We start from the raw sequence: 134093 nt of genomic DNA on the forward strand, positions 1-134093 counted from the left end.
AGAGGTAACGAGATTAAGTAAACAAAAGGATGTCAAGTCATTCGGTGAATAAGTTAGGACACTTCAAATATGAGTAATTAAATAATCTATTGTGATTTTAGTCAAACAATGATGACCAACTTATACAATACATCTGTGACTAATTTTATTACAAAGTTATTGATTTGTAACCAAAAGAATGAAATCGACCACGATATTATAATTTAAAGAATACAAAAAACGAAACAATATTTTGAGGTCTTCCAAACAACTTCTAACATTTGGGTAGATCAAGTGGCGGAGGAGGCAAAGTAGATTCTGGTGTCGGTCCATTTTCAACCTCAAAAGCCATGCCTAGCCCCCACGGCACATGAACGTCCAAATGACAGTGCATGTACCAGATGCCTGGGACAATAGTTTAAAACAAGTAATCAGAAATTAACTAGTACTAATATAATTAAAATACAAGACATTTAATTGATGAGGTGATTAAGAAAACTAACCTGGATTATTTGCTTGAAACCTAATCACAGCCCATCCTCCAACTGGCACACCAATTGTGTTACGTATTTGCGGATTAATGAAGTTAAATTTTTTGGGGTCATTAATCGGGTCGTAGTTACCAAACCCTTGTGCCAACACGTGGAAATTGAAGCCGTGGAGATGGATCAGATGGTTCTCGATCGCCAAAAATGCTGTGTTTTGAAGCACAATCTCCACCGTCGAATTGAACTTTAGCGTCTTGACCTTGGTTGATTTTGGCGCATATATCAGCGATAGATCGAAGCTAACATTCGTGTCCGTGTAGTCAAACTTTATCGGAGGTTCGTTAGGAAAATCTCTGGTGTAAACCCCGCTCACGTTGTTAAACTGTGCTTCCATCATGGATGTATTGCTCGGGAGCACAAATGACTCGTTGTTCATGCTAGCGGACAATCGGTTAAAGAGTGGGCCCTGACATGTGGCATTTTCGGGACACACTTCCAAGTTCACGCTGATTGTCACGAACATGCGCTCGTCCACCTGTAGTGGGACCGGGACCCACTGGGGCCCACCGGCGAGGCCAGTGATATTACTATAGAACTTGTGGGCCAACGGCGTGTCTCGAGGGTTAGGTAAGGCCGGCATTATGGGGTTTGATGACTTGGAGTTCTTGTAAACAATGATGCCTCTAGTGGTCGTGTTATCAAAGCCGATGTTCGCGCTAGCATACGGAGTGGCAGCCATGTAATAAGATCCGATAGGTTGATTGAATTTGACGAGAACGTCAGTGGTCTGACCGGGTCCAGTAACCACCACGTCTGTGACATAAGGTGTGGTGTAGGTGGCGTCGATGGCAACAACTGTCATGTTGTGATTAGCTATCTTGAAGAAGAGTTGGTTATTGAGTGCAACGTTGATTAGGCGTAGGAGGTAGGTATTTCCTCTCACCACATTGAGCTGATATGTCTCTGATAAATTAATGTTAAAATTGTTAATATTCATCATGCAAAAGTAATATAAAAATAAATAAATTTAAGTGCATGCATGCATGGTTACATACGATTTTGAGAGCAGTCGTATAGATCGCCGGGAAGTCCATTTATGATGTAAGCATTTGAACCGTTAGGAGCAATTCCGGTAGCTAGGCCTTCTTCCTCAATGTCAACAACATTACCATTGTACCACTCTCCTGCAATTCCATCAAACAGTTTATAATTAGTCATAAAAATCAATGTTTAAGTGTGTTTCATGATTAATGTAAACTAAGTTGAATTGTATAGTTTGATTGTTAATTACCCAATAAGATGGGAACTTCTTTGGCTGGCTTGGGGAAGGGGAAGGATCGACCGACTTTCGGGTGGATTATGAGTGCTCCGTGGACGGTTGCGCGGAGCCACGACACGTGGGCATGCCACCAAAGGGTGCCTTCTTGTCCGGTGATATTAAATTTATATGTAAAGCTTTGTCCAGGGCGTATAGGGCATTGAGTTACATATGCAGGTCCATCCGCCCATGCACTCAGAAGCTGAAAGATTCCATGCCTGCATTAAGAAAGAAACTATAAAACATTAACAAAACATAACCCAACATTCCCCGGGGGGGGTTTGCTAACCCAGGAAAAAAAAAATAAAAAAACTAAGAAAATATGGATATGCATTTTGTTCTAAGTAATGTGATTTAGATACACATAACTAACACACTCTCTAATACATGTGATTCCCAAATTTGATAGGTGATCTTTCTTGAAATGCAGCTGTGTGCTTCAGTAAGTGCTCCCAAATACAATTCCTTTTGTTCTAGAATATGTTGAGTGGCAAATGGTTTTGGAAATGTAAACTAATAATTACCAGTGAATAGTAATGTTGTATGGTGATTGATTTAAAACGTGGACGACAAGTGTGTCTCCATCTCGTGCATAGATAGTTGGTCCTGGATAGCTTCCATTTACTACAGTAATCGATTGATTTCGGCACAGTCGGCTAACAGTCAAGTTGTTCACCTGAAGCAATAGAAATTAAGAAAAAAAATTATAATTACTATTATTCAAAGTAAACATTCAAATAATTAGTAAGGAAATATGCATGGTAAACCAAGGATCTCAAAGAGCTCGTTTGAATATTGTTTCTAAAAACCGCTTCAATGACTAACAAATATTTTAATTTTTCCGTCAAATTGAATTAGAAGAAATTTTGGACGTGAGAATGCACTTTTAGCCATTCTGGAAACATTCGTGAGCATACCCAAATTGAGGCCAGACTTACATTAAAAGAATGCTCAACAATTGCACCAGAGGCTACTGAGGAAGCCAAAAGAGTTAGAGCACAAGCTAGCAGAAAGACTAAGCGTGCCATATGGGAACAAATTAAAGAGCTAGCTGAAGGGGAAATGAGAAGTTTGAGAATTGTGTACTGTTATGAAGATATTGTATCTCTTGTGATATCTCAGAGGTGGATATATGTTATGTTTATATAGGCATTTGGAAAGAAGTTGGGGACCTATTATTTCCACGATTAGGTGACAAATTAGGCAATAAATTGGTATTTGTTTGGTATCATGTATCCAGCTAACAGTTTGATTCATCAGAGAATGCTAGCATTAAGATATGAACGGACATCAAGTCAGAAACTTGGTTCTTCAAGCACAAACCATGTTGAATAAGATCCTTTGGACCGTGACCAAACTACGTACTTTACAGGCTGACGAAGTATAAAAAGGGGAACTCCCGCGGGGTATTAGAAGAATTGGATTTGAATTCTCAATGTAAACATAGTAGGACATGTTCTCGCTGAATAATTCAGCTCGGAAGAACGTTGACATTGGAAATACTAATTTATACAAGGGGAAAAGTTCGTGTGTGTGTGTGTGTAAATTTCTTTTTCTTTTTTTAATTTAATTTAGGAGGAATTCTCTGAAGAATTAAGGATAATACTTGCATTCCCGTATGGGGATGTACATATCTACTATTTCCGAATAACTTATCTTTAGTCGAATAAAATCAATGATCGAAAATATTTAATTTATTAATTTTCATTTGAAGATCACTTATACAAAAAATTATTCAAATTGGACATCTTTAGTCATCCAAATGTTTCGAAATAAATAGACAGGTTATCATGAATATGGTACTTGATATATACATTGTCTATTTTTTCTATATATTAAATGACTGAATGATCTCCGATTAAAATATTTTTTGTATGGGTGATCTTTAATAAAGATGAAGAAATTGAACAATTCTGTTTATAAAATTTATACGACCAAGATACGTTATTAGTAAGGGGCTCACGCCCCCAAAGGGGAATGCAAGTATTATCTATAAATTAAAAGGCTTATTTTTAGCTACTCTGAGTACTCTATACGAAGTTTAATTTTTATCCTTACATTATATATTTGTCTATTTCAACTGTTTATCGCATTCTGTTTAACTTTTAGTACTCATCATTTGTGTCATACTTTATCGTATTTTGTTTAACTCTTAGTATTCATCATTTATGTCCTACTTTATCTCATTCCGTAAACTGAATCGAAAGATAGGTTGATTTAGATGTCGTGTCAGGGACCAGGGACTCAATTGGTTTTTTAAGCTCATTTTCTCATTTGGTGAAACCCTAAACCACTACACGTTCATTCCAATATTGACCTATTAAAATCACAGAAGTTAAACAAAATATCTACAAGTCACATCACTGATATCGTCAACCTTATTTTAGTCGTCATGTCATATTCAAAAGAAACGTTTTGATCCTTGAAGTTGTCGTGGTCAATATGCATGGGGTGCAGTTGTTGGCAAAAATAATTCCGACTAAAAGCGACTTTGCCTTAGCATTCAAGAATCAACACCGTTCATGTCGGTATCGTGGATGAATAAACATTACTATCCAAGAAATTTATATTATCCGTTTTTAAGTGATATTATGAAGAAATGTTTAACAGTCACATGCCGATTCAATTTACTAATTTGCCATATCATGTCCCGCGAGGATGGATGCACATGAGGACCAAAATGGTCACAAAATTATTCAGAGTTTGAAAAAAAAAAAAAATATATATATATATATATATATATATATATATATATATATATATATCAGGATCTTTTGAGAAATCTCTGAATATTGGTACCGGTTCCTTTTGTACATGTCAAGTGTTTGATATAATACATGTTATGCATATCTCAACAGGTTGTGTCGACAAGACTCGACAACTTCTCTCGATATCACTAATTAGATTACTTTAGAATATGTCGATATATATTGACATGTATTCAACGTGGTTTGGTGGATGACAACAAACCTACCAAATGTTCGACAAAATGTCTCAGTAAATAAACTAAAACTTATTTTTTTGCACGCTTTGCGCTCTATTTCTATTTAAAACACTTGAACCTTAATATATGAGATCCCAAAATTCAAATCCTAAATCCAACACAGATGTGCAGTACAATTGCAAAAGTGAGTAATATATAAACAACAATATTTATTAAATACTTTAATTGCCTTTGTCGCCTTCTCATTTATACATGTCAACTTTACGCGGTTGATGATTTGGTGAGAAATTGAAAATATATCAGGACAAAAAATACTTGAAGAACCCTAAAAATTCACACGCGTAAAAGACCCTTGAAATTGATCGAGTCCACATATAGCAGGTGGGCTAATTAGGTGCTTTTCTTTTGTTTTTGAGCTTCTGTAATGTTTTGTTTCTTCCAACAATTTATTATTTTACATAAATTAAATAAAAACTTCTTGATGATTAAGAGAAAGAAGACTATTCTACCAAAAAAAAAAAGAAAAAGAAAGAAGACTAAGAAGTTGATTCGGTGGAAAGTGGCAACCAAGATTTGGTTTTTCGACGTATGTTTTGCGTGTAAACTCTGTTCATTTTACTATCAAATATTATATTTTGATCAAAACAGTCAATTATGTACAGTTTTTTTTTTTTTTTTTTTTTTACGACTATAGATGTAACATCCCGTCCCGAAACTAACGAAACGTACATTTGAAATTACAATTTTACCCCTAATCTATTTGGTTACGCTTAGTGTTGTGTTGTGTGGGTTGTGGGACCACACACACTCATACATTTTCTTTTTCTTTCCGGGATTCCCTCCCTCATTCCCTCACTCTGCCTTTCTTTTTCTCTCTCTCTCTCTCTCTCCCCGAGTTCCTTTCTTCTTCTTCTTCCTTCTGCAAACACACGGACTACACACAAAACCTACTCAAACCTGCACCAATTAAGAAACCAAGACCACCCTCGTGCTCGTGAGGCTGAGAGGAGTTCACAGATACCATTTTCAGGTAAGGATGTAGCCGTTTTCACGTAATTTCGAGGTTATCCGTTTTGAACATTGTTCATGCAAATTAAATTTACTTAGTTTTTGGTTATTTGAAGCTTGTAGACGTGTTAGTGAGGTCCCAAGGAGCTTGGGAGTGTATCGTTGGACAAATTTGGACGTCGGGATCGTCCTGTACGAAGTTGGCCGGTTTTTGATTTCGTGGACAGGTATAATCTCGTCATTTTAGGCCTTAAAACTTGTTGGGTTATGTTCTACTAGCTTTAGGGTTCATTTTGGTGCAAGAAACGTGGAAAAAGGTGGAAAAACGAGAGAGATATAGTGAGTTGCAGGTTTTCCGGCGACGGTGCCGGCGACGGCGATGGCGCCGGCGTCGGGGATAGACTGGAGAAGGAGACGGAATATTCCGTCAAAGTTGACGGAATATTCCTGACGCCGTTAACGGCATCTGGTTAGATTTAACGGAATATTCCGTTAGTTGACGGAATATTCCTGACGGCATCTGTTGACACCGTCAGTGTGCATGGCACGTGGCCGCGCGTGGGGGGCGCGTAGGTCCGTGCCTTGGCCGGCGCGTGGGGGCGCGTGCGTGGTCCAAAAATTATTTTAAAAATATGGGTGTGATCCTGAGGTTGTGTAGAGCACGTTGGTATATTCATTTGTCCAATTTGAGCAATGTATGAGAAGTTATTACGAGAAGTTGCTTAGGTGCTTTTAAATTAACGTTTTCGTAACTTTGTCGCGTATAGGTGATTCATTTTCCGAGGACGAGCGTACACACTCGAGGCAGGGGGGCTACGACCCTTCTAATTATCAGTGAGTGGGCTTTTGTTTTCCGTATATACCTATATACATATTAATTCCCAGAAATTAAATAGAAAAGGTTATTTGTTTTATGCCATGCATCATATGAATGTTGTTTACGCATCATCGCACGTATTAGTAGTAGCATACATATATATATGTGTATTTGGTGTTGTGGACGCACAGGTAAGTGTCAGGTAAGTGGTATTCATGTTGTTATGCAGTAGTAGTTTGAAATGCTTAGAGAGCTCATAATCTGCACCCCCGGTGTTAGTGCTCCCGCCCAGAGAGGGGCAGAGTCCTTCACGTGATGTTCACCCGCACCACACGCTCGCCTTGGATCCAAGTAGGTGCTTAGTCTTGTCGTGCAGACCACATTAGGTGGTTCCGACTCGTAGGTGACCCGCGATTATTCGCATAGTCTTCACGTGATCGTAGCACTAGAGCGTATATATTACACCCAGTCCTGTCGTACAGACCACGTTAGGTGGCTCCGACTTGTGTGCAGATTCAGATGTTGAGTTGAGATTGGAGCTCTATATGCAGCGGTACATGTCACGTTAGGTGACTCCCGGCTGCCAGATTACATGTTATTGATGTGAATTACGCTTGAGCATTTACATTTGATTACGAGATTCTGTTGTGGCATATTCTCAAGCATGAATGGCATATTGTAAGCATGAATGGCATATTGTGGAGCATGATTGACATACCTATACATACGTATATATGTTCATTTTCTGGGAAGTATACAGGTTTTACGGCGAGGGGTTAGAATGTATTTTGTTAAAGAGTTTTCAAAGAACTTTGTTTTTGCCCACTCACGCTTTTGTTTTGCGCCCCTCCAGGTTCTAGTGGTCTAGCAAGTTCGGTGGTTTATCCCAGAGGGCGTCCCGGCATTTCTGACAGACACTCACCATTGTAGGGTCACCTTCGGGTGTATATATGTCGTATCTTTTCCTTTTGGACTGTTGTAGATTTGCTCTGAATTGTGTCTCACATACACTAGTACTCTGTATGCTATTAGGTTTTTAATTATTAGTACTTTTATATTACTATCTTAATAGCTTCCGCACGCGCACATGGCTACGTCACCTTCGTGTGACGGCCAGCATGCCCTGATCTCGGTCGGGGTGTGTCAATAGAACGAAGACTAAAAAATTATAATAAAAATACTTTGTTCAACTGAAAATTTAGACTATTTTAAAAAAATAATAATTATAAGAATAATCATAATAACAAATTCGAACATCAAAAAGTGTTTCCTAATTTAATCAAGTCCCGAAAACATCTTTCACCGTGAAGGATTTGCAAGCAAGCCAAAACTTATTTATTTATTTATTAACATATGTACTAAAAAAATTAATTATATACAAAATAATTATTATATTTTCTCAAAACGGGGTGGGTTTGGTTCAAGGTTAAGTGACACACCCCGACCGAGATCAGGGCGTGTTGGCCGTCACGCAGAGGTGACGTAACCATGTGTACGCGCGGAAGCTAATAAAATAGTAATATAAAAATACGAATAATTAAAAAAAACTAGCATACAAGATACTAAGACAAGTGCTACCGTATGTGAGACACAAATTCAGAGCAAGTCTACAGCAGTCCAAAAGAAAGGATGCGACATAAGTACACCCGAAGGTGACCCTACGTTGGTGAGTATCTGTCAGAAATGCCGGAAAAGCCCTCTGGGAGACCACCGAACTTGCTAAGCAACTAGAACCTGGAGGGGCGCAAAACAAAAGCGTGAGTGGGCAAAAACAAAGCTCTTTGAAAACCATTTAGCAAAATACATTCTAACCCCTCGCCGTAAAACCTGTATACTTCCCAGAAAATAAACATATATACGTATGTATCAATATGCCAAACATGCTCAAGGGTATATCAATCATGCTAAAGAATGTGCCATGTCAAAGCCTCATAATGATATGCAAGTGCTTAGGTATATATCACATCAATAGCATAACATCTGGAAGCCGGAGTCACCTAACGTGACCTGTACGGCTGCATATAGAGCTCAGATCTCAAACTCAATAACTGAACAACTGAACCTGACCACGAGTCGGAACCACCTAAAGTGGTCTGTACGACAAGCCTGGGTGTAATACATATGTACGCTCTAGTGCTACGATCACGTGAAGGCTGTGCGAATAATCGCGGGTCACCTACGAGTCGGAACCACCTAATGTGGTCTGTACGACAAGACTGTGCACCTAACTTGGATCCAAGCTGAGCGTATGGTGTGGGAGGTGAACATCACGTGAAGGACTGTGCCCTACTCTGGGCGGGAGCACTAACACCGGGGGTGCAGGTTATGAGCTCTCTAAGCATCTCAAGTCACTACTGTATGTAAGTACGAATACCACTTACCTGTGCGTCCACAGCACCAAATACGCATATATATATGTATGCCACTACTAATGCATGTGATGATGCATAAACAATAATAATATGGTGCATGGCATAACCTAAATAACCCTTTTTAAACATTTTCTGGGAATATAAATGTATATAGGTATATACGGAAAACCAAAAGCCCACTCACTGATAAGTGGAAGGGTCGTAGCCCCCCTGCCTCGAGTGTGCACGCTCGTCCTTGGGATACGAATCACCTATATGTGAAATAGCTACGAAAACGTTAATTTAAAAGCACATAACCAACTTCTCGTAATAACTTCTCATACATTGCTCAAATTGGACAAATGAATATACCAACGTGCTCTACACAACCTCAGGATCACAACCATATTTTTAGAATAATTTTCCTCCGCCGCACGCGCCCCTACGAGCCAGCCAAGGCACGGCCACACGCGCCGGCACGCGCAGGCACGTGCGGTGCACACTGACGGCGTCAGGAATATTCTGTCAGTTTTGACAGATTCCGTTAACGGCGTCAGGAATATTTCGTCAAATTTGACGGAATATTCCGTCACCTTCTCCGGCGAGTCTCCGGTGCCGTCGCCCGCGCCGGAAAACTGGGAAAATTTCAAACTTAGTTTTCTCACTCGTTTCTCAACCAATTTTCATGATTCTTGGACCAAAATGAAGTTTAGGACTAGTAGAATCACGATAGACTAGTTTTAAAAGCTAAAAACCACGCAATCATACCTGTCTTCAAACTCAAAAACCGGCCAACTTCGAACCAAGCTATCCCGACGTCCAAATTTGTCCAACGAAGCACTCCGAGGCTCCTTGGGACCTCACTAAGACATCTACAAGCTTTAAAATCCCAAAAACATGCTAGATTAAGTTTGCATGAATAGTACCTAAATCGGACTACCTCGAATCGACGTGAAAACGAAGGATTTCTCACCTGAAAATGGTATGGTTGCACTCGTACGAGCTTCACGAGTTCGAAGGTGTCCTTAGTTTCCTCGGAGAGTGATGGTTTGGGTGAGTTTGGTGTTTGTCCGTGCGTTGAAGGAAGAAGAAGAATGATAGAGGACTCGGGGAGGAAGAGAGAGACAGGAAAGAGACAGAGGGGGAGGGAATCACGGGAGAGATAGAGACAGTGTGTGTGCGTGTGTGTGTGTGGTCCAACACATGCCACACCACACAAAACAACACTAAACGTAAATGTAACAAACTAGGGGTAAAAAGGTAAATTCACACATACGTTTTTATAATCTCGGGACGGGATGTCACATTAAGTGCCATCCAGCCCCTCCCCGCACACCATAACAAAAAATTTCTCCAAGTTCATCTCCATCCCCGCTTTTTATCTTTCATACCAGACCCATTCGAGGTGAAACCCCACGGGAACACAAACCCGTGTGGAAAATTGTTAGGCCTACATCTATATCTTATTTTACATTTCCAAAGATGTAAGCACGGATTCTTATTTGATGATAGATATGTAAGTATGGATCATATTTACTTTTCTTTCTTTGATTGGTGAAGCTATCTCCGGAATGAGTGTGTCAATACTCAAGTAAATGACGCGTTAGGTCCTCATATGATGATGTAGAAATAATTAGTGAAGTCATCTCGTCTAGTCGTCAAAATGAGCGAATGCAAGTCTCAAAATGTACGGAATAGTGCATTGATAGTAAAACTCATAAAACCTCGCTATAATAAAACCCAAGGTGAGACAAAAACTCATAGTGTAAGGAGAAAAGTGAGAAGTTTCATTAAGTCAAAACTAAATGCCTTCAAGAAGCAAGTAGAACGCACACAAGGGTATGTCCAGCCCAAAATGGGCACCTCGTTAAAATCTCGTCAAGTAATAAAAACTCAGTAGGAAAAATGCTCTTAATCCTAGGGAAAAAGAGTACATTAAGCTCAAGAGTATACTTCTGGATACTCCTCCTGAGTTTGACAGAACTTCCAAATGAGAACTACAAGCATTGCAAATGAGATAGTTATACTTACTGTTGAGAGTTATCCAGCATCGGTGAGGGACAATATTTGCTATGTGCTTATATGATCTTGGGCTACTCTCCATATTACCAACTGGTTTTATTGTGGAACCTCAATTTCATCATGGTATCAGAGCAAGGTTGTCCACGTGTGAAGCCTAACGGCCACACGCGCTCCACGTCACCCAATTGTTGTCCACGTGTAGGCTTGAAAATCTGCCACACATGTGGGGGCGTGTTGAGAGTTGTCCTACATCGATGAGGGACAAGGTTTGCTATGTGCTTATATGATATTGGGCTACTCCTCATATTGTCAATTGGTTTTATGGTGGAACTTCAATTTCATAATTTACCAATTCCTCGGGCAAACTTCTGGAAGGTTGACTTTGGTAGTGACTTCAAGAAGAGGTCAGCAAGGTTGTCTTGGGATCAGATTTGCTTGATTTCAATCTTTTGATGCTTTGTTGATGCGATAACAGCACAATAACTTTGTTGATGTATTATATGTTAATATGGTCAATACATGCGACATTGTCTCAAAGGTGGATAAAAACCGCAGGTATTTTGAATATACTCAACAAGAGCTCTCAACCATGTCTCTCAAGTTTGGCATGGTGAGGTGCGGTAAGTCTTGGAACAATTCGAAGATTTCTCAACTAAGGTCCATTTCGTGGACCTTCAAAATATTGTGGTATTTCCAAACAGTAAAGACACAACCACTTGGAAATGTGCCTTGTGCGGATAACCATCGGTAACATAACAAATAAGGCAAGAATCATTTTAAGAATCAAAGGATTGAATCTGTTATAGACGCGTAAGAATAAACCCAAATTCGTAATACCTTCAGGGTAAAGGAAAAAATCTTTAAAATTTCCAACTTAATAAAATCTTATAAAATCCATAAATTTTTTTTAAATACACCTAAATTTGAATGAACTCTTAAGAATTCTAAATGTCTATTAAAGTCCCTAAACCACTATTCTTCATAACCTTTGTTAAATTTCCGCGGAGGGCGCAAAGGTAAATTTATGACAAAACACCTCAGATATTCGAAAGAAAAACAGAAAATCCAGAAAACAATTGTCGTATAAAGTCTTTTGTCGTGTCAACAGCAACAGTAGCAGTACTAGTAGTCTACTCTTGTAGTTAAGTCAGGTAGGTAGTCGAGTACGAGTACTGTCATCCACTTCCAATTCCAAACACCAACAAATCAAAACAGGATAGAGATGGAAACGGAAGTCGCCGACGACCCCGCCGCCGTCGATATCGACGCCGGATACGGCGGAGGAGATAGCGGCGAAGAGGCTGTGGCGGGAGGCGGAAGCCGTAGGAAATCGGGGCGTGACAACGTGAAGGGTCCTTGGTCTCCGGAAGAAGACGCGGTGCTGACCCGGTTGGTGAGTAATTTCGGGGCGAGGAATTGGAGCTTGATCGCCCGAGGAATCGACGGACGATCCGGCAAGTCTTGCCGCCTGCGGTGGTGTAATCAGCTCGACCCTGCCGTCAAGCGCAAGCCCTTTACTGGTATGTACACTTTGTTCTAAACTGAACCCTAAAATTCTTTAATCAAATGTATGATATTCTAACTTTGAATTTCGAATTGATGGTTTTGCTGCTTTTGCAGCCTTTTCATTAAGATTTTGTTTCAAGCGTTTTACTGAACGAGATTCAATTTGATTTCAAGTTGGGTTTTTGCACTATCTGTTTGAGCACAATGTTAACAAGCTTTCGCATTTGACCATGATTCAGACAGTGTTCTGTATACGTTTAGAGAATTTCGTGTGATGTTTTGTTTGGTCGTGAGTTTGATTCAATCGTTACCTGCCGCGAATCGGACTGTGTTGTTATTCACATGTTCTGCTAGGCTTTCTCGTATTTCCGAAATAGAATACATCAATGTGTAGCATACATTGCTGAATTAAACGGCTGTTCTGCGCTTAAGAATCTAAGAGAATTTAACGGATTGATATGAGCTACTGAAAAGACCATGTATATAATACGTTGATGTATAGTAGGAGGGATCTACCTCAAGAACAGGCACGCTTGAGTTGTTACATGTAATATGCATATTCGGTTAGTGGAATTGTGCATTATGTTGAAATCTGATATCATATAATTTCAATCTTATCACTTTCTTCCGTCGGCTATCCAGCCCATTTGTCGTGAATTCATGTCTACATGAGTCTTCCTGGAGAAGAAGGCTGATGGTTTTGAATTGTTTCAGATGAGGAGGATAGGATGATAGTTGCAGCCCATGCAATCCATGGAAACAAATGGGCTGCAATTGCTCGGCTTCTACCAGGGAGGACAGATAATGCCATAAAAAACCATTGGAATTCCACACTAAAGCGTCGGTGCATGGACCCTGACAAAATAAAGTTAGAATCTGGTAATATGGTTGAAGATGTTAGCTTTGACAAAACAAAAGGATCATCTGAAGAGACCTTCTCGTATGGGGACGTCAATTCATCTAAATCTATGGAAGGAAGAGAAGTCAGTTCTTTAGAGCATATGGATGATCAAGATGAATACAATGGGTCATCGGAAGTTCAATTTAGTCATGAAGCCACCGAACAGCCTACTCTCTTTAGACCAATGGCAAGGATCAGTGCTTTTAGTGTATATAACCAATCAAATAGCCAGGAGCCTGCATCATCATTCCCCAGGCCGATTCCAGTGCAAGGACCTCTTGTTCAAGCATCAAAACTAGATGTTGGCATAAATAAGTTTCTCGAAGGAGTTTATGGTGAGCGATCAGTGCCTGATCAGTGTGGCCACGGTTGCTGTTGTGCACAGAGTGGTATGAACTTTCAAAACTCGTTGTTGGGGCCAGAACTTGTGGAATTCTCCGAGCCTCCCTTGTTTCCAAGTTTCGAATTGGCTGCAATTGCCGCAGATATAAGTAACCTTGCTTGGCTTAAAAGTGGGTTGGAGAATAACAGTGTAAGAGCAGTGGGTGAAACGGCTGGTAGAATAACAACTCATGGGTCAAGACCAAACGGGGCGTTTTGAGGAGAGTAGAATGAATCATCTTTTTCGCATTGAAGAGAGAAGGGATAGGCTAATGGGCATGAAGACAAATGTGCTATCAACCTAAGAGCCACGGATAAGAGAAAGGTTCAAAATTTTCTTTAAGAAACTTTCAATAACCTTTTGGCCTGGGTTCCTGAATGTTGTACGACATAATAGCTGATGCATTGTGTCGGAGGCATGCTTCCGATGTAAAAGCATGATGAAGAAATTTGTTTCTCTAGTTGACGCAGTGGCATGAGTTCACAGTTCCATCCATATGTTCAAGTGGAAAACGTAACTTGTTAATTCAGTAGAAAGGTGCGAACATCGCCTCTCCGTTCATTCCATATGCTTGTAGTTATTTAGCTCAACAGAACTTGAAGCAACTCTTTTCAACTCAAGAAACTCTCTCCCTTGTAGCGGCTGTCAGCTTAGAAAATATGTTTCATTGTTTCTGTTGTTCAATCTATATTCGGAATATTACTTAACATCCATCTTCTCTTTTGTCTCTCTTTGGAGAATCATGCATTTCCAGTTTTTTGACATATGAAAAGATAGCTTGCTCATATCAACGCTTCCAGGTTTATTGGGCATCCTCAAAACTCAAGTTCTTTTTAACGTTTCATTACTTGTCATGAGATGTTTCGTTTAAGATCTCTCCTTTCCTAATACCAACCCAAATTCTTAGGTCCGATTGGGGGGACCAAGTCACCCGTACGATCTATAGACAAAATATGAGCCTCTGTATTGTGGTCCAACCGACCTCACACTCATTTTTGTGTGATGGGGACGCAACTTGCCCCACCCAAGGGATATATCTCAGGAGAAAAAACTTGCGTAGGGTACCCGATCAATCATCTGTTGGAAGCCTCTAACAAAAGCATGATACCCCTGCATTTTTATCACACTCAACTTCACGTTGATCCCACCATGTGTGGGAGATCTCATAGTTAGTTAGCCCTACCGAAGCTTTCGGGTCCTACCCAAATGGATAACTAGGAAGAATGACTAGTTCGAATCCAACTTATTGAGGGGACTCGGAGGAGCAACAAAACCAGCTCCAAAGTGTGGCAGGGGAGAGGAAGAAACAAGTAATTAAAACACAAGTAGAACGGCGAGGGTTCGAACTCTGTTAGTGACAAACTAATTTTAACTTAACAACAATATCGCTCAACTCAAAACCGAAAAAAAAAAAAAAAAAACAAAAACAAAACAAAAGTAGACCCAGAATATGGATGGTGTCCTCCAAGCCCCTCCTCTCCTTTTTCAGTGTAATGTAGCTGTCGAGTCGACAAACTGTCCCATAAGGGGGAAGTTACTGGATATAGGGCAGCCCCACCACGATGTACTACATGACCTTCCTCAAGGAGTACTTGCTCCTCTTTCAATCTCTAGATGGAGGATGTGGGTCGGTTCCACCGGGAAGAGATCCTCTTCTGATCTCTCCCACCAATCAATTAATATGCGTTATTGAAATTTGATCCAACGGCTATAAACAGTGGGTCTCTTTAAAAGATAATAATTTTAACCGCTGAATTAAATTTTAAAAGACTGAATTAATTAATTAGTGAATTTGATGAGAGAGATCCGAAGAAAATCTCTTCCCGATTCCACCCACACTACACATGTGAGAAAGATATATAAAGCAAATTCGAAAATGGTGCGTTTGGTCTGTTAATTGGTGTTGTTGGCTTGCTAATTATTTCGTCATGTAAGTATAAAGCAATCCGAAACGGTGCGTTTGGTTTGCTGTTTGGTATTATTGGCTTGCCAATTATTTTGTCATGTGAGAGTGGATAATGGAAGACAAAGCTTTTTGTCATGAGATGGAGGAATCAAAGAATGACCCGCAACACAAGGAAGGAAGGTCATTAAAGCTAAAAGGAAAAGTACAAGAAAGGATGAGATTCCAACTCCTTACCAAACTATATATTTTTAATTCCATTACAATATTTGCAATCACCCTTCTAAAATAACCCGTTAAACCACCAAAATAAAATTAGTTAACAATCTGTTCGAGTTGGAGAGACAAATTCTAAGGTGCAGACATCCAAATGACATGGTAACCCACCTTCACACACAGTTTTTCGTATCTGATATTTCGTTTGGATACATAACTCCTTCTCTAAAAGTAATCGAGAATAACTAAGAATGAGTCGTTGTAGAATACAAAGCATTTTCCTTAATGCATTTAGCACTTGAAAATACAAATGTTTTCAAAAAGAAGAAAAAAACAAAGGAGATTTTAAAGGCCATTCCAATTCCGAGTTGGTTCGTTGGAACTTTAGGAGATGAATCTGCTTGGCAACCTACCAGAATTGGAATGTAGCTCTTTTCAAATTTTCTACTCCATTTTCCTTTTTACATAAGATTTAGTTTTTTATGGTAAATTGTTTGTTCTTCACGCAAAGGCAAGATTACATAGGCGACACGGACCATGAGGTGGTCCCACCCCCAGTCAACTTCATCATTACTGGGAAATTCCAACCTCCAAAATTTAAAAGAAAAAAAAAAAGGGATTTAATTATAAAAAAAAAAGCTGATGCATTGCTCAGTTTATATCCACAATCTAGGGTCTTGATTTCGTCCATTTCATCGTTCGGTTAATAGCACCCGAAAATAGACGGCCATGATCCCTGCATGGAAACACTAGGTGGTAAAGGAGAAAGATGCAGGGAGGAGAATCCTGCATGCAGTTGCAGGTACTAAAATTATTGGAGGCAGAATGTCTGCCCTCAGTGTCCTTCTCATCTTCTTCTATATGTGCGGTCACGATTAATTCACGTCAATATTTTATATTTTTATTATTTTTTATCTTATTATTTCTATAAAAAAAAATTAATATAAAATATTTACGTAATAACTGTGATCGTATAAAATAAGAAGGAATAGGAAAAACATCTAAACAAAAGGTCAGACAAACTGTCTCTAAAATTATTTTGTAGTCTAGGAGAAGAAGCAGTAAGCAGCAGCTACTGATTAATGTATGTACTGAGTAACTGAAAGTATTAAATAATTGAGATGTAGTTTCTGACACCATTGCTTCTCATCTTCCCAACAGGTTCCGGATCTTTTTTGAGGATTTTAAAAATTTATGAATTTTATTTGTTATATCGTATTGTTAATTTTTGTATTAATTTTAAATTAAAATATTTAAAATAATTTATGAATACATGATATATAGTAAACAAACACGATTTACAAATTTTAAAAATCTCACAAAATTTTTTTGGATTCCTCATCTTCTATCAATCCTCATGTTCTTTGCCTTCATTCATTTGTTGTTCAATTGTCAGCAATCGTTTTTTTTTTTTTTTTTTTTTTTGAACTTTCTTCCTTTATTTTTCGGTCCATCTCATAATAATTTCTATTAATTAATGAAATTTTCTTTGTCAATTAAAAAATGATGAAAATACTACTTAGTTTTTTATTACGCAAAAAAAAAAAAGGAGGATGGGACTAGGAGGGTAGAGAATCTTCCTCAAAAAAAAAATGATAGGCAATAATGTAATTTCACATGTTCAAATTTTACTTTCATTTTATTGAAACTTATCTACATGTGATGTTAAAATACCTCCAATATTAAAATTAAAAAATTAAAAGAAAAAAAACCAAAAACAAAAATCTCCCACTCTCTCCAAGTTCTCTCTCTCTCCCCCTCCCTCTCTCCTTCTCATTTTCTAAAAAAATATGTTCATACACACAAATGGTGTAGGCAAATGCTAGTATTTGTTTATTAGAACATCTAATTTTAGATAATCTTTTAAAAATTAACCAAATTACATTGTTTAACTGTTCGGTTAACGTTAATAAAATTTCAGTGTTCAGGTATAAAACATTGTTCGTCTATTTATTAGCTAATAGTTATATGACTAAATAATTTTAAATTTAGCTAATTTTCTGCAAATATGATCCTTAAATGATGACCAGAAAATAAAAGATTGATATCATTGAACTACATTTTGAAGGTGTAAAATAAGAATGAAGAAGGTAGAATGCGAAAGTCTCACTAAGAAGATTTGGTAGCATTGCCCATTTAATAAATGTATGTATTGCTTGAGTTTACAAATAGGAAATTCTATTATATCAAACAATTAATCCGATTTACACATCCATATCATTAATAATTTGAAGAAGACCTCACGGTTTTGAAGATTTATGAGTTGATATAGACTTCGATTTTTTATTTTATTTTTTATTTTTTAAAGGAGACAACCTTTTTCTAATTGGAAAATTATTAAATAAAAATAAAAAATAAAAAAGAAGAAGAAGAAGAAGAAGATACTTCTTCAAATTTTGAAGTTACAAATGGCTCCTTTTTTAATGTTATTTATTTTTTGTTAATGGAATAAGAATTCGTGTTTGTAATCAGCTAGTGCTTCTTTTTGTTATTATATTTTTGTAACAAAATTTAGCGTAGCCAATTAAGTTAGGCCAATATGCCTCACTTTACACTCAATGCTAGTAAAATAAAACCAAATACTATCCTAAATTACAAGAAAAATCATTAACTTCTAATGGATTGTTCGACAAGGAAGAACATAAGGAGCCAAGGATTTCCCGTTTAGAAATTTATGAAATTATAAGGTGTTCGTATCCCTTCAATCTACACCACAAATTGTGTTCCATGGACATGTTTGTCACACAACCTCAATACTCTAGGGAAAGCAAACATTGTGCATTGAAGGTAGGGGACTTCAAATTCTGTTGTTGGAGAGCCATTCACTCTAGATTGTAGCCGCATTGAAGGATTCTTATAAGGTGTTGATTGCTTCAATTACTGGAGCTACTTCTACTCATGTTCGTCATCAGGCCAATAACGTTACTCATCTGGTTTCGATTGTCTCTGGTTTGAAGATCCGCCAAACCTTATTTTAGACTAGTTATTTGTAGAGTGTTATGTTCTGTTTTGTAGGTTGTTCCTTAGCCTTCTTGTTTCTCTCTATTCACTTTGGTTAATGAAATTATATTGCAGTTTTTTTTTTTTTCCGTCAAACAAGATTACTTCCATTAAAAACTAGTATAAGGCTTGAAAAGAGCCAGTTAAACAACAACAGATAAAAGTAACAGGTCCAAGCAAAAAGAAAGCTGCAACCTGAGAAGTAGACACCGGATCCAAGTCCCCTTCACAAACCCTACAAATATATACAAACAAAGTACTTTATGGATAGAAAGTGAGGCTAACGGATATGTAAAATACCTTTTCTGTGGCGGAGGCTGCATAACACTTGACCTCGATGGGGATCCAACATGCTAGTTGAGGGAGGGGAAGTGAGGAAGGAAAGTGGATCTGATATCTAATTTTTTTATTAGAGCCCGCATATCATGTTGTAAACTAAAATAGAAAGGAACGAAGTTAACCAAAAAAATTTAGAAGCCTTGAGTGGTGAATGATTCTCGAGATGAGTCGTGGACTAAGTCGCTCTCTTTAAGACATTTTGCAGCTCTGCCCAAAGTGTGCAAGCAGTTCACAAACACCACGTCGTCCCCAGGATAAAATAGCCCAGAACCTTCTTCTTCTGATAGGTTCTTCCTTGCACAATGAAAGAACCTTCGAACTCACACATTTTCTATATGTTGCTTTCAGAACTCAATTTAAAAAAAATAATAAGCTGTTGTTTCTTTTTCTTCTACTTCTTTTCTTCGAAACAGGGAACATATATATATGCAAGAAATTAAAATATACGTTGCAAATTTTTGAGATTCAAGGGCTTGAAAATCTTAAAGAATCAAAACTGAAGAAAACCAAAATGTTCAAATCAAAACCGTAAATATTCAAACGGAACAAAAACAATGTACAAGGACATAATCTGACCTAATCTTCTTCTCTGTTCAGAGCAACTCCAGCGTTGGAGCCCTCCCCCCTGGCAATACACTATTCAATCCACCTAATGAACAGTAACTGCCCTTAATGAACAGTAAGTAGCCCTGGCAATAGAATTTGCATCTCCACCGTTACACATCAATAGCCCTGGCAATAGGCAATAAAATATTAGTATTTTTTTTTATTTATAAAATAATACAAAATAATTTTAATTGTAATATCGGATAAGGATTTTAATCGTTCTCGTTGCGCCACGTGTCATTATCCGAAGTATTATTAAATAATACAAAATAATAAAATTATTGGTGATGGATTTTTGATAAGATTATTAACCAATCACGTCGCGCCACGTGTCATAATCGGTTCATAATCTCAAAGGATAGATTTCCATCAGATTTGTAACGAATGACGGCATGCCACGTGGCATTATGCAGAACCTAATCCTTTCTGGATCCTCTATATAATCCACCATCCATCCTCACAAATCTCACACCAAAATTCTCAAGATCTCTATCATTATTCATAGTTTCTGCTTCCTTATTCACAAAAATCTGTATCATTATTCATAGTTTCTGTTTCTTTCTTTCAATGTCTTCTTCTTCTTCCTCAAGGATGATGTGGGAATACAATCAGGAAGAGGAAGAATTGTTTAACGAATCTGAAGCAATCTTCAATCACCAGGGGGTAAGAAATGAGAGGGAAGAGGATGAGGAGCGTCAAATGAGAAATGACGAAGTAAGAAGGGGCAGAGCCTCACATTCCCGTCGAGTCATCCAAGCTGCGGCTCAGATCTGCAGGCCCAGCCGTTCCGGAAACCTTGATAGAAGCAGGCAACGACGAGGTATGGAACTCTTGGATGATTATTTTGTTCCTAATAGTGCATTCCCTGATACGTACTTTAGACGTCGTTTTAGAATGGAACGACATTTGTTCAACAAAATCATGATTGCTGTTTGCAACCATGATTCTTATTTTGTGCAAAAAAAAGATGCTTTTGGTGCTATGGGTCTACTGCCTGAGCAAAAAATTACTGCTGCCTTGCGGATGCTTGCATATGGAGCATCTGCAGACCAAGTGGATGAGATAACGAGGATGGGGCAATCAACCATTCTTGAGTCCCTGATGAGGTTTTGCGGAGCAATCGAATCTATCTACACCGCTGAGTACCTCCGCAAACCTACACACATGGACTTGGAGCGGCTGTTGAAGAAGGCGGAGATGTGTGGCTTTCCTGGGATGATTGGAAGCATTGATTGTATGCACTGGACGTGGAAAAACTGTCCAAGTGCATGGCAAGGCGCTTACGGGGACAGAAAAGGAGCAAAAAGTATCATTCTGGAGGCGGTGGCATCTTTTGATACATGGATTTGGCACGCCTTTTTCGGGGTTCCGGGAGCTCAAAATGACATCAATGTCCTTGCCCAATCCCCAGTGTTCAACGATGTCCTGCAAGGAAAGGTACCAAAAGTTACGTATGAGGTCAACGGACGTATGTACGACGGGTCATACTACCTAGCTGACGGCATCTACCCGCGCTGGTCAACCTTTGTCAAAACAGTGCCACGTCCGCGGAGTGCAAAGGAAAAACACTTTGCAAGCTGTCAAGAGGGGTGCAGGAAGGATGTGGAGCGTTGTTTCGGTATCCTCCAAGCTCGCTGGGCGATCGTCAGGGGTGCTGCCAGATTGTTTGATGTAGAGTCGCTTCGTTCCATCATGATGACGTGCATCATTCTTCACAACATGATTGTGGAAGATGAGTACGATTATGAAGCTGTTGATGAATATGAGCCAGACCCGATGAACAATTCAAGAACACGTATATATTGTGCTCATGACGCCACCGATGAGCCGGTGCAACATGAGCCATTACAAAGGGATGGACGTTACAATGAAAGGCTCATTCAACGATATACTGCATTTCAAATGCCAGACATGCACAATGCCCGACAAATTGACTTGATAGAGCACCAGTGGGCATTGAAACAAGCTGAAGATAATTAAGTTCATTTAGTGTGTTTTTTTGAATTTGGTATGTTTATGTTATTTTATTTGGTGTGTTTTATTATTTGGTATGTTTATGTAATTTTTTTATGTTTATGTTTATGTAATTCTTAGTATATGTAATTCTTAGTATGTTTATGTTTATGTATTTTTTTTATGTTTATGTTTATGTAATTCTTAGTATATGTAATTTTTTTATGTTTATGTTTATGTAAAGGACTTTTAATTAGAACGATGGACTTTTAATTAGAACAATGGACTTTTAATAAATAACTTACCAAATTAATTTGAATAAATATTCAAGAAATTGGAAACAACATAAATAATACAAACAATAAATAATAAATTACAACCCAAAGTGATTGGAAAATTATGGGCTCCGATTACAAAAAGTACTATATTCATCATCACTTAACCAATTTGTGGTGCTAGGATGATCTTCTCTTGCGGTGCTAGAACCACCTTGGCTTGCTATTGCTTCTCTTGCACGCCTCCTTCGCACAACGTCCGCTTTCTCTGACTTCCAAAAAAATTTAGAATTTGGAGACTTCCCTTCTAAAGACATGTTCATAATCTCACGATCTTGTTGAGCCCGTCTTTCTTCTCTAACATGTTCCCTTTCTTGCCTAAGTAGCTCTCTTTCTCTCTCATTAGCATAAAATTCTCTCTCAACAGCTGCTTGTTTTGATGCCTCTCTAGCCTTATCAGCCTCATCTTTCGCCAGGTCCCTCGCCAAAGTCAATTCACCTTGGCGAGTAAGTTCTTCCATGAACTTTGCATAATCGTTCTTGGAAGCACTCCCTTTTCTCTTTGAAGCCTTCTTACCTTGAGGCCTAATTGGAAAACGGGTCGAACCCGACGCGCGTTCAGGGAGGGGTGTTTCGGGCACTTCTTCTGCATCATCTTCATGAACATGATCGGGTGTAGAGTGTAGAGGGGTGCTGTTCATGTGCACTTCTGGACCGACTGGCACAACTCTAAATTTAGGACAATCTTTGACAATATTCCAACATTCCCACCGGTTGAATGATTTATTTTTGCTTTTGGTTTTGGCAGCGTACCAAGCTTGTGCTTGAAGTTCCTACACAATAAAAATACGTAACAAATAAATAATTATAATGAAAATAAGTAACTAGCAAATATATACATATATATATAAGTAACAAATATAATGAAAATAAGTAAGAAGGCTTCAAGTTTAGTAAATATTGAAAATAAGTAACAAATAAATATTTATAATGAAACTAAGTAACTAGAAAATATATACATATATATATATATAAGTAACAAATATAATGAAAATAAGTAAGAAGGCTTCAAGTTTAGTAAATAATGAAAATAAGTAACAAATAAATAATTATAATGAAAATAAGTAACTAGCAAATATATACATATATATATAAGTAACAAATATAATGAAAATAAGTAAGAAGGCTTCAAGTTTAGTAAATATTGAAAATAAGTAACAAATAAATAATTATAATGAAAATAAGTAACTAGCAAATATATACATATATATATAAGTAACAAATATAATGAAAATAAGTAAGAAGACTTCAAGTTTAGTAAATAATGAAAATAAGTAGCAAATAAATAATTATAATGAAAATAAGTAACTAGCAAATATATACATATATATATATATATATAAGTAACAAATATAATGAAAATAAGTAAGAAGGCTTCAAGTTTAGTAAATATTGAAAATAAGTAACAAATAAATAATTATAATGAAAATAAGTAACTAGCAAATATATACATATATATATAAGTAACAAATATAATGAAAATAAGTAAGAAGGCTTCAAGTTTAGTAAATAATGAAAATAAGTAACAAATAAATAATTATAATGAAAATAAGTAACTAGCAAATATATACATATATATATATATAAGTAACAAATATAATGAAAATAAGTAAGAAGGCTTCAAGTTTAGTAAATAATACAAACAAATAATTATAATGTAAGTATGTAACAAATAAATAATACAAACTAATAATTATAATGTAAATTTGGGTATCAAATAAATAATATATTGTTACCTGATCCGAGTAATTTTCCCCACTTCGAATATTACTACTAGCTTGTGCCAAAGCGTCTCTCCACGTACTAAACGATTGGCTAAGTAATTTCCAACGACTGGACATCGATTCTTTGGTTCTTTTCCCACCAATTTTCTCAAGAAAATTGGTATGAATAAGACTCCACATTTCTCGCAACTGCATCTCATTACCCGTAAGCGAACTATGAGTAACTTCAACCCAGCTAGTACACAACGCAACATCTTCAATAAGCGACCAATTCGTACCTGCACCAGTGGTCATTTTGTTGAAAAAAAATGGATTCAAACTTTGAGACAAAGAAAGAATGTGATTGAAAGTAGTTGAGAAAATATGAAATTGTTGTGTAAGGTAGATGATAATGAGAAGGTATTTATAGAAAAGTAAAAACAATTTTTTTTTACAATTTTTTTCAAATTTTTTTGAATTTTTTTGAATTTTTTACAATTTTTTTTAAATTTTTATTCAATTAATTAATCTCTGCCGTTGGATATAAAAAAATTTGAATTCCAACGCTCCAGATTGTGCCACGTGTCACAACGGTAACTTTTCAGCTTTTTAAAACTATTTTTTCATTTATTTTTTAATTTATAAAGCATTTTAATATCCACCGTTGATCTCAGATCGAACGGTGGATATTAAATCTGACTTCTTTTTTTTTTTTACCGTTGAGATCTAACGGTCCACATTAAGTGACCGTTAGGATCTAACGCACCGTGGGAAGCCACGTGGCTTCCCAACGGTAACCTACAATTGCTTTTTTAAATTTTTTTTGTGTCGGTGACGCGCCCCCACGCGCGGGTGGGGTGCACGCGCCTGACACAAAAAAAATTAAATAATGCGCTGACGCCACCCTGGCGTCAGCCTTGCGTCAACCCCACCTCGGGCTCAAGGCCTGGCAATTCCTCACGGGCCTGGCCCTCGGGCCTCCCCCTGCCTTCGGCCTCCCCCACGCTGAAGCGACGCCACCGGCCCTCGGGCCTCCGTTTTGGACCCCTTCCCCCGAGCAAAACCCCACGCTGGGGATGCTCTCAGAGAAGGGATCCCATCAATTAATGTGAGAAAGCTTTCTCATGTTTCAAAAGTAGTGGAGGAGATTACTCCTCATCAAAAAGTAAGATTAAAGACAATTTAGGTTATATATATATATATATATATATAAAATGATTGTAATAAACCCAAACATAAAATATATATATATATATATATATATATATATATATATATATATATATATATATATATATAAAATGATTGTAATAAACCCAAACATAAAAACCACAACGGACAAAAACATAGCAATTAAAATATTTAAATAAAAACATATTTACTCCAATATATCCGAGCACAAGAAGTGGTGGGGATAGAATCACTTCTAAGGAGGAGGGAGGAAGGAAAAGTAAACAAGAGAAAGCAGTAAAAAGAGGCGAAAAAAAACTCTGGATAAAGGGCATAAAGCTTGTTACGAACTCAGGAGGTAATTGAGACCAAGCTAAAAAAAACTGAGATAAAACTCAGACGAGAACCAAAATAAAAGAAAAAGGAAAAAGACTGGAAAAGGGGAAGGAAAATGAGGTGAGATGTTTTGAATGGAAAGGGGCAGAGGAGATGAGATGGGAGGAAAAGATGGAAAGGGCAAAGGAGAAGGGAAGGAAGCAGGAGGAAAAAGGGAAGAAGTAGCGAGCTGCAGCCGACCCCAAGTAAGAGCAAGGGACAACGGCTGAACTTTGATCTAGGGTTGAGTTTTGGCAGCAGCACAAAGATTTGAGAGAGAGATATTCTTCTACCCTTGGGTCGCCTATCACAATTTCTTAAAATAAAATGAAAAAATAAAAATATATAAAAGAAAAAACTTTTTAGCTAAAATGGTTCATGAGATTTGCTTAACTCCTCACTTTGGTCCCTAAGATTGTCCACTATTAATCATTTTAATCATTCAGTGAAAAATTATGTTAAATAAAGATCAAAATGATAAAATCACCCTCAATATAAAAAACAATAGGCCAAATGATTTGACAAATATTAAGGGTATTTTGGTCATTTTATTTTTATTTTATGAAGATTTTTCAATGAATAACCAAAATATTTGATTGTGGACAAACTTAGGGACCCAATTTTATTGATTTCAAATTTCAAAGACGAAAGTAATGAGTTGTGCAAATTTTAAGAATCATTTTAACTAAAAAATAAAAAAAAATAAACAAAAAAAGGGAGCGTTCTAGTATAAAATTACCAGAGCACCAAATATTCCACCAACTTTTTCTTCTTTTTTTCTTTATTTTTTCCACTTATCATTGCTTTTTATAAATTTGCAGTTGTCTTTAATCTTTATCAACGAAAATCTCTCTTCTGAAATAATCAGTGCACCCACTGCACGTTTTCTGTATATCTCTTCCTTCTCCATGAGGGGACCTCAGTTCCAAGTCTCCAAAGCATGACTCTTGGTCTCTGACACCACTCTCTCTCTTTCTCTCTCTACACTCTTCAAGCTTGCAAGCCTAACCTTTGTCCTTAATTTTGTTGGTAACAAATTTCCAGAATAAACAATCTTAATGGAGTCGATGTGCACCTAATCCAACAAAACCCACTTCCTTAAATCCTCATATTCCATCAAATATTTCTTCAATTTAGTGTTAGAAACACCCCAAAGCTCCAAACTTTAATGTCTGAATGCTCTGTTCTTTACTTTCCGGCAGAGTTTCAGCTTCTGGGTTTTTGAACTTTTAACCTCGGAACATGTCCCAAGTCGACTTAGAGCAAGGGCCCCACCGCCGCTCCTTCTCCGGAAGCGCCGACGGCGGAAGCAGCGTCTGCTTCTCCGACGCAGACGACGGGTCGTGTTACACTCAGTTCTTCTCGACCAATGGCGGCTCCTACGACGAGTACAATTTTGCGTCTCAGATCGGCGTGGTGTCGGATTCCCGGAGAGCCTCGTCTGTTTCGGACAGTTCGGTCGAGGTTGTCGAAATTGAGATTGGTGTGCCGGAAATTAAGGTGCATTTGGATAGAGTAGAGAGAGATTGTCGGATTTGTCATCTGGGTTTGGAGAGTAACAGCCACGAATCCGGGGCTCCGATTGAATTGGGTTGTTCTTGCAAGGATGATTTGGCTGCTGCCCACAAGAACTGTGCTGATACGTGGTTCAAGATTAAGGGCAACAAGTGAGTTAATTTCTCTCTGTTTTTTTCATACATAATAAATTTCAAGTCCTTTCGGTAATCGTTTGCCTTTTTTTTATTTTTATTTTTTATTTTTTAAGAACAGACAATATTATTTACGCTAAAAGAACGGTAGGTTTAGCCTAGCTAGTAATAATATAATTTAAATTCGCTTTTGACGATAATCGAACATAACACCTTTCACTAACAAGTGAAGAGGAATACCACTAAACCGTAGTATTAAATGACAGCTACCCCCAAGGGCGGAATGGAGAATCGAACACAAAACCTCTGTATTTAGTTTGTAGCATTATGCTTATATTTTTTGTTTGGTATAGTTTATGATTGTGATTACATTTGATAATCTAGTTAGCCCTTAATTGATCGAGATTTACCCGATTCTTAGTGTCGAAGTAAGTCTAGTAATAGTTGGATAACACATAGAAAGGCTCTGGATAGGAGATATGCAGTCCAAACGTGAGTTAGATCAATTGATCTTATTAGTATTCCCGCTCTCTTGCGTTAAAAATTCTCATTATGTAGACTAGATTAATTTAGAATATCATCGTGTCGAAAAAGGAGAGGATTATTCAAAGAGGGCAGACAAAGCAAAGGGAAAGGGGAAAGCATTGAAATGTGTCCAAGTACTGCTTTGTCTTTTCTACAAGTTTAGGAATCTCTGCTCCTCTGTGATTCTCTTTCGCTTTTACGAAAGTAGGGATATGACATCTTATTGATATTTCCACTAGATTTATTAATCCTTGGGTTGTCTGCCTAAGCACTAAATAATTGGTGATTTCCTGTGTGTATATCCACATTTCCTATTCATCCACCATGCTTAGTGACAAATCACTTTTCGTATGCATGTTTTGAGTATGATAGATGGAGAATTATTGGTGTAATGTTTTGAATTCAAAGTAATCGAGCTTTTGACAGATTGCCATCTGTCGTTTATCATGAGGGTTCTCTCATGTCACTATTTCACCATATGACAATCGTTCATTGGATGAGTTGTGCACTTTTTAAACAAACAATGCAATCATGTATTTGACGGTGAAGCCATTGGGACTAAAACTTGGTTTCTTGAGAGAATCTGTCGATTATATGTGTAGCAATGCCAGAATAGATGCTGACGGTAAGATGTGTGGTGGCATTGCCACTTTTAATCCCAGTTGGCAGCCATTGTGTTATATCTTGTTATTGCAATTTGCATATGTCCTGGTGATGCTCAGAGATTCCTTAGAGCTGGACATTGATATCCAAATCCTTAACAAATACATGGTGCAGATACTTCATATGAAACCTGATAATTTCGATGTTTGAATCTGATGAGATTTTATGAAATTTTATTGTATATTTGTAAAAGCTGTGCAATATGATCTCGCATATGCTGTTCATCTTGTTAGTTGTTACACTCCTACCTTTTAGTCTTAAACTTTTATCTCTCACAGAAATTTCACGACTGTTGAGTGGGGGTGTAAACTTCGCGGCCTGCCGACATTTGTATCAAAAAATGGGTCGTTCTTTTGGCCAATTTGTCTCGTTAAAAGTAGAACTAGGATGTTGGCCTTTGATTCTTGATTGTAGGTTTCAGAGTTTAATTTGTTTTCTCATCCAGCCATAGTGATTCATCTTGGTTTATTTAATTGATTTCCGCTTACCTCACGTAAACTTATTGCCTGCTTCTGAGATTGTTATTCATTGGAAATTAGTCTTTTAGATGATAACGATTAGGATACTGTATTGATTTCACTACATGTTTTCCACTTCCCAGGACCTGTGAGATATGCCAGGCAGTTGCACGCAACGTCGTTGGGCCAAATGACATTGAGTTCACAGAGCAGTCGAACGAATCCAGTACTGCCTCAGCAACAGCTTCAGTTGCCGCCCCAGGGCCGTCCACAGAAACTCAAAGTTTCTGGCACGGTCACCGCTTCCTCAACTTCCTTCTTGCCTGCATGGTATTTGCTTTTGTCATATCATGGCTCTTTCACTTCAACGTTCCGTCGTGAAATCCCGAGCAAAGTGTTGAGAAAAATTGGATAATCAAAAGGAAGAAAACAAGTGTAAAAGAAAGCTGCAGCGTTCATATAGATTAGTAGTAATACATCATATGTTCCCTCATGCCCACTTCTCTAGCGTGCTTCTTGTTCATAAGTCGCAGCGTTTATCTGGTCTTCTCTTCAAGGCTTTTTACGTGTCAAAAAATGGGTATCCCTCGATCCTAACCCGAAATATAATTATATAAAATATATATTTCTTTTTTTTTATTATTGTTTTGGCCAGAGGATGTGGTATTCTCTGAAGAGTAGGAAAATTGCTGAATTGAATTGTAAAATTGCTTCGTTGTTCTTGTATCATACTACATCCAACCTCATCAGCAAGTTCAACTAATATATGGTACTCGGCAAACCTATATGGCATGTTTACTTACATGGTACGGACAAATCATGAATTAGAGTATGAGATCAATCTATTGTTTCGCGGAGATTTGCTGCTTAGCGCGAGAGCCGCTCAATTTGTGTCAAAAGAGACTCACGCCCCTGTAATTTGAAGTTCACGAATCCGCTCTTGTAATGGATAAACCTCAGCATGCTCGTAGTTACGTCAATGCTTGGCAAATTGGTCGTTTCGATGTTGTCCTGGTAACGGAGAATACACTGCACGCTCCTGGTTGCGCCGGCAATCAACCGGTGGCGTTCTCAAATTGAGAAAAGGAATCGGCTTTTGATTCCACAATGCTAAAGTAGGAAAGGCGAACCATATGTGATAATAATCGTTCACAGGGATGCCAGAAACACAAATTATCAAAACCAAGAGAATAATCTTCCGAAAATCCTGAATTGAAGCAAGCAAAGCTTAAAGCCTTAAAATACCCAAATCATAACAATAAAGAATTAGATACAAGACTAAACAAAATACTAAGAATAAAAGCGTCGCCGGGATGTTAACGGAGGAAAAGAAGGGGAAAAAAAAGAAAAATTCTTAGGCTATACACTTCAAGTTTTGTTCTTTTTGGCTTCCAAATTTGTGCCATCTTTGAGTGTTTCTTGTGCATCATTGTCCATGCCAAGCCTGAACAGGCAAGCTGCTTGAAGATATAAAGCCGCCGGCCACTCGGGAGAAACCACCTGGGCTTGCATAGCGTCCCCAAGAGCTTCTTGTGCCATATCACTCATCAGGTAAGAGAGGCAGCGCCGAGCATACACCGTGGGTGATACCATGGTCCCGCCGTCAATGAACTACAAAAGACACCAGAAGAGGGTGCAAACATAAGTCAGCCAATGCTAGTCTCCTGATCTTTCCCAATAGCATTGCAAATAAGAGAAAACTGTTTGACAATTTATATCATATGATCGACAGTTTACGTACAGAAACAGTGCAGAAATGAACAAAATCTGAAACTGCTATCAGACTCTGAGGCTTACTAAACTGTTTGGGAGCATTCTTGAAAAATAAAATATAAAATCCAGGTACAGGTCACTTTTTGAATGTCTTTAAGTTAGGCAACCAGTTTAAAATTATTCCCGAACAAAAACTCACTTCTGTATAGGAATCAATCGCAGTTGTAAATTCTTTAGCTCGAAAAGCAGAATCTCCACTCTTCTTAGAATTCAAAGTCTCCTGCATTTGATTAGTCCACAGCTGGAAAGAAAGCTGCAGGGCCAAATATCTCGAGCAAAATTAGCACTACAGTAAAAAATTATATTTAAAACAAGCACTTGTTGCTTATCAAACTTCACACACACAATCTTTCTATCGAATATCACAGTTAAAAAATCGAGTACGGGGCAGACAGGAACAAACCTCATTAGCAATGCCTTCATCGTCCTTGTATCCATTCTTTTCCAATATTTCATGTATGGCAGTGAGATCCCTTCTCAAACAAGCTTCTCCAAAAGGTGTTAATGCCAATGGCTGCGTTGAGGATGCGGTTTCATGTGCGATACCCATCAAAACATGTGAAGCAACCTGTTTGAAAACTATGCAATGAGAAATTTTACCCTTCTCAAGCAAACTTATAGCTGTTAAATGGCAGGCTAACACTAAACAATGCCATGTCCACAATTGAATAGGGGAAAAGTAAATTTCACTTTAAGCAAGAAATTTCCTTCCCCGCATCTGTTTTTAAGTTGAAAAAGAAAAGCGGTTAGTATCAAGAAAAGGCGACGGGTATAATCACACTCGAAAAGGTAAACAATTTAAGAATAACATAAGAGAGAGATAGTACGTCAAAGTGGGTAAAAACGTAAAAGGCTTAGGGTTTGCGATCTATTACAATGGTACCAGAGACAACACAAGTTTAGAAGAATATAAACCCAATTCATGTCTAGGACTCTACGTTAATTATGTGAAATATCTCAGCTATACATGTCAGATATTACAATGCACAACCTCGGGGTCAAATGACTCTAACCTATATCTGGCTTGTTTATACAAGTTCAAGGTAGTTTCTCGTTATCACCCATGATTTTCAGATGTTGTCAATGTTTTTCTCACATTTCACATAACAACGTAGACATGTGTTAGGTTCGAATTCTTACCATATGAAATCAAATTGGGATACTGTTAAACTGATTTGACCAAAAGATATTCGGATTAAAGAGAGAAGGAATATAGACGGTGTGCAGAGATGGTTGGTTGCAATATAACAGATCACCGCGGTGACAGTGATAGCTGGTACTAGCTAACAAATTAGTGAAACCATTAATTGGTGGCTCTGATATCATGTTAGAATAGAGACGCAAAACAAAGAAAGAGGAAATAATGCATGTTGTGAGTGAGTAATAATGTATGTACTAGGGAAAGCCTAGTTATACGTTTGAGGGGTGCAGTGCATTACGAGGAAAAAGTAAGAATCTAGACCTAATATTTGTATGGGATTATATGAAATATGTGAGATCCACAGTAACAATAATGAAAGAATCCTTACCTCTGTTTCTTTCTGAAGTGACATGAGAGCAGTGATGAGGGACTTTGCATTTGGCCGCTCCCGAGCTTCATATTGCAGACAACGGGAAGCTAAGCGTACTAACTCAGTTCCGTCATCGTTTGAGAAATTACCCTCCAAAGCAGAATCCATTAGCATCAGGAAATTCTTTCCGCGAATTAGATCTAGTGCCTTCAAACAAGACATGCAAACATGGTCACCCCTAATTCATTAGGAGTCATAAAACAGAAGGGTCCTATGGGTGTTAATAACGGTTAGTTTTCATCAGTTTACAAGTATTACTTCTGCAATCACCAAGGACCAACTTTTGAAGCAAAAAAGTATTAGCGGTAGGAGCATGAAACTGCTTACCAGTATTATTACCCAAACACCAAGCTACAAAGAATCCATAACTACTAGGGACCAAATACAACAACAACAAAGCCTTTTCCCACTAAGTGGGGAGGGACCAAATGAAACAAAGAAAACGATAATCAGGGGGAATTCACCCATATTTTGGAATTGTTTAGTTGAGACCAAACATCTAGATATCTTTATTTTCTCTTTTCCCAAACACAGTGCATATTTATGCAAAGATTCCGGGACCCTAGCTTGCTATTAGGCATCCAAAGAAACTCATGTAGTAAGTTTCATTCCAATAGAGATTTTTTTTTTTTTTTTTTGGGTCCTGTAATTCCCTGCTACTATATATCGTGAAACGTCATTGTAAAGAAAAATTGCCATAGAACTCACATGGCTGGGGGGAATATGTTTGCCACTTAGAAGATCAAGCAACAACGTTCCAAAGCTGTATATTACACTTTCTTGCGTCACCCTACCTGCCAACCAAAGCATGTGTATACTTATGAAGTTATAGTACCTTTTGATCATATTGAAAGCTTGAAACCCAATGCAATTCGTAACTTAAAGGAAAGGGGAAAACAGATCAAATATGTAATCCTGGTTTCCATGCGTGCCACCGACAGTCCAATATACAACCTGGCATCCTTCTAACATCGAATTATACTGAAAGAGATTGATGAAACCCTTGTTCTTATAAAGAATAAAGGTGGCACAAAAGCTTGTTAATTAACTTTTCAGTACAGAAATCCCCAATTCAGTGAATTGATTCCCCAAATTCGAATTCAGTTCTAAGCAAATGGGTCTTCACGGCAGCGCCTCAGATGAAATTCAAAAGCACAATGTCGCTAATACTAAACCAAAATCTTTTCGATCAAAGTGATCATACCTGTCCTGAGGTACTCAGGAGGAGTGAAAGCCAAGTTTGTACTGTAACTCTTGCCATCCCTGCTATTCTTCATGAGGCCAAAGCATGACAGCCTGGGATTACCATCCTGTGTACAAAATAAAAAACCCAAATGGTAAATAATAAAAAACAGATAAACCTGCGATTTGCAACCTCGCGGGAAGTCCTTGTGTTGCATTCCCTTCTACTCGATTATAACAAAAAAAACAAAAAGATTAACCCCCAAAAAAATTCAATCCAATTCGAAAAACAGAAGACTTTATAACCTACCTGATCAAACAAAACCCTGTAGGCATTGAGATCATGGTACAAGGCTCGACCTTTGCTGCTGCAATAGTCGAGAGCCTGAGCAAGATACAGCGCCACCCTCAGCCTCATCGCCCACCTCATCGGTTGGCTCTCCCAGTGGAACAGGTGCTTCGCCAGCGTCTCGTGCGCCATGAACTCCGCCACGAGCAGCCGCTCCTCCCCTTCGCAGCAGCATCCGATCAGATTCGCCAGCCTCTCGCTCCTCAGGCTCCCCACCGACCTCGCCTCCTCCTGCAAACAAAAATGATTCAACCTTTCCTTATTTTTTCAGAAAACAAAAATCTGGGACTGGGATTTATCGAAATGTTGAAAAGTGGAAGGAGGGTTGAGTTTGACGGACGAGGAATTGGCGATTGTCGGGCCAGGCGAGCTTGTTGAAACGCTTGACGGCGATTAAGCGGCCGTTGTCGAGCTTTCCCCTGTAGACAATGTTCGGAGCTTTTTCTCCGTGCTCGGAGACGATGTTGTCGGAGGAGAAGCCGGACGTGGAGGCTTTCAGTTGGTCGAGGCTGTACTCCGTGAAGGCCGGCCATATACTTTTGTCGCTTTTGCCCCCATTGTCTGCAACAAAACAGTGACCGAATGGTCCGAATCACACTCAGAAGCTCAAAAAACAAAAACGGAACACAGAGAAGAAGGGTTGGTTACCCAGTTCGGAGGATTCGAGGTCGGAGGGTTTAAGGTGGGAGTGGAACCAGCAGAAGGAGAATCTGGAGCAGCAGGCTCCCATTTGAGATCCAGCAGTGGAGAGCGAGCGTGGGAGTGGGAAAGTCAGATGATCAGACGGTGGACATCAATCAGAGAGAAACAGAGGAAAACAGAGGAGGTTGCAGTTTTTGAATCTTCAGAGTTCAGAGAGTAAAGTTCTGGATCCAAAGCTGATTCATTTCTCAGGAGCTTTCAGTCCAAGTAGCTGCTCCCAGCAAGTTCACTGTTAACAAAGTAAATATAAAAAAATACATTATAAAAAAAAATCAAATTAAATTCTTAATTAGTGTTTAAGATGATTATTATTGTTAAATTGTTAATTAATTAGTGTTATTGTTTGGATTTGAAGGGATCCCATTGGGAGGTGGTAATCAGTGTGAATGTGTCTGTCACGCTTGGTGTGTCAGTGTCAGACTTTCAGAGTGTGCGAGTGGCTCTGTTTTATGTTGCAAAATATGCAAATTTGAAAAGGAAAGGGCCTTTTTCTTCTGCAAAGTCAGGATCTTTTTCCCTCTCTTTTCTTGTCTTTTCTTTTTTTTTTTTTTTTTCTCCAACGGAGTGGATTAGTGTTAGGTCAAATCAATGGCCGTTTGCTTTGTTAATTTAATGGGGTCAACAAAGTCAAACAAACTAATGGATGAGTTGGTGTGTAAAATTCTTTCTTTTGATTAATTACTCTTCACTAATGGTACGTTTACTAATCCATAATCAATTTAAGAGCAATTGAGTTGAGAAAGAATTAGAATCGAATTCAAATATAAGTTATTTACTAAACTGTCCAAAATCAAAGTAAGAATAATGTTGATTTCATATAAACTATTTACCAAATACCTCTGAATCAGAATTAAAACCAATATACTTACTTGGCCCATGTTCTGAATAAATTAATTTATGTGATAGGTAATAACTTTTAACTTCCATGGCAACATATAATTATAAATTATTGAAACTTTCTACCTCTTTACAATGTAATGCATAATTTTTTTTTGCCCCTTTTCCATATATCTGAAACCTTTTTTTCCCCCTTCATAGAGACCTATTTCGTTGTAAACTCGCTCTGCAATTAAGCGTTTATCCGAATTACTATGAATACACCCTAGGCAGACTTTAATTTCTCTAACTGCTTTTGTTTAGGCCATCATCTCCAAACTACTATAAATACACCATAGGCAAACTTCGCATTTTATAAAATATGTGGGGTATAATTGGTAAAAATCATGCATTCCCACCTCCTATCAAGGAATTCAATTCCTCCAAAAAAAAAAAAAAAAAGTTGAATTCCATTTTTTATGTGGGCCCCACACAGTTCAATATCGTAGTAAACATAAGAATGATCTGTAATCGGAATTAGACTTCTTATTCTCATTCCGATTACGGGTGCGTAAACACGCCTTAATATCTCTCTTAGTCTTAGAATACGTGACTAGATTAGCTCTCACACCGAATATGACCTGTTTTAAATAAGATAGGACTAAACTTGAACAATATTTATGATTTTGTAAACGGCACGTATACAATAAGGTGGTCGGACACCGCTACTTAAGTTTTTCAGATATTCAAGATTGGATATTATGTTTTGTTTAGTCCCCATCAGTTTATACACATTATATGATCTCCCCACTTTCTTTCACAAATTGACAAGTAGGGTCCCATCTCAGGGAGGCCATTATTCCGTTACAAAATGTTGACAAACAATCGAATTGATGGTAGTTGGTGGTGACAATCTTGGCCTTAAACAAAACTTTATTCACCGTTATGATGTGTGACAACATTGGCCTAATTGGTCTCTCTTTATGCCTAAAAGATGATGACTTTTAATTTTAATGGTAGAGATATTCCATGCATACAATGCCTTGTATCATGATTACGGGTAATTAATTTGTTAATACAATTACTAATACTGCTATCAAAAGTTGTGTTTGCGATCTTAACGTCTCTGCGCCATATTTACTAATCTTTACATAACATAAAATAGTCATGCGAGAAAATTTGTTATATAATCAATTGTATGCGATAATGTGTGTATTAAAGACAAGGTAGATTGCAAAATAGTGGTACAAGGGTAATTAATTTGTTAATGCAAGTAAGGCTCACTATATTTTCTACTCTGAACATAACAAAGGAGGGTCCTTCGAGAAAATTTGTGATACTACCGGTGATATGCAATTACGTGTCTATTAGGATTCAAGGTAACTACACTACACCTAATACTGATATACACATGCCACGTGTTTGCAATCTCTTGCTTGTTACATTTGATGATTTTTACATGATGGAGGCTGATCAAGTGAAGAAAATATGCCCAATCATTCATTGTATATAGTTTCTCTCATTGTGACACGTATATTTTAGAGGGAGATACATTTGTTACAAGACAAGAAAGAAAAACAAAAGTTGTACCTTGACTAGGTTCCTTTGGCTTTTGGAAGGGTGACAATTCCAAATTATAGAAGGAGAATCGTTTTTAACTTTTTACCCGTCTTCAGATTGTAGCAATAGAAAGTCCAAATGTTGGGTAAAATTGGCTATGCACGTTGTGGCCGAACAAGGAACTTTTCATTGTTACTTAACAGTCTTTTAACTTACTTGTTTTAGAGAACTAGGACTCCCACACTAGACCAGGAAATTGATTATGATACCAATAATATAGGAAGCAAACATCTACAGTAGTTCGGAAAATCTAAGTGATACGAGAGTGATTCTCATGAGTGTAATACTTATACAATATAGTAGAAGGGTCCTGTATTTAATATATAAAACTCATCTGTATCAAACTCACACCACTAAAATAATAGTATAATACAAATTAAATTCACGAGATCTAATTCTTACGTATAGTATCACACTCGCCTGAATTACTGTTGAAGGCTTAGTCGATCAAATTTAACCTTTTCTTTTTGGGAAAAACCAGATCAACCTTTTACCTATTGCATGTTTCCCCAAACAAGAGAAAAAAAAAATGAAAGATGAGCATGATTGATCAGACAATAGTGTGACAAGTGTTGCTATAAGTAGTAACAGTGTAACATGCACCCATATGGGTGTCTAGAGGACCCCTTCCTTTACACATTAAAAAGAAAGAAAAAAAGCAAATCGATGGAGAAAAGTGGTGGGTTTTTTAAAAGCCTAGACATGCCTCAATCATGATTTTTCACCTCTTACTTCACATGACAACGATTTTTACAACACAGGTGCATTGTCATTGTATTGTCCCCACATTGTATTTTACGATTTTTTATACGCGACTTTATTTCGTTGACACAAGACGATTCAGTTACAATCTTCGTTGACACAAGACGATTCAGTTACAATCTACCTGTATCAAGTAGATTGCTCTTCATATTACCGGACCACATAACAACTGTGTATTGGACAAATAATACACTTGTTAACAACTGTGTATTGGACAAATAATACACTTGTTGACCAACTTTTTGCAGCTGAAATTGCGCCTGCGTGCTTTCTGGCCATGGCAACCAAGTATGGCATTATGCCTCTCATATAACTCATGAGTGAAGAGAGGGGGATGAGGCAGGCAGATTGGGGCCTCCATGCTGTCGAGTATCAACAAAAAAGCTCACATGGCCTAGCAAGCAATTTTTCTGTGATCTAGCCCATGTCTTTCAAACTATAATTTAACCAAGCAAAAAGAAAATAATTATTAAAAGTACAAATTTAAAGATCTTGTTTGCAATGATCAATTACATGGATTAAGTTCAAATCACCATTCATCTATATGTTTGACATGAACATATGCGCTCACGCGTGCATAAGCTTGATCGAAGAACGTGGTCTGGGACGAGAAATTTTCACGTGCACTGCGTCGAGGCACTATTACACAGATGAAACTTGTATGAAAATGAGATTTATATGATTCTTGTGAGTGTCCGACGCAATGCGTTGGGATGCATAAAGGATTGATTTCAACGGAAGAATTGTGTAGAAATGATGAAGGGGGGAGATATTAGGATGCGTTTGTTGCATCGGATTATCTCGGACTGGACTAACTTGAGGGATTAAGCTGGATTGGCTTAGAATAGACTAAACTAGATTAGCTTAATGAAGCGTTTGGTGCACCGTCGGACTAAAAAACAGAATAAATAATATTATGTTATTTAATTAATTAATGTTTTATTATTATCCTATCTTTTTCTTCCTCTTTTCCTTCCTTCACCGTCACTCTCTCCCTCTTTTTCTCCCTCTCCGTCCCACCCTTCCTTCTCCCAGATTAGACATGTTAATTCCAGTCTCTATCTCTCTCTTTTTTCTGTCCAACTCCCTCTCGATTCCACACTCTCTCTCCTTTCTCCCTCGCTCTAGCTCTGTGTTATTCGACGAAACCTCACATCTCCATTTTTTCCGACGAGTTGCAGGTTTTCCATCATGTTTTCCGGGCAAACCTCGTTGAATTGGATGAGGTTAGCACCACCAACAAACTACTCACCATCCCCTCACTCCCAACTTTAGTTTGGTATATTTTTTATGTGAAAATTGGTTGTGAAACGTATTTGAAAGAGATAGTCAAATCAGAAAGTTAACGACAATGTGTGGTCGAAGGTTACAAGGAGTGGCCGTGAGTAGTCGTCTAGCAAGACAAGGATGAGAGAGATGATGGTCTTAGCTAGTCCCATCGTTCTCGAGGGTACTAGCTAAGACCGGATAGTCCTGCCTTTATTCAAGGCGAGTGAGAGCTAGTCTCACTAAAGCTAATTCTTGTTGGGAACAAACATGAAGCTGGACTAAATCTTAATTTTGTCCAGTCTAGTGAGCTTTAACGAGGGCAAACTAAAGCCCCCTTGGGGTTTAATCATGGACCATTATAGTCTAAGCATGCCAACTTTTATACCAAATATTTTTCACCCCATGTTAAAGAAAATGCAACTTAACCGCATTTAGAATTTGAGTTTGTTAGGGGAGTAAAAGAAAGGAAGCACGTTATCCCTCCACGTGATAAGAGAAGAGGGCACATGTGAGGGTGAGGTCTCAATTTTGTTGGGGAGGGGGTCCTTCCAACTTCCAAGTTCCTACTCAAAAGGAAAAACTGCAGAACAATGTAGGGGGTGGTGGCACATATACCATCATATGCCCTCTTCCCCTCTTGTCCACGTCTAATACAATGTCCAACTCTCGGAATACTATTGTGGCGGTATTTGAAACCAGTTACATACTTTGGAACAAATAAAAAACATGGTAATGTGTATTGGTTTGGGATACTGCCACAGTAACATCCCGAGTGCAGGTAAGTCCTCTTTAACCAGACTATTCGGCCCATCTTACCGGCAAGTTGAAGGGAAAATCATCTAAGATCTATTGTGCATGCTGAAGATGCTGGTGTTATCTGAACTAGAACAAAAGCAAGACTGGAAAACACAAAAACCAACCCCAATCCCTTTTCTATTAGAATACAAATCACGTCGTGTTTCCAGCACAGAACCCGTAACACACACAAGACACAACCTTTCAAACCCAGGGCCCCTATTAAACAAATCACATCAAGTCACCTTGTTGCAACGACATAATCCTTCCGTTCTATGCACCGTTCATTGTAGCATCGGCATGTACTGTGTTTACGTCATCTAGAGTCTTGCCGTTAACTTGAGTTCTTTGTCTCTGGATTTATATAGCAGCAAAAAGTTTGTAAGATGATTGCCCAGATCACAAAACGGTGCTGATATGATGATATCAATAGAATTTACTCATGAAGATTCACTATACCCGATCAGCAGGGTCTCCGACGATTCCATTCAATAGCTTGTGGTTCTCTTCTTTGGTCTTACCATCCTTGTCCCTTGTGCTTAGCGGTAACAAGAGAGATGCAGCTCCGTTGGTCCGGTCAGGTAATTCTGCAATTACAATTATGTTAGTATCACTGCTCATTGGTTGGCATCCAAAAATATGGAGAAAACAGAACGAAAAAAAAATGGAGGCATCCTCACCTGCCAATTTCTTGTCGATAAAGAATACGACCAAATTAACAGTATACCTGCAGGAGATCATATTGTTCAACCAAATAAAGAAGTTAGAAACAATACTTACATGCTTTTATAACATAGGTAAAGATGAAAGTATGCAAAAATCTCCATACCATGCAACAACAACATCAACTGTGTAATGTTTGCGGGATGCCACAATCAAGAAACTCTGGATCACAACGAGTAACCAAGCTAACTGCTTTATAAACCTGCATCGATCAACAAATCAAAAGCAGCATATTTAGCTCAGCAGAAAGTCAAATAACCACCACTTAAAATTGATGTCAGCCATGAGCCAAAGCTATGCTTACCTTTGTGTACCGTATTTCTGATAAGTGCGCACAAAGACTAGACTAAATATCATATGTGACGAGAAAATCAAATCACCACAACCATAAAGTACACCATGCGGAACTGCATATTTAGCAAACACAAATCAGCATAGAGACGTATTATGTAAAGCAACATGCCAAGTGCCCGGACTACTAGAAGATAACTTACTGATCAAGAAGACTTCTAATACACTTTCCGGAGGAGGCAGCCTGGCAAGTTTAGAACCCTGCACAATTAAAATAGAGCTTCTTAGCTTATTACAACATACAGAGAGTTTTGTACCCCGCCAATAGAGAAATAAATTCAAACATAAATAAAACGTAATCTCTACTCTATACTACATCCTAGCGTATACAACAAAACCGACAAAAAGGTAAACAACCAACCTACCTCTCGACAATGGTAATTTGGACCAGGAAGCTGGGTGGAATAGAATGTGATAATCCGCAGAAATTGACAAGCCTGCAATAAACAGTGGAAACAGTCAGACCAAAAAGGTAGGGAATATATTTCTCACCAGCCCAGTGCCTAGACTACTACATGATTAAAACTATAAAACATGGGTTCACGGCACAAGTTAAATGACAAACCCTTGTTTTCTTTTTTGGAAAACAAATTAACTGTCATAAGTTTCTTATGAGTTTGTCAGACAAGGTACAAGTTAATGTAAATAAAATAAAAAGTTCACATATCAAACCAAAATGAATCAATATTTCTCAGTTTTATCACAGAACTAACTTCTCAAAACATGTTATCACCACTTACTGATAAGAATGCTAGAACCCTACACCAGAGGAGAACTGTGTAAATCTTTTTGCCCTTGAAAATGAAAGGATGGAAGGTCCACTGCAACAGAACATGCACCACATGAGGAAAAATATAAATAAAACTGAACTTTTCTGTGAAGCACACAAGCCTGACTGAAACCATAATAATAGTGCGCAATAAGATGAAGACATATTAATAAATCAAAGAAAAAGACACCCTAGAAAGTTCATAAGGAAATAAAATTAAAACCCTAAATGGACAGCAGATAACATGTTAAATTTAAGTGCTCTAATTTAAAAGATGGTATTGCATAAAACACGCCTAAACTTTTAAAACTTATAAAGAAAAGAAGAATATTAAATAAAGAAACTATCAAAAGGGAGGAAAAACGTCCCATGGCATTTTCTGTTAAAGAAATTGGGAAAAATTAATCAGGAAAATACTATTAATTCTGAAGCGCGTAAGTATTAGTGATGTAGAACTGCTTCTGATTAAGTCACCACCAATAATGTTTCATTTCACTTTTATATCCTGGCCTTCTGAACACAAATACGCATCAAAGCTAACCAAAGAATCAATAGTCATTGAAACAAAAAACACTTTTTAATCACCATTCAAACAATAAATCATCACATCTCAAAGTGTAAATTACAATATTGGACTTGATGCCTTCCATGCATCCTAATATCAGAAACAACATGGATTTTGTTTCACACACCGTTTTCTCCAATATATCCACAACCACAACTCCCACTGTTGAACAGAACACCGGCACATGTAATTAAGAGATAGAGATGAAAGCAATATGACAAAAGAGAACACAGAAGAACCTTACCAATACAAAAGATAAGAAGATGAAGGTGAAAAGGGTCTCACTGATGTAGGCTCTGTCTTGCCCAAGTTCCTACAAAAACACCAAAACTCATTATTCCAAAATACCAAAAAATAAATATAGGAAAGCACTTTGTATGATCAAATTCACACTATATAGTTTCACAAAGAAAAAATGATAGGTACGAACTGGAAGAAGAAAGAAACCAGCATCCTGGAGCGTTGGCCCGGGCCGATGTATATAATGAACTCCTCGAGCAGCTAGACCATGTATGTACTGCAAATGAGATAGACTTGAAATATAAAGATCAATTACCAACATGAGAAGAAGATTAAAAATCGCAACGATCACACGGGAACTTTTCTCATCCAAAGGACTGAAACTGATAGAAACCCATCAATCATTTGGAGATGAAATTTGCTACAACTTGAAGTTTAACACTAATCACACTAATAAACTTATAGGAACTTCCTCCAACGCTCAAAAGCATACATCTCTCAAAGTTCCCAATGCAACCAACCATGATCGAACTTTCTACCAAAACCAACTTCCCACTTTCTCTGTTCTCTCCATCAAAGCGAAAATCCCATCTTGCTAAATAACTTGTCCGATCAGAAAAAAACCATCCTCAACAAAATTCACCTGAACACTCCGAATTTCAAAAACCCAAAAAGGTAGACGAATAGAAGAACAAAGAAGCACCTGAAAAACTAGACCGGCGAGAAGATACTTCCAATTCGTGGCGAGAAGATTGATCTCGGTGACTACCTCAGCGCAGATTCTCTTCCAGAGCTTCACAAATCAGACCCCCAAAAAAAGAAAAACAGAAAGAAGGACCACCATCAGTAAAGAACAAATAAAGCAAAAACTCAATTTTTTTAAAAAATTAAAAAAGGGAAAAACAAAAGGGCATTACTGCAAAGTGAATAAAAAGAGCAAACCTTTGACGACTCGCGGCCAATGTAAAGCGTCATCTTCTTCCACTCGTTGTTGTTATTGTTCTTGTTGTTCTTATTGACGCAACCACAACTTCCATATTACTTCACAAGTTCAACACCTCCATGATTGATTGCTGGGCACCTCCAGAATCGAATCGAATGCGAGGAGGAAGACGAAGGGAAGCAAAACGGGGTCGTTTTATAGGTGGGTTCTGAAGGGGATCACGGATTGCGACCTGGAGATCCGAGAGAGAGCATTAAACGCGTACAAATTTTGATGAATCGCGAAACGGAAGAGGAAGAAGAAAAGGGAAAGGCTTTTGAAATTTTGATTCCTGCTTTGCTTTCTCTCTCTCTCCTTTGTGTTTGGCTTCGTCTGTCAAGTAGTGCTGGGCCACCACGCGAGTTGAACACGCGGGCGACAGTTGAGACAGAGAGAAAAAGAGAAATACTACCACCAAATTCAATTCAATTCAAATTCCAAATCCCAAATCCAAACCCAAATCCAAATCCTAATCTCCCTCTCTCTCCCTCTCCTCTTTCTCTCTCTAGAAACGCAAACCTCAACGGTAGGAGAAAAGAGAGAGCCAAATGGAGGAGGGAAAGAAGAAAAATCCCTCCTTTTTATTTTAATTTACTGGAAATCGCCGACCCCTCTCTCTCTCTCTCGTCACTTTCTCTCTCTTGTTCTTAACAGTAATTTTATTTTTTATTTCGTTTTATAAGAAGGGAAATAAATAAATTTTGAGAAAACGAGGTAAAAGCAGATATTCTCGTTCTCGAAACTGTACCTGTAACTGAATATTGCGGTTTAAAAAGGACAATAAATAAAAGAGGGGCGGCGATTTTTTATTCTTTCTGAAAAACGATTTATCTAAAAGGAATGTGGGTTTAATCTCATAATAAGTTATTAATAAAGTAAAACAAATTCGCATTTGACGAAAATTAAACATAAAATTTTTTATTTACAGGTAAAATATAATACCGTTAAAAAAAACGTAATACTAAGTAGTTGAGGAACAACAATTTTGCATCACAGATTTTTCTTTTATTGTGCGTAGCCGCGGAGGAGGCAGTAAATAAATCGTCGGGCCACGAACTGCGCAAATTTTGTATTTTTGTTTTATTTTTTTTAATAATTTCAGATTTATGAAATTACTAATGTTTTGTTTAGTTTCTCAATCAAACGATTTATGCGATCAAGTTTGGAGGCTGTAGCCAAATTACGATTATGTCCTTGATTTTAGTGGGAAATGATTAACTCTGGTCCCCGCCGTTTGGGCTCAGTAAACGATGATAACGGACTCACCGGTCCGCTCATTAAATTTAAAATTTTCATTTCATTAAAAAAAATGATGGAGTTTCATTATTGATTAATTCCATTTTATCATATTAATTCTAGGGTTAAATCCGTATAACTATCCAACCTTCACAGGTGATTCTAAATTGGTTCTATTCTTTTAAAATACTCCAATTAACTACCTTAAGTTTAAAAAAAATGACATCGGTTAGGTTTACTAGTGCTAAGTGATGATCTGGATAAATATTAAAACGTATTTTAATTATGAAGTCATCTATGAAGCTTTTAATATTCAAATTGATGCATTTAACTACATAAATTTACTGTTTAACTTGACTAAAAATGGTCAATTTTGGGGATTAGAGCTTCAAAAAAGACGATTAGTAAAAACCAACTTCAGTATTTATCCATCTCATCATTTTATGCTAGTAACGACTTCACCTGATTTGATAATGTTCTCACTTAACATAGGTGTCCTAACAAATGTCCAATTTTTAAAACATTAGGTAGTTATTTAAAATATTTTAAAAGATTGAGATCAATTTAGAATCACTCTAAAATGTTGCATAGTTATCTATACTTAACCCTTAATTCTATTCATGCCAATAACAATTTTAAGTAAATTTTAAAGATTTAGGGGAAAAATGGAAGTGAAAAATGGGAAGCAAGCTAAACATATAGAGGGAGTGTTTTAAAATGACTGAAAGCGCTTTTAAAGAAAATGCTTTTGAATTCCAAAAATACTTGAAGTGCTTAATGTTTCTCGAAAGAAACACCAATTATATGATTATCATTTCAAGTGCTTTCCAGGATTCACTTGCATTTTACTAAGGATAGGTTTCAAAAACATTTTCACTAAAAGCGCTTCTAAGCATTTTAAAAGCATTTCTAAATGAGCCCTAGAACGGTTACACATTTTGTATCCAGCATAAAGCTTCTAAAGAAAATGATTTATTCAAAACGAAGTCTAGTTGTATTCCTCTTAACTAATAAGTAAAAGGTAACTCTTGTAAATGACAAGTTTGAAACCAATTTATTTTCTCACTCTATATATATATATATATATATATATATGGAACTGTTATTAGAATTCTAAAAATCTCATCCTACACTCCACACAAGTGTATTTTTCTTTCCAAATATAGAAAGTTTGGAGTGTAGAATGAGATTTTTGAAGTGCCAATAACAATTCCTTATGTATATATGTATATATCGTTTTATAAAACAACGAAACAAACATTTTTAGCCCAAAATAAAAGATAACCCAAAGCATTCTATCCCAAACTCAAACATGAAGATTTAAAACCAGAAATATTATCTTTAAAAGATGCGTGTCGTTTCGAGCTAGGTAAAAGGCGACGACAAAGTAAGGGGTTGATTGACCACTTAGTACTACGGTCTAGTAGAATTCTTCTTAATTTGTAAGTGAGAGGTCTTAGGCGAATTTGAATCACATTATTGCTAGCCTATTGATAGGAGCATATTTATGCTACTTAGTTATGTTGTTTCCTTGCATTTAGTGAGTTAATTACTATTTATTTTAGTCTTTTAAGCTATTTTCGTATGTTTTTAGGTCCTAATGGCAAAAGGAGCAAGAAAGAACATTTTGAAGCTAATTGGAGCATTTTTGGGCATGGATTGGATAGCTTAACCATAGAGCAAAGAGGATGGACGAAATTGAAGTCAAGAAGGGCTAGGAAAGGCTACAAATCTGGTGGATGAAGTCCTAATGCAATGAAGATAAGGAAAGAGCAAGAAATAAGGAACCTTATCCAAATTTCCTTATCTTATCCAAACCTTATTCAACCTTATCTTATCTTATCCTATCTTAATCTTTTCCTACCTTAATTCCAACTTCAAAGATGACTCCTTTTCACATTAAATCACCTAAATATCAAGGTCTAGAAGCCCTATTTTCGTGCATTAAGTTTATGCCACATGTAACCCTTCTAGAAGTTCTAGAATCTGCCACAAGGACCATTCCTTGTCCTCCTTGGAATCTAATTGAAAGTATCCTTGTTCTTTGGTGATTTGGAGTCCTAATTCCTCTCATTTTCAGCCCAAATTCGTGCCTCCCCTTCACCCTATAAATACTTGATGCCACAACACTCAAAAACCACCACCCTCTACCACAAATTCACACCACACCATCCACCACACCTCAAGAGCCTAAATTCACACAAATCCCCATTGTTGGCAGCAAGGAAGGAAGGAGGAGCCACCTGGAGCGTTTCTAGGTGTATTCTATCTTTGTTTTTAATGTTTAAGTTTAATTATCTTTGTTTTGCGAACATGTGGAACTAACTTCTTTTTAGTTAGAGGTGAATTTGAAGCCATGATTATATGTTTTATATGAACTGATTACGTCCAGTTATTGTTTCTTAAGGCATGAATGTGATTTGCTTATCTAAGTTATTAAAACTTGTTTATGTATGTGGGTTGGGGGTCGACACTTAATTTGCATGCATGAATTTGAAGCTAGAGTATAAGGGGTTTCACGTAAGAGTTATTCACTTATATTCACAATTAGTGGATGTTGCTAGTCACAATCGTGTTAAGTAAATCCTTGGTATGAGTCTCATGCGTTTCATAGTGATGAATGCCTTGTCAATGCTTATGATTTTCATAGAACTTAATGACTTTTGACATGTATCTCTATCATGCGTTTCATATAGGGAACTTGAGAAAGATAATTTGGTTTAGATGCGTATTCCATCTAATTCAATGAAATAAGGAAAATCTGATGGTTAGTTGTGCGATGCAACTAACTTGGGGTGTTGTCATTCATAGTCTAAAGGAATAATAACTGGAAATTGGTTCGTATGCATATATCATGTGTGGAGAAGGACCCTCTAACTAGCCTTTCACCCATTTATTTCACTTAAATTCGTTTTTCCAAAGTATTTTCTACAAAGTTTTTGTTTTAAGTTTTAAATTCGTCAAAAACAATCCCCTTTTCATTTAGTCTTGTTATTTGAGTCAAAATCTGTTTTCTTTGAGTCTTTTGAGTCAAGTTAAGGTTTATTTTCGTCCAAAACACTTGTTAGGTCTAAAATTGAGTCTTTTTAAGTGTTTGTTGCTGTTTTTAGTGTTTTAAGTTAGTTTAGAGTCTATAGAGTCTATTTTAGTGTTTTTTTTTAGTCTTAATTGTGTTGATTAGCATCCCTTCTAATCCCCGGCCTAAAACGATCCCTACTTTCATATACTACAATCATAGGGTTTTAATTTGAGTGTTAGAATATTTCACATCATCTATTGTGAAGAGGCTACTCCTCTTCCTTAATGTAGATACTATCATTTGTTAAAACAATAAAAATAAAAAAAGGTAAAGGGTTGATTGGTGGTGGGAGTTTAATTTTCAAGTCCACATAACGTGAATATAATTTACTTTTGGTGTCACATCCCGGCCCGGGCGGGACTACTTCCCGGGCCCGGGCGGGACTACTTCCCGGGCCCGACTCCACTACCGTAGCACGATATTGTCCGCTTTGGGCTTACCATTCCCTCACGGTTTTGTTTTTGGGAACTCACGAGCAACTTCCCAGTGGGTCACCCATGATGAGATTGCTCTAGCCCCCTTCTCGCTTAACTTCGGAGTTCCTATGGAACCCGAAGCCAGTGGGCTCCCAAAATGCCTCGTGCTAGGTAGAGATGAGAATATACATATAAGGATCACTCCCCTGAGTGATGTGGGATGTCACATTTGGTCCAACACATAAATAAATAAAAATAATATTGGTGTAGCATATTAGCATGTCTGTCGAACTAGGTGTATTTTGGCACCAGCCAACTTCCAACTTCTTTTGCCCTTTTCAGTGAGCTTTCGGATTTGGAGTTTCATTTTTCTTTCTTTTTGCTGCTCGGTTATTTATGGGATTGTTGTTATTTGTATTTTGTATTGATTTTCTATTTTCTTGTGCCATATTTTTCTTGGTTCGAAAAGATTAATTTCATTAAAAAGACGAAGAAATACAGTTATTGTGATAGATGCACTTAAAAGCAGTTTCACTCTTTAGGGCAATGATAGCTTAGCTAAATGGATAATAGATAATTATTGTCTTAATGAATAGTAATCGTCTAGGTGCATTTTCATCTTGTAAATAAATTGTCCAGGCAGTTGCATAAATAAAAAGATAATATTATGTTTAAATTGGGATAAGATTTTTAATCAATCTCGTAGTGCTGCATGTCATAAATAGTGAGTTTGATATCAATTTGTTTCCGCACACCCTTGGATAGATGGCCGATGAAGTCATGTATTAGAATAATCAAATAGTGTGTAATAAGGCCACTTATTGGACATGAATCAAATGTGTTACTCAAGAGGCCACTTGATGAGAGTATTTTCAAATGTTTTACATTGGATTTGTTTTTCTGTAGGTTGATGCGTTTATATAATATTTATGAGTAATGCTATGGAGACTAAATTTTGTAAACTAAATGACATAAAAGTTGATGATTGGATTATTACTAAGTATTGATTAACGTGCATATTTTTTTATTAATAACACATTATTTAGTTTACAAATTTAGTCTACAAATTTAGTCTACCTAGCATTACTTGATATTGTGGTTGTTGTACACTGTAATTGGTTTCCTTTCTAAGACATACTCCAACCCTTGTCGTAAACTCAAATTTTAGATTCTAAACCTATCCCAACTTGTTCCAACCCTTGGGCCAAATATGAGTTTTAACATAAAACTCTTTTTTGGGGTAAATTTAGCTCATAATTACTTCATGTGTTAGTGGGCTGGCCCACAATATATATGTATTTTTTTAGTTTTATATTTATAAATTCATTAAATCCACCGGTTAAAATTTAATATGATCAAATCTAACGGTAGAAAAAGATGGAACTGTCCAAATTTAAATCTAACAGCTAAAATTATTTATAAAAAATTTATTTCATGTGTCTTATAAATTCATTAAATCCAACGGCTAAGATTTAATTTAGAAAATTGAAGCAATGGTCCTTAAAATTCGGCTTAATTGAAGTTTGATCCTTGACTTATAAATTTGTAAAGAGTGGTTTCTTGACTCGTTATAATGTATAGTAATGGTTCTTTGGTTAACTTCTATCCAAAATAAAGAGTTTAATTGGACAAAAAATAAATGGAAGTTCTAACGAAGTTATGGCAAGTTTAGGAAATAATATTCACGAATTTTTTATTCAATAACCAAAGCTCCAATTAAGTTAACATTTAGGAACTATTGCTCTGATTATCTCAATAATACAATCAAAAGAAAATAAAACGGTAAATAGGAAAGGGTAGTTTGGTCATATGACCATGGCAACGTGAGGAGGGCAGAACAAAATGGACTGAAATTAGGAGGGGAATCCTAATCAATATGAGTGAATGATTGGTCAAAGACTCGAACGTCGTTGGGGGGTAGGGTTGAAGACAATAAACGGCCATGGCGGCTTCTTCCACGTGATTGCAACGTGTCACGTGCCAAGGAGGCCCAAATTCCCATATATTTCTACGTGCCCTTCCTTAATTTGCTTATAACAGATGAGCACACACTGTGTGTGTGTGAACAATTTTATTTTATTTTTTGTTTTTTTATTAAGGAGTGTGATTATTTTTAAAATTTAAAAAAAAGTATGAAAAAATGATGGTGGGACAATTTCTCTTAATAAGTGCATATTTTATCTTAATATTATTACATAATTACTGTTTTGTCCTCCTTATGTAAATATTGTGTATCAAAAGTGAGGGTAAAATAGGAAAAATAGGGATATGATTGCCATTTTATCAAAAGATACAAAATTATTATTTTGCCATCCTTATGTAAGTATTGTGTTTCAAAAGTGAGGGCAAAATAAGAAAAAATGGCAAAAGATACAAAATTACTATTTTGCTCTCCTTATATAAGTATTGTGTATCAAAAGTAAAGGCAAAATAGGAAAAAGAGTGGTAAAAAGTTGACAATGATGGTTCTCTTAATAATAATAAAGATTATTAGTGCTATTATATTAGATTTAAAGGAAAACTAATAAAAAGAGCTTGAAAACTTTAAGTTTTAACGATAAGGACAAAATAAAAGGCAAAGTTAATAGTACCATGATTGATTTTTTAGTGTAAAAATGTGGTTTTTCGTTAAAGTGAACAGTACCAGGTGTTTTTCGTTAAAGTTCTGTAGATTTAATTGCCAATTAATTATTGTATGGCAAAGAATGGTTCAAAACATATATAGCTATTAGATAATTAGCTCTACCCTTCTACCAAAACCCTAATTTTGTCACAACATAGAGATTAGAATATCACCTACATATATTGGTAGTTCGAGTTTACGAAAATATTGGTACCAGTATAAGTATCAGTAAACAATGCGATTATGACGGTTTTTGGTAATGTTATTCATAGTCATAGTTACAATTTTTTTTTTTTTTTTTACTATGTAGTATGTACTTTGATAACTAGCGTCGAACGATAATTTACATACCACTTTAAAAATTCTAGAGTTTTGGGAGGCTTGTTATTGGCTCATTGATGTAGTTGAATGGGCAATGATGTAGTCTTCCATTTGTTAGGCTTCATCAGCTTCTTGGTGTCAAAGCTAGGCAAGGCAAGGGGACAACTTAACAAACCACTTGGTGGTGCACAACGAATAGTCAATTTACTACCTTAACAAATACGCACTCTGCAATTCCACAATTTTGGGTGAAATTATTTCAAACTTTTTCCTTATGAGTACCCTCTTTTGCCCGCAACCTTGCAAAAGATGAAATATCCCATTGTCTGCCAAATAATAAGTTTGGGAGACACCTACATACCCCTACCCCCACCTCCCTATATTCTTAAGACTCATCACATGACTTGCAAGACTCATTACATGACCAGGTCAAGGGTAAAATTGAAAATTTATAAAGAAATAATAGCACACTTTTTTAGCTTTTCACATATTCTTATTAAACCAAGTATGTTGATTTGTTTGATTTATCAAATTCGACGACCAGAAGTTAAAACAAATGTATGAGAAGATAAAAAATATGTGTGTTTACCATTTCCCGTTTTGTATAAGGCTAGGCTGATATCTAGTATTTGCCGCCAAAGATTGTAGCATACAACCAGAAACATATCTCTGAAAATAAGCTAAAAATCTCCGGTTTACTAGATGCCATTCGTTCCATGAAAGCTTCAAGAGCTTTCCAATTTTGACCACATCTCTATCTAGACTTTGAATGTCCGGATGGCGTTCTTCACAAAACTACACACATATAATATAAAGTTTGATTGTATAGAAATCTTGGGGGTTGATAAGTCATATCAAACATGCCATGTGAGAATGTGGGATTAGTCCACCCCTCCAAGTTTAAATGACAAGAAAATTGGTTGTCAATGAAGTAAGTTTGAGCAATTGAAATTTCCTAGAAAAATATAACAAAAAATCAAAGCAAATGGATATATTTAATATTTAAGTAGCGTTTTGATATAGGCGTTTTGTTTTTCAATTTCGTTAATTAAACATCTATTTATTTTAAGAATTTGATTAAATATTTTTTCTACAATTTTATTAGAGGTATGTTTGATTACCTTCAATATGGATACATTTGGATTTCTGGTACGTTTTTTTTTTCTTGTTATGTTTGATTAAATATTTTTTTCAAATGTTCTATAAGTTTAAATACATTTTTTAATATAACGACACGTAAAATTTTAACAAGTCAATGAAGTTTTCTTAAGAATTAGTTAAATTAATATTTTTAAGCCACAAATTTAAAATTCTTAGAATGTTCTGGAGCCATTACACGATTAAGCTAACTTGTAATTTGTCTTCGGAAGTTTCATTCAAAATTCCTCTTTGTTTCCAGAAAGAAAACGACCTATTTTCTAGAAGGTCCAGAGTTGGTCTAAAGCTAAGGCCCAGGCCCAAAAAAAACCTGGCTTGGCCCATTTTATCTTCTTATTGGGCCAATTTTGCTATTCCCTCAAATGCCCTCCGCACCACTCTAAATTTTCCAGTTCCTGCGGAGAACTCTCTCTGTGCGAAAAGCCTAAAGCCTAAAAGCGGGAGCCTCCGATAGCTCAAAACCCTAGGTCTAAGCCCTAACCCTAAATCCTTATCCCTACCCTTTTCATATTTCTAATCATATAATTCTGGGTTGTGCTTGGATTGCAGAAATTCATCTGTCTTCATGGCGCTCCATGGATCTAGCTTCTGCGTAAATGTGAGTTATGCTTACATATCAATGTCGTTTAGTTTGTATTTTGCTCTGTATGTTCCCCGTTTTGAAAAAAGATTGGTTCCTAACGTTTAATTAAGTTACTAATTAGCTTCAAAGTGGGTGATGCATGGTGATTAAACCAAGAACGCTTATTTTTGCATTTTTTTTCTTCAAAGGTACAATTTTATTGTAAACTGCTCTAATGTATGGGGAGGGGATTCGAACTCTGGTGCAATGTGGCGGGCGCATTGCTCTAATGAACTGACCTAACTCACATTTGATACGAGCTCACTTTGGTTCCGAGTTTCCATGTCATGATTGAGTGTTGGGAATCTCATATTTCGATTGAGTTTTTCAAGATTAGGAAAGAAACGAGTGGAGTATGTTTGAATTTGTTAATCAAATCCTTTGTTATTGTTTGCATTCTTATTTCGATGCCGATTTTAAAAGGTTGTGTGGTTTGTATTTACTTCGATCTTTATGTTGTTAGGGCAATGTTTCTCTAAGGGAGCTTAATCGCTTGCCGCGTTCCTGCATTTATACTTTTGAGATGCTTCATCATCCTTCTTCACTCTCTTCAAGGAAAAACAATTTAGTTGTGGCAAAGACTTTTGAAAAGGGGTACAAAGTTCCGTTCTTTCCTGGTTATCATCAGCTCAAATTGCGAACTGAAGAGTCCAGTAAGTTTATTATCCCTGCAGCTATAAACTATATGCTTTTCTTGAGCACCTTTGTTTAGGACGTGACCCATAAATTGGAGTACATTGACGTTTAATGCAATGTAGCGTCGGTTTGAATACTTTTAATTCTTACTTTTTCAGTGCAGTATCCTCTGTTCAGGCCTCTAGATTGCGGTCACTAAGACCATGTAATGTGAAGGGCGAGGACTCAAGGGAAAGCTCAAGCAGCGGCGAAAGCATCATATTGGATGCACAAACTTTAGAGCGTGATCTAGACATTGCCATTGCAGAGGAGAACTATGCTAAAGCAGCACAGATTCGTGACAGCCTCAAACTTCTGATGCAGGATAGTCTAACTTCTGTTAGAGCAGCAAATGCACAATTCTATGAGGCATTCAAGATTGGGGATTTAGCTGCCATGCAAGCCCTCTGGGCCCAAAGGAAAGAAGTCTGTTGCGTGCACCCGGGTGCACGTGGAATCTACGGTTACGAAGATGTTATGACAAGCTGGGACTACGTGTGGGCAAACTACGAATTTCCACTAGAGATTGAGCTGAAGGACGTCAATGTTTACGTTAGAGGGGATGTCGGGTATGTTTCTTGTGTGGAATTGGTTAAGACAAAGGGCAGCAGTTGGGGGGGACAGTTTGCAACAAATGTGTTCGAGAAAATTGATGGTAAATGGTTTATCTGTATTCACCATGCTTCAGTTCTTGACTTGTGAATTTTACAAACTAGAATACATTTATAATGTACGACTTCCCTGCTTATATCGCATTTTCGAATTTTGGTTAACTATATTTTTCTGGTTTTGAGAACCTTTACTTTCCAAATTTCTGAGCCGGAAATGATTTCCGGACACCCATTCTCTCCTTCTACACGCTCCTGTTTTTTTCCGCCCTTTTTTGATTTATTCAATCTAAAAACTAATAATAAACAAGGATGCGTAAGGATGAGACGAGGAACGGCTTGAAGTCTGATGACGTCATCTAAACAGAACTGGTTAGCATGGAGAATTTGTACTATCATATCTGAAATGCCCTAGCATAGGCGTATTTACACCATCATTTCGAAGAACGGTTTTTGAGTTTTTCCCTTTACACATGGTAATGCAGTAAAACCAGCACAAAAAGAGCAACGGCCGTGCTCATACATGTTTTCTGTAACAACATGCAAGTCTCCCCAAAAATTTGAGCATCCATGGATTCACACGACAAATGGTTTGTTGGCTACGAGATGTTTCCTGATGTGTTTGAAACCATCGATTGTTGGACTCGAACAGCAAAAAGGATTTCCTCGGACAAAGCTAGACCCTCTCAACAGCGGACAGGGGTGGATTTGTAGCATACTTTGCCGGCCCTGTTACCTGGATTCCATTACTTTGATTCAAATTTGGTTCCTGGAAATCTTTCGCTTCTGTCACGTTATTAACTTCTGAAAGATCTGATGGTTTGCAACTGCTGATTACGACAACACAGATGAAGAACGCTTGTAACAAAGAAAGTGACGTGTTGAATTCAACCGAGTAGTTTCCATCCTTCCCTGGTGCCAAACTGAAAATTGGCCTGTTCTCCTGAGCTCCCTCCTGAAATGAAAAACAAAATCAACATGTAAATTGGCTAAAACACCACCATCAAATGTGTAATATTGACAGTGATTTGCAGAAACCAAAAATCATACCTCAGCAAATAGTTCAAAAGTATCCGGAAAAGGGTAACATGCGGAGGATGTTTTCGGAATCTGACAGCATTTGTTCTGGTTGGAGAGAACACGCAGCTTACAATCAACATCCCAGCCTCCACAATCACATAACCCACCAGATTTCCAACGGTCAAGTAATGGTGAAGGTGCTCCTTTGTTCGGTGAGCTATGGACTCCACCTGGAAGTATGACTATAGTACTATCTTCCCAGCTGTAAGAGCAGATATCCTCGGATGAATCTTTGGCGCAGCCCTTCTTCTCCATAACTTCCTCGTCACGCTGCTGTTCAGAATGGCTCAAGTCTTTCCTAGGTAACTTGACAACAGCAGCAGCAAGCTCTACATGTGATACGACGCTTGGTGATTCTAGATCTGCTTGTGTTAGATCAACACCTAACATAACAGCCTCTCTTACCACACACTTGCTTAAGTCCTGCCCGTTAACATCAGATAAGTCGGAGCTAGAAACTTTCATTTGAGCAACAGCGTTGTAGGCATAGCGACAACTTTTGCCTTTACTTCCTTGACTCATCCAGCCACCATTTTTTCTCTTGGCTTCATTAATAGAGTAAAATGTAAAATACTGGCAGAAGTCATCCTTCCCAGATGATAAATTCTTCATGGTTGCCGCAAAACAGTTGATGTTGTCAACCCAAAACTTAAACAAAGGAAGTCCATTCTTGATTGTTATTTGCAAAGATGCTTTAACCCATGATGCCTCAGCCTTCAGATTCTGTAATGACTCGCTGATATTAATTGGCTTGGGGACGAAGGAATTAAAAAGTGATTTCGGGGGTCTAACAGCTTCAGCAGAATGGTGTAGATTTGCCTCCTTGTGCTTTAAAATTGGGTCTAGTAACCTTCTTAACGGGCTTGACCTAGCTCGGTTATGAGTACTCGCTTTCTCTCTGTTTGGATTATCTGGACAATCAGAAGTTCCAGATCTCACAGGACCTGATTTGACTGTCATATATGTGGAACTTAACTGCGGAATATCTGAACTTTCCTTAAAACTTAAACTTCTACCAAGCCGTTCTAAGCTGAAGTTAAACCGGCGATTGGGGGTTGGGCTTCTGCCTTTTCTAGTTGCTAGCTCAGCATCTTCTTGATCCAATGTTTTTGAAGTATCAAAACTTGAACGAGTAAGCATTTTCTCTGAACTGTTCTTCTGTACAAATTTATCTTCATATAGGAGGTCTTGTGTTTCATTTGAGCATCGGCGCATGTGAGCTGGGACAAAGTTAAGCCCTGCACTCTTACCGTTGATTGAGCTATTTGGCACCATGTTTGATCCTGTATTAGTGTCAACTACAGAAGGCAAGGGGCATGAGTGTGGAGCTTCAGAAGGAACTTCAGAACAGAGTTCTGCAAAGTCCATCTCCTTGGTAGAAAAGTCTCCCGAGAAGCTGATCTTATCAGGTTCTGTCATACACTCATCCCCTGATGCACTTGGCTGTGAAAGCTGGAGGACCTCCGGAAAGTCATTTTGGGGCAGTTCCTTTGATGGAGAGAGAACAACGGTATTCTCTGCAGCAGGGCAGTGTTGATGAGCTGTGCTGATGTCTGATTTGTGCAATTCTTCCACCCTATTCTCAGTTTTATCATTACAAGCAATTGTCTTTCCCTTTGAATTCAGCGAGGCATTATAACTTCTGAATCTAGGCGATGGAGCTCCCTTTTCCGTAGTGATTCTTTGATCATTATTTTTCTTCTTGATATCTGATTCTGTTTCCATAGCTCGACCATCCCCCGTGCCCACCTTGTCCTTTGGACCAAATGACACTCCATATTTTTTCAAGTTTGCTGCTGCATTCCCCATTTCTGAAGGGAATTTCTTATCTGAATATTTTCCCTTCCCCTTATCAAGCATCATATCTGAGTGATTTCTTCCAAGAGACCTGGGAAAGGATATCTTTTTCTGCCCATGAATGGCATTCTTTGAAGCAGTTTTGGAGTCCTGGAAGCGCATATCTTTACGGACAGATGGTTTGACACCCTGCGAAAGGCCGTTCTTTTGAGACGACTTGACACTAGAACGCGAAGAGGGTTGCTCAGCATTTGTCCCATTGCGAACTACAACAGATGATGTAGATGATCCAATAGCCCTTTCCAAGGATGACCCGCCGCTAACTTTTTCAGGAAAAGGCTTCTGCTTGTACTTCCATTTCTCTAGTCGACCCCAATCCAAAACCCCAACATTCAAAACCTTCTCTTGGATTTTTTCTCCTCTCGCAGGGCGTTGAAGATAACCGGGCAAGTTTGACATGTGCCTGACCAGCTCATCAACTTTAGCTGCATCATTCCCCTTCCCATTTCGACTTCCCGAAAACTTTTCTTGGCCCACAGCATCATCACCTGCATCTTTTCTTGCTTTACAATGCACATCATTCTGCTGCAAACCAACACCAGTTCTCACTTTCGCCTTCTCTACATGTCTTGTTCTTCGACTGGTTTGGCGCTGCACAACATTGTCTTGCAGTTTTGAGGTACTTCCCATATCTTCAGCAGGTTCTACAAAGCCAGTATTTAGACATCAATCAGACTGCATTATAACTCTCGAGCTTCACTTTCACATATTACCGACAAAACCATTGCGAAAATTTGCCAGGATCTAAAATTCGGCTGAAAGACTACGGTATTAAGAACAATTTTGTTTGAAGAATCGCAATTGGATGGCAGTTATACAGCGAAGAATGATATCACATTCCAATTTTGTCACAAATTATACAGATTAAGAACAAAATAAGAGAACTATGTAAAAGGAAATATAGTTATTTCATGAAACTCTGATTTCATCTTAAAAATATGAAATTTCCAAGATTAAATGCAAGATCAAAGCACATGAATGCCACATTGAAAGCAAGAAACTCATAGATCTAACAAAGCTCACACAGAAAGGAACAAACTTCAATCCTTTGTTTTCTGTTTGGTTGCAATGAAAATGTAGGAAAATGCGAAACGCGCAAGAACCAAGCTAAAGCTTTTTACTTTCGCAAGTTTCCAATCACGAGCAACGACATGTCAAGCAAAAACAATTCCTCGTCCTTTATTTTCCTTCCACTTTCTCGGCAACCAAACAGAGCACAAAATACACAAAAAAATCCAAACGGAATGACATGTTTCACAACGAGCTTTCTAGAAACGAAAGAAAGCACAAGTTCCTTTCACAACGAGACGCATTCTCCGAAACGCGTCGTTTCCGACACAGATCCGAAACGTAACAAAAAAGAGTAAAAAAACCGCGAAGCAACGTAGATTATATAAGCAAAGAAAAAATTTTACCGCCAGAAGAAAAAAGCCGCGAACGCCGCCGCTGTAGCGGTTTCGGTTCAATCGGCCGTTGTTGGGATCTGCCTGCTTGCGAAAGGCTGCGTTTTCGTTCCGCCGGAGGCGGAGGAGGCGAGCATTCAGAGGAGAGAGAGGACAGAGACAAATCTGCAACGTTCACACTGTCACTGTGCTTTTGCTGACTCTTGTCAGTCTGAGCTAGAGAGAGAAAGAGGGGGAGTGAGAAAAAGAGGGGGAGGGTTTTTCGATCGGACGGCTGATATGGAGCGAAGAGTGCGTATGTATGAGGCGGTGATGTTGAAGGGGGGTCACATCATCGTAGGGGCAGGTGGCTATCGGGGGTCCCACAAGGAGACTTCTTACCTTATCACAGATCCCTAAGAAATGTGTGGGCCCCGAAAATTTCCCTTGGCTATGTCAGCGGCCTCTCTAATTGGAGGTGGGCTCATGGCTTTAGGCACCTGGCCTATGACTAGGATTACGACAATGTTTGGGATTTTTCTTCATTTGTTTTGGTTTTATTCGGATTTAAGGTTCCTTAACTTGGACTTAACCTTTGTTGTTTTTCTTTCCCTTATCCACCCAAAGTATACATATCCATTTGTATATATGTTGTCCTAGAAACCATCAAACCAAGATAAAGTTACCATGGTCTCATTTTGGTTGATTTATATCGGATAAAATATGAATTTGGTTCATTCTGATTTAGCTTAAGTCTTAAATTATGCATCAAAATGTAATGTAAGAGTTGGGGGTACGGTAAACTCAGCCAAAATATGACACCCAAGAGGTCTGGCGTGCACAATTCAAGATTTGATTGGACGATTGGGCGAAGCCTAGCTTCTTTCTTTCTTGCCTCTTTTTGAATACTCATTTACTCAGAGTGAATTCTTTTGCGTAGGAATCTAACCAAGCGAAGAAAATTCTATTAGAGAATAGATTATGCTCCTGTGAAAATGACTACTCGTTACGAAGAGGAAAGAAGTACAACTAATACTAAGGTAAACAAAAGGAATAACCTATCCAATCAATAAAAAAAAAATTCAATTTTGTTAATCTCAAAGGTATAGATGATTGTTTGAACAGATGGCTGAAAACCTAAGTCGTTGAGGGGTTTTAGGATAGAAGTTCAGTTTAGGCCTTACTTTACACATCAGGTTTAGTGTAGGTCTCAAATTACAAATCGAGTTCAATTTAGACTTTAAATTACACAATGTAACGTCCAAATTTAGATGAGTTCGAATTACTCAATTTGGTTTGATTTGGTTCTGCCATTTCTCTTCATAAGCAATTAAGGAAATATTACATGCATCAAATATGGATTAACCCTGAGAGACATAGAAAGAGAGAGAGATCACGTCAATTTCGCATAACATAAGAGTAAAAAATAATAACAATTAAGAATAAAATTTAAGGAAGAAATTTGATTTGGTTTTGGCTGTCTCAAATAGGTTTTGAACCCAACTTAATCTAAAATTTCACCTTATAATGTAAAAACCAAACTAAATTGCTCGGATTAATTCGTCGATTTACGCTCCTTCAACCATCCCAACAATCTTTTGCCCATGACCTTATAATCAAAGAGAGTTATGAGAACTGATTTTTGCACTTTCATTTTTTTCTTATACGCTTCTCGTTTCTAGTCTTAAAATTAAGTAAATAAAACAATAAGAATAGTTAACAAAAACAAGAGAATGAATGATACAGTGTGGATTAGACAAAGTCTTTGATTAATGAATCCCAATATATTCGCAGTATGACCGTGATCATGAAAGAAGCAGGTTCCCTGTGAATGGCTTGACCTTCCATTATTCATGCCTCAAATTTCAACACTGTCACAGGCATGGACCACGCCCTACTAATACAATACTCGACAAGAGTAAAACCCTACCTCAATTAAAATGCGTGAAAAAAAAAAAACTTGGACCCATTTCATTTCATTTTCCGGGATTATTTCCATTTCTTTGTGGCTTCTCCTTGTCCTATTCCAATTTGGGCTTACACTTTCAGTTTCTTATTTTGCATTCATTTTCTCGTATCTTCAATTACTAGTTTGAGTGATGCTATCCACGTACATTATTTTACTTTTTACACATTTTTCTCAAATTTCGATAGTTTGATTGAATGAATTGAAAAAGATTAAATGACAGAAATTAACAAAAATGTATGAGACGTAAAAATGGATGTATGAATAGTATCATCCATTAGTTTTAGCTGGAAAAAGCAAAAATGAGCACGGAAGGAGAAAATAAAGGTGTAAAAATCAAGTATTTCTTCCGATGAACTTTACTATGTGGGCGATCTTTACATTTTTGATTTGCTATTTGCCCTTTTGTGCGTAGTGAAACAAGACCTCTGTGTCTATGATTAAAGGGAAAAGACAAAAAGCATAACTTAAAGTGAAAAGCTGAAATAAAAACACAAGGACCACAAAAGCTTCTTCTAACTCCAAGCTACTCTTGCCTTCTTAGGCTTTTGGTTTGCAGATTTGGCAAAATATTATGCGAGGAGGAAATGAACCAAAACATATGCTCAGTTCATCAGTTTTCTTCCATAGTATGTATTACTAAGTGGTCTAGAAAATTAACGATTAAATTTTGAAGGAGAGATTTATTGAATTTTGGCAACGGCACATTAAACTCATACCACTAGGTATTATGTAACATTGTAGCCCTATATTCATATAACCAACCTCCTATTCAGTATTCAAATTGCCACTTAGTACTATGGTTTAGTAGTATTCATCTTCACTTGTAAGTGAGAGATCTTAAGTTAGATTTTCGCCAAAGGCGAATTTGAACCACATTATTGCTAGTTCATTGTTAGGTTTAGCCCACTGCTCCACCCCTTAATATAGATAATACCGTTTGTCAAAAAAAAAAAAATCACCAATTGTTGAGTTGAGAGGATGTAATGCTTAAGATAATTAAGAAATCTTTCATGAGTTTATGAGAAGTTGGCAAACGTTTTTTGTTACTAATTGATTTTGAATAAAACGTATAACTTTCATAATGGTACGTGAAAGCACTTAACACATGTTTCACATCATTCAAGTTATAATTCATGTTTTAGGCTCGATATTTTGCTACACGTAAGGTGTGTGAGGAGATAATAATAAACGGAAGCAGCCTCTCTCCTAATTTGTTTCCTAACCTACCAAAACCAACAAATGTAAATAGGTGTTGAGCACTTGCATAATAGCGTGGGTTCGGTGACTAATCTAACAAAATCTATCGTTTGACAAAAAAAAAAAGTAAATAGAGGAATTTCTTTTGTAAAAGAAACAAACAAGAGTTTCTGGATTCTTGCACACAGTCTTCTTCCTTTTATCCATATATTTGTTGCATGTGTTTTTGGTGATAAGTATGTATTTCCGTGATGAATGTATACACAGTATATATATTCATCGAACACAAGCTGCGTGGAGTAGTTTTGGTATTTTATGGGTTTGGATTTATTTTGTTTTAATTATGTTGTGCAATAGGCACGGATTTAAAAAATAAAAATAAAATAATTATCTAACGGACCTATGGTTTGACAATAATGTTATATACTAGCTAAGATCATTTTCCATTAGGACAAAATTCTCTTGGTGAAAGCATTTTTATGTTAAACAAATCTCTGAAAAGTTACAAATGCTCTTGTTAGTGCAAAAAAAAAAAAAGCGAGTTCACAATGATATTTTGAAATGTTAAAAATAATTCCTATGTGAAACTGGTTTTTACTAGTTCAGATGTATTTTGTATCCTTGCTAGTATGCTGTACCAGTGTTTTTTGAGCTGAACACGATATATGTATGCTTCTCGTGTTGAAAGAGATCAGGATATGGATCAGCCGATTAGGGACATTCCAGGGATGGAAGGTCTTCTGCGACGAAGGGATCTACCGAGTTTTTGCAGAATGCCTATTGACCGCCCAACTTTTAAATTTTTCATGGAGGAAATTGAGGCCATTACTCGCGTCTCTGCGATCATACTCAACACCTTTGACGACCTAGAACCCTTAATACTCTCCCAGATCGCCACTTGCTTTCCCAAAATTTACACCTTAGGCCCTTTCCACGCCCTTCTCAAATCTCGCGTGGGAGACGATCTATCATCCTCCGTTTCCTCCTTGCGCCACGAAGACCGACGTTGCATGGCGTGGCTCGACTCCCAACAGTTGGGGTCCGTTATTTTCGTCAGCTTTGGGAGTTTGGCAAAAGCTGAGACGCGTCCAGTTACTAGAGTTTTGGCACGGTTTGATCAACAGTGGTAAGCCTTTTCTGTGGCTAGTGCGGGAGTTCCGATGCTTTGTTGGCCACAATTAGCAGACCAACAGGTGAATAGTAGATGGGTTAGTGAAGGTTGGAAGATCGGGCTCGAGCTGAAGGACACGTATGATAAGTCTACGGTGGAGAAGGTGGTAAGAGCATCGATGGAAGAGGGTGATCGAAGAGAGCCGATTTTCAAGTCAGTGGATAATTTTGCAAAGTTGGCTTGCCATGATATTAGTGAAGATGGCTCTTCGTATAAAAACCTGGAAAAACTTATGGAAGACTTAAATTAAAAAATTGTAATGTGAAAATCATCAAAGAAATTGAATACGCGAAAATGTCCCTCACCTTTGCTTGACGAAATATTACATTTAGCCTGACGAAATATGAACCCTAAACCCTAAGCCACAAAGGAAAAGGAGAAGTGACCAACAAAATATTTAATAAATTGGGGTTTGCCTGGCGAAATGGTTCGTTGGGCCAAGTTACGTTCATCGACAAACAGGATTTCTATTGGGCAAAAGATGGCACAACACGTGCCAATTTTTTTTCTTTGGCACGAAAACTTTGCCCAACGAAGGTTGCGTTGTCTGTCAAACATGTTCACCGTAAATTTCTAGAAAAAAAAAAACCAAAATGTTGACCCATTTTGCCCAACCAAAATTTTTATTCCATCGGGTAATGTTTCTTTGCCCGATGAAAAATAATTCCTCGGGCAGAACTTCCTTGTGCAAATGCTAATTTCTGGTAGTGGGAGATTCGAACAAGAAATCTCGAACAATGAGATCAGATGTCAAAATTAAAAAACGTCTCCCTGACTCGTTCAATGTCAATCCACGTCAAAAATATTGTTTTGGTTGGACTTCTTCCTTGCTGCCTTTTCTATCCAATTCAGCATTCACTCGGCATTTGGTTGGTCGGGTGGAGATACTCTAACACGCATTTGACAAGCAGATTGTATGCATTGTGATTGTATTATTAATACACTACTTTTCTCTGGTAAAAAAAAAAAATGCATCAATTTTTTGAGAAAGGACCCCTATAGATTGCAACGTTATAATGACACAATCTAAGAGTTATAACTAAAGTGACAACCCTTTAAATCTATAAAAAGCCATGCTTATCAGATAAATTCTTGCAGAAGAAAAACTCTCTCCCATCTATGTGGCTAGATCGATCGAGATACAATGAAGAGGATGGAGCAAACACACGTCCTATTATTTCCCTTCCCATCACAAGGCCACTTCACTCCGATGCTGAACTTGGCACAGCTGCTTTGCCACATTGGCATCTTAGGGTCAGCCTTGAGAATTTGGGGACCTTAGGCGAGCATTCGAAGTGGGACTCTAAAATTCTCTGATCTCCGGTTTTTTGTATATTGATTTGTATAAAAAGAAAATCGCTAAATACATAAAAAGTTCAATTTTCACATCAAATATCATTAAAAATTAATATCAAAAGAAGATAAATACACAAACATTATTTAAACATTACACGATTCATGTTTTTAGACACAAATGTACTAAATGTTTGCAGTCAAGAGTTTAAGATTGAGAGTGAAGAATAATAAAACTTGATGATCAAGAGAGTAAATAATAATAAACTTGATTGACGAGTATAATAAATTCAACGCCAATTGTTTCTCTTGTGTTTTTTTTTTCCTTCTAAAATCAACATCACACTAACAAATTGAATATTAAAATAATCCATTTAATAAAAAGTTATTGAAAAGAAATATATAAAATTCAAAGTTTTGATTACCTTAAAGTTCAATCTTTAAGACCATATGATAGTTGGTTTAAACATTCAATAGAAATGGAGAAAATGGAAAGTTAGTTCAAACATTCGATAGAAATGGAGAGAATGAGAAGTTGAAAGAAAAAAGATTGCAAAGAGACTTGAGTTTTATAACTTTATATGCATTCACCCCAAAGAAAAATGAAGCCAACATTTCCACTGTACTAACAAATGACTTATGATATTTCTTACTTTTTTTTTTTTTTTTTTTTTTTTTTTTTTTATATGTTAATTATAGAATATAAATTATTTTTGAAAGCCCCTCTGAAGTGGGGGCCGTAGACGGGCGCCTACTTGGGCTACCCTCAGGACTGGCCCAGACATCCACGTCACCTTTCTCACCACCGACTACACTCACCGCCGCCTCAGCCAACGCCAGGCTCTCTCCGCCCGATTCCCATCTCTCTGCTTTGATGTCTATCCCCGACGGCCTCCCACTCGATCATTCGCGCAATGGTAACCCCATAATCACCGTCGTGCCCACCCTCAGGTCTATAACGAAGTCACTTTTGCGTGACATGCTCATCTCCCTAACCAAAAACAAGAAGGACGACGACGAGTCGTGTAACTCTAGTACTGTCAGTCGTCCTCCTGCTTTGAGCTGTGTGATAACAGATGATATTATGAGCTTCACAATCGACGTGGCAGAGGAGCTGGGGATTCCCACAATGGCTCTGCGCACCATCAGCGCTTGTGGCATCTGCACTTATTCCTACGTTCCTGGCCTCATTCAACAAGGTCAGCTTCCCTTTGGAGGTATGCTTCTTCTCTCTTTATCTAATAGTATTATTCATTATTTCACTCCAATTTTTGTTTTCTGAGAGATCAAATTCCTAAAGTTATTTCAAAGAAAGGCAAACATGTCTAACAGACAGAAAATTCGAACTTTTTATTCTATACTTATTTTTACTCACATGTATTCTTTTATGGGAAAAATCTCTTACAAACATCCATGGAATTGTTCACCCTTCTCATTCATTTACACCCTCTACTTCTAAACCTCTACTCATACACCAACATAACAAAAGGTATCATTTTAATTCCTTTGACCGACAAATGAGGACATGGAAAAGATGGTTAGCGGAATTCCGGGGATGGACGATCTTTACGATACAAAGATCTACCAAGTTTTTGCAGACTTCCAATGGATGACCCAACTTTTAGATTCATGGTAGAGGAGATTCAGGCCCTCCCTCGAGTTTCTGCTCTCCTACTCAACACCTTTGACGACCTCGATGCTTCAATCCTCCCCCACATTGCCCTTTGCTTTCCCCAAATTTACACCATCAGCCCTATCCATGCTCTCCTCAAATCTCACGTTGGAGACGATTTATCATCCTCTGCCGCCTCTTTGTGTCACGAAGACCGTTGTTGCATGGCATGGCTTGACTCCCAACGGTTAGGATCAGTTATTTTTGTCTCCTTTGGAAGCTTAACGAAGATGACACGTGGTCAGTTATTAGAGCGTTGGCACGGCCTGGTCAATAGTGGCAAGCAGTTTCTGTTGGTGTTACGGCCGGATATGATTGATGATGAAGAAAGAGAAGCGGGCGTGATTCCGGCGAAGCTTGATGTGGGTCCTAAACAAAGAGGGTTTATAGTGGAATGGGCTCCACGAGAAGAGGATTTGGCCCATGAGGCTGCGGGTGGATTTTTGACCCACAGCGGGTGGAACTCGACAATGGAAGGAATTTGGGTGGGAGTTCCAATGCTTTGTTCGCCACAAATTGCAGACCAGCCGATCATAAGTAGATTGGTTGGTGAGGTTTGGAAGATTGGGTTTGATATGAAGGACAAATATGATAGGATTACGGTGGAGAAGATGGTAAGGACATTGATGGAAGAAGGTGATCAAAGAGAGGAGATTTTGGAGTCAGTGAAGAAGTTTGTGAAATTGGCTCGTCTTGCTGTCAGTGAAGGTGGGATTTCGTACAACCTAGAGAAACTTATTCACAACCTTACAAACATGTGAATTTTGTGATGTAATTGTTTTCTCGGATTCAGTGTTTAAAACATTGGTATCGGTGGAAATATTGATATGCAAATTTATTGAAATACCGATGGAGATATCAATACCAATGTCGATATTGATTGCCTTCGATGAAAATGATGAAAATTTGCTCAAAAAAATGAAAATTTAAGGTTACTATTTAGGGAATGTCATATGAAGCCATAACATATATATGAATCATAAATTAATGATTAGATTGTGTAAAATAAAGTATGTGATATGTGCGAAGGAAACTTCTTTCTAATGCTAAGTAATAAAATAAACCATTTCACTAAAACGAATAAATTATACTAATTTAATTGAAATTTTCATCTTGAAACCCCAGATTGTATAGATGAAAACTCAAAAATAATTCATGTTAAAAGAGGGAATAAAAGATATACATCATTCATTAATGATTAGGCTTCACACACCCCACACCCCCCCGGGCCCCCCAATTTCCATATCGTCCCTTAAATTTTTGGATATTTCCACGGAAATATCGAGCATATTCAGGATATTTCAAACACTACTCGCATCACACTTAGGTATTGGTTGAGTTGTGGACTACGGTGGGAAGTTGGAGGTGCTCTTTTTTCCTTTTAGGGTTTTTTTTGTACAATTTTTCCTTTTACGGTAGCATTAGTGGAGTAAGTTGTTTGTCCATTTATTTTAGATTTTGTTTTATATATTTATTTATTTATTTTTGGGAATTGTTATTGGCACTCTAAAAATCTTATTTTGCACTCCAAATTTTCTATAATTTGAAAGAAAAATACACTTGTGAAGAGTGTAGAATGAGAGTGCTAATAACAGTTCCCTTATTTTTTTTCGAAATATTATATTCATACACCCCAAATTACTTTCCCTACACTTTTTTAGTTTTTTTAATATTTTTTATATTCTACGCACCATAAACACTTGATAGAAAAATATTAAAAAATTAAAAGGATGTGGGGAAGTAATTTTGAGTTTGTGATATAATCTCTTATTTTGGAGAAAATTTTCATTGTGACCGGAACACCGGTGGTACACCACGTGCTTTTATATAAGTGGTGGAAAACTTTATTTTTTAAGTTATTAACTTTTAGCACACATATCCCACAATTTGTATAGTGTCACATGCTGTATAATCCCGTCTTCCGCTCATACTGAAAAATCTCTCCTCATTTTGAGCAAAATCTAATCTAACCATAAAAAGATGAATTCGAATACAAGTGTCAATGGAAGAGGGCGCGATTACAACAAAGTTTTAAACTTAACCTAAACTGAGTTTTTAATTTCATGAAGCAATCATACATGGCATCCACAAACGTGTCAATACATAAAAACTTCACCAACAACGATTTCGCATCACGATTTTTTAATTTAAGTCTTCAATAAGTTTTTCCATGTTTTTATACGAAGAGCCATCTTCGCTAACAGCATGGCGAGCCAACATAGCAAAATTATCCACTGACTTGAAAATCAGCTGTCTCCGATCACCTTCTTCCATCAATGTTCTCACCATCTTCTCCACCTTAGACCTTTCGCATGTGTCCTTCATATCGAGCCTGATCTTCCAACCTTCACCAACCCATCTACTATTCACCCGTTGGTCCGCTAATTGGGGCCAACAAAGCATCGGAACTCCCGCCCAGATGCCCTCAACAGTCGAGTTCCAGCCGCCGTGAGTCAAAAACCCTCCGACAGCTTTGTGGGCCAGTACCTCTTCCTGGGGGACCCACTCCGCTATAAACCCGCTTTCTTTAGTACCATTCTCTAACTCCACCGGAGTTGCATGCTCCTCTTGCTCACTCGAAAGCATGTCCGATCGCACTACCCACAAAAAAGGCTTGCCACTGTTGATTAAACCGTGCCATAACTCTAGTCCATGGACATGTATCAGCTTTGCCAAACTCCCAAAGCTGACGAAAATAACGGACCCCAACTGTTGGGAGTCGAGCCACGCCATGCAACGTCGGTCTTCGTGGCGCAAGGAGGAAACTGAGGATGGTACATCGTCTCCCGCGCGAGATTTGAGAAGGGCATGGAAAGGGCCTAAGGTGTAAATTTTGGGAAAGTGGCGATCTGGAAGAGTATTAAGGGCTCTAGATCGTCGAAGGTGTGAGAGCAGAGGCTCGAGTGATGGCCTCAAATTCCTCCATGAAAAATTTAAAAATTGGACGGTCGACTGGCATTTTGCAGATAGTCGGTATATCCCGTCGTCGCAGAAGACCTTCTGATGAGTCAATATTATATTACATATTTTATCCTATTTTTAGTATAATTTGGTAATTATTTTGGTAGAATTTTGATATTTTGCTTTATATTTTCAACATACGACATTCGAATTCCTTTGGAGCGAAATGTGATCAAGCGGACGAATTTTGGAGTAATTCAAATTGGAGGATGTTCGTGTGTCTTTTGGCTTGTTCGTATCAAAATTTGGGATTTTTCTACTAAGCGGTTATTTTCTGGTGATATATTAAAGAAGCAGTGCGCATTGCTGGAAATTGATGTTTCTGGGCTTGAATTGCGTTTTTAGAGCCCAAGATGACCTCAGATGAGTTCGTGGCCTTTTGGAGAAGTGATCAGAAAGCTTTAAATCCAACTATTTTGGGCCAGTTTTGGAGCTGATTTGAGTTCAAAACGTGGCTGTGCAGATTTTTGGGCGAATTAGTTGAATATAATTATGTTGATTTTAAGTATGAATATGCGTAACTAATTTTCTTTTGCTAGGGCGAAGCCTTGAGTTTTAGCATGAATATGTAGTTTTTATTTAATTACTTATGATATTATGCATGCATATTTTGAATTGTTAATCTTTTCTTTTTTCTCTTTTTTTCCTTCTCGAAAAGCCTTGCACCATACATTATATTGTATATATCTATACACAAAAAGGGATACATTACATAGGGTTACAACTTAGGCTTACAACAAGTGATTCATGAAGGTAGGTTTTTCTCTCACAAACCAAGCAAAACCCTAGCTTCTCTCATCTCCCACCCAATTGTTCTTCTCCTTTGGTCCAGTAGGACCTTCCTCCCCATAAAGCTCAACTGGAAACTCTCCAATCTGTGCTTAAACACCAAAGGCAAGACATTGATAACCTTATCAAGCTGAGTTCTTGAATTGTACACTATTGTTGGACCCCAATCTCTCATAAACTGCAGCCAATCCGGCTCACTCACAACCCCGTCTCCAAGATACTCGGCTGCAACAATCTCATACCGAATGCTTGAATCCACAGATAAGTTGCTGCGAGCAGCATCGTTCCTTATTCCGATGCCTAGCTTGTCTGACCCCTGAAGGTAAGTCCCAGGATGAGGGTAGCTCGCGTGTTCATTTTTGGATGAGTAGACAATGGCTTTGTTCCCGTCTGTGTACTCCAAATCATATGCATCCACCCATTTGCCACCGCTGTGCTCCGAGAAGTATATGCTCTGGACCTCTCCAGAAAAGTTGCAGATGCAGAGTGTGAAATTCTCCCAGTCACCGACATGCTGTCCGATCTTGCTAAGAGGGAAGTATATACTTTGAATTATTAATCACTATGCTTTAAACTGTCTTTGTGTCTTAATGATTCACGACCATTAGGATGTTTAGATAAGTAATTGGATGCAATTCGGTTGGAATACCACCGGGGAATTGAGTATTGCTTTTTGTGATTAATAGTTGTAATTTAACCTATGATGAATACTGCACTGCATCCTAGGGATTGCATGGTTTTTCAAAGGTTTACAAAGCGTAATGATTCATGCATGTTTATATTTGATCTGAATACCACAGATGCATTGCATGTTTGATATACGTTCTAGCTTGAATACTACAAGTAGAATATGCATTAGGAAAACCTAACCTTCAAAGTTGCATAGGTAATTCATAAGTAATTAGTAAACATACATAGGATTTGTTAAGGGGATGGCGGAACCCTAGTGCTTTTCCAAATTTGTTTCTTTGAAACTTTTTCTTTTTGATTTGTTTCCTTTTTAATTGGTTATTAGTTGTTTTCCATAATTTACTTTTAATAAAATTCATTTTTATTGCTCTTAAATTCAAAATCAACCTTTTTCAATCTTTGTTTGCAATTAATTAACTAAGATTTTGGTTTTGCATAAATTGTTTTAAATAATTCCAGCGGAAAACGACCTTACTTGAGCCGTTTATGCTACAACTACCTTATTCTCTTGCAAATATTTTGTGTGATTTTAACCTCTTTGCGCAGGTAACTAAAAATCCTATCACCTTCCATCCCTTGAATATCCCTAATCGGCTGATCCATGTCCTCATCTGTTTCAACACCAGAAGCATATACATGTACATAGTGTTCATCAGCTCAAAAAACACATGTACAGTATACTAGCAAGAATTGAAAATAAGAGCGACAGATATCACCATAAGAATTTTGTGAAAATCAGATTTCTATGAAATTAAAGTTTTATAAGAAAGAAACGAAGGGTGATGGTGATCACCTTGGAAGGGAAGCTGGCCTTGTTGAATGAGGTTGGGGATGCACGAACTACACCAGAAGCTGCAAACGCTTGTTGTGGGGAGGGCAAGTACGGGAATTCCCACCTCTGCGACGTCAATCGCGAAACACATCATCCCATCTATTATGACACAACTCAAAGGAGGATGGCGAGTGGTGGTGGCGCCATAGGACTCATTATCCTTTTTGGGAGGAGTGGCTTGGTTACGGACCTTAGCGACGAGACGATGTCGTCTATGGGGTGAATGGTGCGGGGGTGGTCCGGTGGGAGGCCATCGGGTATGGACTCGAAGTGGAGGGTTGGGAAGTGGGCGGAGAGGGCACGGCGTTGGGTGAGGAGACGGTGGTTGTGCTCCGTACTGAGTAAGGTGACGTGGATGCCAGCGTGGCATAGCAGCTGCGCAAAGCTTAGCATCGGAGTGATGTGGCCTTGTGCTGGGAACGGCAACAATAGTACGTGTGCAACGGATTCAGATTGCTCCACCTCCATCGACCCTAATCCAGTGGTCGTCGTCATGGCATTGTTGGTGTGTTGGCCCTTTTCATTAGCTCCATTTCTTGCATGTGACTGAAGGATTTGGTGGTGCCAAATCGTGCACGTGACTAAAGGATTTGGTGCCAAATCGTGAAATATGCAAATATGTTTGTATTCTATAATTGTAGCTTTTTAAAATGCTTAGAAAGTTTAAGAGCTTTAATATTAGTTATATTGTGTGGCAGCTTTCGTGCCACGAAATTGCTTGGAAACAAATCATACTATACTCGTAGCACATGTATGAAAATAACTTGCTCACCAAATATCTTAGAAGCAGTATTGTCTCTCGCTCCAATATTGAATTTGAATACAGGTCTCTTAAGGCTTTGCTTTCTTTGTGTTCGATGTCTTATTCGGTTTTGCTTCATTGTGATTGTGGTAGCGAATTTCCGTTATCTTCAATCTTGATAAAAATGTACCTACAAAACAATCAATACTTTTGATGAAAAAAACCTATGCCTCACACGCCCATAAGGTGGGGTTAGGGGCTCAATTGATCTTCGATGCCTAAGTTGGTTCCTCACTAATATATTGAGATAATGGTGCAAGTATCCCTAATTGACTGAAATAGAGATTACTTACTTGGATGGAGTCAATATTCAATTGGGAACGTATTAAAGATGAGATTTAGTAATTAATATTTATCTTTAATGCCTTTGACTTTTCCTTGCTATGGGCAAGTGAGCAGTAGTTGTATTCAGCTTCTTGGACCTTCAGGGTGCTGAGCTGCGCGTGAGAGTATTTGAGAAGTCCGTTTAATGAGGGCAATCTTGTATTTCTTGAGCAAAACGTGTCTTCTAGGCTTTTGAGATTATTTTAGGCTTCACAAATGCCCCCACACCTATTGGGTTGCATGAAGGAAAAGGACAGTAGATGTAGAAGTCCCAATCTGCCTCCCCAGTTTGATGTAGATCTCCTTCTTTGACTTGGAGATACTCTTCTAGGAAATGGAAACCAAATGCCACCAATATCTATTTAATTCTGCTTTAAGCAGGGGGGATTAAACAAATTTGGAGAACTAATTTTTATCCCTACAAGGAAGAGAGAAGCTAGAGGAAATTTGTTCCCCCTACCTTAACTTTCTTCTTCTCTTGCCCTTGCAAATAATCGTTTCACGTTGTTGTTCTTCTTCTCCACACCGCACCAAGGTAAGAAAAAGTTTCATTTTTCCTTCTTAATTTTCTAGAGCCTTGAGGCTTGAAAATTTGGCTTGGTGAGGACGAGGATTGGAATTGGCGTGGCTAGGAGGCCATGGGTGCTACTGTGCTGCAGGTGGTGCGTCTGCGGGGATGACTTAAATTTACAGAATCACAATAAAAGTAATAATCCAAATCAATTTAATCAATCAAATGTTCGTAGCATATAAGAAATTTTTTTTTTTTTTTGACCAATAAGTTGGAACTAGCTTTTAGAAGGCTTTGAAAGTTTGAAGCCTATAATATAAATTTGGTATGGTGCTTTCGTGCCAGGAACTGCTTGTAAACGAACCAAAATAAAAATAAAATAGAATAAAAAAACAATACCTTTTACTTCCTATAAAAGTGTGACCTACCAGAAGTGTAGAAATAGAGAACCAGCGTGACCTACCAGAAGTCGAGGAAGAGAACTTCTCAGTTCTGTTAGCTCTTTCTTGGGTCATTAAGTCCTTGCTTCCATTTCGCCAAGTACCAAATACCCCTTTAATCTAAACTGCAAGTACTAGATTGTCTTAATAGTTAAAGTCTTTCTCTTCAATCCACTGGTCCCGAGTGTAGCTTTAAAATGACTGCTTCACATCATAACATTCCATCCCCACCAGCAGCGACGCTGATTAACGGCAGTAATAGTGGCGGGTTCATGCCGATGCGTCGCCACAGGATGATGATGCATATGTCATTCTTCTGGGGCCACAGCGCGGAGGTTCTCTTCACGGGTTGGCCAGGACCCGACCGCCCGGCCATGTACGCCATTTCATTGGTGTTTGTCTTCCTTCTGGGCGTGCTGGTCGAGTGGCTCTCTCACAGCCGGCTAATCAAGCCCGGAACTAATATCGTCACGGCGGGGCTGCTGCGGACGTGTCTTTACACGGTGCGTTCGGGGGTGTCGTATCTGGTGATGCTCGCCGTCATGTCGTTCAATGGGGGCGTTTTTCTTGCCACGCTTGGCGGGCACGCGGTTGGGTTCTTGGTGTTCGGGAGTGGGGTTTGGAAGAAGTCGGGCGGTTCGGGTATTGAGAGACCGTCAGATCTTCCTCCCATGAGGTGCGGATAATGGATTGTGGGGTGGGTTTTACATTTGGGAAATTTTATTTGAATCATGTAACTTTCTTTTTACACTCAACTTAAATTTAAATTGTTAATTGTCTATTTTACTCTATTGCATTTACTATTAAGTACAAAATGAAATTAATAATAAAACTCAAATTTATCAATAAACCCATTAAACCCTACCATCACTTCTTGTTTAGCCTACGTTCATTCTGGCTAAAACCCTAATATGTCTTGTAGAGAAAAACAAGTTTTTTTTATTGATGGATAGTGATTTTGAAGTTTTGAATCCTCCAACTAAGATATGACTCAATTTATAAATATTTTGTTCGTTTGATTTCAATTTTTTTTAAAGTTTAGAAGATAAGTATTTGGGTTTCAATTTTTTTCATCAATCCCGAATGGTTTGTTAAACTTTCTGTAATTGGAAATTTCTAAGGAAAATGACACACCTCAACCTAGGAAGGTTGAAGCATGATGGCCATCACCGTGAGGTGATGTAACCATAAGGGTAAGTGATGTGGGTAAGTGATGTGAAAAAGTGGATAAATTTAAAACAAATTAGAACTAATTATACTAAACAGTGAAAGAGTGCGCAATCGTGGGAATAACCCACTACAATTATTCAAAGCATAATAAACAGTACGACTACCATAGAGTAGTCAAAGTAGCTAAGTACACTTATTACACAATAGTAGATAAGTTCATACTTCTAAACCAAATAGAATGTCAGAACTGTCGAGGTTCCTCGAACACCACAAAGAGTACAGCTATCTGGTCCTGGAGGGGCAAAAAACAAAGTTGAGTGGGCCATCAAAACAATGCTTATACGAAAACCTTTATTTTCGAATATAGTAACCCCTCGCCATAAAACAAGTATAGTTTCCTTAAAACATACTATGTAGGTATGTAAACAACAATAACAACAATATAACCAGAAATATGCCAAGTCATGATATTTTAATGCCGCAGTAATAAAAATCATGTGATAATCAAGTATAGCTAAGTGCTTATCCATCTAAGTTGACACACGAGTTCGAACAGAAAATCTCTGACACGAACAAAACTGGGTGTAATCAATACGCTCTAGTACTACAATCATGTGAAGGCTGGTGCAGAAGCACGATCACATACAAGTCAGATTGCCTAATGCAATATGCCCGACAGGACTGACACCTAACTTGGATCCAAGGTGAGCTAACGGTGCGATGTGAACATACACGTGAAGGACTGGCCCTGGCCCTGGGGCGAGTACTAACACCGATGCAGCAAGATGAGCATGAACAAATATGTATGAATGTCACGACAGTAATATCCCAAACATATAGCAGCATTTATCACATTTAATATCACAATAACGAATACTTGGCAATATAAACGTAAAAATGGAGTAACTAAACATTTAGGGAAACTATAAATATGTATAGGTATCAATAAACTGCCCACTCACAAGTACGTCATAGGGTCGTAGCCCCCGAGCCTAGCCTGGCCCCGTAAGTCTTCGGGGTACGTTTCCCCTATATATGAAATAACTATAATATAATTAATTAAAACACATATATGGAAACTTAAATAAAACCCCCATAGTTTGCTCAAACCGAGGGTTTAAATACATGAAATCAATCTACTCGACGTCATGGACCTACACAAAATTTCAGATAAATTTATGGACCCCGCACGTGCTGACCAAGGCACGGCCAGACGCGCCTCCACGTGCAGGCACGTGCCGTCGATGTGACTGACACCGTCAGGAATATTCCGTTAAAACCTTAATAAAGATTAACGGTGTTATCTGACGCCGTTAGAATATTCCGTCGACTTTGACGAATATTCCCTGACTTCTTTGGCGACCTCCGTTGTCCGCCGTCATCCTCCACCGCCGTCTGCAACTCGAATCTTGTCGGTTTCTAGAAAAATTTCAAACTTGCATAACTTTTTCATTTCTCAACAATTTTCGACCTACTTTATATGGATTTGAAGCTTATGAAGAGTAGAATCACATTATACCTTTTTGGAGTCCAAAAAGTGGATGGAGGTGGTCGGAAATCACCTCGAAAGTTCCGGCCAAAAGTGAACTCCTCGAAACTCGGTTGTTTCGACATTGAAGCTTCTTCAAAATTATCCTAGAGGTCTCGGAAAGTTGTGGGAAAGCTTCCTTGACCTTTAAAACTCCTTAACTCGGCCTAAAATTTGATGAACTCAAACTCACTGAGTTCGGACCTTCCAAGTTCGACGTCCAAAATTCGGTCAAACTAAGGTTGGTTGGTATGGTTGAGTTCATGAAGATGAAATGAACGTAATGGTGAGGTTTTTAAGCTCGATCTACGTACTTTGGTGCTTGTTCATGGCAATTACAGAGAAAGAAAGTTTCGGGAGGGAGAGAGAGAATGAAGAGAGAGAAAGCTTTTTCTTTTGCTTTTCTGATTGGGTGCCATGAGGAGGGAATGGATGGGATTGGTGAGAGATTTGAGGGAGTTGATTGGTGAGGGAGTGAAATAATGGGGAGTGCACATGTTGGCTTTAAAGAAAACCAAGGATAGAGTTTAGATTTTGTACAGAACAGAGAATAAAAAATCTATCCGAAATAATGTTTTTACAGTGATAAAAATTCTCGTACTCTCGCAACAACGAGTACAATTTAAAAGCGATAGCGAGGAATAAAATAAAGCGATATAAACACGTCCACGTCACTTGTCTACAAGGGCATAATAGACAATTTACATAGTCGGGAAGAAATTACATAGAAAATTAAGGACGAGTTGTCACAGAAAAACTTCTTACCAATGTTCTTAGATTAGGAACTTCCTTGCTTGTTGATAAATATAAGGGGATGAATTGTTTGATTTGTTGCTTATGCACATCAGTAGAAAGAAAAAGGCCTATGTCTGGGTTTGGTAGCAGAAAGAAAAAAAAAAGTAGCCTTGGAAAAGCTAGTGGGAAGAGGGGGGTGGGGCAAGGATGCCTCTTTAAAAAATAAAATAATTCAATCACAGATGTTATTTTATAAAGGGAATGAGTGTAAAGATAACTTAACATTTTGAATAGGGTTTGAGAGGGTAGTTTAGGTAATAAATTTGGGTTTAAAGAGAGATTAATTCTTTAATAAAAAACAGTATGGGTGAAGAGAATAAATTGGGTGTGAAAAGAGGTTAAATGGATTCAAATAAAATTTTCCTTTACATTTTTTGTTTGTGTATGTGCACTTGAGTGCATTGACACTACTAACTGCATGTTTGTAATATTTCTGAATTAGAACTGTATTAATAACTTAACGAAAGTTTTATACATTCACTTCATGATTTGGTGAACAAAAGTGTTAGTCTGCTCTTATTTTTACTTTTTATTGTTGTATGATGATTTAAATCGTCTATTTATAACTTCACATCAACTCTATTCAAAATTAATCAAATGAGAAATCATTAGTCATATGATGATTATCTAATAAATGGATAAATAATGTTATTCATTTAAACATAGAAAATTCGACAACGTTAATCGGATAGTTAAATTAATTTAGTTGATTTTTAGCATAGTTGATATTTAAAGAGTGAACTAAAAAGTTGACAGTTTCGATTATCGTGGGACATTTGGGAGGAAAAAGTAGAACGAAAAGGTCTGACTACAAAGATCAGAAGCATCTCCCAGTAATGAAAGATAAATATAATAAGAATTGGTCTTGTGGCTTAAGTTTCTTTCAATTGTGAAGTGAATAACATATGATACATTTTCAGATCAGAATAAATAATGTAACTAGTGAATTTCACAAGAGAGCTTATTGACATAGTTGGGCTTTACCTTCTCATCAATTTAAAGCATATAACATCTTAGCTTCTTAGCACCAACTCCAAATGTGTTTAATTATACCCATCTTTGGAAGAACTCTAGAGCGGCCATTTGTCCCTCAGCTCTTGTAATCACCTCCAAACCAAGTCCCAACAACATTGTTTTCAACACTTGCACGTCTCGTCTGTAAACTATATTACACCAAAACCAACAAGAAAACCTTGCCATGCCGAAATCTCAAGCAAGGAAAGGATGGAGGACACGATGAAGATGAACATGCAGATGAACTTCCACTGGGGAAATGAGGCTACAATCCTATTCAAAGGCTGGCCTAATGAAAGCACTGGCATGTACATATTGGCTTTACTGTTTGTGTTTGTGCTAGCCTTTGCTATGGAAGCTTTGTCTGCCTGGCCCGTTGTCAAACCTAGCATGAACCCGATTGTGGCGGGGATCACTCATGCGTCCATTTACTCTGTTCGAATTTGCATGGGGTACTTGGTCATGCTCGCTGTCATGTCATTCAACGCCGGAATCTTCATAGTCGCTGTGGCAGGCCACACCTTCGGGTACTTTATAGTCAAGGCCAGTGCTCTTGCTCTTGCCAAACCAGCTGCTTCCCCAGCCTAGTTGAAATTTGATTTTGTTATGCCTAGTTGATGATCAGATTTAGTTTTACCTTTTGTCAATGAATAGTTTTACCTTTAATATTTCAAGAAAATAGCTTTGATTCATCATTTGTAAGGCTAATTAAGCAAACAATTGAGGAGGATCTGTCATGTATTGCAAGGATCTCTAAATTTTCACCTTATTCTATAATGTAAAACATCTTGTGTCCTCCTAACAATCAACCATGGAAGTATTTTCACAGAGAAAACAAATGGAGAGAGTTATACTATTTAAATTTAATCATTAGAGGAGATCCAATTTCAACTCGCATTGATGCAACAATGATATATATAATGTCCCTACCACTATAACCAAGTAGAAACAATTACGTAGGATTTAACCATCGTACATATATCTTTGTTTGCGCATGCAGACAGGTGCATCTCCAGTTTTTTGGTCATTGAACCTAGAAATTCATGGTCTGATCCTTGAATTTACCTAAGCACTGCTGATTCAAAACTAATTAATTAACTATAAATTCAGGATAATCTATACTATTACTAAGAGAACCCTTCTTGTCAACTTTTTACTCTTTTTTGTCTATTTTGCCCTTACTTTTGATACACAATATTGATATGAGGAGGGCAAAACAGTAATTTTGTATCTTTTGAGAAACTGACAATCATATCCTTATTTTCCTATTATACCCTTTTTTTTTTTTTTAATAAATGACAATCATATTCCTATTTTTCCTATTTTATCCTCACTTTTGATACATAATATTTGTGACATCCCACATCCTAGGGAGTGATCCTTATATGTATATTCCCATCCTCACCTAGCACGGGGTCTTTTGGGAGCTTACTGGCTTCGAGTTCCATGGGAACTCCGAAGTTAAGCGAGTAACGCACGAGAGCACTCCCAGGATGGATGACCCATCGGGAAGTTCTCATGTGAGTTCCCAGAAACAAAACCTGGTCGGAGCCCAAAGTGGACAATATCGTGCTACAGTGGTGGAGCGGGCCCAGAACTTCGGAGTTCCCATGGAACCCGAAGCCAGTGAGCTCCCAAAAGGTCTCGTGCTAGGTGAGGATGATAATATACATATAAAGATCACTCTCCTGGTCGATGTAGGATGTCACAATATTTACATAAAGAAGACAAAACATTAATTATGTAATATTAAGAAAAAATATGCACTTATTAAGAGAAATTGTTACATCATCATTATTTCATACTCTTTTTAAAATTTTAAAAACTGATTACACTCCTTAATAAAAAAATAAAAAATTAAATAAAATTATTCACACATACAAAATACCTGCTCATCTGCTAGCGTCATATTGTTTCTTTACGGGGGCGTTTGTTTGCCCTCACTAAGTTGGACTGGACTGGACTGGAGTAGCTATTAGTCCAATACTGTGTTTGTTCCATGCTGGGACTAACATTAATGAGACTAAAGGGGACTAGCATGGACAAAACCCTTCACTAAGAGGTCTTAGTGAGACCCCCCAATAACCATGGGACTAGCTAAGACTATTCTCTATTTCTCGTCCTTGTCATGCTCAACGACCACTCCCGACAGACTCCTCGTCATCGCCGGTCACCTAGATCAATCATTAACTTCCCGACTCTCTTTCAGATCCATTTCACAACCAACTTTCATATAAAATATACCAAATTGAAGCTGGGAGTGACAAGATTACGATTTTACTTGAATCGAGGCCAAAATGTGGTCGAATGTGGCCAGAAAATGGCCTGGAAGTCTCGGCCTGTTTGGGCTTCTTCAAATCCATGACAGATTCGAGCATTCAAAGCTAAGATCTCGGTCTAGGGATGGTGATGAATTTTTTGGCGGTGCTAACTTCATCCAATTTAACGAGGGTTGGCCGGAAAACACATCGGGAAACCTGCAACTCGTCGGGAAAATTGGAGCCGTGAGGTTCCGTTCGAACAACACATAGCTAGAGAGGGAGGGATGACAGAGAAATAGAGACTGGAATCAATAAGGAGTTTGACCAGGAATGAGAAAGAGACATGAATTGAGAGGTCTGAGAGGAAAAAAGAGGGAGAGGGTGGGACGATGAGAGAAGAGGAAAAGAGTGGGACATAAATGGTAGGAAAAGATGGAGAAAAAGATAAGATCATAATAAAATATTAATAATTTATATATTAAATAAAATAATATTAGAATTTGTTATTATCCAGCTTCTTAGTCCAATACTGCACCAAACGCTTCACTAAGTTAGTCCAGTTTAGTCTAGTCTAAGCCAGTCCAGCTTAGTCCTTGAAGCTAATCCAGTCCGAGATAGTCCGGCGCAACAAACGCCAAAAGTTTACAAAACACAGCTGTACCACTAGGTGGCAGTATGGTTAGATATGGTGCACGGACTAGTACCTCTCCTAGACTCCTATACTGAAATACCAAAGACGATGGGGCGTTTGTTGCGCCGGACTATCTCGGACTGGATTAGCTTCAAGGACTAAGCTGGACTGGCTTAGACTAGACTAAACTGGACTAACTTAGTGAAGCGTTTGGTGCAGTATTGGACTAAGAAGCTGGATAATAACAAATTCTAATATTATATTATTTAATATATAAATTATTAATATTTTATTATGATCTTATCTTTTTCTTCACCTTTTCCTACCATTTCCATCCCACTATTTTCCTCTTCTCTCATCGTCTCACCCTTTCCCTCTTTTTTTCCTCTTAGACCTCTCAATTCATGTCTCTTTCTCATTCCTGGTCAAACTTCTTATTGATTCCAGTCTCTATTTCTCTGTCCTCCCTCTCCCTCTCTAGCTATGTGTTGTTCGAATGGAACCTCACGGCTCCAATTTTCCCGACGAGTTGCAGGTTTCCCGATGTGTTTTCCGGCCAACCCTCGTTAAATTGGATGAAGTTAGCACCGCCAAAAAATTCATCACCATCCCTAGACCGAGATCTTAGCTTTGAATGCTCGAATCTGTCATGGATTTGAAGAAGCCCAAACAGGCCGAGACTTCCAGGCCATTTTCTGGCCACATTCGACCACATTTTGGCCTTGATTCAGGTAAAATCGTAATCTTGTCACTCCCAGCTTCAATTTGGTATATTTTATATGAAAGTTGGTTGTGAAATGGATCTGAAAGAGAGTCGGAAAGTTAATGATTGATCTAGGTGACCGGAGATGACGACAAGTCTGTCGGGAGTGGTCGTTGAGCATGACGAGGACGAGAAAGAGAGGATAGTCTTAGCTAGTCCCATGGTTATTGGGGGGTCTTGCTAATACCTCTTAGTGAAGGGTTTTGTCCATGCTAGTCCCCTTTAGTCTCATTAATGTTAGTCCCAGCATGGAACAAACACAGTATTGGACTAATAGCTACTCCAGTCCAGTCCAGTCCAACTTAGTGAGGGCAAACAAACGCCCCCGTTATTAGATTCCACTAATCCTGTATTGTTTGATAGTCAAATCCTTATTAGTTCCATCACCTTTATTTCTGTCATTTCCTTTATACGTGCCCACTCCTCCACTCCACTTTCCAAGCACCATTGAATCTTTTTATTTCCTTCTCCAATATAAATTTAATGAACCAACGTAATGATCTTGGCCTAGATATATGATTTATTCTATGACCGTGGATTTGAACGAAAAGTTATATATATTTTGGTTTTTGAAAAATTGGTGTTTCAATTATACTAATTTATTGGGAAATGAGATTCGAATTGAAATGTGTAAAGATAAACACATTACATAATCAACTGACCTAATTTACATATGTTATATATCATATTAGAATAAACTTGTTTAAAGTTTTATATTTAGTATGACAACGCAAGTTACAGAACATCATGAAAAGTTTAATATGGTGGAACTGTATAAATTGTAAAATTACATTAAAAGCTATGTGAAACAAACAAAAGCCATTGTAAAATAAAAAGAAGGCCACTCAGGTCTCTCAAACCTCGATCGTCATCACCCCGAACGTCGTTGCTTTCCAGCTCCTCCATTTATATAATATACACTAAAAGCAAGAAGAAAAAATCACCTTCCATTGCCACCAAAACCAGATTCATTCGAAGTAATCAAACCTCAAAATCTCAAACCTCTTTGTCTCTCTATCTCTCTCTCTCTCTCTCTCTCTCTCTCTCTCTCTCTAGAGAGAGAAATGGACGACATGCCAAATATGTCTCCTCCGCCCAAGGGCGACCTGACGAACACAACTTATGGTACCATGATGATGAGCAGCAGCCTCACATGGGGCAAAGATGTCATCATCCTCTTCCCCAAGTGGCCTAACAACAACCTCGGCATGTACGTCTTGGCTCTCTTCTTTATATTCCTCCTCGCTGTCGCCATCGAGGTATTGTCCGTTTTGCCCAAACACAGACCAGCAGCCAAACCCTACCTATCCCTGCTCGGTCAGACCGGCGTCCACACCTTTCGTACCGGTTTGGCTTACCTGGTCATGCTCTCTGTCATGTCATTCAATATCGGAATCCTCGTCGCCGCCTTGGCCGGCCATGCGCTAGGTTTCTTCGTCGTTAAGGTTCGTGATCATGGCCAACACCCCGACTCGCCCGAGCCCAAAGTTTGATTTGTCTTCTTGTTGTTGATCGGTGCTTAAGTTTGTGTGGGTGCTTGGGTTTGTTTCTATCTTCTTTTTTTGTTGGTTTGTTAAATAGTGTGTGACTATATTTAACGGGGAATAGTTTTGCTCACCATCTAATCTATTATTGTCAAATGAGTTTAAATTTTGATATCTATGTGATAGATAGAAACAAATCTTCAAATTTAAATTCATCAAATGATGATAAATAAGATGGTGAACAAAAGTTGCCCCATATTTTATGTGTGCGCTTGTTGTTGTTGTGGTTGCTTTTTTTTTCACCAAAGATTTTCATGTGCTTGTTGTGTTGTGTTTTAGCTTGTTTGCTTGTGGCTCAAATGAACTAATATTTGTATGGCTTGCATATTTCTGTTCGAATGAACTAATATTTGAACTACACCTCAAGAAAATTGAGGGAGAATCCTACTTCATTATTCTACCCTTCTCGTACCACTACACTCGATACATATGTTACAATTGTAATGCGTTTGATACACCACATCAGCATGTCAAACACATCATTATAGTGAGGTTCATTTGGTAAATAAGATTGGACTAAGCTAACTAAATTAAGGCATGTTGACTATTGAAATTAATAAAAAGTTCCGAATAGGTAGAAGTTAGATTACTCATAAACGAAACTTATTTCAATCCCCACAAACTGGTAAAACATCAATACCTCATAACTTATTCTTTTTTTGAATTAGAAGTTTTAATACCCACAAAATTATGACCCTTCACCTCGGCCTTCAAATCTTATTTCAACGTATCCCAAATCATATAAGTAATTCAATCCAATCTAATCATAATCATAATTAACACCATAGAACTTATCCCTTTTGAATTAGAAGTTCTAACACCACATAATGATGAACCTTTTTTTTTTTTTTGAACAAAAAAATTTTGGACCATTTCTCGACTTATGCGTGTCATCCTTTTGTCACCATCAGAAATGTATAAACTAGAATTATATTTGTCATTAACTTGGGATTAAGAGAAACAAATAGACCAATGGATGGATTAAGGTCATTTGACTCTTGCAGTAACAGCAACCGTCCATGAGATCTCGTTCGTGATTGGTCAGTGGAGCTCAGTCTATCTGAACCAGTTGACTTGATTATTGCTAATTATGCTGTAAAGAACAAGACCCATTCACGGGTTATGGGACCCTTGACAAAATCATTAAAGAAGTTAAAACATTAATTTTCATGATTTCCACTGTTTGTGGAGTATACAAAGCTCTATAGTCCACCATTGTTTACACTTGACTATGCTTCTATAACCTGACTATAATCGAACCTCCGGTGGGGCCGATGGCCGGAACAGCGTCGCAACGTTAATTTGAGACGTTGATCACAAAATCGTACATCCTGGCCGCCCTAGGGCTGCAAGTAGTCTTTTAGGCCAGAGGAAAGAGAACCAGGATGTTCTGGGAGGGTCATCTGCAGTTTCATGAGATTCGTCTGAATTATCTCCGTCGGAATCCTCCTTATAATCATTCTTAGGGTTCTCAACTGCAGGCTGATCTACGTCTTCAGTTCCAACCTCTGAAATTTCCCCTGGCTTCTTGTCAAATAGTCCCTTAAATTGTTTCCGCACCTTCTTCTCAACTTCCTGATTATAAATGGCGAGACAATGACAATCGCATTAAACAATTCCCGCTCCATCTCTCAAATCATAAACAAATTGTTGCTGATCAACTCACCTGTTCTTTCTGTTTAACTTTTAGCAGAGCAGCTGTAGCATCAGGTTCAGTTGACTTGTCTAGTTTTATCATCTAAAAGCATCGAGAAGCGACTTTGAAAAGGAATAACAAGAATTTAATCAATAAAAATATCACTGAATTATTTACAAGCATTACCGTGTTGAAGTCACTCTTTGCTTCCTCGAAATCTCCAAGAGTCATGTAGGCCATACCTCGGCGGTAAAGAGCCTTGACATGTCCAGGGTTTGCTTCTAAAACCTAGATGTTCCATAGGGAATGAATTACAAACCAAAGGGAAAAGACTTCACTTCGGACTACATTACTAATTATTCAGACCCTTTATCTTTCAATATGAAAGTAGCAATACATACCTTGTTGCATATCTCAATGGATTTTCTGCATTCCCCCATCTTCAGGAAGCATGCGGCAACATTCAGATGTAACAGATTCTTCAAACATTCAAAAGAGAACCAATTATGAGTCCTCGACATATAGTTATCAACCACACAGGTTGTGCAGCTCGACTTAGAGAAAGAAGATGTTTACCATTGCAAGATACAAGAATTAAGCAATTACAGAAAATTAAATACACAGAGGATAAGATCAATAAGCACGGTATAATGGTTACCCTTGTATTTGCAAATATTTTCCCCTCTTCATCATCTTGAGGATTAACATGATTAAATTCCCTAAGCACCTGCATAAAAACCATCTGACAGTTAAGATCATACGCCTATAAAGGATGAGAGACACATTTTTAATGGCTTGGAGCAGAAAGTAGATTATGATTTCATAGAATGACAAATCATAAAAAATAAAAGATTTTGATCAGAATGTAGTGTCATCACCCATCCATACAAAAATCAAATTAAATTGGGTTATACTTGAACAGAAACTGAGTTAATGGCAGTTAGATTCCAGGAATACAACTCAAATCATAAGATAAACTGTGGCTGTGAACTCCTAGCAAAAAAAAAATCGGTTTTGTAACAAGCAACAGCGAACTTGCAATGCAATTAATTGACAGGCGACCTCAGTAAGAAAACATGCTTCTATACGAAGGTAGAATGGGCCCACACCCAATAAGCTCAAATGAACCCTTCTCATAATTAGAATGGATTCTGGTTTGGTCTGGTATGGAATGAACTTATAATCACAGAATCGACTTGATCATCAGATTATAGATAATTAAGTTCATAACCCTAGCCCATTCCCATTTTGGGTGGAACATATCTACTAATTCTTTGGTTCGGTTAGTAAGAGGGATCTTGAATATACACGTAATTTAAAGGTGAAGCATGAAAGCAAGGGCACATTACCTTGTCATACTTTGCCTTAGCAAGTTCAAATTTTCCTTCTTTGAATAGCCTGTTTCCCTGAAACGAATATAGGGTCGAAGAAGTCAAGCTTTATACCACCAGAACAATTTAATTCTGAAGATAAGCATGAAAGCACGAAACTGAGCACTGACACAGCTTTGATGCAATAAGATTCTGGGTCAATATATCATTAGCTGTTTACGGTTTGATGCAATAACCACTTAATGTTAATAATAAATACCGTATTTCTAATCTTCTCTGCTTCATCCATTATGCTTTGAAAATTTAAACCAGTCCAATCCTGCAATGAGTTTGAGAATTAGGCATTAATCACATTGGTAGCGTAGAGCTTAAAAGTAGGTACCTACAGAAGAAGAAAAAAACTCAACGCATAGTTCAGACAAATGTCCAGCTAACCAGAAAAAACATACGAACATGTCTAGTTATGCATAGTTTAGTCAGAGACTCACATCAGCACCTAAAGCATTTAGAGTGCCCATAATTAAGTATTCTTCCATCAAGAACCAGCAGAGGTAATTCTAAAGACAATGTACACAACCACTCTGAAGTTTTTCTAAGCCAAAAGCTAATTCTCGAAGGTCAGAATTTCATCTCATATTGAAGCAACTGCTTGACAGAAAGTTAACACTAACACGAACAATTAAAATTATCAACCACAAATATTCAGAAACTATAACCCTAACAAATTACAAACATTATCAAAACAATTTATTTTTTAAAATAAAACTTCGAAGAAAAACTTAAGATTACCTTTGGCATCTCAAACCCAAGAAGCTCGATTTCCCATTGAATATGAGCACCCTCAGGAACATTAGCAGGCCTATGATATGGAAAGAAAAGCAGTGATACACTTGAACTGGAAAAACAATAGAAACAATGGCAGGAGACTTCCATTTGTGTGTCTAGGTGTTACATTTTAGGATACTATTTATTATCAATTATGATAGAAATTATAAATGGTATGCTAGAATTCTCAAAATAACCTAGGAAATTTGTCATATGCATAATCAGGAGGGCATGTGACGAGAGCTATCTCTTCAGGCACCATCAAACGAACACACATTTCAAATCCCTCGGGCACCTATCATACAACATAAAAGTTTCACTGCAATGAATTTCCGACTAATCACCATTCATATAGAAAGTGTATACAGATTACAGACGCACACATATTGCACAAACTGAAAAAGTGAAGACAAACTAAGCATTCTTCATAAAGCTTACGGACAACTCACAAGGCCTTCTCCAGAACAAAACTCCAAAGGCTGACCATCGTTATCAACTCTTGTATCATAGAAGATTGTCTTTTCCTCGTTAAGAAGCATACCCTTATAATGGACACGTAGTAGGCTGTCATGAAGAGGACAATCCATAGGAAACTCACCTAATTGTTCAAGAAATATAATAGAAACATTACACTTCATGCATAAATATAACTTATGCAGATAAAAGATCCGTGAGGACCAAAAAAACTACCATTTGAAAAGGAACAGAGTCGATGACTCAATTGGGAAAATCTGACATGAAAATAATGGAAAATCATGTATCATGTCTCTATTTATGTTTCTAAGAAACCTTGATTTCACTGGGAACATAAAATTCTTGAACCACACCTTTTCCATCATGAATACGACGTTTTATCAGGCGCCCGTCACCAAGCATGTCACGCACCTGATAATACAGAACCATAAAGCTGGATCAGAACTTGACTACCCTACAAAAGCATATATCCTTGCCAACTTTGCTATACAAATGATTACATAAAGAAGAAAACAAAGAGACATGAAGAGGCACTTGATTTATGATAAAGAATAACTTTGCACACCTGAATAAAGTGGGCAAGCTCTACTTCAAAATGAACTTCCTCAACACCTTCTACCCCAGGCAGGAAAGGAGATGGAGTTAAGTAATTGCTGGTCACGTATATTATTGCCTTCTCTTCCCGTGTCATTGAACCAATTCCCATCTCAAGACCTTTAGGTACCTAGTTTATATTCAAAGACATTGGAGTGAATAATATAAAGTAGTAGCGCTTAGAGTAATATCCAAATTGACTTTTTCCCCACTCAACCTAAAATCTTGTGTGGTCTGATTACTTCTAGTCTTAATGTACTTTTTAGTGTATGAAAGAAGAAAATTAGCACCAAAAATGCAATTTAAACCCATCAGATACGTACAGCTAAGAGCAATGTCACATGAAACAAAACAAATGAACGACTCAACACCAACAAAGCAAGTAATGAGAAATCGGTTACCAACCTCTGACTTTCCAAAATTAAAGAAAAATGGCTCTCCTTGAGTCCGTGAAACAAGCACTTTTCCATCACCTGTCTTTGCAGAAATCCTGAAAACAACCATATACCTCCCTTAGAAAGTTTCCACACATTCATATTTACAGTTCATTACAGCAACAGAATACTTATTGGGAAGGGAAAAAAAAAAAGGTGTTTACCAGGCTTTTACTTCATAAGGTTCCCTGGGCGATTCCCAACCCTGACCTCCAGTTATTACCTACATTATAGTGATTCACATCAATCATAATTTAACAAATATGCTGAAAGTGTTTGTGAGTTTATCAGCATGCTCCTAAGTCAGAACAAAAGTGCAACAATTAATTTCCCGTACCTTCTTTACAACTCCCAAATCATCACTAACGACCTGAAAATTAACCAAAATGAAATAAATAAGATCAGAACCAATGAGTAGCCTAGTGCATTGATCACCGTCCAATCAATTGTACTGCAAGCAATTTCAACCATGAGATTTCTGTTTTGAAATTCTTGCCTTGGCTTTAAAGAAATCTATCATCTCAATTTCAAAATGAAGTTCGTCATCCTTTGGAAAGCCGCTGGGTGCTGAAACAGGGCAATCATCCTCACTGTAGTGCACTTGGGGTTTCATTTTGAACTGAAATAATAAATAATACAATTTTGTAAACATGAGCCAAAGACACACACATTCACAGCCAAAGACAAAGCTCACTGAACCAAGACGATATTACCATTGCAACTTCACCCTTCAGCATTGTTGGAAGTCCTTCTAGCAAACCCACTATGATCTTGCTCTTTCCCAAAACATGTCGAATTGGAGTACCCTTGCCTGTAAATAAGTATTTATTCAATTCAATGAACATAACAGAGCATTTTACATGGAAATTCATTTACTCAAGTCGAAATAAAATTAGGTTTCCAAAAGTAAAATGCATTACTTTCGTTCGACAACTTTAGGTAAATCATAGAATATAAGACAACACATAAGCTATTTTAGGGGGAAAACATATAAGAAGTGACATCTACAAGTCCACTAATCTCTATACATACTAAAATCTAATTAGTAGCATGACACCCAACTTGCCTCCATATTCCGATCTGGACGATTCGACAACAACTCCATCCAATGTTCTAACAGTCGAATGATATACAACCTGCAAAATGCACAACATAATTTAGCTTTCGCAATTTCCTTCCATAACGTTATCCACCAAAATTCTTAATGTGACACAATTCAATTGCAGTAATAGCTCATCAAAAATCAGCACAAGCTCTAACCTGATAACCATCTGAAGGGGTTGAATCGCCTCCACCGGGCCTCATCACCGCTTTCATCAAAGCTCCGGCCGCTATTTTCTTCCTCCTATTAATAAAGAATAAATAAAAATCAATGAACTTCAATATAGCATTTCACTGATTGATTCCAATAAAAAAAATCCTACCGTTTCTCATCTTCGGAAGGCTCCTTCGCCTTCTGCGGCGGCGCAACTACCTGCTCGGCAACTTCTTCTACAGCCATCGCCGAACGACGTCAAAACCCGAGCCCTACATGAACAAACAAGCTTCCGCTCAGCTCAACCAGCAAGAGCGGAGATTCCGTACAGTCAATTATCTTCATAATTTCACTCAGCTAACCTGAAATTCGGACGATCGAGGACGATTCCAGACCGATTTGACTCACGAGTCGTTGATTTTCAAAGCCTCCAGTTCAGCAGCCTCTGTTGATATTTTTACTGCTTTCCCAGTCCCACTTCTTAACAAACAGTTACAAATTGAACTACTCCAATTGAAGACGACGAAGAGCAAATTTTTACCGTTGCTGATTGGTACATGGATTTACCATTTACCATTTACCGAGGGGTTGCGGGGTCCTAGAGATGATACGGTGGTGACTCGTGCTCAGGATTGCGCAAGGTCTTTGGTGCCACAGGAGCAGCCTGGTTCGAGCTTGCACCGGGTTCGGTTTGTGTATGGCTCATCGAAGCTCCACCAGTGAAATATTGTTTTACGCTTGTTGAATAATAGTGTACACAAAACTATATCATTCGATTAATATAATTCACAGAACACATTATTGTGATATATAATTTTTTTTCCCACTTAATACAATATCATAATTAACGATTACTAAGAAACAATATATCATGATTTATGATTACTTTGGACTATTATATTAAAAAGACTTTATACGGTTTTCAACTTTTAAACCAAAACTCTATCATGATATTGCAAAAGCTTTTTACACAATCGAACCCACTTACTATAAGAAAAAGTTCGAAACAGCTCGGTATTTGACTTGAATTTTTTAAGCTCGCATGAGCTCAGCTTGTGTAAGAAGTGAAGAGCCAAGACAAACCATTCTCGAGTTCAAAAAAAATTAAACAAGCTAAACTTGAGCATAGTGATTTCGATTTGACTCGGTTCGTTCACAGCCCTACGAACAAGTGGCGCCAATGATATATATATTTACATGTGATAAATTGTCATTCACCTAATTAGGGCAACCCGTGATCCACTAAAAATTGAAAAATAGAAACGGAATCATCCACCTGAAAAATAAATTGTTGTTCACCTAATTAAGGAACCCAATAATTCATTTTTAATTTAAGATATGATTCAGTTTTTTCGTTGAGATATTTGGTTGAGCACTTGATGGAGGTGCCATTATTTGCCTGAGTCTATCCATATCTTCCGAGGCTTGCTGCTGAGGTCTATCGACAGCTTCCAAGGCATGTCCCAATGCCAGTCGAATTATGTCCAAGAAGCATTTCATCATTTCAAGTTCTGTACCAGATCGTTATAGGGTCCTTCGGCGACCCTCCCCCCATATTTTCAACTTTTACAGTCTCATGACCTATAGGACCACCAAATTCACCCATGTATGTACATAGTCATAGACTTTAGTAACATCACATCTCAAATCAGTTCCAGTAAGTTGAATCAGTGGATATTTTTGCGAATAATGAAATGTCTGCTAGTAGAATGAGTTATCCTACCTTTTGATTATGGTATGGTATTGTCAGTTTGAACATAGGGCTACTAAATTTGTCTACCATATCTTCGCTAGGTGTTTATGAAATTATTATAGCAGGTTGGTCTAGTAATTAGGGGGCGGCCGGTTGCCTATAACGGCATGGAAGGCAACTCTATCAAGTAAAGTAGTCGTCAGTCAAGTTGTGACAGTAAGGTCGTTCAGCTTGCTTGAGAAGGTAAAATCAGGAAGGCCTTGTTCAAGTTCTATTCTCTATATGAGCTTCGGAACCAATTATGAACTGGTATTATGGGTGACAGTGAAAGAGGCACTTGTAACTGATCGCACTGAGTTGCTTACTCGAATTAGTGTTACTAACTACTAACTAAATAGTAATCTTCTTTCTTTGAAACCCATCTCTCTTCGCTATGATCAAGCCAAAGAAAAACATAATATTGATTTAGGCTAGTGCTTGCCGTTGCCATTGGTTCAGATTTCATTGAAGTTCGGGCAAACCAACTCACTCGATTCACTCATCGAGGAGTGCCTCAGCCAGTTCTTGCTGAGGTAGTGGACTTTCTACTTGCCTAACTCATCATGATGCCCGAGGACAAAGCCCATTGATGACTCTAAGACATTTTCGTGTTTCGGTCATACTGAAAAATCTCTCACAAGCTTGCTAACATTGATCTACAACCCTAGAAGACTCGATGACGTAACAACCCAGTGAATAACATGATTCAAAGAGACAACTTGGGGAATTCCTCTCGAGTGCTAAGACGATTGAAATACTTGGTCAGGGTCGCTTTTCGTATTTATGAGCACATCTTCCCATTCAGGATTCAGGAGTAGACGCCAAAGCAACAAGCAAAAGAAAGGGTTAATTGTTCAGCTTGCTGGTTATCAGGAGTGAACCGGGGAATCGGGCGTAAAGTGGAAGCGAATGCAAACCCCTTTCTAGTTAATTAAAAACGCGAAGGTTAGCAAGAGTGAGAAATCCATTCTCGCCCTTCTAAAGATTTTTTTTAAAATCCAAGCACGCTTTGTTGTGCTTAAACGGCATCGTAACTACTTGCGATGGTATAATTTCTTCCCAGGCTCCAACATTAAGTTTACATTAAAACTTTGGAATCAAGATAAGGAAGAACTCATGGAGTTCATTACTAAGAAAATTGGTGATCTCGTCTTGCTTGATGGGAGAGAGGAAGCTTTCAAACCATCTTTCCCAACCAAATAGCGAGCAATCACTCAACAATGATCACTTAGCAATGAACACTAACTGAAAGCGGCGGGGAATGAGAACCTATCCCTTACAACACTCATTCTCATCTTGTTATTTTTTATCCCTTTATGCAAGTGGTATTTTATTCTAAAATAGTTTAACTTGCACGAAAAAGAAAATCAAATTTGGGTACACAGAGAGATCACACCCTTTTTTATTAGTATTGGAAGATCACATCCTGTCAAGCTAATGTGCACGCTTCCAACTCCAAGTACATACACCACGGATCATAGTCATGCTCCAGGGATGACAAGTATTGGGGTGATGGAGTAGTATAGTAGATAGGAATCTGTTCTTTTTTTTTTATTATTCTTTTTTTTTTTGCCGCAAAGTCCTCCAGCATTGCTATCATGAGAATTGACTTTGAGGAGAATTTATTGATAAACAAGAAAAATACAATATGTCAAGAGGGACATGAGGCCAAATCTAGACCATTAAAGAATTCATAACAACAATTCAAAACCTCTTTTAGCAAAACCTATAACAATGAAGCTTAGAAAGGTTGTGAGAATAAGCAACTGGAGCACAAGGAGGGCATGAATCCCACCAATGGACACCGGGGTGATCAACACCATAATTGGCCAAACAATCAGCAACTTGATTACCCTCTTTAAAAATATGAGAAATCTGAACATGCATGGAGGATATTAAAACTCGATAGTTATGCCAACTAACCAAAAGCCTCCAAGGGGATAGATGTCAAGGAAGGTGAGGATGAAGAAAGAAGATGAACAACCAGTAAGGAGTCACATTCAATCCATAAGGAATGCCAACCTTTATACCAAGCTAAAGATACAGCATGAATAACAGCACATAGTTCAGCATCCAAAGAAGAGGCCAAGCCTATTGAACCCACAAAACAACCAAGAGAATTACTTGTAAAATCCCAAAAGATACCACCAAATGCAGCCAAACTAGGGGAACCTCTTGCAACACCATCAATATTCACTTTGATCCAAGACTGAGAAGGCGGGTGCTACAACACCTCAATAATTTTTGGAGCCTTGGCAGGACGTCCACAAACACCAGTAGAATGAAGAATGCAAAGCTCTTCCACAAAATTCTTCATACAGTCAGAATTGAGAGAATCAATTTCAAGGAGTTGACATTTAATAGACCTTGCAACATAACTGATGGAAACAACCTCCTCATGAAAATGAACATCGTTGCGAGCATGCCAAATAGAATAAAAACCAACTTCAATCATGCCCCACCAAAGCAGCCGCACTTGGGTACCAAAACCTTGTTGTAAAGGATAATGGAAAAAGCTAAAATATCTTGAAATAAATATTGAACTCTAAATAATTCTAAAACAGTAGACCAAATTTGACGTGCAAAAGAGCACTCAAAGAAAATATGTGAAGTAGTTTCCATACCTTCACAACAAAGAGAGCACATAGATGTTATAGCAAAACCTCTTCGCTGCAAGAGATCATCAATTAACGTCTTACCATGTAAATACTTCCACAATGTAATCGAATTACGAGGGCGAAAGCAAGATTGCCAAACCCATCGATCCCATTGAACCACTGGTTGTTTATTACACTTAAAATCATAAGCCAAAGATAAAGAAATGTCACCTTTTGAAGCAGACAACCAAACCATTTTGTCATCAATCCCAGACTTTGAAGGAAGCCCAATAGAAGAAATATCATCCCAAATGGGCGCTAGCCATAAATGTAAAGTAGGTGGGGGAATCCAACAACCATCCACAATAAAATCAGAAACTTTAGCTCGAAAAGCCTTGCATAAATCTGGTGGAATACCAAGCCTATCAACTATTGAAAAATCTGACCATCTCGCATGCCAAAAATTAATATTTTGACCATTACCTATCACCCATTTTGATCCATGAAAAATATTTGAAAATAGAGGAACTCTTGTATGTATAACACGGTTGTCCAAGACAAATGGAGGAACTCTTGTATGTAGAACACGGTTGTCCAAGACAATTAAAAATCGACCTTGAAAAAACCGTGAAGCCATAGATGAGGTAACCAAAATATCCGAGAACTTTTTTAACAAAAAGGCCTTATTTAAAGCTAAAAAATTACGAATGCCAAGACCTCCTTCATTTAAAAGAACACAACATTTTTTCCATGCCACAATAGAAAATCCACAAGAATCGGCACATCCCGTCCAAATGAAATTTCGAGTCCAACTACAAACCTGATTTAATACCATAGGTGGCCAAAATAAACCGAGAAAGTATGATATAACATGCTTACCACAACTAACTTGACCAAAGTAACTCAACCAGCCATTGAGATAGAGTGGCCTTGCCATTGAGAAAGATGAGAACGTATTCTATCTACTAATGCTTGAAAATATGCCTTCTTAGGTTTGCCTTTAAAAATAGGAACCCCCAAATAAGTAAATGGAAGCTCACCTTTAGAGACATTGAGCCAGAATAAAATACGCAAACGACGCACAGAAGCCGATTTCCCAATATAAATACGAGATTTAGCTTTACTAATACGTTGACCAAAATTCACACCATATTCTTCAATAAAATGCATAAGGTTCATAAGGATGTGCTTGTCACCTATGCAAAAAACCATTATGTCATCCGCACAGAGAATATGAGAAGGAGCAGTCACTCCCCGAGGGGAAGAAACAGGTTTAACTTTTCCAGAATTTACAAGATCCACTAGGCCTCGACTAAAAACCTCAGCAAGACAAAAAAGGAGAGGGGATAGAGGATCCCCCTGACGAACACCCCTACTTCATCCAAAAAATCCAACAGGTGAACTATTGAATAATATAGATAGCTGGGCTGAGGAAAGGATTACACGAACCCATTGAACAAAAGTGTCATGGAAACCAAAATCTCTAAGCACCCGATCTAGAAAGTCCCAATTGAGAGTATCAAAAGGTTTAGCAACATCAAACTTAATAGCGACATTACCCCCAAAGCACTTATTGTCCAATAAATTAACACACTCTGAGGCCAGCAAAATGCAATTTGAAATATACATGCCCTTAAGAAATGAGTATTGATTCGGCAAAATAATTCGAGGGGCCACAAGAGCAAGCCTATCTGCAAGAATCTTTGTAATGACTTTGAATATAAAATTAGCCATGGCTATCGGCCGAAATTAAGAGATAGAATCTGCCTCTTGGACTTTAGGAATTAGAGCCACAAAAATAGAATTCAAATTGGGTAAAATATAATGTCTTGAAGAAATCTTGGCCAGCCAAAGAAACCTCAAATCCAACGAAATCCTAGCAAGCATGGAAAAAATAACCACCAAAACCAGCTGGACCTGGAGCACTATCCGGATTCATAGAAAATACCGTTTGTTTAATCTCCTCCAATGTGGGAATAGCCAATAAAGTATCATGTTCAGGTGTATTAACCAAAGGAGGAATTAGACGAGTACCAAACTTGTGTCAATAGCAAGACCATCATCATGAAAAGCATTAAAAAAATGCTCCACCACATGATTGCGCAAAATCTCAACTTCCTCAACCAATCAGAATCAATACGTAAAGAAGAAATAAAATTACGAGTTCTGCAAATTTTTGCCAAAGTATGAAAATAACTCGTATTACGGTCTCCATCTTGCAACCATTTAGACCGTGTTGTATCCTACCAAAACTTTTCTTGAACTAGCAGTGCATGAGACAAAGTAGAATGAGCTTGTAATTTAGCCCCATTACGTTCATCAGTAAGACCTGATTTGGTACTGAGGTGATTCTAAAAAAAGTTGGTATAAAAAAAAAAATTGGGAGCTGCTTTTGTGTTTGGTAAACATTCAGCTTCAGCTTTTTTCACAGTTTTGGGTGAAAAAAAGCCAAAAACAAGAAGCTGCAAAACCCAGCTTTGAAAAACCGGTATTTTTTTTCACATCTGTTTTACACAAAAGTTGAACAAACACTATAATACTGCTTTTTTTTTTTTTTTTCCAAAAGCACTTTTACAAAAAAGTTTACCAAACACTCTGCTGCTTTATTTCATAGCTGCTTATTCTCACAGCACAGCAGAAACAGTTTTTTTTTCAAAGCACATCAATACCAAACCAGCCCTAAAACTCTTTGTGGAGATTTCTAACTGAATTTTTTCTAAGGCCTCTCCAGCATTGTCCACGGCAACATTGACATTTCCAAAGACATTAGCATTCCAATGTCTTAGAATAGGCCTTAGCAACTTGAGCTTTTGTTGAAGAATAAACATAGGACAACCATAAACTTGAATAGATTGCCATGAATTTTTAACCAAATTAATAAAATCAGGATAATCTAACCACGTGCGATGAAAGCGAAAAGGAGTAGGACCCTGAGCCGCAAACTTTTGAAAAGAAACTAGAAGAGGATTATGATCCGAAGAATGACGAACCAACGTGGAGCAATTGGTGATAGGCCAGGCGTCCAGCCATGCAGTAGAACAAAAGCACCGATCTAATAACATTTCAATATGAGATGATATGCCACGTCCATTAGTCCAAGTGAAAGGGAAGCCCTTAACATCAATCGGAACCAAACCACATGTATCCACCATAGCTTGAAACTCCTCACATGCTATTCGACAAGGCAAAATACCCCCCATTTTCTTATGTGCGCTAAGAACCGCATTAAAATCACCCAAAATAAGTGAAGGACCTGAAAAGCCGGCACAAACTTGAGCAATAGAAAGCCAAAGTGGTCGACATTCCACCACTGTTGTAGCAACATAAACATAAGTAATATAGTGGGCAGTGCCAGCTACTAAAAATTGAATAGTAATATGTTGACTTGAAGTAGATAAAACCGTAGGAGATAAAACATTAGCTATGTGAAAAACCCAAATATTAGACAATCTCTAACCTCTATCATTTACACCCAAAAAAATGCATTCCAATAGATTTCCAAAAAAATGGACAAATTCTCATTGTAGAAGTCATAGATTCTGCCAAACAAAGAAAATCAGGAGAATGTTTTCTGACAAGGCTTCGTAGCGCTCGTCTAGTGGGGCGATTTGCTAAGCCCTGAATATTCCAATAAATGGTCTTTATGGATCACGGGGAGCCATAGCAACAACCCTAGCACGAGTTTGAATAGTCTCACGCTCGTAGGTATGATAACCAGATTCCCGTTGTTTTTTCCGTAATCTTCTCTTTTGAGATTTTGATAGAACCAAAGTCATGTCATCCTCAGAAACATTATTTGCACCATCTAAATCACTGTTTTCTCTACCTGCAACATTATTTTGAAGAGCATCTTCCTCCACCATAGTGTACCAATAATTAACCTTTTGAATTTCAGAACGAACTTGAGGAGATAAAGGAGGACTAGCCTCTTGAACTTGAGAAACAACTGGAACTGAGTCATTAGCATTACATCTCTCAGAGAGCACAAGAGAAGAGATTAACTGAATATCAATAAAGGGAGTATCCATCGGAGTATCAGAAACATGGTCACAAGTTGTATCATTATCATCAACTAAACCTTCCACAAAATGTGAGGGAGAAGCATCATCCAAACCTCTCGCACTAGAGAGGGAGTTCTTACTAACCAAACCAGCCTTAGCCAATTGACAAACCACATGATCATGACAACCTGGAGTTTCTAAAACGTATGCAGAGGTTGTCCCATTATTTTCTAAACCATCCACAACATGTATGGGCAAAACATCACCATCATCCAAACCTCTCACACTTGAGTTGGACTCATTATTAACACAAACCTTACCTTCCGGTTGATTGCAGATATCAGTTTCAACTCGAATGTTATCCTAATTGTTCTCATTGCGCTTCACTATTCGTGATCTTGCACCTTCCTTCTCAACCACATGCCTACGCTTAATATCCGTTGCAGCAACACGACAAGTAGCAGGCAGATGCCGAATATTTCCACAAACAGAGCAAAAATCAGGAAGTTTTTCATATATTATTTCCACAAATAAAACCTCCCCACTATCACGTTCAACCATAAGTGAAGTGGGAGGCTTATTAGAAAGGTCAATATCCACTAATATTCTAGCATACAAACCAAAATTCACAGAAGCTGTCGCCCTGTCCAATTGGATTAGTACTCCAACCCCCCGAGCGATTTGCATTAAGGTTTGAGGTTCCCAATATTCCAATCACAAATCATATAGACGAATCCAAACTTGCGCATGGGTCGACTTCTATTTGGAGGGTGAGAAATTTGGGGACCATTGGGAAATTCTAAATAGGGTTATTGTACAAAATGGTTCCTGAGATTTGCATGATCAATAGAAATGGTCCCTAACATTGAAAATCAATAGAAATGGTCTATGAGATTGTCCATCATCCATGATTTTGGTCATTCCGTTAAAAAAGATTTTGGGCAATTGTCAAAGCTTTGTAACTCAATCGTTTCTTAACCAAATTCGACCCATAATATATCAAAATGAAGATAGGAAAGTGTAAAATAAGATTATACCTATTTGGAAGCCCAATGGTTGCCGGAGATGGCCGGAAAATAGCCTGAAAGGTGACTGGTTCACCGGAAAACTCGCTGGAAATTGGGTAAACTTTAAACGTTCATAACTTATTCAATACTCAATCAAATCGAGTGATTTAAAAACAAAAATAATACTTTTTGATGAGACGAAGAGAATGGTACCTTTTTTTTTCGAGTTAGCCACTTTCGAGCAGTTTTCCAGCCAAACCACGGTGATTTAGCTGTAAATAAAGATATCATTCTCTTCATCTCGTCGAGAAGTATGATTTTCGTTTTTGAATTACTCGATTTTGTTGAGTATTGAAGAAGTTATTGATTTTCGTTTTTGAATTACTCGATTTCGTTGAGTATTGAAGAAGTTATGAATGTTTAAAGTTTATCCAGTTTTCCCACGGACCAGTCAATTTCAGGCTATTTTCAGGCCATATCCGGCAACCATTGGGCCTCCAAATAGATATAATCTTGTTCTACACTTTCTTATCTTCATTTTGATATATTATGGGTCGAATTTGGTTAAGAATCGATTGAGTTACGAAGTTTTGAAAATTGCCCAAAGAGTTTTTAACGGAAGGAACAAAATCATGGATGGTGGACAATCTCATAGACCATTTCTAGTGATTTTCAATCTCAGATACCATTTTTATTGATCATGCAAATTTCAAGGACCATTTTGTATAATAACCCTTCTAAATAATCCAGGATTAATATTGAGTGTACCAACTGCCCAAACTCGTCTCATGTCCTCGACGTGGTCAAAAAGGAGAGAGAAAAAACCTTTCCCCAAAGGGATTAAACGCCAAGCCTTAAAACCCCATATGGTCTCAAGCTTATTTCTAAGATCGACCATTTGAATTGGTGTAGAACCCTTCGGTAAAAGCACACGACCAATAAAAGATTGTTTGCAACGATCCAAGCCCTTGGAAAAAGCATCTTGAGAAATCTTTACTGATACATAACCACCCTTTTCACATGGAATAGGGAGTTGAGATAAAGAAACCACAGGTTGTTTGAGCAACTGGGCAAACGATTGCTTGGAAGGAGCGGGTTTCTCAGTGGCAACATCAGGTTCGCTGCCTAAAAAACTCCAAGGAACAATAGCCAAACGAGGACCAGAGTGGAGATTTGGCGCAGCCGTCATAGTGCCAGCCGCAAAACTCAATCGTTCATTGGTCTTACCAGCTCCAAATTCTATTTTTTCTTTTATTAATATCTTCTTCTTTTTTCTTTCTTTTTTTTTTTGTTTAAAAAACCACGACTGACCACCTCCTCTTTCCACCGCCCCGATAAGCACCCATAGCAATCACCAACCTCCGCTTTCCCGTTTTCTGATCTTGCTTCCATACCCCCTTTCATCTGCCAACCCACCTGGCGATCATCCCTCTAACTTTGGCGATTGCAGAGGCATGGAGGTGGCATGTTGAACTCCAGTCTACTAAGTGCTACAAAACAAAAGTTAATTAACCAGAAACAACTATCGAGTTTTGACATGTTCGATAATTTGTATACTACGCATGTAACGACTCGTGCATATATCACATCCATTGTATTATAAGATCCTATATTTGAAGCATCTTTGTTAAATCACATGTACTGCTAACCAGCTAAATCGAGTAGATGTAATTTTGATACAACTATAATAAATCGAACTTGTTATCTACAAGATTCAAACCTAAAATCTCTTACTTAAAAGTATAGAGTAATATCACTAGACCGTGGTATTAAGCGGCCGAGTTGATGTAATTTAAGAGGAGGGATTTCTATGTCATCTCAAATTATAATGTGGGTCGAGTTTTGACATGTTCGATAATTTGTATACTATGCATGTAACGACTCGCGCATAGATCACATCCATTTTATTATAAGATCCTATATATTTGAAGCATCTTTGTTAAATCACATGTACTTCTAACGAGCTAAATCGAGTTGATGTAATTTTGATACAGCTATATATTTAACTAGACAATGGGTGAATAAATCGAACTCATTATCTACAAGATTCGAATTTAAAATTTCTCACTTAAGAGTATAGACTAAGATCACTATATTGTGGTACTAAGTGGCTGAGTTGATGTAATTTAAGAGGAGGGACTTGTATCATCTCAAACAATCATGTGAAGTCCAAAGTTCCGACTTAATACTTTGCTTGCCTTGTTATTTGGTTTGGTTCAGAATTTTACGACGGTGTATAAACGTATAAGTATGCCTTTGTCTTAATTTAGGTTTTTGTGAGTGCATAAAAATATATAAGGGAAATGCAAATTTCAGAAAACAATAGAGACGGATAAAATCTAATAAGCTATCGTAGATAAGAGTGGACATCAATCCGACCAAATCAAACAAACCAACTAATATTTTTCTTTTTTTTTTAGAAATATCGACGGTACAAGAAGAATTTTATTAATATAAAAAAAAGAGTACACCTAATCAGGAATGACATAAACCTAACGCTCATAATACAAGAAAAAATGATTAAAGATATATGAAAAAGAAGGGAAGACATAAACCTTATCCTTCTAGAAACAAAAACAACAAAGATACAAGGTAAGGGAGGGTGGGGGACATGAAATCTAACCTCTTTAAAAACGAACTTAACGGTTTAAACCTGCAAAACAAAATAAGCAACATCACAAGGTTAAGAAAAAAACCAGAAAATGAAACAAACATGTATGTCAAGATCCACATTCATTCGAGAAGCGGAAGCCAGAAAAGCTAACATAGTATGAAAACAAAGCAGCCCGAATTGCCAACAAAGAGGAATCATGACATCAAAGTTGGAGAAGACAATCTCATATTAGCAAAATTGTCCACAAACCTGCTAATATAGACTGCAGTAGTAGACTTTCTTCTTGCCTAACTCATCATGATGCCCGAGGAGAATGCCCATTGATGACTCTAGGACATTTAGGTACATGAGAATGGCCTTCCATGAGTTGGGGGGACCAATACTGGTGGATTCAACAAGTCTTCTTTGATCTTGTCGTAGGCTTGCAAACATTGATCTGCAACCCTAGAAGACTCGATGACGTAACAGTCCAGTGAATAACATGATTCAAAGAGAGAACTCGGGGAATTCCTCTCGAGTGCTAAGACAATTGAAATACTTGGTCAGGGTCGCTTTCGTATTTATGATCACATCTTCCCATTCAGGATTCAGGAGTAGACGCCAGAGCAACAAGCAAAAGAAATGGTTAATTTTTCAGCTTGCTGGTTATCAGGAGTGAACCGGGGAATCGGGCGTAAAGTAGAAGCGAATGCAAACCCCTTTCTAGTTAATTAAAAACGCGAAGGTTAGCAAGAATAAGAAATCCATTTTCGCCCTCTTAAAGATTTTTTTTTTAAATCCAAGCACGCTTTGTTGTGCTTAAACGGCATCGTAACTACTTGCGACGGTATAATTTCTTCTCAGACTCTGACAGTATGTTTACATTAAAACTTTGGAATCAAGATAAGGAAGAACTCAAGGAAGTTCATTACTGAGAAAAGTGGCGATCTCGTCTTGCTTGATGGGATCACCACTCAACAATGGTCACTTAGCAATGAACACTAATTGAAAGCAGTCGAGAATGAGAACCTATCCCTTACAACACTCATTCTCATCTTGTTATTTTTTTAAGGAAAACTAATGAAAATGGCTTGAAAACTTTGAGTTTTAACGATAAGGACAAAATAAAGGTTAAAGTAAATAGTATCAACATTGAACTTTTAATGTAAAAATATGGTTTTTCGTTAACGTGAACATTACCGGAAATTTTTCGTTAAAATTTCCTATTTTTTTATCCCTTTATGGAAGTGGTATTTTATTCTAAAATAGTTTAACTTGCGCAGGAGAGAAAATCAAATTTGGGTACATAGAGAGATCACACCCTTTTTTTTTATTAGTATTGGAAGATCACATCCTGTCAAGCTAATGTGCACGCTTCCAACTCCAAGTACATACACCACGGATCATAGTCATGCTCCAGGGATGACAAGTATGGGGTGATGGAATAGTTTATTAGATAGGAATCTGTCAATCATTCATTGGTCTTACCAGCTCCAAATTCTTCTTTTCTTTTATTAATATCTTCATTTTTTTGTTTAAGAAACCACGACCGACAACCTCCGCTTTCCCGTTTTCTGATCTTACTTCCATACCCCCTTTCATCTGCCAACCCATCTGGCGATCATCCTCTAACTTTGGCGATTGCAGAGGCATGGAGGTGGAATGTTGAACTCCAGTCTACTAAGTGCTACAAAGCAAAAGTTAATTAACCAGAAACAACTATCGAGTTTTGACATGTTCGATAATTTGTATACTATGCATGTAACGACTCGCGCATATATCACATCCATTGTATTAAAAGATTCTATATTTGAAGCATCTTTGTTAAATCACATGTACTGCTAACCAGCTAAATAGAGTTGATGTAATTTTGATACAACTATATATTTAACTAGATAGTGGGTGAATAAATCGAACTCGTTATCTACAAGATTCGAACATAAAATCTCTCACTTAAAAGTACTGAATAATATCACTAGACCGTCATATTAAGCGGCCGAGTTGATGTAATTTAAGAGGAGGGACTTCTATGTCATCTCAAACAATAATGTGAAGTCCAAAGTTGACTTAATACTTTGCTCGCCTTGTTATTTGGTTTGGTTCAAAATTTTACGACGGTGTATAAACGTATAAGTATGCCTTTGTCTTAATTTAGGTTAATGTGAGTGCATCAAAATATATAAGGGAAATGCAAAAGTCAGAAAACAATAGTGACGGATAAAAACTAATAAGCTATCGTAGATAGGAGTGGACATCAGTCCGACCAAATCAAACAAACCAGCTAATTTTTTTTTTTTTTTTTCGAAACCTCGACTGTACGAGGAGAATTGATATCGAAAAAAAGATACACCTAGTTATGAAGGATATAAATCTAACTCCTCATAATACAAGAAAAAAGGATTAAAGATATATGGAAAAGAAACGAAGACATAAATCTTATCCTTCTAGAAACAAAAACAACAAAGATAAAAGGTAAAAAGAAGGGGGGCATGAAATCTAACCCCTCTAAAGGCGATCCTAAAGATTTAAACTTGCAAAACAAATAACATCACAAGGTTAAGAAGAAAAAAAAAACCAAAAAATGAGACAAACATGTATATTGAGATGCACATTAATTTGAGAAGCGAAAACCAGAAAAGCCAACATAATCTAAAAACAAAGCAACCCAAACGGCCAACGTAGGGAATCATGTCATACCAAAATTGGAGAAGACAATCTCATATTAGCAAAATTGTCCACAAACCTGCTAATATAAACTGCTGTGGTTGCAAAGGTTTTGGTTTCGTTCAAAGAAAAAGTAAAAACGGTTTTAAAACCAAACTAAACTATAATGATTGATTTCGTTAAATTTTTGTGCCTGTGTAAACCAACCTAAACCTAAATGTACCAACTACTTACATATTAACCTTTATATGATTTTGTTTTACACGTGTACTTTCTATTAGCTATTAATTAAGGATTTTGAATTTGAAGGTTGATGAAATATTGAAGTTATTTAGGAACTCTAATGAAAAACTTCTAATACTGTTCTATTTAATGAAAAACCATATTTTTACACTAAAAAAATAATCCTGATACTATTCACTTTACCCTTTATTTTGTCCTTATCGTTAAAACTCAAAGTTTTCAAGCTATTTTCATCAGTTTTCCTAAATTATTATTCTTCGAGTTGTAACTCTAGTAGTTACTAAACTTTGAACTTTGATGGCATGTAAGATTTTGGGACGGTTTGATGTATTAGGAAATAAAAATGTGGCAAATTATGATATTTTTGTTATTTTAACTAGGTAGAAATTCAAAAAAAAAAAATACAATTAATATTTATCTGGTTTGGTTTGGTTTTGTTTTCGTAAGAATTAAAATAGATCAAAATCAAAGCGTTATTCTTTTATTTTTATTTTTTTGGAGTAGGTTAAGTCTCACAAAAATAATAGACTAACCATAATGTCGTGGTTTAAATTTACTTTTGTCGAAAATTAAACCTAAGATCTCTCATTTTTTTTTTTTGAACAAACAATATTATCTACAATAAGTGGAGGGATGGCTTGGCCTCATAATGAACTAGCAATAATGTGGTTCAAATTTTCCTGTGACGAGAATCAAATCTAAAACCTCTCATTTAGAAGTGAAGAAGAATGCCCTTAAACTATGGTACTAAGTGGCAACCTAAGATCTTTCACTTATAAACAAATAAAAATAACACTAAATCGTAGTACTAAGTGATCATCAAAGCGTTATACTTAAGTGATTTAGTTAATTTTTTATTTGTAAGACCGATTAAATCTAGCCCGTGTCCACCCCTATTCGTCCAAAGATTGGAGGATGTGGAAAAGAAAAGAAAAGAGTGCACGCAAGACTGAGTCAAACTCACATGCAGCTAGATGGAAGACATATATTAACCAACAAGGTACTCATCTTTTGGTGAGGATTCCGAAATCTATAAATCGTGTTTGTTCATAGTAAATTATACGATTAGTTTTTGTCAGATCTTATTTATATTTAATTTTAAACAAAAATATTTAAAATAATTTATGATCGTATAATATACGATGAAATGACACAATTCAGGAATTTTCGAAATTCTCAAAAACGAATCAGGCAAGGATCCGATTCAGATATTAACACACACATATACAGTAGGTAGTAGCTAGTACCACAAGCCCAACTTCCCAAGTACCCACCCACCTCCCACCACCACCACTAAGGACACATCGATCGACGTGGGCCCATACCAAACAACCATCCCTACTCCCCTAAGCGTCAATCACGCGCGTTAAACCCCCATGACCAGTGGTAGTGCGCTCCATGTGAATTCATTTCAAAACAACTTTGCATGGCCCTCCTGGCTGCGGGGTGCTTGACTACCACTCCACCGCCACCACTTCACCACCACATGCGGCAGACAGTGGCCTTACTGGTGATTTTATGCGGGTCCCACACTTTCAATTTTTAAGAACAATTTACAGGAAGGGATTCACACATCTGTTTTTATTAATCGATGTCATATTGAATAAGTCTAACATAATTTATAGTCAAATTAAATAGAAATGTGTAAGAAGCTAAAAGGTTTAAAAATCACTTTCCTACATTAAACGAATTCTACAATGTAGTGATCCAATTTAATAATGCAAAATCATGTGGTGTCATAATGTTTTGATCTAATAGTACAATGTCATGAAAGGATTTCGATATAATGATACTACGACATGATACCTTCTCATCCAAAAATACAATTTCATGGAAACGAGTTCACTCCTAGTTGTTGAGATTAACTTATATGAAATTGAGTTCACTATTCAGTTCACATACAACAATCATGTAGCAGTTCAATCTAATAAAACAAAGTTAAAGAGATTTCATTCAGTAACAAAAGGTCACGAAAGTGTTTTAATTCAATAATACAATTATATATAAGAGGAATGTAAATGAGACTCTTTTTAAAATAAGACTCTTTGTCATCTCATATTTTTTATAATGTTTTATACAGGTAACACGAAATTAACATTAGATTGTAAAATGACGAAAAATTCATAATAAGTTCGTCTTTTAAGAGAGTACTAACATTTCTCTAAAATATAAAGGAAAAACTTACACATAGAACAAAAACTCGTTTCATAAACTCTTCTCCTACTTCCTACATTGCCATATATATATATATATATATATATATATATATATATATATATATATATATATATATCTTCAGAACAATCAGCCTATGTGTAAATAAAGGACAAGGAGTGTCTGTGCTTTCATTTTTGGTACCCTTCCGTGTCTTTCTGTTTGTTCAATCATAATTAAACCACGTTAACATTTTATATTACTATTTATTTTTGTCTTATTATATCTATAAAAAAATAATATAAAATTTTGACATGACTTACCAGTTACCACACAAAATAAAAAAACACGAAAAAATATCGAAAATGAGAGGGTAAACAATTCTTGTTCGTAAATAAAAGTGAGATATATCAAAACTCAAAAGCGAAGCAAAAATGGGCCACGAGGGAGTCCGCCACGTGAAAAGCATGGTCCCACTAATTAACATCTGGCGAGGGGCATCGGTGGTGCTGCTTCCCTCTTAAGCAAACCCTGTGTCTGTCACTCTCATAAAATCTCATTCGTCACCTTTTTCTCTCCAAAACCAAACCAATTTCGTTTCCTTTTGGATTGTCTAATCAAATTGTCGACAGTTTTTCTATTTAAACTCCACACCCCGTATAAATTTAACCCCAACAAGTTCCTTTTTCACACTTTAAATTCCAATTTTAGCCTCTTACTTAACAGTTAAACACCCACAAAAACTAATAAAATAAAAAAATAAATTGTCAATTTAATCCCTGAATTATCAGTGAAAATTACGTCTTTAAACTTTTTTTCCTTTCATAAAAATAAGTCTTGAATTATAAAAATCTGATAATTACATATCTAATATTATATTGGAGCTAATATATTCAAGTTTTTGGCAATTCAAGTCACATTACTCGCATGCAATCCACATTGGAGGATGAATTAGTAATTTTACATAATAAAAAATAGTGTGAGAAGTAACAAATGATGTGTAAGAAGTAAAAATGAGTGTGTAGATAGCACACCCCTTTCCTTTTCCATTTTTTTAGTTTAGTTTTTCTAGGGCGGGCCAAATAAGGCTAAAATTGGAATTTTAAGTGTAAAAAATTCCTTTTTTTTTTTTTTTTTGGGTTGAACTTAGACTGAGTGTGGGGTTTAAATAAGAAAATAATGTTAAGAAGATCAACTATTTAAATTAAATTTCGTTAGAATGTGGTCAAAAATCCATAATAGAGTCCTCCCACAATGACCGAATTGATTAGAAATCATATGATGCAATTGTTAATAATTGAATTATTATTTAACTGTTGAATAACATTTTTATTTTCTATTGACAACACATTACATGATTTATAAATGTAATAAAAATTTGGTCTACCGACATTACTCATAAAAAAACCCAACAGTTTGATAATTTCTAAGATACTAGTTTTTATTAAACTAGCAAGCGAAGAGCATCAAAAAACTATTTCAACTATTTACAGCATCTATTGGAGATGAATTTTCAAATTTTAACTCTTTAAAACAAACTTTTGTTATCTTACAGCATCTCTTAATTAATTAATTAACTAACTAAACCTTGCTTTAATTAACAACTAAAACAAACATAATTAATGGTTAATATGTGACCATGGAACTAAAATATCCATCTTGCCGGACTTATGAAAAAGCAGAAGTCGTAATAAGCAGCTTCTTCTGGAGCTTTTTGAACTGCCATGTAATTAGTATATGCTTTTTAGCTTCAATCTAGAACCAAGTCGGCCAAATATAGATGCAACTTGGAACCAAAACCCAAATCCCTCTGCCCCAAAAATCTAAAGAAAAATTAATGAACAAAATTTGAAAATTTTAGTTTACAAAATAAAAAATAAAATGAATAGTATCATCATTAACCTTTTAGCATAAAAATATAATTTTTCGTTAAAATAAACAATACTGAAAATTTTTCATTAAAATTACCAAAATCAAAAGCATGATTCTACGGCCATAATAACCTCTCGTGTCAATAAGATAGAGTCATCCCATTACATCTCATGCCAAAAACACCAACCAAGAAAGTCACAAATTTTATATCACCGGCACAAAACGTCACGATATCAGTACACATGCCGTGCACGTGACAAATAACTCAAAATAATTAAGGAAAAACAATGGAAATTGCATATAAATACATCCATTTTATTATTATAAATACTAACTGCACTTGCATGGCCATGGTGGGTGGACTGGATTAAGATTGGAATCCAAAACTAGGTCTTAACCCTTTTTAACAATTTCAGACTTCACTGATAATTTTTTCTGAGATCCCAAACACAACATTATCCCGAAGGACTAAAACAAAAGAGGGATAACAGTCCAGTCCACCACTGCCTTGTTCCTTGACAAAAGCTGATTCTGCTAAACCCTAAAACAGCTTGTACCATATCCACTTTCCAATCAAAGTAGACATTTTATTTTTCACCCTAACCCTAATCCAAAAAACATTTTCTTCTTCTTCTTCGTCTTGTCCAACCGGTTTTGCTGTCCTGTCCTTCTCAAAAGCTACTATTATCTTCTGTACTAAAACCTCCTACTACTGTAAAATAAAACCCCTTAAAAACCCTATTAGCAAGCTTGCATTTCCTTGCCTCCCTAAAATTCCCAAAATCCAAACAAAGCCCTAATAAGTCCACTCCTGGGGGAGCCTAATCTCGCTGCCTACCGCCGCCTGCGGCCGAATGTTGCGGTTCTGGTGCGAAATGGCGGTTCTGGCGGCAGCGTTGCTCCGAAGCTGAAGAGCAACCTCTGCAAATTCAACGAAACAAATGAGTACACAAAACACAAATTGTAAATTTAAGATAGGCATATCAGTAAAACTCAACAAAAAAAAAAAAAACACAGTAAAACAAGAGAAAAGGTGTAAATTTTTACCGTAATCAGAGTTCAGTTTGCCATTAAAACGACGCTGGAGCTGGGGATGTTGCATGTCATCAATGTTCAGGTTCAGAGCCTGCACGACTCGAGCTGGGAGTAGAACTGTGGAGCAAACTGTACCAAAAAAACACAAATTTCAATCAGCCACCCAAATCGAAAGAGAAAGTGAAGACCAAATTAATGCCTTTGAAGAACAACGCCCAGATCTGAAAAAACCAGAGCCAACAAAATTTAATAACATTCAAATCTCAACCACCCAGCACCCAGAAAGTCGTCCAAAAATCTTAATGATGTGACCCACAAGCTAAAAAAAAGTGAGTCCTGGGTTTTACTTAAGAGTCGGATTTTTTTTAACTGGGTTCTACTTAAAGTGAAATAAAATTGTCCGGAAGTGAAAAATGAAGTGGGGGCAGAGAGGGGGTGGACCTGGCTTCTTGCGGGTTTCGGATTCGGTGCCAACTTGGCGGGGTAAGAAGACGCCGGTGCCGGAACGCTCAATTTTGGCAGATGGGTATTGGTTTCCGAGATAAACCGAGCTCAGTCCGGACCCCTTTTTGTTGTACTCTTGCTGCTGCTTAGCTTGTTGCAGAGGCGGCCATGCAGATGGCGACAAACCCACAGGCCGAGCGTTGAGAATGTTGGGAGTGTTGTTTCTCGTTCTGGTTTGGAGGTTTGGGTGGGCCTGCGGCTGAGTCTGCGGCGGAGGATATCGAGTTTGTGCTCCCCAGACCGCCGCGCTCTGCTCCATCATCTGTTGCTGCCTCAACAGCTTAAACTGTGGAAAAAACGGAGCAGAAATCATTTGAGTGTGAGGTGTTCGATAAAAGTCCCCAAAGAGATTTGAATAAATGTTTTGAGTTTTTTTTTAGTACCTGAGCGGCTCGCAAGTGCTTGTGAGAAAGCGACTGCTGGTGGAAGCAATAAGCAGCATCTGGGTTGTTAGTCGGGACCGAGACGGGGGAAGGCTTTCGTGGAGGATCCAGAAGGCCTCTGCTTTGGTTCATGCTCATCTTGGCAACTTCCCCTGCAGCTGCATGCAGCAGATCCCAGGTGGCCGGCGGCGACTGGGCGTTTGGGCTTCCGCGGCTCGAGCCCTGTCCGCAACCGCAACCACTGCTGACTGCGTAGAGAGTCGACTGGGGAGAACCAGAAGCGACCCAACCCTGCGAATCAGGCAAAAAATCAGAACCGCCATTAAAACGGCGTCGTCTAGAAACAAAACAGAAATTACTACTCTTTCTAATACCTTCGGCTTCTCGGAGGCGAAAGCAGAGTTGGAGTGCTTGAAGTTGAACTCGTCGTCGAGAGTAGAGTAAGCCATTTGGCGGGTCAGCCCGGTGAGGTAGTCTTCCTCATCGCTCTCAGTCTCGCTCGACTCGACCGGCGAACTGAAATCGGACGAAACCCCAAAAGCGCCGCCGTAAGGAAACTCAAACGGCAACAGAGCCTTCAGAGCATCAGCGTTGAGCCGTAATCCGAACCCCCCACTTTTCTTGGCGTTGGAGTTGAGCTCCATGGCGGGTGGGTCTTCGTCGTTGAGAATCTGGGTGGGCAGCCAAAACGGAAGGTCGTCTAACGTATCAGCCATCTGGGTAGTCCTTGAAATAGCTGAGAAGAGCAGAGAGAGAGAGTGAAGTGGAGAAAAGAGTAGAGAGAGAAAGTGGGGTTTGATGGGTTTGAGATATGGGGGTTTGCTGCTTGGTGAAGGTATAATAATGGCGAAGCCAGCTGGGTTTGATGGCCCTACAGAGAGACTTACAGGGACCCAGCAGATGGAGAAGCAGAGGTTAGTGAGAACGAGAGAGCAGAGGAGATGGAAGATATCTCTGGGACGATGAGCGGCTTTATTGAAAGTTGAGAGGAAGCCCCAAAGGCCTTTTTAACAGTGAGTCGGTTTATTAAGTTATTAATTTAATTTATCGACTACAGAGAAAGTGAGGAGAGAGAGAAGGAGGAGAGAGAAGAAAGCAGGAAGGAGGAGGAGGACCGAAAAGCAGTACGACGAATACGAATGGCAAACCAAAAACGCAGAAGCAGTGAGTAGAAGAAACGCGTTAGCCAGCAGGGTGCTCACGCGGAAATGTGGACGTGGGTAACACGCGGGAACTCCCTGGAGGGGATGGTGGGTCCGGCTAGAAGAATTTGATTCCAATTCAGTCCTACTGTTTTCTTCCAAGAGCATTTTTCTCCCCGTTAACTATCATGTAAAAGTAACTTTTAATGTGAAAATTAATTAGAATTAGATGAAAATATGTGTGATAGATGATTAGGTGTATAGTAACATGCAACATAGTTTATAGTGGTAAACAAAAATTATGTTGTCTATTATCTTTAATTCATTCAATCCGTCAGATAAAATAAAAAGAAATTTATATAAGATAAAAAAGAATGTATGGGTGTTACTAAAAAAGAGTATGTAAATAATACCATCATTTTTTAGTGAAAATAGTTTTTGGTCGATTCATGTGTTACAACGTAAATTGACGTCATTGATGATAATTTTTTTGAGCGATAAGTTTTATGTGTGGCGAGTTGTATTGTCATTGTATTACTAATAAATGTATTGAAACATGAATGAACGACATGGTTGAATTTTTTTTTTTGCGTGACAATCACAACTGTTATAAAGTGTTGATAGTTCACATGTTATAACGTAAATTGACATGATCAGTGATAACTTTTCCGAGCGATAACTTTTATGTGTGGTGGGTCGTAATATCGTCTGCTATTACTAGTAAATTTTTGTAATATAATGGACGACATGATTAATATAAGACGAACTTGGCCCATGTTTGAAAATTAAGAATGGATTGTACTAGATAAAACACTAAATTCAATGTAATTTTTAGTACGAAATGAATGTTAATTTTGGAATTTTGTCTAAGCTAAAGAAATTAAATAGATTAGAGATCAAGTAAAACTTATTCCTTTCAATTCTCTCAAAAGAGAGATTCTATTCACACACACCAAATCACTTCTTTCACACCTTTTTTAATTTGTAATAGTTTCTAGAACAAACAATATTATTTACACTGAATGTTTTAATTTTTAATATTTTCTAGAACAAACAATATTATTTGTACTAAAGGAGAAGGGGTCGGTTTACCTCACAATAGCCAGCCATAATATGGTTCAAATTTATCTTCGGTGAGAATCAAACATAAGACATCTTACTTACAAATGAAGATAAATATTACTAGACAATAATACTAAATGACTGATCATAGACACCTGACGTAACCACAAACCGATAATTAATCACACAACCCGTCATATTATAATATAATTAAACAATATGATGATGAAACAATCACGCCGATAAATCTCTTAATTTAAGGGGATGTGAGTGGGGGCCTTGTTCTGAGGGATGTGAAAACCCCTATGTGTGAAAGTGGTGGAGACGTGGAACGTGAGAGAGGGAAGTGGGCCAGTCACTCACCCCTCGTTCGTTAAGCGGTTGAGGCGCAGGATTATAAAGCAGCACAGTCCGACTCTCTTATTGGACCGGAACCAGGCCTTAATTGTGAGAATTTTATAAGAATTAAAAATCATAAAGAGAAATTAATTTAATTATTTTTAACAAAGAATTGTGAAATTGCATATGAAGGGCATTTGTCCTTTGCATGCTTCCACTTGGCATTTCACCGCCTCATTCCCCTCCATGCAATGTAAACAAGTCTGCTCTCTCACTGAAATCTGCTTTTGTCTCTTTGGTCCCTCTTACTTTTCTTCCCTTGATTTTTTGCTTTTTTCTAAAAAGAGGAAAAACGGATGGCTTCGCACGACAATCTATTTTTTTTAAGGTCAAGAAAATTTATTGAAGCATTTCAATTTTCTTTGAGTACTATCGTGCAATTTACCTGTAAAAATCGAAACACCTATTAATAGAATTCTCTTTTATAAATCAAAAGAGAATGAAAAGACAATTTGATCTTCTATCTCAAAAAAAAAAAAAATTAAATAAAGACAATAATGTAATTTTACAAAACTAAGTTTTACTATTTTCTATTGAAGCCTCATCTACATGATTACATATGATTTTACCATATATTAATGTTAAAAAAATAAAATAAAAAGCAAAAATCTATCTTCCCACTCCAACTCTCACGTTCTCTCTCACCTACTCTCCTCTCATTTCAAAAACAAAAATCTTAGTTTAGATTGATTTTTTGCAAAGTTAATTTTTACATAGTAAAATATAATATTAACATTTCTTATTATAAACACGAAATTTTAAAAACTAATCACATAATATTTCAAAGATGAAGCTCAACCTAGTCATGTGAAATGTAATCAACTTTTTTTTTTTTTTTTTTTAAGAAAACTAGTGAAAAGTTCAAAAAAAAAAAAACTTTAGTTTTAACGTAAAATGACAAATAAAGATATAGTGAATAGTATCAAAAAAATGTAAAATTTGATTTTTTGTTAAAAATAAACAGTATATGAAGTGTTTCGTTAAAACTGTTTTTTTTTTTTTGCTTTTGATAATGTTGGTACTTTTCCTTTTTCCTGTTTTGCTGTGTGAGGTGAAATGGTTGGCATCAATCGGCAGGAAAACAAAAACATGATACTGTACCAAATTACCAGTTGGTTACTTGCAGCTAAAGCCTGTGGGCAGATCAGCAGCCAGCAGAAACACGATCTCCGCGCAGAGGCCATGAGCCAATGGAAATAATTCCTTCTGTGTATTCCTGTGATGATGATGAAGGTGACAAGTTTTTTGGGCTTATGCGAATTTTTCTTTTACCATCATTTGCCGTTAAAGTGAGATTAGGGCAAGTTAACTTCACACCAACCTGTCATGTTTTTTTGGCAACACCATCCAATAGACTTTCTTTGTAATATGTTTAGAAATTTGGGACCCGTTTAGTAGTTTGAATGAGATTTGATTGACTGGGATATGTAAAACAAGAGTTGTAACTCAATACAAAGATATGTTCGATAACAAATTTTATTATAAATTCATAACCAATCATATCCAGACATGTTCATTTTACATTTAGACACAACGAATAAAGGATTGAATTAAAGTTCATTTTTATGAGTCACAACCTAGAAGAAAGAAGAACTGTAAACAGATGGGATATGAATTGCACTAGTCAAGGTTCGATTCGATTCAATTCAAAACAAAATTTGATGTGAAAATTCGAGGGATCAATTGATAAGCAAATCCATATCCCTAGAAGATTCAAATTACCCTTTCATATGTTTTGTATATAATAATAAAAGATATATGGGCAGATAATATGTACTAAGTTGGGTGGATCATCATAGCATCATATTCATATTCGGTTTCTTAAGCTAAAAAACTATTGAATTTGGATTATGAACGGATTATGAAAATAATCACTTTAGTTGCATCGAAACCAAATCATTCAGCTCAAAATTCGATAAATTGATAGGTCTAAAAGTAGCAGGAGTGGAACAATGCTTCCTTAAATAATCTTCTAATTTTCACTTTTAAAGTTCAATTCTGATTACAAAGCTATGTACTCTTTAGTTTTTCTACTTTGATGAATGAAAATTCTTAGTTTAACAGACATCAGCTGACGGTATAGAGCTCTTTAACTGATCGAGACATTTTTAAAGATTATCAACATTATTTTTTCTGTTGCAAATGCTCCCACTTTGCATCAAATCACCACCCTCTGGAAATCTCTACATATTCAAAGAGATGTTCCATCCGAAAGCAAACATTTTTAGTGAGGGGACGGCGGACATATCCTCCCTCCTTTGTCAAATGTTATTCTCATTTGCAAGAATTTTTTTATTTAGATGAGAACACGAGTAGTACACTACGTGTTTTTATATAAATGGTGGAAAATTTTATTTTTTTATGTTATTAACTTTTGGATTAATCTCAGTTTACTACCCTGAAGTTTCTTGATTTTCAACATTTGGTATATGAAGTATTTTTCTTCCCATAATGGTAGCTAAAGTCATAATTTTGAAACAGTTTCATACATCCGTTAAGTTTTCTGTCATAACCTCTGTTAACTGATGATGTGGCACCCACGTGGACAATGACTGGGTGTCATGTGTCAATATGGGTCCACATGAATATTAAAAAAATTAAAAATTAAAACAATTAATAAGTAATAATTAAAACAATTTAAAATTAAAAATTAAAAAATTAAAAAACCAAACCTAGACCTAAAAAACCAATATGGGTTCATCTCTCTGTTTCTTCTTCCCCACCCAACACAGAAAATCACAATCATTCATCTTCCTCTGCCTCTCCCTCTCCGCTTTCTCCTTCGTCTGCGCCGCTCTGCTCCCAGCTTTCTTTTCTCCCTCTCATCCAATCCAGTGACCAACCTCCCTTTTCTGCGACCCCCTCCCTCCCTTATCTCCTCGCTCAGCTCCAACTACCTTTCCCCCCACGCCTCGATCAACACCGACGTCGCCCATTCGCTCCAACAATCTTCCCTTCCTCCACTGCTGCTTTGCCCTTGCTGCTTCCTCGATGACGGAAGATCTAGGGTTAGGGTTTTGTTCTGAGTCGGAGTCAGTCTGATCTGACCGTTTTGCCTCTGCCACGCAGGAGATCGGTTTCCTCCAGACGCCGTTGATAGGATCTCGTCGTCCTTTTCCATCGATGTAATTGTTATTCCACACCAATTTGGATTGAGAGCAAGGATTATGGTGCCGTGTGCCGAAACGGAAGAGAGGAGAAAATGGAGGGAGGGGGTCAGGGTTGAGGTAGGGGACGGAACCCAGAAACTTTTTTTTTTTTTATTTAATTTTTTTAATATTTATATGGGCCCCTATGACACACCCCAACCCGGAAAATCCACTTGGATTCCGAATCGAGTTGTGCTGGCCGACACCTGGAAGGTGACAAAGCCATAAAGTGTAGTGTAGTGGAAAAAGAATGTGAATAAATTTAAATCTAAAAGTGCCTAAACAAAAGAGTGCGCAGATGAGCGGGATTGCACCCATTTCACATGTGATGGTAGAGCATAAGAACAATACAGTAATTAGGGTGAGGGTTATACCACTAAAGATACCCATCTACTGAGATTTGCCAGAATCCTCGCTTACACGTAATCACAACTACTAAACCTAGAAGGGCGAAAAACAAAGTTAAATGGGTCAGCAAAACAATGTTTTGTAAAAACCTTTATTTTCGAATATACTAACTCCTCGCCGTAAAACAAGTATAGTTTCCTTAAAATATACTACGTAAGTATGTAAACAATAATACAACAACATTATAACCAGAAATATGCCAAGTCATGATATATCAATGCCACAGTAATAAAATCATGTGATAATCAAGTATAGCTAAGTGCTCATCCATCTAAGTTGACATACGAGTTCGAACAAATAATTTTTGACACAAACATGACTGGGTGTAATCAATACGCTCTAGTACTACGATCATGTGAAGGTTGGTGCAGAAGCACGGTCATATACAAGTCAGATTGCCTAATGCAATCTGCGCGACAGGACTGGCACCTAACTTAGATGCAAGGCAAGAGAACGGTGCGATGTGAACATACACGTGAAGGATTGGCCCTGGCCCTAGGGCGAGTACTAACACCAGTGCAGCAAGATGAGCATGTACAGATATGTATGAATGTTATGACAGTAATATCCCAACCATAAAGTAGCATTTATCATAATTAATATCCCAATAACGAATGCTTGGCAATATCAGCGTAAAAGTGAAGTAACTACGCATTTAGGGAAACTATAAATATGTATAGGTATAAAATAAACTGCCCACTCACCTGGAGTCCACATTACAACTCCCTAGCACAAATATCAAGGCGTCACAAATGACCGTCGCCTAGAACAATTATCAAATCACAACTCAGGATTTGTCACATCTCGGCCCAGGGAGGACCACTTTCCCGGCCCGCTCCACCACCGTAGCACGATATTGTCCGCTTTGGGCCCCGACCACGCCCTCACGATTTTGTTTCTGGGAATTTACACGAGAACTTCCCAATGGGTCACCCATCCTGAGAGTGCTTTCACGCGCTGCTCGCTTAACTTCGGAGTTCCCATGGAACCCAAAGCCAGTGATCTCCCAAAAGGCATCGTGCTAGGTAGGGATGAGAATAGACATATAAGGATCACTCCCCTGGGCGATGTGGGATGTCACAGGATTCTTATCGATAGAACACGCAACTCAAGTAAAACACACCCTTAAGGACGTTCTAGAATGATTTGAAACCCATTGACCAAAAGTCAATCGTCAATCAAAGGTTGGTGGTAGGGTCCACAACCCTACGTAATTTGATCCGGAAGATCCGTACCTTAGATTTCTGATCTATAAGTTCCTATGGTCCTTAAATATTACATACTATAAGGTACTAAGGTTTGGTGACGATCCAATGGTCGGATCGTCAATTCATGCAAGGACTCTGTGACGGTCAACTAGGTGGTCAACTACGAAACTATATTAAAACATCGTAATTTCACTAAACGGATGTCAAATATGGAATCGAGGCTTCAAAATTAGCCTAAGATGGTCAGGTGGGGTCTCAGCCCACGTGCTGCCACACGCTCCGCCAAATTGACACACCCCGACCCGGAAAGTCCAATTGGACTCCGAATCGAGTTGTGCTGGCTAACACCTAGAGGGTAATGGAGCCATAAAGTGTAGTGTAGTGAAAAAAGAATGTGAATAAATTGAAACCTAGAAGTACCTAAACAAAAGAGTGTGCGTATAAACGGGATTGCACCCATTTCACATGTGATGGTAGAGCATAAAAACAGTATAGTAATTAGGGTGAGGGTTATACCACTAAAGATACCCATCTACTGAGATTTTCCAGAATCCTCGTTTACACGTAAACACAGCTACTAAACCTGGAAGGGTGAAAAACAAAGTTGAGTGGGTCAACAAAATAACATTTGTAAGAAAACCTTTATTTTCGAACATACTAAGCCGTAAAACAAGTATAGTTTCCTTAAAACATACTACGTAAGTATGTAAACAATAATAAAACAACATTATAACCATAAATATGCCAAGTAATGATATATTAATGCCACAGTAATATAATCATGTGATAATCAAGTATAGCTAAGTGCTCATCCATCTAAGCTGACACACAAGTTCGAACAGATAATACATCCAAGTCTCAACTCCGCCGTAGCACGATATTGTCCGCTTTGGGCCCCGACCATGTCCTCACGACTTTGTTTCTGGGAACTCAAACGAGAATTTCCCAGTGGGTCACCCATCATAGGATTGCTCTTGCCCGAACTTGCTTAACTTCGAAGTTCCGATGGAACTCTAAGCCAGTGAGTTCCCAAAAGGCTTCGTGTTATAGGAGGTGGGCATGTATATATAAGGCACATTACCCCCTCTTCGTTGGTCGATGTGGGATGTTACAATTCTGTCACATCCAAGTCCTAGCTCCACCGTAGCATGATATTGTTGTCCGCTTTGGGCCCTGGCCACGTCCTCACGATTTTGTTTATGGGAACTCACACGAGAACTTCCCAATGGGTCACCCATCCTGGGATTGCTCTAGCCCGAGCTCGCTTAACTTCAGAGTTCTAATGGAATCTGAAGCTAGTGAATTCCCAAAAGGCCTTGTGCTATATGAAGGTAGGCATGTACATATAAAGCACATCACACCCTCTCCGTTGGTCGATGTGGGATGTTACACCCTATGACATGTGGCACCTAGTCACTGTGCCACGTCACCAGTTAACGACTAATTTAACAGCAAACTTAACGGATATATGAAACTGTCCCAAAATTATGACTTTATGTACCACTCTAAGATGAAAAAAAACTTCATGTATTAAATGTTGAAAACTAAGAAACTTCAGGGTGGTAAACTGAGATTAACCTTTAACTTTTTAATACACATATCTCACCATTTGTATAGTGACACATGGTGTACCACCTCGTGTGTTGATCACACTGAAAAATCTTTCCTCACTTACAGGAAACATACCTTTCCACCTCCAACGCTTATCCTTTAAATTCTTTTCTTTTTTTCTTTTCTGAATATTGCTTATTATTTTTGTATTATTTATGTCAGGCCATATATAAGACGAATCGTATCGCAAGTGAGACAAGTTGAACTTAGAAAACAAAGTGAATAAAAACAGACAAGAATATCCAAGATTGTAAACGACAGGAAGCGAGGAGCACAAGTAACAAATATTTGGATTTTGGAGTCAACATAATAACAAATTAACATGCATGGGGCCATATATCCCTCAAACCACATGTGCTAAACAAAGTTTTAAGTCGTCATAAAACCCAATCAAAGTATTGAAGCGGTAGATTGCTCTGGTGAGTATGATTTTTTTGTTTAACTCATCGTGTTATGAGTACACACTTTCATCCTTCTTCTTTATATCACTTTAAGTAATAATATCCGTTTGTAATGAATACTTTGAATTGAATTATAATTATTTATCGTAGGATATTGGTGTGGATCCTAGCATGCCTCTTGTTTAACCAATGTGATTAACAAATTTTTATGATAAACATGTTATAATTAAAATTAGCTATTTCTTAGTCACCATACGTATCAAATACAAAAACAATTCATTTCAATGATCTTAATTGTCATCGAAACAGTCTAAAATAAAACTCAAATTTGAAAAAATAAACATATATAGTGTTTAGATATTCTTACAACCTAATTGCCAGAGTTTTTCTTTTTTGAAAATCAGTGTCGAAGAATAATTAATTTTGTTGAACAAAAATTCAATAAAAAAATATTTTGTTCTAATGAAGAAGGCAAATAAAAGAATCCGTGTTTTGCAATGATTTGGCACCTTCAAACCGTCTATTATTTTATCCTAGTCAAACCCAAGACGCTTTAACCCTTCTGTTTGTTTCAACCGCCGTCGTTTTCCGGGAATATTATTCCGGCGCGTCGTTTTCCTTCTCCGCTTGGCAAACAGCTGCCGGCGTTGGCCGACGCTCTCTCCTGTCCCACTCTCGTCACAAAATGTATGCACAATTTGCACATGAAACTCATCTGCAAAAGCATCAAAACTCCACTTAATAGTTAAGCCCGATTAAATATAGTAAACATAGTTAATTAAGCATATTCTTTGGTTGGATAGAAAAATTAAACAAACTGATTAAAGAATTAAAAATAATTAAGGGACATGCTTGCTTGTTTACTGCAAGGAATACTGGATAAAGACGTTCATAGCTTTTTAAATATTTTTTATTTTGTAAATAAACAAACTTTATGTTATTTTATGAAGCCAGTTTTCCACCGTTGATCATTCAAAGGTTTTCGGGTTTAGAGGATGGTATATATGAAGCGCATGCTTGCCACGTCTTTCTGTTTCTGAGTCACACATGCAATGCTTACACGTGTAAAAGCATAAAATTGCTTCTAATTAGTGCCACCGTTTTGAACTTTCCCGCCGAAAGAGATGTAATGTCATTTTCACATCTTCGCTTAATTTGACTGATAATATTATGCAATCCTAAACTCGTTTGGTAGGTTGGATGAGATATGTTGTAATTAATTGAAATAGATTTGAGTTTAATCTGTTGTTTATTATGTCAACATGTAAAATAAACAAGATTAGACATGATGAGTTGTTAATCCATAATAAAGTGGGTTATATAACCTCTTATTTTACATGATTACAAGTTATGTCTTACGAGTCTCAATCCAATCATATTCTAAGGCTCAATCTCATCAAACCCACCAAACATGCGAGTAAGAGGCATGGTTTGGTGTGGCAACTTGGAAGTTATGCAAAATCTCAATCAATTTCAAATTAACTAGTGCTTGCGACATTTGTCTTGATTTAATCTTTGCACTGATGCCCCTTCGTGTGACATGGGGGTTTTTAATTTTGCCTTCTTTCATCTCTAAGTGTATATTGGTTAAGATTTTAGAGTTGAGAATGCATGCCAACTACTAATTATATTAATATTATTTCAACTTAAGTATGTGCACAACTCGAAATGTTAGGCTGTATCACAAAAAGATTTTGGAACAACTAAAATTCAAATTATTCAACATAAATTGTAAAATATTATTCTTTCAATTTTTTTTATGTTAACTTGCATTTAACAACCTCAACTTCAAGGTTATTCGAGGATGATCTTACAGAAAAAGTAATACACATATAGTACATTTGCTTCCGTTAAGCCTCACAAAGTGATTAAATTAGACAAAAAATTAACCTAACTACCCCAGTTGGCTTATCTAATCTTATACTACCTGGTACATGCATCCACGTTGCACAATTTGACTACTGCGCCTCAAGTCCAATCAAGTCCAAAGCTTAAGTTGTAAGGCATGTGCTTCAACCGTATTATATGTAAATGCAATTGGTCGGCACATGCATGGCTGATGTAACCCTAACTTAAACCTAGTACCCTTGCCGATTTCCATGACTAAATCAAGCCTGCCTTTTGTCTACAAGGCATGCCCTTGCGTTGATAAATATTGTCAAGCTAGGGTGTACGGGTAATATTATGAAATTACTAACTTTATTGATGAAGGGAGAAAAAAAAAAATTACATCTAGTCAGGAACATAAATTTTACTCCTTTAAAAACATAAATAAAAAAGATACAAGAAAAAGAAGAGGAACATGAGACTTAACCCTTCTAAAACAAAATGTAAAAGATAATAACCCGCAAAACAAGTTGCAAAGCAAATTAACAAGAAGTTTAGGCAAAAATAAATTCATAAAGAATGGGAGATAAACTTGTAGGCCAGAATGCCCAAAAAATTTGTGCGCAGTAAAGGGAGAGTCTCCAAGGGTAGAACCGGATGCCACACAAGGAAAGACCAGAGCAACCCTTAATTTCCTAATTTATTCGTGACCGCATTCTTTTCTCGAAAAATATGAAAGCAACGGAAAATTATGTGTTGCAAAATGGGAAGATGATTTTTCCAACGAGTTAAGAGCTGTCAAGGAAGAGAAAAATGGTCAAAAGAAAAGAAGATCACATTGGAATAGTTATTTTCTAGCCACAAATTTTGACAGCATTGCCCATGGATCAACTCCACTGCAAGGATGACAGCATGATGCTCAAAACTCTGAGAAAACCCACCAAAAAAAAAAAAAAAAAAAACCCCGTAGAATCTCGATCGACCCCACGACAAGTCGCTTTCACCCAATTATATGGAGGAGGATGCTAAAAAATAGGGACAATAGAAAGAGCATTACATAACTCAACCGAAACCTCAAAAAAGACTAAAAGTTGCTTATCTAATGGTGGTAGAAATGATCATTGAATGAAGGCCTAAAAATTAGACGGTTAAATAACTAAAACATCACGGTGTATGTTTTAAGAAGTTATCAAAATATACGTTAAAAACGTGTGTCCTGATCCTGACCATATCTATAATAAGCACTACTTGGTGAAGGACATGTATATATATATGAAAGAGGCCAAAATCCCCCCTTACTTTCGGTTAGTTTAGTTGTTACCTAGTGAAGATGCTTTCTAGTACAAATGAATACACAAACAAAAAATTAGTGAAGATGCTTTCTAGTACAAATGAATACACAAACAAAAAATTATTAGCCGATGTTTGGTGCTCATGTGGCCGGTGATGCGCACTTAGATGCGTCCATCAGTCGTGAAGATGCTTTCTAGTACAAATGAATACACAAACAAAAAATTATTAGCCGATGTTTGGTGCTCATGTGGCCGGTGATGCGCACTTAGATGCGTCCATCAGTCGATATGGTCAATCGGTGTTCCACTGCAAGCAAGCAAACATGTCTCTATGTTGACCCACATTTTGTAATGAACATAAAATAATCATATCTTCCAGTGCCAAGAGTCTATAGTCCCTTACCCATCATATTCTCTTGCTTCTGTTGTTGTCTAGTTTTGTATGTGTTAGATATGTGTGAGCTTAATAGGGCAGCTTCTAGTGAGATTTTTGCATATAGAGATTGATCTTCATTGGGATCCTATTATGTAACTCAATGATCAAAATCTTCTATTCTTTTGGAAGTTCATCAAGGATCAATTTTTTATTTATTTTTCGCAGAATTATCTTTGTAGAGAAACGTAAATCGATCATGAGTGATTATTATCATTTATTGCAAAATGTTGTTGATGATATGATATTTGCACTAGAAAATTTTCGCATATATATGCTTAATACTCACGAATTGCACTAGCAGTCCCTATAATTCCCTTGAACATTCACTTTAATCCATGTAGTTATTCGTTGCATTCTCAACCTTGTAATATTGTTTTGTTTTCACTTTAGTCCGATTCCTCGACTCTTAACTTGTTTTTTCCATCCATATTTTTGCACATCGTCTCATATGAAAAAACCCAAGTTGGAATGGCCTTATTGGTGGATCAGATCCTAACGGAATTAGTAAAACTACAAGGATGAAGATTGAAAAGAAAGTTAAAAATTACGTAAACGAAAGTGAAAATCGGAATAAATTATAGGGAACATATTGTGTTATATATACATCTTTATTACATTTTAATTTGAATATTTAAAAATGAAGATCTAACCACTTTCCTGAAAAATAGTTAAAAAAAATTAATATTATATCACATCATATATGATACCTACACTATAGGTTAATTAAATACATTCAACCTGTGATGGAGACATAATATATGGAAATAAACAAAACTTAATTTACCTATCATCCATGAAAATAGTTCAAAGAAATTTAACCTTCATATGTTTATAAATCCATACTAGTATATGTGATGATATATACATATATATAGTACTTACAACATTGATTAGCTTGTACAATTAATTTGTGCTGGATGGAAAAGAAAATATTGAGATACAGATTGGAAGCAGGAGAAAAGATGATAAAAATAAGCTAATGTGAATAATCAATAAACATACCTAACTCAACAAAATTGACTAAACGCAATAATATCTTACGAAATTGAAAATAAACGCAATAATATCTTACGAAATTGAACTATTGTCTAGTTTACTTTAAATATATAATTGATTTTCATAGCTTACTATTTGGTAAAATGAAAGGCAATGAGTATGAGCAACATATGTGCATGTTATGTTATAGATTGGTGCTGAATCCGTGAGTGGAATCCAAGGTGGTGTGTCATGTCATCTGTGGATATCTTAGTGCTAAGATTATAATCTTGAGGATGAAGGGATAGTGTGAATGTGGTACTCCAATTATACAGAAAAGAGTAATGCATAAGTTTGCTATATATTATACCATCTTATTTGCTTTTCCACTTTTTCAATTTCTTTTTTGGCCTTTATCTTTTTGTATTATTACTTTTTTCTCAGATTTTCTTTATTACTTTTCGAAGTGGTCATGTAAAAGTCGGTCATTTTCTCTCTGTATCCGGATTCTTCCGTTTACTTGCCTTGTTTCCCAAGCTTTCTATTTCATATTTGTTCTCCATGATGTCATTAAATAATTAAATAAGAAAGATGATTCATTAATCTTAGAGTGTCATATAGTTTAAAATGGAAGACGATTGATATTGGCCAACTCATGTCTTAGCTAAGGAGAACAAAATTTGACCAGCGCATGTTTTGCACAATAATGCCTAAAATTAGCACATAAACTACTCAAAAAATGAAAATAAGATTGAATTTTCCCATTCAGAACTTCATCAAACATATTTAGTCACTTGAAAAATTAATGATCGGACACAACCCCATCAATTGAAGCTAATAGTTGTTTATTATCAATTTGTCGTCCAATTGATTTTAGAATCGTAATTCGTACGTAGCACTCTAATATAAAAACAGAGAGGTGTAGGATTTGAAGTGCTAATAATAACTATTTATTTTATTTTATTGCAGTTTCAAATACTGAATTCGATAATTCTAGAGGCTCGATAATGATCTAGAGTAAAACATCCGTCAAATGGTAAGACATATATTAAAATCTCACTAATTCTAATAGTTAAGTGATAATGTATACTGACAAATAATTTGATGAACAAAATGAATGACCTTAATTAGAATTATCATTAAAAGACCATCATATTGGTGGATGTAGCTATTTAATCATTAATCTAATAACAATTAAAGTAAGATTTGGATTTGGTGGAGACAGTTAAGAGAGAGTGATCATCACAAGAGAAGATAATTGGGCTGCAAAAAGGATAACCGGTGCATGCAGTATGGTAGTACTGGTTGGGTCAAACCTAGATTCTAGCACTGAAAGAACAACATGATCATCAAATTAGAAAACTTGAAAAGTTTGGATTAAGCGTAAAGCATGTCGCTAGTTTAACCAAAATTACTTTTTCTTTTTCACTTTCTTTGTTTTATCCTGATCCCATCATACTTAACAAAAACTTAATTATTTCTGGGCTATCTTTTTTATTTTTATTTTTAGTTTTAGTTTATCGGACTTGGAAGTAACATGGGGTGGAAGAAAATAGCAGCCAGCGCCTGTGGAAGTCCAGCTGTTCAGGTGTTTAAGAATTAAGCAATGTAGTTATAAAAGTGATCAATGTGAAGAAGTTTTCCTAGTGTGATTGTTACATAGTGCCACATATTGTTATCAGTTCATATATAAATGTTTTAACATGTGAATTTATTTATTAATAGTATATATTACGCTTATGATGTAACACTTATATTATCTATAAAGTATGTTGATTTCTCATCATGAGACAAATTGACAATAAGAGAAGTGGCTCAATTCATTATAAACTCTTACAGAGTTTAATACATTTCTTCACATTAATACCATATATTAGCTGACATGAAACAATTGAGACCACTAGACTTCATAAGTGAGTTAACTGACTCTGATACTATAAAGTTAAAATTTATTGTACAATTAATTGGCTACAGAGGAAATAACCCCCTCTTCTTATAATTCGTGATAGAATTTCTCAGTTTTCTGATATAAGAGCATCTTCAAAGGAGACATCAAATTCAAAACATCAAATTTTAATTTGATGGCTAATTTGACATATTATCAAGATTTTCCTTACGCCCGATATTGCAAAATTTATTGCTTTATTTATGTTTTTTCATACAAAAATAATAAAAGTTGGGTTGTAGTTGGTTTAAAAATAATAAAATAATACTTAAATATGCTAACATTTAAGATAAGACAAGTGAAATGCCTTTGGAAATAGTAAAAACCATATTTGAAGGTAGCTTCAATTTTGATATTTTTTTGTTCATGTCAACTTAGCCTTATTTTTTATGTCAACTTTGACATCTCAATTAGAATAAATAGTACCTTAATTATTATTGTTATATATTTATGTGGTATTTTATACATCTTTTTAAAAAATTGTCTAAAATATTTCTTTACATTCTCACAATTTACCGATATTATAATACTTGAGATTACGCTATGTGAAGTGTTGTTGTCGTACTAAAAGATTTCTCACTGGCGTGGAAAGTATACTGTATGATAAATATGGAGGTTAGACTGAGAGAGAGAAAGAGAGAGAGAGAGAGAGAGTATCAACTATCGAGGAACATGTCACCTTGATTAGCGTGTGAAAGTATGGATTTTGTGTCTTAAGCTTGTCGTTTGCCTTTTTAATGGTGCGAGCGTCTTAACTCTTCAGTGTCGATGGAAGAAGAGTTCTGGGAGATTCTTTATGGAAAAAGTTTGAACATCTGTCTGCTCCCATGCAGTGGCAGTTTGACCAGCCCACAAAGCACCATTCCCAGATCTCATGCAGCCGTTGTCTTTAGCTGCTCAGTGGAAACCACTTTCCTTACTGTGCACAGTAATCTCAATCGTAATCTGCGGATTAAAGCTTAAACCTTAAAACAATTTTATCTGTTAACGTAATCATCACCAGTGGGCTACTTCCCCGATGTTCAATTGTTTCCCTAACCATAAAATAAGTATAATTATTAGAATTATTATATATTAATTTATTATTGTCTATTAACAATTGATATAAAACTAAAAGCTGCTGCTATAAACAGTTTGAACACATCCCTCTCAGTCTCTCCACGCAGTCCATTTCATACATGCTCTAGTTTCCAATAATTATCTGCATTGACAAATTTTTTTTGTAATTTTAAAAAATATTTTTTTATTAAAAAAATCTAAGTACAGAGAGGAAAATAATGTGTGCCCATTTAAATTGGTGGAAGTAGGGTTTTAAATTACTTGGTATGGGGTGAGACAGTGGAATTAAAAATGGTAAAATATCAAACATATATATGACAATATTGGAGAATTTCTTGTATATTCATTAATCTCTAAAGTGGAGTATATATAGGAGTTACAATTGATATTACATATGCACTTCGTCAATGTGGAACAACAGACTACTATTTACACTTTAACTAATTGTTTGTACCCGATTTTTTGTCATCGGCCTGAGTAATCGAGGCCATTTGAATGTGTAAAATTCTATACCGTTGGATGTTTCTGAATATTAAGAGGCCGTGATTTTGTATGGACTCAGCCCATGTACTTTGAGTCATTTGATGAAAGAGACCATATTTGATATTACCATTTTGTTAGGAATTTATTAAAATGGTAATTATCTTATAGTTGCAGCTTGAGAGTCAAATAAATAAGAGAAGTTGCATTGTACAAGGACTCTGTGTGGTTACGCATTGTGCAGCTTGGTTGGTTTGCGTTCCTGGTCAACACGGAAGATGTTACTTATCAAAATCTAAGGATAAAGACAACATGCAGAAATATGAGATGTGATCAGGATGAACTTTTTGATAATGCATGGTTTGCATTTGATTGGAAGTAAAATGATATGGATGAAAGGCATTTTGGTTAAATGTCTACATTCTTATCAATATAAAATGAGTGCTTATCTTGTTTAAGCACGGGGCTGCATGTGGAGTGAATGTGAATCTGGTTGCATTTTTTACTACGTTCAGAAGGCCGGTATTGTAGGATTCAACCGAAACTTGAACGGTGGAAGAGTTTTAGTAGGATGGTGGAACTTCAATCAGCCTTAGAGCTTATCAACCAACACGCGCTCGTCCCTATAAATAGGAGGCACTGTGCAACAATCAGGGGACCTCCAATTCAACACACAACTGCCCTGCGCAAACTTCTCAAGCATCTTGAGATTTTTTTTATTTTCTTTTTCCTGCTGACACATCTTCAGTTTGGATAAATAGCACTGTAAAGGCAACCGGCAAACACCTTCAGTTTGGATAAACAACACTGTTGCCGTAGAATCAGCCGACCGATGAGCACATTCAGTTTGGATAAACAGAGCATTGTGTCGAGGTCAACTGGTTACCTATCCAAGTCTCGGTCAAGAAGGGTTTCCGAATCCTTATTAGAGAGGTCATCTTATTAGCCTTTTCGGGGAAGTAAGGTGTTACGAGTTATGACATTTGGCGTATTAAACGCCGAATGATTTTATGATTGGATACTCCCAAGTGAGTTTCAGAATTCGGCATTCTGAGGGTTGAACCATATTTACCATCAATACACACATTACCTTTGAATACTTGTGTCTATATAGTTTGGTATCAATTCGATGTGGTATACTCTCACGAATATAATCATCGTGACCGAATTCGACGCCGACGATTCGTGAACTTCGCAGAACTAGCAGCCTTGTCTTCAGGCTCGAGAATCCAAAGGCCGAGATTTGTTCCTTCCTCGGCTGTAGTCGCAAGATAAAGAAGTCAGCAACGCGCTCAACGTAACATCAACAAATTTTACTCCTCGGCCGAACTCGGCCAACGAGTTAGCATGCCCCGCATTCAACCGAATGACGTAGTTAGCTTATTAGTTACTCGGCCTACGCGCCACGTAGGCTTTGTAATTTTTAGGGTCAACACTAATACATAAATATATAACTCGCAACACTTCCCCTTAAGTTGGAGCAAAGATGTCACGCATGCCCAACTTGTCAAGCGAGTTGAAAAACACACTATTAGACACAGCCTTAGTAAGCACATTAGCAAGTTGAACTTGAGATCCCACAAACGGAAAAGTAAGAATTCCAACATCCAATTTTTCCTTGATGAAATGTCGATCAATCTCCACATGTTTTGTTTGATCATGTTGCATTAGATTATGAGCAATCTCAATAGCAGTCTTGTTATCTTAATGGAGTTTCATAGCCCCATTGATTTTAAATCCAAGATCTCTCAACAATTTTTTCAACCACAACAACTCACATACACTATCAAACATACCACGAAACTTAGCTTCAACACTTGACCTAACCGCAACTTTTTGTTTCTTGCTTTCCAAGTAACTAGATTACCACCCACAAAAGTAAAATATCCAGATGTAGATCGCCGATTAGTGATAGAACCTGCCCAATCTGCATCTGTATACCCTTCTACATTCAAATGACCATTCTTGGAAAAAAACCAAGCCTCTGCTAGGAGCCATCTTCAAGTATGTCAAAATACGGATTACTGCATCTATATGAGCTTCACTAGGTGAGTGCATAAACTGACTTACTACACTAATTGCATAAACAATGTTAGGGCGAGTGTGAGACAAATAAATTAATCTCCCTACAAGCCTCTGATAGCGTTTCTTATGAGTAGGAACTTGATCCGGAAATAAGCCCAGACGATGATTATGCTCAATTGAAGTATTAACAGGTTTGCAACCTAACTTACCTATTTCAGCTAATAAATCAAGAACATCATTTCGTTGAGATAGAAAAATACGATGCTTGGATCGTGCAACCTTGATTCCAAGAAAATTCTTTAATTCACCCAATTCTTTCATCTCAAATTCATTAGCTAGGTACTTTTGAAGGCGGTGTACCTCCTTTTGATCATCACTAGTCACTATCATGTCATCAACATAAATAATCAATGTAGTTAGCTTGCCATTTCGTCGCTTTAGAAACAAAGTATGATATGAATGACTCTGAATATACCCAAGCTTCTTCATTGAACTTGTAAACCTCCCAAACCACGATTTAGGAGATTGTTTCAAACTATACAAAGCCTTTTGCAATCTGCACACAACACATTTTTCAGGAGATATGCCGATACCAGGTAGGATATCCGTATAAACATCCTCCTTAAGATCACCATGAAGAAAAACACGCTTAACATCAAACTGCAGTAGGGGCCAATCCTGATTTGTTGCTAAAGACAGAAGAATATGCACAGTGTTAAGTTTGGCAACATGAGCAAAAATCTCTTGATAGTCCGCACCATAAGTTTTAGTATAACCCTTAACAAGTAATCTGGCTTTGTATCGGTCAATAGAACCATATGCTTTATGCTTAATAGTGAACACTCATCTATATCCAATAGTTTTTTTTCCCGTTTGGGAACAAAACCAAGTCCTAAGTGGAATTCTTTTCCAAAGCTTCCATCTCAACATTCATGGCATTAACTTACTTAGGGTCAGACAAAACATCCTGCAATTTTGTTGGAATTGATACACTAGATAACTGACATATGTAAGATGCATATGGTTTGGACAAACGATGAGTAAACATATAGTTGTTGACAGGATACTTGGCTTTGGCATGCATATCATGCTCATATTTTTAGGTTTTCCACGATTAACTTGTGGAGGCAACTAATAAGTAGAAGAATCATTAAAATTTGCCTTATGCGTGTCACCATCTTGTACCAAACCATTAAAAGAATCATCATTGGACAACCATCAACAAGCAACTTGTTAGTCATCCCAACAGCGGGCAACTGGTCATCAAAAGGCAATTCGTCAGACATACCAACAGCAAGCAAGTCGTTGGGCACATCTAACAGGTCGTTAGTAGAAACTGTGTCAAAAATGACAAATGACCAATCGTCATCTATAGTCGACCGGTCAGTATCACACATCATAATAGGTTTCGTCCCCAACTCTGCCTGTAACACATCTTCCATACCATATTTTCGAATCTGCATCTCTTTCCCCCTGAAGTGGGGAGTTGGAAGAGGGTATCACAAAATACGGAACTTCCTCATGGAAGGTGACATCTATAGGAATATAAGTTTTTTGAGTCGGAGAATGATAACACTTATAGTCTTTTTGATTGTTAGCATATCAATCAATACACATCGAAGAACACATGCATCAAGTTTACTCAGTTGATAAAAGTAGACATGCACATACGCCACACATCCAAACACCTTTGGAGGAAGTTTGGATACAGAAACAGGATAAACATGTTTTTGTAGCACATCAAACGGTGTATAAAAATCAAGAACCCTAATTAGAACTTGATTTATTAAGTACACAATAGCCAAAATAGCATGACCCCACAAATGATTAGGAACATATTTATCCAACATCAAGGAGCGAGTAACCTCTATTATTTGACAATTCTTCCGTTCGGACACCCCATTTTGTTGGGGTGTAAAAGGAGTAGTCGTTTGGTGAATAATACCATGATCACAAAAAAGCATGCCAAAGGTTGATTCACATATTCTCCTTCGTTATCAGACCTAAAGACCTTAAATTTGGTTTGAAACTAAGTAGACACTATTGCACAAAATTCTTGAAGAAGTAAAGGGACATCACTCTTATTCTTCATCAAGAACACCCAAGTTAATCGAGTACAGTCATCAATAAAAGTAACAAACCAACGAAATCCATTAGATGTAACCTTCGCTAGACCCCACACATTAGAATGTATCAAATCAAATGGCAAAGTAGCTTTAGAATCACGTATGGGAAAGGAAGCATGATGACTCTTAGCCATGACATATGTTTTACACTTGAACTTTGAATCACTACAAGTGCGAAACAAAGAAGGAAATAAATGCTTCATATAACTGAATGATGGATGTTCCAAACGTCGATGCCACAACCAAATTTGATGTTTGTCATTTACTTTAGCACTTAGAACTTGATGATTATTTGAACCTGAAGCAACAGTATCCTCCATAGTCAAGTTGTACAAACCCCCAATTCTTTTACTACGACCAATTATCTTCTAAGTTTGAATGTCTTGAAAATAACAATACGTGGGGTAGAAGTGAGCGTAACAATATAAGGTATCAAGTAGTTTTCCTACCGACAAAAGATTGCACTTAATATCAGGAACAAGTAAAGCACGGATAGTGATAAGGTCGGAGTGAGAGAGATAGTGCTTTCACCCTTCACAGGAAAAGATGCTTCATTTGCACTAGTAGTATACGGATCACAAATATAGTCACGTAACTCATCAAACACTTTAGGGTCACCAATCACATGATCAGTGGCCTCAGTATCAATTATCCATATATTTGTTCCACCAAAATGCATAAGAATACTATGATTATATTGAGCCATTTAGCTAAAACATGAACAATAAAGGCACAAAAGATACGTAGCGGAATTAAGACAATTTACCAAAACACTGTAGCAGAATCACTATTCCGGCAATGTAGCAATGTATTGTAGCACGACACTAGTCTTGGTACTGTAGCATGGCACTGTTTTTTATTTTTTATTTTTATTTTTGCATGATACTAAGAAAAGTGGTCACAAAATTAAAGCACACAGGTCACCAAGAGCGAATTGTCACCTACAACAACGATACTGTCACAAACTTGGTAATTACTACCTGCACAATCCGTCAGATGTGATGTTTTATCACAAAAGGCCTTAGTGTTAGTTGGAGTGGGGTTAGGATATTTAAACTCGTCTTTTCTCATTGATACGGTCGATGTGGGACATTTCAACACACCCCCTCACGTGGGATCCAATTAGTGGGCCACACGTGAGAGATCCACACATCTCGACAGTCACGTGAAGTCAAGGGGACTCACCCTACAAGCGAGGCTAAGAGACCCACCATCATCGCGCGAGGCTAAGGGAATCCACCCATTACGTGGCAGTATAGTACGAGCCCGCTTCCTGACTCTGATACCAAGTTGAATTAAACATGGTAAAATACCAAAAATATATATGACAATATTTGAGAATTTCTTGTATATTCATTAATCTCTAAAGTGAAGTATATATATGAATTACAATTGATATTACATATACACGTTGTCAATGTGAGACAACATACTACTATTTACACTTTAATTAACATATAAATATGTAACTCGCAACAGAGATTACATAAGATGGGTTAAGAATGACAATTAGTTAGAATGTAAATTTAATTTACACACAGGAAAGAGGAAACTACACGAACTAGGATGGACTTTGCCATGGCCAAGATCATTGGTTGTGCTCGTGCGCCTGAGTTATGCTAGCAGATTATCTGAACTTGAACAATCTATGTAATTAGCGTGACGCGAAATGCTAGTAAAATGTACAACTATTGATGTTTGTCACAAAGATATGCGACTGTGCTTGGTGTGGATGATAGCACAACTCATTTGTTTAGGGAGATTCAAAAAAATATATTGATGTTTGTCACAAAGATATGCGACTGTGCTTGGTGTGGATGATAGCACAACTCATTTGTTTAGGGAGATTCAAAAAAATTTTTTTTTTTTTTTTTTATAGCGTGAGACTTGTACACACATCTTGGAATGTTACCATGGCATTTGGGATCAATAACTCAACGTCATGTATAAATGTTAAAATACATGACATCACGTTATTCGTTTAAAATACCAAAATAGCATGACTCTTGTTATGCTATTATGCTTTTCGAACCACTTATAAGGGCTTATTATTATTAAACTCAAGAATTTTTATGAATTTATGCAATTTATGCAATTTTTCTTCCATGATGCATTCCATTTAGTTAGTAGTTCGAAAAATCAACGGTTAGATCTAGTAGATATGGATCTAATAGATAATTTCAACGGTTTGTGTAAACCCCATACCACTAACTGTTACGTACCATTATAGTCAGACTTGAATTTATGATCATGCAACCTGCTATCTTAGTATCAATTATCATTTCATTTGGTATGAGGAGATTTTTTATGGTTCCATCGGAGTATAGGATATGTTTTTCTAACTTTTAGATTCTTGGTAAAAAAACACAAGTCCATATACCACACCATAGAGGCCTGAAAATTCAAAATACTAGCCCAAAACTTACTAGAACTTATTATTATTATTATATTTTGGGGTCAAATTATTAAATGGGTGTGTGTTTCCCATCTTCCAGTAACCCAAAACAAAACAATGTGTACACAAACTCAGTAATGCTGGATTTGGTTACTTACAGAGCGAGGTGTCCTTGACTGACTTGTCTTGCTGAATTTTCTGCATAAAATCTCTTCAATGGTTTTATGTTAGGATTTCAGAGAGACGGGTTAGTAGTTCACAATTAATCACTAATACTATTTCAATTTAACCATGTACACAACTATATACGTGTTGAGTTTTATCG

General features: G+C 37.2%; 12 protein-coding genes and 3 pseudogenes across 12 annotated transcripts; 8 read left to right on the top strand and 7 right to left on the bottom strand.

The window, feature by feature from the left end:
• Positions 1-253: 253 nt before the first annotated feature.
• LOC137744026 (laccase-7-like) lies at positions 254-2813 on the bottom strand. The gene is made up of 6 exons (XM_068483886.1): positions 2724-2813; positions 2310-2461; positions 1759-2003; positions 1523-1651; positions 483-1430; positions 254-384 (listed from the first exon to the last, which is right to left on the bottom strand). Exons 1-6 carry the CDS (start codon positions 2811-2813, stop codon positions 254-256), a joined length of 1695 nt encoding a protein of 564 aa, XP_068339987.1.
• Positions 2814-12076: 9263 nt separating this feature from the next.
• LOC137745809 (transcription factor MYB1-like) lies at positions 12077-14425 on the top strand. Its single transcript, XM_068485821.1, has 2 exons — positions 12077-12447; positions 13148-14425. Exons 1-2 carry the CDS (start codon positions 12150-12152, stop codon positions 13933-13935), a joined length of 1086 nt encoding a protein of 361 aa, XP_068341922.1. The 5' UTR covers positions 12077-12149; the 3' UTR covers positions 13936-14425.
• A 12002-nt stretch (positions 14426-26427) lies between these two features.
• Positions 26428-29340, top strand: LOC137745521 (uncharacterized). Its single transcript, XM_068485483.1, has 2 exons — positions 26428-26983; positions 28755-29340. The coding sequence occupies exons 1-2, from the start codon at positions 26559-26561 to the stop codon at positions 28990-28992; spliced, it is 663 nt and encodes a 220-aa protein (XP_068341584.1). The 5' UTR covers positions 26428-26558; the 3' UTR covers positions 28993-29340.
• A 479-nt stretch (positions 29341-29819) lies between these two features.
• On the bottom strand, positions 29820-34572 carry LOC137744631 (serine/threonine-protein kinase BSK6-like). The gene is made up of 9 exons (XM_068484404.1): positions 34135-34572; positions 33827-34047; positions 33448-33717; positions 33160-33265; positions 32664-32749; positions 31914-32102; positions 30788-30952; positions 30524-30637; positions 29820-30222 (listed from the first exon to the last, which is right to left on the bottom strand). Exons 1-9 carry the CDS (start codon positions 34214-34216, stop codon positions 29980-29982), a joined length of 1476 nt encoding a protein of 491 aa, XP_068340505.1. The 5' UTR covers positions 34217-34572; the 3' UTR covers positions 29820-29979.
• A 4799-nt stretch (positions 34573-39371) lies between these two features.
• On the bottom strand, positions 39372-43641 carry LOC137744632 (phosphatidylinositol:ceramide inositolphosphotransferase 2-like). The gene is made up of 12 exons (XM_068484405.1): positions 43041-43641; positions 42802-42891; positions 42289-42375; positions 42103-42171; positions 41265-41345; positions 40890-40961; positions 40668-40725; positions 40478-40580; positions 40280-40375; positions 40131-40177; positions 39910-40037; positions 39372-39804 (listed from the first exon to the last, which is right to left on the bottom strand). The coding sequence occupies exons 1-12, from the start codon at positions 43071-43073 to the stop codon at positions 39724-39726; spliced, it is 945 nt and encodes a 314-aa protein (XP_068340506.1). The 5' UTR covers positions 43074-43641; the 3' UTR covers positions 39372-39723.
• An 8653-nt stretch (positions 43642-52294) lies between these two features.
• Positions 52295-53988, top strand: LOC137746029 (F-box protein SKIP8-like). Its single transcript, XM_068486076.1, has 4 exons — positions 52295-52380; positions 52463-52511; positions 52999-53188; positions 53335-53988. The coding sequence occupies exons 2-4, from the start codon at positions 52479-52481 to the stop codon at positions 53910-53912; spliced, it is 801 nt and encodes a 266-aa protein (XP_068342177.1). The 5' UTR covers positions 52295-52380; positions 52463-52478; the 3' UTR covers positions 53913-53988.
• A 215-nt stretch (positions 53989-54203) lies between these two features.
• LOC137745376 (uncharacterized) lies at positions 54204-58402 on the bottom strand. The gene is made up of 3 exons (XM_068485324.1): positions 58171-58402; positions 54869-57399; positions 54204-54773 (listed from the first exon to the last, which is right to left on the bottom strand). Exons 2-3 carry the CDS (start codon positions 57383-57385, stop codon positions 54495-54497), a joined length of 2796 nt encoding a protein of 931 aa, XP_068341425.1. The 5' UTR covers positions 57386-57399; positions 58171-58402; the 3' UTR covers positions 54204-54494.
• Positions 58403-61968: 3566 nt separating this feature from the next.
• LOC137744291 (7-deoxyloganetic acid glucosyltransferase-like) lies at positions 61969-62739 on the top strand (annotated as a pseudogene).
• An 879-nt stretch (positions 62740-63618) lies between these two features.
• Positions 63619-66200, top strand: LOC137744292 (7-deoxyloganetic acid glucosyltransferase-like; annotated as a pseudogene).
• A 1381-nt stretch (positions 66201-67581) lies between these two features.
• LOC137744293 (7-deoxyloganetic acid glucosyltransferase-like) lies at positions 67582-71206 on the bottom strand (annotated as a pseudogene).
• A 1611-nt stretch (positions 71207-72817) lies between these two features.
• On the top strand, positions 72818-73474 carry LOC137744213 (copper transporter 6-like). Its single transcript, XM_068484076.1, has one exon. It carries the CDS (start codon positions 72986-72988, stop codon positions 73472-73474), a length of 489 nt encoding a protein of 162 aa, XP_068340177.1. The 5' UTR covers positions 72818-72985.
• Positions 73475-77505: 4031 nt separating this feature from the next.
• LOC137744294 (copper transporter 1-like) lies at positions 77506-77883 on the top strand. Its single transcript, XM_068484141.1, has one exon. The coding sequence runs from the start codon at positions 77506-77508 to the stop codon at positions 77881-77883; it is 378 nt and encodes a 125-aa protein (XP_068340242.1).
• A 4131-nt stretch (positions 77884-82014) lies between these two features.
• LOC137744295 (copper transporter 2-like) lies at positions 82015-82443 on the top strand. Its single transcript, XM_068484142.1, has one exon. It carries the CDS (start codon positions 82015-82017, stop codon positions 82441-82443), a length of 429 nt encoding a protein of 142 aa, XP_068340243.1.
• Positions 82444-83471: 1028 nt separating this feature from the next.
• LOC137744979 (peptidyl-prolyl cis-trans isomerase PASTICCINO1-like) lies at positions 83472-89674 on the bottom strand. The gene is made up of 21 exons (XM_068484817.1): positions 89406-89674; positions 89213-89315; positions 89049-89133; positions 88855-88924; positions 88502-88599; positions 88285-88407; positions 88126-88158; positions 87953-88011; positions 87760-87844; positions 87326-87484; positions 87114-87171; positions 86736-86884; positions 86484-86581; positions 86251-86320; positions 85721-85780; positions 85480-85536; positions 84789-84857; positions 84532-84609; positions 84317-84418; positions 84161-84232; positions 83472-84069 (listed from the first exon to the last, which is right to left on the bottom strand). The coding sequence occupies exons 2-21, from the start codon at positions 89287-89289 to the stop codon at positions 83809-83811; spliced, it is 1863 nt and encodes a 620-aa protein (XP_068340918.1). The 5' UTR covers positions 89290-89315; positions 89406-89674; the 3' UTR covers positions 83472-83808.
• An 18520-nt stretch (positions 89675-108194) lies between these two features.
• Positions 108195-111025, bottom strand: LOC137745291 (uncharacterized). Its single transcript, XM_068485223.1, has 5 exons — positions 110203-111025; positions 109829-110119; positions 109383-109731; positions 108954-109070; positions 108195-108827 (listed from the first exon to the last, which is right to left on the bottom strand). Exons 1-5 carry the CDS (start codon positions 110542-110544, stop codon positions 108703-108705), a joined length of 1224 nt encoding a protein of 407 aa, XP_068341324.1. The 5' UTR covers positions 110545-111025; the 3' UTR covers positions 108195-108702.
• Between the last annotated feature and the right edge of the window lie 23068 nt (positions 111026-134093).

Source organism: Pyrus communis, chromosome 9, assembly GCF_963583255.1.
Source record: "Pyrus communis chromosome 9, drPyrComm1.1, whole genome shotgun sequence".
NCBI lineage: Eukaryota > Viridiplantae > Streptophyta > Magnoliopsida > Rosales > Rosaceae > Pyrus > Pyrus communis.

Bases quoted from the DNA above. Each gene is read 5' to 3' on its own strand.
- LOC137744026 (XM_068483886.1), bottom strand. From the start codon at position 2,813: ATGGCACGCTTAGTCTTTCTGCTAGCTTGTGCTCTAACTCTTTTGGCT. The intron at 1,652-1,758 runs GTAATTAACAAT...ATGGAATTGCAG, and splicing joins AGAAGTTCCCATCTTATTGG to GAGAGTGGTACAATGGTAAT. The intron at 385-482 runs GTTAGTTTTCTT...CTATTGTCCCAG, and splicing joins GTTTCAAGCAAATAATCCAG to GCATCTGGTACATGCACTGT.
- LOC137745809 (XM_068485821.1), top strand. From the start codon at position 12,150: ATGGAAACGGAAGTCGCCGACGACCCCGCCGCCGTCGATATCGACGCC. The intron at 12,448-13,147 runs GTATGTACACTT...GAATTGTTTCAG, and splicing joins CAAGCGCAAGCCCTTTACTG to ATGAGGAGGATAGGATGATA.
- LOC137745521 (XM_068485483.1), top strand. From the start codon at position 26,559: ATGTCCCAAGTCGACTTAGAGCAAGGGCCCCACCGCCGCTCCTTCTCC. The intron at 26,984-28,754 runs GTGAGTTAATTT...TCCACTTCCCAG, and splicing joins TTCAAGATTAAGGGCAACAA to GACCTGTGAGATATGCCAGG.
- LOC137744631 (XM_068484404.1), bottom strand. From the start codon at position 34,216: ATGGGAGCCTGCTGCTCCAGATTCTCCTTCTGCTGGTTCCACTCCCAC. The intron at 33,266-33,447 runs GTAGGTTATAAA...TTTTGTACACAG, and splicing joins ACAGGGTTTTGTTTGATCAG to GATGGTAATCCCAGGCTGTC. The intron at 32,103-32,663 runs GTGAGTTCTATG...TCTTGTTTGAAG, and splicing joins AACATATTCCCCCCAGCCAT to GCACTAGATCTAATTCGCGG.
- LOC137744632 (XM_068484405.1), bottom strand. From the start codon at position 43,073: ATGACGCTTTACATTGGCCGCGAGTCGTCAAAG. The intron at 40,581-40,667 runs GTAAGTTATCTT...CTAAATATGCAG, and splicing joins ATTAGAAGTCTTCTTGATCA to TTCCGCATGGTGTACTTTAT. The intron at 40,178-40,279 runs GTATGGAGATTT...GATCTCCTGCAG, and splicing joins GTTGATGTTGTTGTTGCATG to GTATACTGTTAATTTGGTCG.
- LOC137746029 (XM_068486076.1), top strand. From the start codon at position 52,479: ATGGCGCTCCATGGATCTAGCTTCTGCGTAAAT. The intron at 52,512-52,998 runs GTGAGTTATGCT...TTATGTTGTTAG, and splicing joins GATCTAGCTTCTGCGTAAAT to GGCAATGTTTCTCTAAGGGA. The intron at 53,189-53,334 runs GTAAGTTTATTA...TTTTCAGTGCAG, and splicing joins ATTGCGAACTGAAGAGTCCA to TATCCTCTGTTCAGGCCTCT.
- LOC137745376 (XM_068485324.1), bottom strand. From the start codon at position 57,385: ATGGGAAGTACCTCAAAACTGCAAGACAATGTTGTGCAGCGCCAAACC. The intron at 54,774-54,868 runs GTATGATTTTTG...TTTTCATTTCAG, and splicing joins CTTTTGAACTATTTGCTGAG to GAGGGAGCTCAGGAGAACAG.
- LOC137744213 (XM_068484076.1), top strand. From the start codon at position 72,986: ATGACTGCTTCACATCATAACATTCCATCCCCACCAGCAGCGACGCTG.
- LOC137744294 (XM_068484141.1), top strand. From the start codon at position 77,506: ATGGAGGACACGATGAAGATGAACATGCAGATGAACTTCCACTGGGGA.
- LOC137744295 (XM_068484142.1), top strand. From the start codon at position 82,015: ATGGACGACATGCCAAATATGTCTCCTCCGCCCAAGGGCGACCTGACG.
- LOC137744979 (XM_068484817.1), bottom strand. From the start codon at position 89,289: ATGGCTGTAGAAGAAGTTGCCGAGCAGGTAGTTGCGCCGCCGCAGAAG. The intron at 88,408-88,501 runs GTAATATCGTCT...TTATTATTTCAG, and splicing joins TGAAGGGTGAAGTTGCAATG to TTCAAAATGAAACCCCAAGT. The intron at 84,858-85,479 runs GTAATGTGCCCT...GTTTTTATGCAG, and splicing joins CTAAGGCAAAGTATGACAAG to GTGCTTAGGGAATTTAATCA.
- LOC137745291 (XM_068485223.1), bottom strand. From the start codon at position 110,544: ATGGCTGATACGTTAGACGACCTTCCGTTTTGGCTGCCCACCCAGATT. The intron at 110,120-110,202 runs GTATTAGAAAGA...CCTGATTCGCAG, and splicing joins TCGCCTCCGAGAAGCCGAAG to GGTTGGGTCGCTTCTGGTTC. The intron at 108,828-108,953 runs GTAAAAATTTAC...TTGAATTTGCAG, and splicing joins CAAACTGAACTCTGATTACG to AGGTTGCTCTTCAGCTTCGG.